The following is a 144,179-nucleotide window of genomic DNA, read 5'->3' on the forward strand; positions in this document are numbered from 1 at the left end:
ACACCAAAAATTAAACCCTCCCCAAAACATTAATAAAATTTTTTAGCTGCCGTTCCAGCGTCTTGGCTTTGTGGCGTATTTCACGGCAGGCCAGACGTATGTCCTCAACTTGGGCCCTGCAGGTGAGAACCTCGCCGATGAGGAGCTGGGCACTATACGTGTCCAGTCCCTGACCAGCCCGATTTCCTCCTGAAATGTGGAACCAAAACATGTGTTAAAAGATTGTATGCCTATATCTATATTCACAGAAAATGTGGTAGATGTTACTTTACCGGATGTTGAGGCAGGTTCCTCTTCCTCTACATCCCTCGGGGGTGTGGCTTGATTGGCTTGTGCCTCCTGCCTTTGTGCTTCATTGTGCCCTACAAGATTGAAGAAAGGGAAAACATGAGGTTCAACCATTACGAGCGGCCTGAAATGACACCCAAAAATTAAAAAATGCTAAACAAAAGGTCACTATTGTTGATTTTTAAACAATTATCAATAAAATAGACCAATATTTAATCCATTCACAAAGTAATCTCAAATCAGTTAACACAATTTTTACGTTTAGATATGTAAGCTAAACAAGTCTCCCCTGGATCTGCTCACCCCTGTGTGTGACCCAACATAGGTTGTGATTGTGACAAACAATTGTGCTACTGAGTACACATGTTCAATAAAAAAAGGAGTAGCAAACGCTCCTTTTTGTGAATCTCAAGGTATTTACGTTTCTTCTAAAATAAGCTGAAACACATTTCCATCTATTCCAGAATTGAATACACCTTTTTTTTAAGCCCCAAAAATGTCACAACTTTCATATTTGTGTCGACTAATTGGTCATAGGAGTCGTCGTTCATTCGCCCACAATTCCTCAATTTACGATTTTTGATCAGATACAGTGCTTCAACTCCCCTTTGCACATGCCAACTAGGCATGATGCCATTTCTCGTTAATATGGTCTTGGATTATTGAAAGTCACCGAATGAACGACGACTACGACGACTGCATCATGCGTCCACATTCATAATATTCATTTTATGGTCAACCTGGCACAAAAAAAAAAGGGCACAAAGAACACACAAAAATAATTAAATACACATGGAAAAAACTTACTTCTTCTTCGAATCACCTTATTAATTCGGTAAAGTTGGTGGGGTTCCCTTTTTTTCAAATCCGACCACCTTTTGCGCAGGTGCTCTCTGCTCCTGGTTTTACCAAACTTACGCTGGAGCCTACGGATGACCTTCTCCATAATTTGTGCTTTTACTTTATTGGGATGCATGTAGGGGCCATGCTTGGCATCATAGTCCTCCCTCCTCAATATGGTGACCATCTCCACCATTTCATTAAATGACATGTTGGAGGCTCTGCAGCGGAATCTGCGGCGTGGTTGGGCCTGGCCTGCCTCCTGGCTTGAGCTGGAATACACCTCCATGTTGTCCATCTTTTCTCCCTCACCAAACGACAGAGAAGGGGCGTGGAAAGGACGATACCGAACGTCAGGGGCGGGGTGTCGTGCGGAGCGTCACGCGTGCGTAGTGTAAAAGGGATGGGACGTGTTTGGAAACGGCCTGCATAGTCTGTGGAAGAAGTCGTAATTCCCGATCTTTCCTAATAACGACGAGACGTAAGTTTTTAATTCCGACTTTATTATAGTGAATAGGGAATGAGTTTGTGGGCTAGTTAGGGGAAGTAAGCTAGTGCCTTTAATTACATTATGTTTTGGCTTCTGTTTCATGTGCAGAAAGAATGGATGCCTTCAAGGATGCGGACTTCCTCACAGACTTCATCCAAAAATGGAAAGAACATCCAGTTCTGTGGCAAACCAAAAGCACACTAAATAAAAACAAAGATGCCAGGGAGAAAGCTAGACAGAGCATGCTTGTTTTTGTGAAAACAAGGGTCCCCAACGCCACAACAGCCACTGTGAAAAATAAAATCAATTCCATCAGGGGCACCTACAGGGCCCAACGGGTCCAAGTCCTGGCCTCAATGAGGTCTGGGGCTGCAGCTGACTCCATCTACAAACCAACCCTGTGGTACTACAGTCAGCTGCAGTTCCTGGACGACCACATAGAGACCAGGCCATCCCTGTCTACCCTTCCCCCAAGAGGTAGCTCCCAGCTTCCCAGCAGCCAATCCTCCAGTCTTCCCTGCAGACAAGAGCAGACAAGCTCGGAGGAAGAGGAAGAGTTCCTGGAGGACCCCAATTGTGAGCCGTGGAGAATGGTATGTGTTTTTTGTTTGAATTTAGTTAGTATATGACAAGTATAGTAATAATGGTAAATGTATGTTACTATTGTTCTAAATTCTATGTGAATCTCGTAAAGTTTAGGGATAGGATCAATAGTCAGTAGTGGGAAAACATGATGGGGTCAAAATGGGCAAATTAATAATGTTGATGAAGGAGTGGGTGGCATTTTCAGATAGGCCAGTAGGGGGGGAGTAACGCAATACACCTGCAAGGGGTCCCAGATGGAAGACACCCTTTTTGAGTACTATCTAGTTGACACTAAATTGATTAACCTAATTTTTGGGTAAAAGGCCACTTATTTACTAAATTAGGCATGCAACAACCCACATAATTCCAGGGGGACCATGTCTGAAGGTGTTTAAGGGGCCACATAATTAAGGATGGCGACCCTGTGTGTAATATATATTGACATTCAATTTGCATCACTCATGATTGTAAAAATGTGTGTGATTAATGACAAACACAAATAACATATGTTCCTTTTTTTCATACACAGGCAGACCCAAGCCAGGAACAGCCAGGGCACACAGGGAGCCAGGAACAGCCAGGGCCCACAGTGAGCCAGGAAGAGACAGGGCCCACAGGGAGCCAGGAGGAGCCAGGGCCAACTGCAAGGCAGGAGGTGGCAGAGCCCACTGGGAGCCAGGAGGTGGCAGGCCCCAGTGGGACCCAGGAGGCACGCCGGCGGGATACCATCTCCCGGATCCCTCCATTCCGCAATCCCAATAAACGGCTCAGGAGTATGCGACAGATGGAGGAGGAGACCCAGGGCCTGCTTCGCCAAGCTACTGCAGCCATCCGAGAGCCACCCAGTGAAGTTGAGGGGTTCGCAGCGCTCATTGCAGCCAAGCTGTACAATCTGGAGCAGAGCCAGCGTGTGCGCTGCGAACTCCTCATGTTCGAAGCCATAACCATGGCATCCCTGGGGCAGCTCGATGACGACACCCACATTGTGCGGATTGCTCCTCCTGTCCTTGCTGCTCCTCCTGCTCCTGCTCCTGCTCCTGCTCCTGCTCCTGCTCCTGCTCCTGCACCTGCTCCTGCTCCTCCACCTGCTCCTGCTTCTCCACCTCATGAGGCTGCTATGGCTCCTGCCACCTCATCTCCTCCAGGAACCCAGCCCCCAAGGACTCGGGCTTCCGGGAAGGCTGCAGGGAAGACTGCAGGGAAGGCTGCTGGGAAGAAAAGGGCGAAGAAATAATACGGTGCCCCTGATGGAATTTTTATGTGGACTCACAGGCTGTATTTGTGGCTTCGGGGACCCTTGTTTTCAGAAAAAAACAAGCATGCTCTAAAGTGCTGCCTACCCTGGCATCTTTGTTTTTATTATGTTGTGTTTTTGGTTTGCCACTTTTTTTTTTTCTAAATTTTTATGAAGACTAAAATAAAAATTTAATTTTCAGCCAAATTTAAACATGTTTCTTTATTGTAGATTTGAGAGATCAGTATTGAGTGGGCAGACCCATGACAAAAAAAATAATGAAAACATTAACAAGGTAAAAAAACATGCTTGTGGGTGAGTAAACTAAAAAATTAGGTTGTTGCAGACACTTCACACACTCCTAAATAAAAAAATAATAGAGATTACTAATCAAATTGGTGAGAAAAATTTAAAAAAAAAATAAAAGGTGGACCAATATATATATTTAAAATGTTTAAGATGGAAGATACAACTAAATAACAGAACACAAACATAAACATTATCAAACAAGAAAGAAACTAATTAAAAGCTTGTCATAACTATGCAACAAGATCAGCCGCAACAAACGTCCATTTCTGGGTAGCAGTTAAAAGCAGGGGTTAAAGATGCGGTTTATTTTCTTGTCTATAAGCTGAAAAACACCTTAACGAATGTGCTGATTCCATTCTGAACAGTCGTTTTACATGAATGAGCGCTGCCGTCTCCTAACTTGCTTCTGAGCATGCGCGGGCTTAAATCGACGTTTTTACGTACACACGGTCAATGTTTAGAACACAGAAAACGACGTCGGCCAAAAACGACACATAAAATTGAAGCATGCTTCAATTTTTTTCTGTCGTTTTTTAGAAGACATAAAACGACGTTTTTGCCCACACACGGTCAATTAAATTGACGTTTTTGAAAATGACGTTTTTTTCCATCGCAGAAAACGATGGTGTGTACGCGGCATTAGAGTATAGAAGGAATAGAGGTATGTGGATTTGTTACAAATAATAATAGATCATCTGCAAATAGGGCCAGTTTTTCATGTAGGGGACCTACTTGAATGCCCGTTATGTTTTCATTTTGTCTCAGTGCATTTGCAAGATGTTCCATTATTATAACATACAACAATGGAGAAAGAGGACATCCCTGACGTGTTCCATTAGAGATATGAAAAGCTAGGGACAACGATCCATTCACCCTAACTCTAGCCGAGGGCAAATGGTAAAGAGACATAATCCTTGCCATCATACAGGGACCCATGCCAATTTGTAAAAGGGCAGCTCGTAAAAATTTCCAGCTAACCCGGTCAAACGCCTTTTCGGCGTCAACTGTTAACAGACATAAGGGAATCTCATGAACACGGGCATAGTCCGTCAGCAGGAGGGTTTTAAGCGTGTTATCTCTTGCCTCTCGACCACTGACAAAGCCAACCTGATCTAAATGGATTAGTTGAGGCAATAGTGGTTGTAAACGGCCTGCTAGAATTTTTGAAAATATTTTTACGTCTACCCCAATTAGAGATATAGGTCTGAAATTTGCGCACAGCGAAAGATCCTTATCTGGTTTCGGAATAAGTGAGATATGTGCTTCCAGCGTTTGTTTCGGGAAAGTAGATCCGTTTGCTATAGAATTAAATACTCTGGTTAGAATAATAAGAGAAGAAAAGTGTTTATAAAATTTTGGTGTAAAGCCATCGGGGCCTGGGCTTTTACCCCCCGGGGTATTAACAATAGCTTTGGTAACTTCTTCTTCAGTGATTACAGTTTCCAACTCTTCTACTATATTTCTCGCCAAAGCAGGTATCGAATTATCTACTATGTAAGATGTTACTTTATCTTCTTCATTTTCAAGTGCGCTTAGGAATTTGTTTGGGGGTATATTGTATAAAGACTGATAAAAGTCACTAAATGTATCCCTAATTAAAGAAGGTGAAGATATTATTTCACCATTTGAACCCTGAAGCTTTGAGATAAAAGTAGGGGTTTGGTATGGATTTAGAGAACTAGCCAACGACTTTCCGCACTTATCACTAAATTTGTATTGGTGTAACGCCACCTTACTTGAATATGTGCGGGCAGATGACTCATATAGTTTACGCAGACATGACCTTGCTAAATCAACCTCTAGTAGAGTTTCTGTCGTGTTTAATCTCTTGTGTTCTGTTTCTAAGGTTCTAAGTTTTTGAAACGCCTTTGTAATATCTGCTGACCGCTTCTTTTTCATTCGGGTACCTAATTGAATAAAAGACCCTCTCAAAACTGCTTTCATAGCTTCCCATTGAATGGGAAGTGACGTAGAATCTAGGGCATGGTCTAACAAGAAATTTGAGATAGTTTCCGCTATATAGTTAGAGCACTCTGTATTTTCTAATAATGCGTCATTTAAGCGCCATGTCCATTCTCTAAGTGGAACAGAGGGGATAATAAGTTCCAAAAAAAGAGGTGCATTATCTGACCAAACCATTGTACCGATATCACATGTTGGTGACCAATCCAAGCAATTATGATCAACAAAAAAGTAGTCAATTCGACTATAGGATTGGTGGACCGTTGAGAAGTATGTATAGTCTCTTGATTTAGGGTGTAGTATCCTCCAAACATCTATCAAATGATAATCATAGAGAGTACGCTTCAATGTCTTCAACCTAGACCCTGAAACCGCTTTTCTTAATGGGGAGGTGTCTATTTGCGGGTCCATTGGAAGATTAAAATCTCCCCCCAGAATAAGTCTCCCCTCCATGAAGCCAGACAGTATTTCCAAATATCTCATTGCTATTTGGCTTTGGTTTGTATTCGGCAGATATATATTTGCCACTGTAAATTTAGTTCCCCACAAGAAAAACTTAACAAAAACGTACCTTCCCTGAGGGTCTACCATATCATCAATTAATTCAATAGGCAAGGTTTTATGGAACGCGATAGAGACTCCTTTAGTCTTCTGTTCTGGATTAGTGCTATGAAACCACCGATTGAAATGTCCACTGGGGCAGATGGGGAAAGAGTCAGTCTGAAAATGGGTTTCTTGAAGAAAGAGCAAATTAACTTTATGTTTATGCATTTGATATATAATTTGCCCTCTCTTAGATGCTATGTTTAGGCCCCTAACATTGTAGGAGCATATCTTTAGCACTGGTTGGGACACCATTGTAGTAGCCATGATAGAGAGAGAGAAAGAGAAAAAAGAAAGAGAAAGAGAAAAAAAAAAAGGGGGGGGGGTGGTGGACGTCTCGAAGAGACCCTAATGTACTAACTTGTGCAGTACACTGTGTGATATTTCACACCATAGGCACAAACTGTGCCTAGCCTATATAGGGGGTGAACAACAATACTAAACACACAAACGACAAAACTACAAAAAAAAAAAAAGGGGGGGGGGAGGGGGGAAACACAGAGAAAAAAAAAATTAAACAAAAAAAAAACAGACCCCAGAAAAAGGGGGGAGGGGGAGGAATAAAAAACACAAATTTGACAAAACCACGAGATGCGCTCCCTGCGCTATCGCAGACATTAAATCATTATTGAATTTAAGGGAAAGTGTATACCCAATCAATTCACTAGTTGTTCTAAAAAGCTTTTTAACACATATCACAGAAATCATATCCCCTTATGTTCAAGTGGGTTAACCACTTGACCACTGGGCACGAAAACCCCCTTAATCACCAGACCAATTTTCAGCTTTCGGTGCTCTCACAATTTGAATGACAATTACTCAGTCATACAACATTGTACCCATCTGAAATTTTTGTCCTTTTTTTCACACAAATAGAGCTTTCTTTTGGTGGTATTTGATCACCTCTGCGGTTTTTATTTTTTGCGCTATAAAAGAAAAAAGACTGAAAATTCTGTAAAAATAAAAAAAAAATTCTAGTTTCTGTCATATTAGCAGGTTATTTCTCACACACATCATATGCATACTACAAATTACACCCCAAAACACATTCTGCTATTCCTCCCGAGTATGGCGATACCACATGTGTGAGACTTTTACACAGCGTGGCCACATACGGAGGCCCAACATGCAGGGAGCACCATCAGGCGTTCTGGAGCACCCAGGCCAATTTTGACATTTCTCTCCTACATGTAAAAATCATCATTTATTTGCTAAAAAATTACATAGAACCCCAAAACATTATATATGTTTTTTTTTCAAATACCCTAGAGAATACAATGGCGGTTGTTGCAACTTTTTATCTTGCACGGTATTTTCGCAGCAATTTTTTGAACGCGTGTTTTTAAAAAAAAAACTGTTTTGTGCTTAAAAAAAAAAAAACAGTAAAGTTAGCCCAATGTTTTTGCATAATATGAAAGATGAAGTTACGCCGAGTAAATAGATACCCAACATGTCACCCTTCAAAATTGCACACGCCCGTGAAATTGCGCCAAACGTTGCTACTTAAAAATCCCCATAGGCGACGTATTGCAAGGTATTGGAGTATTGAGGGTATTGCGGAGTATTGGGGGGGTATTGCAGAGTATGGGGGGTATTGCAGAGTATTGGGGGGGTATTGCAGAGTATGGGGGGGTATTGCAGAGTATGGGGGGGGTATTGCAGAGTATGGGGGGGGGTGGTATTGCAGAGTATGGGGGGGTATTGCAGAGTATGGGGGGGGTGGTATTGCAGAGTATGGGGGGGGTATTGCAGAGTATGGGGGGGGTATTGCAGAGTATGGGGGGGGTATTGCAGAGTATGGGGGGGGGGTATTGCAGAGTATGGGGGGGGGTATTGCAGAGTATGGGGGGGGGGGTATTGCAGAGTATGGGGGGGGTATTGCAGAGTATGGGGGGGTATTGCAGAGTATGGGGGGGGGTATTGTAGAGTATGGGGGGGGGGGGGTATTGCAGAGTATGGGGGGTATTGCAGAGTATTGCACTTTACTTTACTTTATCTTTTTTTTTTTACTGCAGAGTATTGCGCAGGGATGGCTGGATCTGTGACTGCAATTGTCACAGATCCAGCCCACAGTGCGGCGGCTGCTGCTGCCGCCCGATCCCCCCCCCCCTCCCTCTCCTCTCACACTGTACCGAACGGTACAGAGAGGAGAGGGAGGAACCGGCGTCATTACATGACGCCGGTTTGTTTACAAGTGATCGCGCCGTCATTGGACGGCGCGATCACGTGGTAAGGAGCCGCTTCCATTGGCTCCTTACCGCGATCCGTGTTGCTGCGGGTCCCGTGGACCCAGCGAGCGCCGGTGATCGCGTGTGCGCGCCCGCTCGGGCGCGCAATTCCGACTCTCTGGGAGGACGTATATTGACGCCCTCCTAGAGTTAGGGAACAGCCTTGTAGCCGTATTTCGGCTATAGGGCGGTTACCAAGTAGTTAAAGTACCTATCACATCATATAGTTTCCTACTTACCACTAAACAAAAAGCATTTAATATGTAAATTTCCCTCTACCTTATCCCCTTCCCTCCACTCACCCTCTTCCTCCCCTTACCGCTATAGGTCACTATCTGACCAAAGAAAAAATTCAAACAGAAATCCGACCAGGGCTGGTCGTTTCTCCATATTAATCCCATTATGAATCGCCGTCAGACTGACGGATAAAAATAACTAGGGGGGGGGGGGAGAAGGGAAGGAAAGGGACAAAAAAAAAAAGGGGGGGGATACCTAGAATTTCCAACTTTATTCTAACTAGTTTGTCCCTTGATTAACATCTTGGATCCCAGATCGAGATCCAACACTTCCCTGTTGCTGATTACGGGTGACAGATAGTCTTCCTGGCTGACGGTGTTCCTCTGGTGGATCAAGCCAATTAGGGATAGAATAATGATTCTGTCCAAGAAAATCAAAAAATGCTGGAAGAAGTTCTGGTTCATAGAGGACGAACGTCTCATGTCCCTTTGTTACTTGTATACTAAAAGGGTGACCCCAAGTATAAGTAGCGCCTGATTGACGCATGTACAGTGTATTCCTAGACAGGTCTGGATATAGGTGGATAGTGGAGTTTTCATTGACAACCGGGCCGTGACTCCAAGCTTTACGCATGATTTCCTCTTTTAGAGTGTAATAATGCACTCGACATACAACATCTCTAGGGCGACTGGCTTGATCCCTCATCCCTCTCCCCACTCGGTGTACTCTGTCTAATTCGATATTAGAATCAGTCTCCCTACCCAAAACTTGATTAAGAATAGCAACCACTTTAGGATTTAAATTAGCGCCTGAAATATCTTCTGGGATCCCTTTTAAACGGATATTATTTCTCCGGTTGCGATTTTCGCTATCTTCAATGCGTAGTTGGTGTTGACGAAGACGATGTAGGTTTATTTGGGATGCAGTCTCCAAAGCAATAAGGCGTGCAGTGTGATCTTCTTGTGTATGGGCAATTCCAGATACTACATTACTGGTAACTGTTACTTGTTCTCTAAGTGTACTTACTTCGGAATGAATAGAAGATTCAATTTTTATAGCCCATGATTCAAAATCAGACCCCGAGCCTAAGGAGTCCCTTGACGCGCCTTGCTGCGTTGTGACTGGACCCTTCCCAGTATGTACTGAAGAGGAGGATAACTCCAAGTCCATAGGCCTAGCCTGGTTAACATTATCCGTATATGGTACATCTACTCCATCTGCTCCTTCTATCGTTGTTGCCATGTAAGTTGCCTTATTTGCCCTTGCAGCTTCCTCTCCTATAGACTCCTCAATTCTATCAATTTTATCCATTTTATTAGATTTGTTAGATTTATCAACTTTAGTTTTATCAGCAGTTTTTTCAACAGTTTTATCCATGGATAACATGCTTTCTTTATCTAATTGGAACGATGGAAGAGGCTGAAAGGCAGCGACTGCTGCAGCGGCCGCCGCTGCCCTAGTAGATAAAGAGGATTTTGTTTTACCTGAAGTCATCTTGTCTCTGTCGCTGAGAATAACTAAGTTTTCGATATTGCAGAGAAATATAGAGAGAAAAGGAATAACGGGGTATGAAAAACACCACTATAGACCAACCTCTATAACCAACCACTATAATTTATGACCATTGTATAATCAGTAAGATCGGTAAAATCAGGAATACATTTCTTAATAGTAGATCTTAACGTCTGTAGCGGTACTGTAGCGGGCACTCCAGCAATCTTTCTAGGGGCACCTTGGGGGTTCCTCTCTTCCCCCTCACCACCACAGGCGGCCACTCAGCGTCAGCTGATAAAAGTCTATATAATTCTGTAGGAGTCTGTTGGAGTCTGTAGTCTATAGTCTGTAGGAGTATGTAGGAGAGTATATTTATTTATTTATTTTTTAAACCTCTCAGGCTTCTCCCACAACACCTTGGGGGTTCACCTCTCCCTCTCCGACACCACCACGGGTGACCATTCAACGTCAGCTAGTTGAGAGTCTGGTAAAAGTCTGGTAAAAGTCTTTTAAAGTCTTTTAAAAAAGTTTTTTTTTTTTACCTTTTAGACTTTCTTTTAGGTTTTCTCCCAGGTCTCCTGGTCCCGACCCCAACTACAGAGATGTACGGGTGTACGGATGAAAAGATGTGACACTTTGTCCGCATCCACTCACATCCATGCGCCGCCTGCAAATCCCCTCAATCTCGGGTAACAGCTCGGATAACCGCTCAGTTCGGTTCAGCTCAATTCAGCACAGCTGTTGCACGGCTTTTGCATGGCTTTGCACGGTGTTGCGGGGTGTAGAGTGTAAAGTGAGGAGTGGAGCGGGACGCACACCAAAACACACGCCAGGCACGGATCACGCCAGGCACAGGTCACAGGTCACAGGTCACGCCGGTCACAGGTACCGCTATTAGATCGGGTTGATAGATCTGGTCGACGGGCAGCAGCAGCTCTGTTCCCCAGGTCACTAGGTCACTAGTCATCCATAAAAAATCGATCGGGAATCTGACACCTCCAGCGGCAGCACAACGGCAATGGTAACAGTAGTGGTAACAGTAGCGATGAGCAGGGGGACTCCCAGGCACAGTCAGGCATCAAAAGATCAAAGGGATCAGTCCAAGATAGTCCAAGATAGCACCCATGTATCCAATAATATCCAATAGTATCCAAATAGTGTCCACACAAAGTCCACACAGAGTATCCGCTCCAACAAGCTCCAGAGAGGCTATCACTTGCTAACTTGTTAATGACAGTGTCTATCTTTGGGGACTTCGCGGGATTCGGAGTGAATTGGGAGAAGTCCACCATTTACCCCATAGATCAGTCACCTACTCTACAAATTCTTTCAGACTCTAGGTTACAGGTAGCCACCTCTTTTAGATACTTAGGTGTTGTGGTTCAATTGCCATTATCCCTATATATTGCCAATAACCTGGGCCCTGTACTGCTTCAGTTGCAGACTCAAACTAAACAGTGGAGGGACTCACCCCTGGATCTGATGGGGCGTGCCAATGTCTTAAAGATTATATATTTACCCAAACTATTGTATGTCCTGGCTAACGCCCCCTGCAAAATTCCCAAAACTTTTTTCAAGAGCATTGATTCGATTTGTATAGCGTTCCTTTGGAATGGTAAGGCCCCTAGAGTAGCATTGGAGACGCTTCAACCTCCGTCACACCTAGCAGGATTAGCTTTCCCTGATTTTTACCTTTACTATCAAGCATCCCAACTGGTTAATATTCATGATTGGATACACCCTGATTCAAATAATGCATGCACCACTACTGAAGGGGCTATGTCGCATCGTTCGAGACGTTACATAACATTGTCTATCGTGGATGTACTCCGCCTGGACCAGGACTGACTATGCTGCGTACCTTTCTATCCTTATTTAAAACTGTGACTCTCAAACATGCCCCGGGTTCATGGTCGACATCCCCAAATAATCCACTATGGTTTAAAGCGGAGTTCCGGCCACAATTTCACTTTTTAAATATAAATACCCCTGTAATACACAAGCTTAATGTATTCTAGTAAAGTTAGTCTGTAAACTAAGGTCCGTTTTGTTAGGTTGTTACAGCATTTAGACACTTTATAAAATAGAAATTGACCTTTGGCCATCTTAAGTGTGGGCATCATGAAGCCAGACTGTATGACTTCCTGGATTTCAGCCTTGCAGATCCCGCACATGCTCAGTGCTGCACAAGCAGTGTAATAGGTTTCAGATCAGGTTTCAGCACCTGTACTGTCCAAGTCACATGATTCTTCGAGACTGGGGAGTGCACAGACTCCTGAAAAGTTACACCCACTACATTCCCAGGAGTCTGTGCGGTGTAGGTTAAGCACCTGGGTGCAGGAAGAGCGAACATTAGCTATTCTGCCTAGCAACAACACTTTGAAGGCATCTAAAAAAAAAAAAAAATTCTTAAAGGACTAATGACATTTTTTTTAAACTACTGATGTAATGTTATATTTATGGGTGGAACTCCACTTTAATCCAGAATTAAATTCTTTGCCTGACCCTCAGAGGTGGATATCCCGAGGGGGTCAAATACTTGTGCCACATATACACCCTGCAGGGCTTTAAAACTTTCACCCAGATGAGAGAAGACTTTGACTTACCACATACTTACTTGTTCTTTTACTATCAGCTTAGACACGCTGTATGAGCTCAATTTGGTTCCCTGGACAGTCCGCTTGTGACTCCTGACTTAGAAAAACTCTTGCGTTCCCCGGACCGAACAAAAAACGTATCTCTACTTATTATTTAGCTCTGGCCGTGAATTCGAACCCTAGATTTAAGGCATCGCAATGAAAATGGGATTTCCTAGATATTTCTATGATGGAGGATGACTGGTCCGAGTTCTGTGACACTTTCAAGGCTTCTGTTATATCGTCCAGGGACAGGGTAATCCAACTAAAATGTTTCCACCAATCTCACTTAACCCCGGCTAAGATGGACCAAATGGGCATATTATCCCCGGCTGAGTGTTTTTGAGGATGTGGTCACGCTGCTGACTTTATGCACTGCTTTTGGAGTTGCCCCATAGTGCGGGACTTCTGGAGGAGTATAGGCTCCTTCCTCTCTTCTGCTTTGGGGCTTCCCAATATACTAGACCCCAAGAATTGCCTGCTTGGGTTTTTGGTGATCTCGCTGTTCCCTGCAAGGTCAAACGATTACTTCGTATCCTGTACTTCTATGCTAAGAAGTCTATTTTGCTGACCTAGAAGGGAGCAGCGACCCCGACAAGGGGATTGTGGTTGAAACTGGTTAATGATGCCCTCCCACTTTATAAGCTCACCTTTGAGATCCGAAAGAGGAATAAGACATTCCATAAGATCTGGGGCAGGTGGCTGGCTAGCCCCTGACCCTGTCTCCTATACAGCCATGAGGGAAGGAACTAGTGGTAATGCCCCCTGACTATGGTATAACAGATGTGCAATTAAACCGTATTATTACCCCTACTACCCAAAACCAACCTTCTTCCCATTAAATGGAGACCACACCAGTTGTTGGGTAAAATAATAGGCCGTAGCAGCCTTATTTTTATTAACGATAATAATTTAACAATTTTAACGTAAACAACACACCTGTCCTATAACTAACTGACGTTGGTCTCTGCAGGCGAAAGCCTGTAACTGTAACACTATAAATATATATAAACATATATATACACAAACTCAAACCCTGTATATATATAAACATATATATACAATTAACTCCTCAATTGCACTGCGGTCTCTCGTGCCCTTCTGTCAGGCCTCAAGCCGATGCGTGCTCAGAGACCCTCCCGACCGCAGTGCACCATACCGTTCCCTCCAGGTAACCTCCGTTATCGGGGCACCATCCTTTTTCCTGTCACCGACGGGTCTTAACTCCCTTATTTTCCGGCTCCTCCTTCACCCGCAGAGACCAAAACCACGCTGCCACGACAACCTCGCTGAACCTCTGGATGAAACAAAACACAAACCAACATACACAACACAACACTGACGTACAACATGACCTACATGACCACAAGATATGAAAAACAAGGGAGGGTGGGTGGGAACTTTTCAGCTCGCTGTGCTTGCCCAGGGGCGGGAACAGCCCCTTTTATGACGACCTCTCTCCTCCCCCTCAACCCCTCACAGCCAATGGTTAATTTTCACTGATAACCCAGTCATGGGGGCCCTACTCTGAGTCACTGCGCTCCTGGATCCGGGCCTGCTTTATACCGTAATGCCATCTGTACGCAGTCCCACAGGGTGTTAATCATACTTCTGTACTTTGATTAGTGTCACTTGCATTCTGATTTACAGTTTATACGGATGTACTGATCTTATTTGTCCAGAATGATGTAGGAGCGAAATGTATGTTTTGATTGTATTTATTGTTGTGGGTTTTCTTATTTTTTGTTGTTGTTTTATGTATAAAAATTCAATGAAAATATCTTTAAAAAAAAAAAAAAAAGCTACTTGGTGTGTACTGCCCGTGTGCTCTGTAGTTTGCACCTAAAGCTACTTGGTGTGTACTGCACATGTGCTCTGTAGTTTGCACATAAAGCTACTTGGTGTGTACTGCCCGTGTGCTCTGTATTTTGCACCTAAAGCTTCGTAGTGTGTGTACTGCCTGTGTGCTCTGTAGTTTGCACCTAAAGCTACTTGGTGTGTACTGCACGTGTGCACTGTAGTTTGCACCTAAATCTACTTGGTGTGTACTGCCCGTCTCCTCTGTATTTTGCACCTAAAGCTAGTTGGTGTGTACTGCCCGTGTGATCTGTAGTTTGCACCTAAAGCTTTGTAGTGTGTGTACTGCCTGTGTGCTCTGTAGTTTGCACCTAAAGCTACTTGATGTGTACTGCACGTGTGCTCTGCATTTTGCACCTAAAGCTACTTGGTGTGTACTGCACGTGTGCTCTGTAGTTTGCACCTAAAGATACTTGGTGTGTACTACCTGTGTGCTCTGTAGTTTGCACCTAAAGCTACTTGGTGTGTACTGCCAGTGTGCCCTGTAGTTTGCAACTAAAGCTACTTGGTGTGTACTGCTGTGTGCTCTGTAGTTTGCACCTAAAGCTACTTGGTGTGTACTGAACGTGTGCTCTGTAGTTTGCACCTAAAGCTACTTGGTGTGTACTGCCCGTGTGCTCTGTAGTTTGCACCTAAAGCTACTTGGTGTGTACTGCCCTTTTGCTTCTGTAGTTTGCTCCTAAAGCTACTTGGTGTGTACTGCCCGTGTGCTCTGTAGTTTGCACCTAAAGCTACTTGGTGTGTACTGCCCGTGTGCTCTGTAGTTTGCACCTAAAGCTACTTGGTGTATGCTGCCGTGTGCTCTGTAGTTTGCACCTAAATCTACTTGGTGTGTACTGCACGTGTGCTCTGTAGTTTGCATCTAAAGCTACTTGGTGTTTGTACTGCCCGTGTGCTCTGTAGTTTGCACCTAAAGCTACTTGGTGTGTAATGCACGTGTGCTCTGTAGTTTGCACCTAAAGCTACTTGGTGTGTACTGCCCGTGTGCTCTGTAGTTTGCACCTAAAGCTACTTGGTGTGTACTGCCCATGTGCTCTGTAGTTTGCACCTAAAGCTACTTGGTGTGTACTGCAATGGTGTGCTCTGTAGTTTGCACCTAAATCTACTTGGTGTGTACTGCCCGTGTGCTCTGTAGTTTGCACCTAAATCTACTTGGTGTGTACTGCCTGTGTGCTCTGTATTTTGCACCTAAAGCTAGTTGGTGTGTACTGCCCGTGTGCTCTGTAGTTTGCACCTAAAGCTACGTAGTGTGTGTACTGCCCGTGTGCTCTGTAGTTTGCACCTAAAGCTACTTGGTGTGTACTGCCCGTGTGCTCTGTAGTTTGCACCTAAAGATACTTGGTGTGTACTGCCCGTGTGCTCTGTAGTTTGCACCTAAAGCTATTTGGTGTGTACTGCATGTGTGCTCTGTAGTTTGCACCTAAAGCTATTTGGTGTGTACTGCCAGTGTGCTCTGTAGTTTGCACCTAAAGCTACTTGGTGTGTACTGTTGTGTGCTCTGTAGTTTGCACCTAAAGCTACTTGGTGTGTATTGCACGTGTGCTCTGTAGTTTGCACCTAAAGCTACTTGATGTGTACTGCACGTGTGCTCTGTAGTTTGCACCTAAAGCTACTTGGTGTGTACTGCCTGTGTGCTCTGTATTTTGCACCTAAAGCTAGTTGGTGTGTACTGCCCGTGTGCTCTGTAGTTTGCACCTAAAGCTACGTAGTGTGTGTACTGCCCGTGTGCTCTGTAGTTTGCACCTAAAGATACTTGGTGTGTACTGCCCGTGTGCTCTGTAGTTTGCACCTAAAGCTACTTGGTGTGTACTGCCAGTGTGCTCTGTAGTTGGCACCTAAAGCTACTTGGTGTGTACTGCATGTGTGCTCTGTAGTTTGCACCTAAAGCTATTTGGTGTGTACTGCCAGTGTGCTCTGTAGTTTGCACCTAAAGCTACTTGGTGTGTACTGTTGTGTGCTCTGTAGTTTGCACCTAAAGCTACTTGGTGTGTATTGCACGTGTGCTCTGTAGTTTGCACCTAAAGCTACTTGGTGTGTACTGCCCGTGTGCTCTGTAGTTTGCACCAAAACTACTTGGTGTGTACTGCCCATGTGCTCTGTAGTTTGCATCTAAAGCTACTTGGTGTGTACTGCACGTGTGCTCTGTAGTTTGCATCTAAAGCTACTTTGTGTGTACTGCACGTGTGCTCTGTAGTTTGCACCTAAAGCTACTTGGTGTGTACTGCCCGTGTGCTTTGTAGTTTGCACCTAAAGCTACTTGGTGTGTACTGCCTGTGTGCTCTGTAGTTTGCACCTAAAGCTACTTGGTGTGTACTGCACGTGTGCTCTGTAGTTTGCACCTAAAGCTACTTGGTGTGTACTGCACGTGTGCTCTGTAGTTTGCACCTAAAGCTACTTGGTGTGTACTGCACATGTGCTCTGTAGTTTGCACCTAAAGCTACTTGGTGTGTACTGCACATGTGCTCTGTAGTTTGCACCTAAAGCTACTTGGTGTGTACTGCCCGTGTGCTCTGTATTTTGCACCTAAAGCTTCGTAGTGTGTGTACTGCCTGTGTGCTCTGTAGTTTGCACCTAAATCTACTTGGTGTGTACTGCCCGTCTCCTCTGTATTTTGCACCTGCGACGAGCCAGAACCGCAGGGGAACACGTGAGGTGCACGGTGGGCCGATGAGAGACAGCAATAATACAGTTCATCGGTTTACTCACGGTTAGCAGAAAGCCTCCCTGGGCCGGTCGCACAGTGAAAGGGAAGATAGCACGAAATCCTCCGGGGCACGCTCTGCGATAGGGAAACGCCAGCCGAGATGGTGGTTGAGGTGCCCGTGATGACAGGGGTGTTTAGAGTGCTTGTGGCGGCTGGGTCCCTTGATGAAATTTGTCGTGACGCCAGTACCGTTAATGGTGGTACAACCCGTTGTAGTAACAATGTTAAAGAATGAGGTAGGCAGTGGTAGAATACAACTCACAACTTTTACTGTGTCTGGTTTTGGTTGCAGTACAAACATCCAGTTAGAATACAGTCTCTGGGTAAATAGAGGAGTTCTGCTGATCCACTGCTAATAGGCTTTAGTAGGCCTGGACTCAGGCTGTGGTTCAGTATAATGCTTACTTGTGTCTGGTCCCTTTTGAATCCAGTGACATGGGTGAGGTTGCCGGAGGCTAATAAATCCTTCACCTTTATACTCAAAGGTCTTTGCTGCCGATTACTGGCTTTTATCCTTTGATTTTAGCAGTTTAAATGTGTCCCTTCTCTGGACTGACCTTCACATTCTCCTTTCTCTCTCCACACTGCTTCCTGTACTGAACTACTGACCACAGATAAGCCTGAGCTGGGATAGATTTCCCAGAGTGGTGCTATCCCCATCTTGTGGTGGGAAGTAAGAAGCACACCTGACCAGCCTATGAACAGGGATACCACAGGTATACAATGCAAAATGACATGCAATATAGCAATGACAAAGAAGTAATACTTTTGCAGTTCCCACATGTCCTGAGTGGGACGCTGCATACCCCCATGGTAAAACGTGTGTCGACCTCGGCACACTTTTGACTCGATGTTGTGTCTTCCTGTAAGATATAAGAGAAATGGAAAAGCATGCATGCATAGGAAATAACAATATAACCCCATTCTTGTACTTCTGTATCTGCAAGTAAAATGGGTTAGGCAAACATATCTCAGGCAACAACGAAATGTGACAAAAGGTGACAAAAAGCGGTGTAGTTTTTCCTCTGAAGACTGGTGATGTATGGCAAAACCAGAATAGTCCACGATGAGATGGAAAAAGAAAAACAAAACAAAAATAACATCTCAGGAGGCTCACAGGGTATGAGTCCGTTCCCTGGGCACAGGAAAATGTCAACAGATGAATATCACGGAGGCTCAGGTACGTGAAAGTCTATCTCCGGGTGCAGGCTTGAACGTTGCAAAACAGTAGGTATGTAGTCCTTTTGAAAAGTCCTTTAAAGGAAATAAACATAATATCCCAAGTAAGTCTTCTTCTCACTCTGGAACTTCAGACGATGTAAGGATGCACTCAACGATGAGATGACAGAGTTGGTAGTCGACTTCTCGGCTGCTGGTGCAGGTAATCCTCCAAACAGACAGGTGGTCGTCCTCTTGTAGTTCTGTCAGATCTTCTTAGTGGCTGAGTTTCTACAGGCCTTGTTTCAAGGGAACTTGGTGTCTCTCGAGCGGTAGTAGACATTTCTTGAGGTAGCTCCTCTGGTTGAAGTGCGGTTGTATTGGTCTTGGCAGGCACTAAGATATTGAGCCATGGTGTAAGGAACCATTGTAAAGGATCAGAGTCTAATAATGCTTTTCCAAAAGACTGTAGTGGATTCTCTGAATCAGATGATTTTGTAGGCTCTGGTTCTATGGATTGTGTTTCCTCTAGGACAGCTTCTTCTTGAAGAGTTTCTTCTTGAGTACTTTCCTTGAGACATAACTTAAGGCGATTGCGATGTACTACACGTGATTTGTTTTCTTTAGTGATCTCGTAAGTATCAGTCTCTGGATTGAGAATAGCTGTAATGGTGTAAGGTTCTCTCTCCCATTTGCTATCTAACTTGCTGGTGCGATGGTTGTTTTTTAACCATACATGGTCACCAATTTTGAGAGGTTCTGCTTTGGCAGATTGGTTATAATCTTTTTGTTGCTTTTCATGAGCACGTTCCATGCGATGTTGAACAATTTCTTGTGCATCAATTAGACGTCTTTGGTGCTCACTCACCCAATCAGTCTTTGGTAGAGGGTTGATTGCATCAGGCACTTGTACGCCCAAAGTATGGTCAGCAGGTAGTTTACCTTGTCGGCCAAACATGAGATAGTAAGGTGTATACCCAGTAGAACAGTGAATCGTGTTATTGTAGGTGTACATCAACTGAGGCAATAGAGTAGGCCAATCACTTCTTGTAGCAGGTGGTACTGCTCTTAACATCTCAATTAAAGTTTGGTTCATTTTCTCGCAAAGTCCATTCCCTTGAGGGTGGTAGGCTGTGGTCCTGATTTTCTGGCAATTGTGAAGTGTACACAGTTCTTTGAAGAGTTGCGACTCAAAGGCAGATCCCTGATCTGTAAGGATTCTTTCTGGGCATCCATATGGCAATAGGAAATGTTTCCAGAAGGCATCTGCAGTTGTTCTAGCGGTCAGGTCCTTGACAGGTACGGCTACAACAAATTTGGTATAATGATCAATGATGGTCATGGCGTATGTGTAACCTGAGCGACTTGGTTCCAGCTTCACATGGTCAATTGCAACTATTTCTAGCGGTGTTCGGCTTACAATGGGATGTAAGGGTGCTTTTTGGTCATGTTTTTCATTTCTTCCAACAGCACAGGTGGAACACTCTCGACACCACTTTTCAATGTCTCCTCTCATCCCAATCCAGTAGAATCTTCTACGGATGGTGGCTTCTGTCTTCTGCACGCCAAAGTGTCCTGATTGATCATGATACATCTCAAGAATGATTCTTGCATCTCGGCGTGGTATTAAGATTTGGTATAGACAATCCGAGGTAATTGGGTCTAAAGTTCTTCTTAATAGTAGGCCCTTCTGTAGGAAGAGATGTTTTCTGTGTCTCCAAAGTTTTGACAATTCTGGATCAGCATTTCTTCTGCGAATTCTTTCAGGGGTTCTTCCGCTGGTGAAGAAATCTTGCAGTTCTCCCAACACTCTGCTTTCATTTTGCAGCTTGATCCACCTTTCTTTGTCCACTTGGGATCTCGGATCCACTTGTTGTTGAAGATTAAGGACTTTTCTTCCTTTGATGGTGATAATGTCTTGTTGGGCAAAATTTTTGTAAAAAGCTGGCATTTCTACCTCTTCCCAAACATCTTCCTGTGTAGTAGGGTCTTCTTGGGTAGGCAGACGGGATAATGCATCCGCATTTTCATTTGCTTTTCCTGTTCTGTATTTTATGGTGAAATCGTAGTTAGCTAGGCGTGAGGCCCATCTTTGTTCCAATGCTCCCAACTTGGCGGTATTCAGATGTGCTAGCGGGTTGTTATCTGTGAAGGCCACAAATGGTGTTGTGGCAAGGTAATCTTTAAATTTTTCTGTAACAGCCCACACGAGTGCGAGGAATTCCAATTTGAAGGAACTATAGTTTTGGTCGTTTCTTTCAGTACCCTTAAGAGATCTACTAGCGTAGGAAATAACTCTTTCTTTTCCTTCCTGTACCTGCGATAGGACAGCTCCCAGACCTTTCTTACTAGCATCTGTGTAAAGATGAAATGGCTTCTGGTAATCTGGATAGCCTAGGATTGGTGGTTCTGTTAACTTCTTCTTTAGGAGCTGGAAGGCAATTTCTCTTTCTGTGTTCCATTCGACTGGTATTGGAGACTTTTGGTACCTCTTAGGATGTCCTCTCAGAAGTTCTAATATTGGCCCCGCAATTTGGGCAAAGTGAGGAATAAAGCGTCTGTAGTATCCTGCGAAACTGAGAAAGCTCCTCACTTCTTTCACTGTAGTAGGAGTAGGCCAATTTCGGACTGCGGCTATCTTCTCTGGATCCGGTTTAACACCTTCAGAGCTTACAATATGCCCTAAGTATTTGACTTCTGTCTTCAGTAGATAGCACTTAGATGGTTTGACTTTGAGTCCATGTTTAATGAGGATTTGAAAAACTTCGGTCAAATGTTTCAAGTGATCTTCATAAGATTTGGAGTAGATGATGACATCATCTAAGTACAACAGGACGGTTTCAAAATTTTTGTGTCCTAAAAAATGCTCCATTAATCTTTGAAAGGTTCCGGGCGCATTGCAAAGTCCAAAAGGCATGCGGTTGAACTCAAATAGGCCCATCGGGGTGGTAAATGCAGTCTTCTCACGATCTTCAGGTGCCATGGGTACTTGCCAGTATCCACTGGTTAAATCAAGGGTAGAGAAGTAGGCTGAAGATCCTAAAGCTGTCAAAGATTCCTCTATGCGTGGTAAAGGGTAAGCATCCTTGTGGGTGATTTGGTTAATTTTTCTGTAGTCCACACAGAATCTGATGTTACCATCCTTTTTACGGACAAGAACTAGAGGTGCAGCCCATGGACTATGGCTGTCTCTAATGACATTGGAGTCCTTCATCTCTTGGATCATTTGCTTTACGGATTGGTACATAGTTGGTGGTATAGGCCGATATCTTTCCTTGATCGGTGGGTGTGAACCTGTAGGAATGGAGTGCTTGATAATATCCACTTCTCCATAGTCTGTGGAATGCTTACTGAAGGCACGGTGAAGCTCCTTCACAATTTTTAGTACTCCCTCCATTTGGTTTGCTGGTGTGGAAGCATCTCCCACATGAAGTTCTTTCCACCAGGATGTGTTTACATTTTGGTCCTGGGGGTTCTGTCTCTTGGGAATTTGCTCTGTGGTAGCTGTAGTTACACTGATGACATCTTGAAAAGTGACTTGGATTAGCTGTGCAATAGGAAGGTGTTTTGATAGTGTTACACTGCTATCACTCAAGTTTAGGAGTCGTATAGGCACTTTACCTTCAGAGACGGTTACTAGGCTCCTTGCAGCTCTAACTAGAGGATAGTCTTCCAAAACAGCAGGCTCTACCAGGGCTTGGTAGTCTTGACCTTGGATTCCGACTACAGCTCGGCACCACAAGAGAGTTTCGGTGTTGGGTTTGAGGATCACAGGTTGCTTATCCCGGATGCGGGCACAGCAAATTTCTCCTTTTTCGTTGGTGAATCTCTGTTGCGCATTTAGTACACGGATGGTTTGTTGGATCACCTTCTTAGAATCAGGAGGGGCAGTAGGCACTAACTGGTGCAAGGCTTCTAGCATCTCAACATAACAGTTCCTGAGGACATTCATTCCTAGGACTATTGGAGGGTTAGGGTTATTGTCTCTGACTCGTACCACAATAAGGCCTTGTCGAGGTAGTGTAGTTCCTCCTACTTGAATGGTAGGTTCCCAATAACCATGGACTGGTATGGGTTTGCCGTTACTGGCTATGAGACTCAGCCAGGATTCTGGAGGCTGGGTAAGCTGATCTTGATCCCAGTATTTTTCAAAGGCTGCTTGTTGGATGGTGGTGACTTGGGATCCGGTGTCAACTAGGGCAACAAAAGGAACTCCATTTATTTGAAGTGCCACTTCAGGACGGGATCCAACGTATCTTGGCATCCAGTGGGGATCTTCTGGACCTATTGGTTTACCTCCCGAGGGGTGGTCCTTGGCCTCGGGGGTTTCCCGTTTAACTGCCAGCAGGTTGCTTCTGTATGGCCTGGTTTGTGACAGTACGTGCAAATAGGCCGCTTAGGGGTACTAGTGTGGTCAGGGGGGCGTCCGCCAGAATTTCTGGAATAAGTCTCTCTAGAATTAGAGGGGAAGAGTCTTCTGGACACAGGTTTCTCATCCTCTAGCATTAATGGTTTCTCCCATTGTTCCAATTTTTGGTGGACTTTCTCCAGACTTTTAGTCAGAAAACGGACTTGCTCAGTCAAGGCAGCAACTGCGTCAGGAGCTGGAGCTTGGGTTGCCTGACTGACTATAGGTAAAGACTTTACAGGGGTAACCAGCTGTGATACAGGCACGTCAACAGATCTAACAGGTTCTGTTGGTGGGCTTTTTCCCAGTATGCTGATAGCTAATTCTTTGAAATCTAAGAAGGTAGCGCTTGGATGTTGGGCGGCTAACATTCTTAGTTGGCTCTTTAGATTGTCTGTATCGACGCCTTCAATAAATTGTTCTTTCAGGGTTTTGTCCTGATTTTCTGCCTCACGGGGGTCTACTTGGACAACAGCTCTAAGGGCTTCCTGCAAAGATAATGCAAAGTCTCTGAGTGACTCACCAGATTGCTGTCTCTTGCTGAAGAACCTCATCTTGACCTCTGACACGGTACTGGGTTCAAAGGTGGTGTAGAGACGTTGAAAAATCTGCTCCATGGTCTTTCTCTCTGAGCTCGGCCAAGATTTCACTTCTCTGAGCGCAGCTCCTTCCAATTGCGCAAGAAGAATCTCCATCTGTTGCTCTGAGGATACAGGGTACAATCTGAACATAGCCAGAATTTTTTCTTTAAAGTCCCTTAAAGTATGAATTTCCCCAGAATATCGTGGGAACCAGGGGGCTCCAAAATAATAAGGCATGGTTAAAGGCATTAAACTTGGTGCTGCAGCGGTTGGTATTGCATTGGGACCGACTGCGGCTGATGCAGGGGGTCCTCTGAGGTCGGGCTGCACGTCGTCTCCTTGCACAGACATGGTAACAGCAGGTGAGTTCTAGTTAGGTAAGTCAAATGCGTTTTTAGACACTTTTTGTGCGGTGTTGCTATGGGCAACCGCTGTCTTGCGGGTGTATGGCCCTTTAAGAATTTAATGCCAGCTGAATGCAATGCTGCAGCGATGTTGATTTTGGGTCTCTGGCAGCCATTTTAAGTGAATGGAAATAGTCAATTCAAATACTGCATGCAGTTTTGTTAACACACAAATGTCTGATTTTCTCACTTTGGATGCTGCGATTTTTATGCTGATAACTGGGATAACGCTTCCATGCAACTTTTAAACAGTTTAAACAGTTCTGTGGCCCCACACAGCATGCAATAAGTAAATAGTCTCTCAATAAAGCAAAGGGGCTTATTCTGATGCAACAGTCTTTTAGATAAGGCACAGGGGTAATTATCCTGTTCGTGACGCCAATTTTTTTTATGCGACGAGCCAGAACCGCAGGGGAACACGTGAGGTGCACGGTGGGCCGATGAGAGACAGCAATAATACAGTTCATCGGTTTACTCACGGTTAGCAGAAAGCCTCCCTGGGCCGGTCGCACAGTGAAAGGGAAGATAGCACGAAATCCTCCGGGGCACGCTCTGCGATAGGGAAACGCCAGCCGAGATGGTGGTTGAGGTGCCCGTGATGACAGGGGTGTTTAGAGTGCTTGTGGCGGCTGGGTCCCTTGATGAAATTTGTTGTGACGCCAGTACCGTTAATGGTGGTACAACCCATTGTAGTAACAATGTTAAAGAATGAGGTAGGCAGTGGTAGAATACAACTCACAACTTTTACTGTGTCTGGTTTTGGTTGCAGTACAAACATCCAGTTAGAATACAGTCTCTGGGTAAATAGAGGAGTTCTGCTGATCCACTGCTAATAGGCTTTAGTAGGCCTGGACTCAGGCTGTGGTTCAGTATAATGCTTACTTGTGTCTGGTCCCTTTTGAATCCAGTGACATGGGTGAGGTTGCCGGAGGCTAATAAATCCTTCACCTTTATACTCAAAGGTCTTTGCTGCCGATTACTGGCTTTTATCCTTTGATTTTAGCAGTTTAAATGTGTCCCTTCTCTGGACTGACCTTCACATTCTCCTTTCTCTCTCCACACTGCTTCCTGTACTGAACTACTGACCACAGATAAGCCTGAGCTGGGATAGATTTCCCAGAGTGGTGCTATCCCCATCTTGTGGTGGGAAGTAAGAAGCACACCTGACCAGCCTATGAACAGGGATACCACAGGTATACAATGCAAAATGACATGCAATATAGCAATGACAAAGAAGTAATACTTTTGCAGTTCCCACATGTCCTGAGTGGGACGCTGCACACCTAAAGCTAGTTGGTGTGTACTGCCCGTGTGATCTGTAGTTTGCACCTAAAGCTTCGTAGTGTGTGTACTGCACGTGTGCTCTGTAGTTTGCACCTAAAGCTACTTGGTGTGTACTGCACGTGTGCTCTGTAGTTTGCACCTAAAGATACTTGGTGTGTACTACCTGTGTGCTCTGTAGTTTGCACCTAAAGCTACTTGGTGTGTACTGCACGTGTGCTCTGTAGTTTGCACCTAAAGCTACTTGGTGTGTACTGCACGTGTGCTCTGTAGTTTGCACCTAAAGCTACGTAGTGTGTGTACTGCCCGTGTGCTCTGTAGTTTGCACCTAAAGCTACTTGGTGTGTACTGCCCGTGTGCTCTGTAGTTTGCACCTAAAGATACTTGGTGTGTACTGCCCGTGTGCTCTGTAGTTTGCACCTAAAGCTACTTGGTGTGTACTGCCAGTGTGCTCTGTAGTTGGCACCTAAAGCTACTTGGTGTGTACTGCACGTGTACTCTGTAGTTTGCACCTAAAGCTATTTGGTGTGTACTGCACGTGTGCTCTGTAGTTTGCACCTAAAGCTACTTGGTGTGTACTGCCCGTCTCCTCTGTATTTTGCACCTAAAGCTAGTTGGTGTGTACTGCCCGTGTGATCTGTAGTTTGCACCTAAAGCTTCGTAGTGTGTGTACTGCACGTGTGCTCTGTAGTTTGCACCTAAAGCTACTTGATGTGTACTGCTCGTATGCTCTGTAGTTTGCACCTAAAGATACTTGGTGTGTACTACCTGTGTGCTCTGTAGTTTGCACCTAAAGCTACTTGGTGTGTACTGCTGTGTGCTCTGTAGTTTGCACCTAAAGCTACTTGGTGTGTACTGAACGTGTGCTCTGTAGTTTGCACCTAAAGCTACTTGGTGTGTACTGCCCGTGTGCTCTGTAGTTTGCACCTAAAGCTACTTGGTGTGTACTGCCCGTGTGCTCTGTAGTTTGCACCTAAAGCTACTTGGTGTGTACTGCACGTGTGCTCTGTAGTTTGCACCTAAAGCTACTTGGTGTGTACTGCCCGTGTGCTCTGTAGTTTGCACCTAAAGCTACTTGGTGTGTACTGCCCGTGTGCTCTGTAGTTTGCAACTAAAGCTACTTGGTGTATGTTGCCGTGTGCTCTGTAGTTTGCACCTAAATCTACTTGGTGTGTACTGCCCGTGTGCTCTGTAGTTTGCACCTAAAGCTACTTGGTGTGTACTGAACGTGTGCTCTGTAGTTTGCACCTAAAGCTACTTTGTGTGTACTGCCCGTGTGCTCTGTAGTTTGCACCTAAAGCTACTTGGTGTATGTTGCCGTGTGCTCTGTAGTTTGCACCTAAAGCTACTTGGTGTGTACTGCCCGTGCGCTCTGTAGTTTGCATCTAAAGCTACTTGGTGTTTGTACTGCCCGTGTGCTCTGTAGTTTGCACCTAAAGCTACTTGGTGTGTACTGCACGTGTGCTCTGTAGTTTGCACCTAAAGCTACTTGGTGTGTACTGCCCGTGTGCTCTGTAGTTTGCACCTAAAGCTACTTGGTGTGTACTGCCCGTGTGCTCTGTAGTTTGCACCTAAAGCTACTTGGTGTGTACTGCCTGTGTGCTCTGTAGTTTGCACCTAAAGCTACTTGGTGTGTACTGCCCGTGTGCTCTGTAGTTTGCACCCAAAGATACTTGGTGTGTACTGCCCGTGTGCTCTGTAGTTTGCACCTAAAGCTACTTGGTGTGTACTGCACGTGTGCTCTGTAGTTTGCACCTAAAGCTACTTGATGTGTACTGCACGTGTGCTCTGTATTTTGCACCTAAAGCTACTTGGTGTGTACTGCACGTGTGCTCTGTAGTTTGCACCTAAAGCTACTTGGTGTGTACTGCACGTGTGCTCTGTAGTTTGCACCTAAAGCTACTTGGTGTGTACTGCCCGTGTGCTCTGTAGTTTGCATCTAAAGCTACTTGGTGTTTGTACTGCCCGTGTGCTCTGTAGTTTGCACCTAAAGCTACTTGGTGTGTACTGCACGTGTGCTCTGTAGTTTGCACCTAAAGCTACTTGGTGTGTACTGCCCGTGTGCTCTGTAGTTTGCACCTAAAGCTACTTGGTGTGTACTGCCCGTGTGCTCTGTAGTTTGCACCTAAAGCTACTTGGTGTGTACTGCACGTGTGCTCTGTAGTTTGCACCTAAAGCTACTTGGTGTGTACTGCCCGTGTGCTCTGTAGTTTGCACCTAAAGATACTTGGTGTGTACTGCCCGTCTCCTCTGTATTTTGCACCTAAAGCTAGTTGGTGTGTACTGCCCGTGTGATCTGTAGTTTGCACCTAAAGCTTCGTAGTGTGTGTACTGCACGTGTGCTCTGTAGTTTGCACCTAAAGCTACTTGGTGTGTACTGCACGTGTGCTCTGTAGTTTGCACCTAAAGCTACTTGGTGTGTACTGCTGTGTGCTCTGTAGTTTGCACCTAAAGCTACTTGGTGTGTACTGAACATGTGCTCTGTAGTTTGCACCTAAAGCTACTTGGTGTGTACTGCCCGTGTGCTCTGTAGTTTGCACCTAAAGCTACTTGGTGTGTACTGCCCGTGTGCTCTGTAGTTTGCACCTAAAGCTACTTGGTGTGTACTGCCCGTGTGCTCTGTAGTTTGCACCTAAAGCTACTTGGTGTGTACTGCACGTGTGCTCTGTAGTTTGCACCTAAATCTACTTGGTGTGTACTGCCCGTGTGCTCTGTAGTTTGCACCTAAAGCTACTTGGTGGTACTGAACGTGTGCTCTGTAGTTTGCACCTAAAGCTACTTTGTGTGTACTGCCCGTGTGCTCTGTAGTTTGCACCTAAAGCTACTTGGTGTATGTTGCCGTGTGCTCTGTAGTTTGCACCTAAAGCTACTTGGTGTGTACTGCCCGTGCGCTCTGTAGTTTGCATCTAAAGCTACTTGGTGTTTGTACTGCCCGTGTGCTCTGTAGTTTGCACCTAAAGCTACTTGGTGTGTACTGCACGTGTGCTCTGTAGTTTGCACCTAAAGCTACTTGGTGTGTACTGCCCGTGTGCTCTGTAGTTTGCACCTAAAGCTACTTGGTGTGTACTGCCCGTGTGCTCTGTAGTTTGCACCTAAAGCTACTTGGTGTGTACTGCCTGTGTGCTCTGTAGTTTGCACCTAAAGCTACTTGGTGTGTACTGCCCGTGTGCTCTGTAGTTTGCACCCAAAGATACTTGGTGTGTACTGCCCGTGTGCTCTGTAGTTTGCACCTAAAGCTACTTGGTGTGTACTGCCCGTGTGATCTGTAGTTTGCACCCAAAGATACTTGGTGTGTACTGCCCGTGTGCTCTGTAGTTTGCACCTAAAGCTACTTGGTGTGTACTGCACGTGTGCTCTGTAGTTTGCACCTAAAGCTACTTGATGTGTACTGCACGTGTGCTCTGTAGTTTGCACCTAAAGCTACTTGGTGTGTACTGCCCGTGTGCTCTGTAGTTTGCATCTAAAGCTACTTGGTGTTTGTACTGCCCGTGTGCTCTGTAGTTTGCACCTAAAGCTACTTGGTGTGTACTGCCCGTGTGCTCTGTAGTTTGCACCTAAAGCTACTTGGTGTGTACTGCCCGTGTGCTCTGTAGTTTGCACCTAAAGCTACTTGGTGTGTACTGCACGTGTGCTCTGTAGTTTGCACCTAAAGCTACTTGGTGTGTACTGCCCGTGTGCTCTGTAGTTTGCATCTAAAGCTACTTGGTGTTTGTACTGCCCGTGTGCTCTGTAGTTTGCACCTAAAGCTACTTGGTGTGTACTGCCCGTGTGCTCTGTAGTTTGCACCTAAAGCTACTTGGTGTGTACTGCCCGTGTGCTCTGTAGTTTGCACCTAAAGCTACTTGGTGTGTACTGCACGTGTGCTCTGTAGTTTGCACCTAAAGCTACTTGGTGTGTACTGCACGTGTGCTCTGTAGTTTGCACCTAAAGCTACGTAGTGTGTGTACTGCACGTGTGCTCTGTAGTTTGCACCTAAAGCTACTTGGTGTGTACTGCCCGTGTGCTCTGTAGTTTGCACCTAAAGATACTTGGTGTGTACTGCCAGTGTGCTCTGTAGTTGGCACCTAAAGCTACTTGGTGTGTACTGCACGTGTGCTCTGTAGTTTGCACCTAAAGCTACTTGGTGTGTACTGCTGTGTGCTCTGTAGTTTGCACCTAAAGCTACTTGGTGTGTACTGAACATGTGCTCTGTAGTTTGCACCTAAAGCTACTTGGTGTGTACTGCCCGTGTGCTCTGTATTTTGCACCTAAAGCTACTTGGTGTGTACTACCTGTGTGCTCTGTAGTTTGCACCTAAAGCTATTTGGTGTGTACTGCCCGTGTGCTCTGTAGTTTGCACCTAAAGCTATTTGGTGTGTACTGCACGTGTGCTCTGTAGTTTGCACCTAAAGCTACTTGGTGTGTACTACCTGTGTGCTCTGTAGTTTGCACCTAAAGCTACTTGGTGTGTACTGCTGTGTGCTCTGTAGTTTGCACCTAAAGCTACTTGGTGTGTACTGAACGTGTGCTCTGTAGTTTGCACCTAAAGCTACTTGGTGTGTACTGCCAGTGTGCTCTGTAGTTTGCACCTAAAGCTACTTGGTGTGTACTGAACGTGTGCTCTGTAGTTTGCACCTAAAGCTACTTGGTGTGTACTGCCCGTGTGCTCTGTAGTTTGCACCTAAAGCAACTTGGTGTTTGTACTGCCCGTGTGCTCTGTAGTTTGCACCTAAATCTACTTGGTGTGTACTGCACGTGTGCTCTGTAGTTTGCACCTAAAGCTACTTGGTGTGTACTGCCCGTGTGCTCTGTAGTTTGCACCTAAAGCTACTTGGTGTGTACTGCCCGTGTGCTCTGTAGTTTGCACCTAAAGCTACTTGGTGTATGTTGCCGTGTGCTCTGTAGTTTGCACCTAAATCTACTTGGTGTGTACTGCACGTGTGCTCTGTAGTTTGCACCTAAAGCTACTTGGTGTGTACTGCACATGTGCTCTGTAGTTTGCACCTAAATCTACTTGGTGTGTACTGCCTGTGTGCTCTGTAGTTTGCACCCAAAGATACTTGGTGTATGTTGCCGTGTGCTCTGTAGTTTGCACCTAAAGCTACTTGGTGTGTACTGCCAGTGTGCTCTGTAGTTTGCACCTAAAGCTACTTGGTGTGTACTGCCAGTGTGCTCTGTAGTTGGCACCTAAATCTACTTGGTGTGTACTGCACGTGTGCTCTGTAGTTTGCACCTAAAGCTACTTGGTGTGTACTGCACGTGTCCTCTGTAGTTTGCACCCAAAGATACTTGGTGTGTACTGCCCGTGTGCTCTGTAGTTTGCACCTAAAGCTACTTGGTGTGTACTGCACGTGTGCTCTGTAGTTTGCATCTAAAGCTACTTGGTGTGTACTGCCCGTGTGCTTTGTAGTTTGCACCTAAAGCTACTTGGTGTGTACTGCCTGTGTGCTCTGTAGTTTGCACCTAAAGCTACTTGGTGTGTACTGTACGTGTGCTCTGTAGTTTGCACCTAAAGCTACTTGGTGTGTACTGCTGTGTGCTCTGTAGTTTGCACCTAAAGCTACTTGGTGTGTACTGCCCGTGTGCTCTGTAGTTTGCACCTAAAGCTACTTGGTGTATGTTGCCGTGTGCTCTGTAGTTTGCACCTAAATCTACTTGGTGTGTACTGCACGTGTGCTCTGTAGTTTGCACCTAAAGCTACTTGGTGTGTACTGCACGTGTGCTCTGTAGTTTGCACCTAAAGCTACTTGGTGTGTACTGCACGTGTGCTCTGTAGTTTGCACCTAAAGCTACTTGGTGTGTACTGCCCGTGTGCTCTGTAGTTTGCATCTAAAGCTACTTGGTGTTTGTACTGCCCGTGTGCTCTGTAGTTTGCACCTAAAGATACTTGGTGTGTACTGCCTGTGTCCTCTGTAGTTTGCACCTAAAGCTACTTGGTGTGTACTGAACGTGTGCTCTGTAGTTTGCACCTAAAGCTACTTGGTGTGTACTGCCCGTGTGCTCTGTAGTTTGCACCTAAATCTACTTGGTGTGTACTGCACGTGTGCTCTGTAGTTTGCACCTAAAGCTACTTGGTGTGTACTGCACATGTGCTCTGTAGTTTGCACCTAAATCTACTTGGTGTGTACTGCCTGTGTGCTCTGTAGTTTGCACCCAAAGATACTTGGTGTGTACTGCACGTGTGCTCTGTAGTTTGCACCTAAAGCTACTTGGTGTGTACTGCCCGTGTGCTCTGTAGTTTGCACCTAAAGCTACTTGGTGTATGTTGCCGTGTGCTCTGTAGTTTGCACCTAAAGCTACTTGGTGTGTACTGCCCGTGTGCTCTGTAGTTTGCATCTAAAGCTGCTTGGTGTTTGTACTGCCCGTGTGCTCTGTAGTTTGCACCTAAATCTACTTGGTGTGTACTGCACGTGTGCTCTGTAGTTTGCACCTAAAGCTACTTGGTGTGTACTGCCCGTGTGCTCTGTAGTTTGCACCTAAAGCTACTTGGTGTGTACTGCCCGTGTGCTCTGTAGTTTGCACCTAAAGCTACTTGGTGTGTACTGCCCGTGTGCTCTGTAGTTTGCACCTAAAGCTACTTGGTGTATGTTGCCGTGTGCTCTGTAGTTTGCACCTAAAGCTACTTGGTGTGTACTGCACGTGTGCTCTGTAGTTTGCACCTAAAGCTACTTGGTGTGTACTGCACGTGTGCTCTGTAGTTTGCACCTAAAGCTACTTGGTGTGTACTGCACGTGTGCTCTGTAGTTTGCACCTAAAGCTACTTGGTGTGTACTGCCCGTGTGCTCTGTAGTTTGCACCTAAAGCTACTTGGTGTGTACTGCCCGTGTGCTCTGTAGTTTGCACCTAAAGCTACTTGGTGTGTACTGCCCGTGTGCTCTGTAGTTTGCACCTAAAGCTACTTGGTGTGTACTGCACATGTGCTCTGTAGTTTGCACCTAAAGCTACTTGGTGTGTACTGCACGTGTGCTCTGTAGTTTGCACCTAAAGATACTTGGTGTGTACTACCTGTGTGCTCTGTAGTTTGCACCTAAAGCTACTTGGTTTGTACTGCCCGTGTGCTCTGTAGTTTGCACCTAAAGCTACTTGGTGTGTACTGCCCGTGTGCTCTGTAGTTTGCACCTAAAGCTACTTGGTGTGTACTGCCCGTGTGCTCTGTAGTTTGCACCTAAATCTACTTGGTGTGTACTGCCCGTGTGCTCTGTATTTTGCACCTAAAGCTAGTTGGTGTGTACTGCCCGTGTGCTCTGTAGTTTGCACCTAAAGCTACGTAGTGTGTGTACTGCCCGTGTGCTCTGTAGTTTGCACCTAAAGCTACTTGGTGTGTACTGCCCGTGTGCTCTGTAGTTTGCACCTAAAGATACTTGGTGTGTACTGCCCGTGTGCTCTGTAGTTTGCACCTAAAGCTACGTAGTGTGTGTACTGCCCGTGTGCTCTGTAGTGTGCACCTAAAGCTACTTGGTGTGTACTGCACGTGTGCTCTGTAGTTTGCACCTAAAGCTACTTGGTGTGTACTGCCCGTGTGCTCTGTAGTTTGCACCTAAAGCTACTTGGTGTGTACTGCACGTGTGCTCTGTAGTTTGCACCTAAAGCTACTTGGTGTGTACTGCCCGTGTGCTCTGTAGTTTGCACCTAAAGCTACTTGGTGTGTACTGCCCGTGTGCTCTGTAGTTTGCACCTAAAGCTACTTGGTGTGTACTGCACATGTGCTCTGTAGTTTGCACCTAAAGCTACTTGGTGTGTACTGCACGTGTGCTCTGTAGTTTGCACCTAAAGATACTTGGTGTGTACTACCTGTGTGCTCTGTAGTTTGCACCTAAAGCTACTTGGTTTGTACTGCCCGTGTGCTCTGTAGTTTGCACCTAAAGCTACTTGGTGTGTACTGCACGTGTGCTCTGTAGTTTGCACCTAAAGCTACTTGGTGTATGTTGCCGTGTGCTCTGTAGTTTGCACCTAAATCTACTTGGTGTGTACTGCACGTGTGCTCTGTAGTTTGCACCTAAAGCTACTTGGTGTGTACTGCCCGTGTGCTCTGTATTTTGCACCTAAAGCTAGTTGGTGTGTACTGCCCGTGTGCTCTGTAGTTTGCACCTAAAGCTACTTGGTGTGTACTGCACGTGTGCTCTGTAGTTTGCACCTAAAGCTACTTGGTGTGTACTGCACGTGTGCTCTGTAGTTTGCACCTTAAGCTACGTAGTGTGTGTACTGCCCGTGTGCTCTGTAGTTTGCACCTAAAGCTACTTGGTGTGTACTGCACGTGTGCTCTGTAGTTTGCACCTAAAGCTACTTGGTGTGTACTGCCCGTGTGCTCTGTAGTTTGCACCTAAAGCTACTTGGTGTGTACTGCCCGTGTGCTCTGTAGTTTGCACCTAAAGCTACTTGGTGTGTACTGCCCGTGTGCTCTGTAGTTTGCACCTAAATCTACTTGGTGTGTACTGCCTGTGTGCTCTGTAGTTTGCACCCAAAGATACTTGGTGTGTACTGCACGTGTGCTCTGTAGTTTGCACCTAAAGCTACTTGGTGTGTACTGCCCGTGTGCTCTGTAGTTTGCACCTAAAGCTACTTGGTGTATGTTGCCGTGTGCTCTGTAGTTTGCACCTAAAGCTACTTGGTGTGTACTGCCCGTGTGCTCTGTAGTTTGCATCTAAAGCTGCTTGGTGTTTGTACTGCCCGTGTGCTCTGTAGTTTGCACCTAAATCTACTTGGTGTGTACTGCACGTGTGCTCTGTAGTTTGCACCTAAAGCTACTTGGTGTGTACTGCCCGTGTGCTCTGTAGTTTGCACCTAAAGCTACTTGGTGTGTACTGCCCGTGTGCTCTGTAGTTTGCACCTAAAGCTACTTGGTGTGTACTGCCCGTGTGCTCTGTAGTTTGCACCTAAAGCTACTTGGTGTATGTTGCCGTGTGCTCTGTAGTTTGCACCTAAAGCTACTTGGTGTGTACTGCACGTGTGCTCTGTAGTTTGCACCTAAAGCTACTTGGTGTGTACTGCACGTGTGCTCTGTAGTTTGCACCTAAAGCTACTTGGTGTGTACTGCACGTGTGCTCTGTAGTTTGCACCTAAAGCTACTTGGTGTGTACTGCCCGTGTGCTCTGTAGTTTGCACCTAAAGCTACTTGGTGTGTACTGCCCGTGTGCTCTGTAGTTTGCACCTAAAGCTACTTGGTGTGTACTGCCCGTGTGCTCTGTAGTTTGCACCTAAAGCTACTTGGTGTGTACTGCACATGTGCTCTGTAGTTTGCACCTAAAGCTACTTGGTGTGTACTGCACGTGTGCTCTGTAGTTTGCACCTAAAGATACTTGGTGTGTACTACCTGTGTGCTCTGTAGTTTGCACCTAAAGCTACTTGGTTTGTACTGCCCGTGTGCTCTGTAGTTTGCACCTAAAGCTACTTGGTGTGTACTGCCCGTGTGCTCTGTAGTTTGCACCTAAAGCTACTTGGTGTGTACTGCCCGTGTGCTCTGTAGTTTGCACCTAAATCTACTTGGTGTGTACTGCCCGTGTGCTCTGTATTTTGCACCTAAAGCTAGTTGGTGTGTACTGCCCGTGTGCTCTGTAGTTTGCACCTAAAGCTACGTAGTGTGTGTACTGCCCGTGTGCTCTGTAGTTTGCACCTAAAGCTACTTGGTGTGTACTGCCCGTGTGCTCTGTAGTTTGCACCTAAAGATACTTGGTGTGTACTGCCCGTGTGCTCTGTAGTTTGCACCTAAAGCTACGTAGTGTGTGTACTGCCCGTGTGCTCTGTAGTGTGCACCTAAAGCTACTTGGTGTGTACTGCACGTGTGCTCTGTAGTTTGCACCTAAAGCTACTTGGTGTGTACTGCCCGTGTGCTCTGTAGTTTGCACCTAAAGCTACTTGGTGTGTACTGCACGTGTGCTCTGTAGTTTGCACCTAAAGCTACTTGGTGTGTACTGCCCGTGTGCTCTGTAGTTTGCACCTAAAGCTACTTGGTGTGTACTGCCCGTGTGCTCTGTAGTTTGCACCTAAAGCTACTTGGTGTGTACTGCACATGTGCTCTGTAGTTTGCACCTAAAGCTACTTGGTGTGTACTGCACGTGTGCTCTGTAGTTTGCACCTAAAGATACTTGGTGTGTACTACCTGTGTGCTCTGTAGTTTGCACCTAAAGCTACTTGGTTTGTACTGCCCGTGTGCTCTGTAGTTTGCACCTAAAGCTACTTGGTGTGTACTGCACGTGTGCTCTGTAGTTTGCACCTTAAGCTACGTAGTGTGTGTACTGCCCGTGTGCTCTGTAGTTTGCACCTAAAGCTACTTGGTGTGTACTGCACGTGTGCTCTGTAGTTTGCACCTAAAGCTACTTGGTGTGTACTGCCCGTGTGCTCTGTAGTTTGCACCTAAAGCTACTTGGTGTGTACTGCCCGTGTGCTCTGTAGTTTGCACCTAAAGCTACTTGGTGTGTACTGCCCGTGTGCTCTGTAGTTTGCACCTAAAGCTACTTGGTGTGTACTGCCTGTGTGCTCTGTAGTTTGCACCTAAAGCTACTTGGTGTGTACTGCACGTGTGCTCTGTAGTTTGCACCTAAAGCTACTTGGTGTGTACTGCACGTGTGCTCTGTAGTTTGCACCTAAAGCTACTTGGTGTGTACTGCACGTGTGCTCTGTAGTTTGCACCTAAAGCTACTTGGTGTGTACTGCACATGTGCTCTGTAGTTTGCACCTAAAGCTACTTGGTGTGTACTGCACATGTGCTCTGTAGTTTGCACCTAAAGCTACTTGGTGTGTACTGCCCGTGTGCTCTGTAGTTTGCACCTAAAGCTACTTGGTGTGTGTACTGCCTGTGTGCTCTGTAGTTTGCACCTAAATCTACTTGGTGTGTCCTGCCCGTGTGCTCTGTAGTTTGCACCTAAAGCTACTTGGTGTGTACGGCCCGTGTGCTCTGTAGTTTGCATCTAAAGCTACTTAGTGTGTACTGCACGTGTGCTCTGTAGTTTGCACCTAAATCTACTTGGTGGTACTGAACGTGTGCTCTGTAGTTTGCACCTAAAGCTACTTTGTGTGTACTGCCCGTGTGCTCTGTAGTTTGCACCTAAAGCTACTTGGTGTATGTTGCCGTGTGCTCTGTAGTTTGCACCTAAAGCTACTTGGTGTGTACTGCCCGTGCGCTCTGTAGTTTGCATCTAAAGCTACTTGGTGTTTGTACTGCCCGTGTGCTCTGTAGTTTGCACCTAAAGCTACTTGGTGTGTACTGCACGTGTGCTCTGTAGTTTGCACCTAAAGCTACTTGGTGTGTACTGCCCGTGTGCTCTGTAGTTTGCACCTAAAGCTACTTGGTGTGTACTGCCCGTGTGCTCTGTAGTTTGCACCTAAAGCTACTTGGTGTGTACTGCCTGTGTGCTCTGTAGTTTGCACCTAAAGCTACTTGGTGTGTACTGCCCGTGTGCTCTGTAGTTTGCACCCAAAGATACTTGGTGTGTACTGCCCGTGTGCTCTGTAGTTTGCACCTAAAGCTACTTGGTGTGTACTGCCCGTGTGCTCTGTAGTTTGCACCTAAAGCTACTTGGTGTGTACTGCCCGTGTGCTCTGTAGTTTGCACCTAAAGCTACTTGGTGTGTACTGCACGTGTGCTCTGTAGTTTGCACCTAAAGCTACTTGGTGTGTACTGCACGTGTGCTCTGTAGTTTGCACCTAAAGCTACGTAGTGTGTGTACTGCCCGTGTGCTCTGTAGTTTGCACCTAAAGCTACTTGGTGTGTACTGCCCGTGTGCTCTGTAGTTTGCACCTAAAGCTACTTGGTGTGTACTGAACATGTGCTCTGTAGTTTGCACCTAAAGCTACTTGGTGTGTACTGCTGTGTGCTCTGTAGTTTGCACCTAAAGCTACTTGGTGTGTACTGAACATGTGCTCTGTAGTTTGCACCTAAAGCTACTTGGTGTGTACTGCCCGTGTGCTCTGTAGTTTGCACCTAAAGCTACTTGGTGTGTACTGCAGGTGTGCTCTGTATTTTGCACCTAAAGCTAGTTGGTGTGTACTGCCCGTGTGCTCTGTAGTTTGCACCTAAAGCTATTTGGTGTGTACTGCACGTGTGCTCTGTAGTTTGCACCTAAAGCTACTTGGTGTGTACTACCTGTGTGCTCTGTAGTTTGCACCTAAAGCTACTTGGTGTGTACTGCTGTGTGCTCTGTAGTTTGCACCTAAAGCTACTTGGTGTGTACTGAACGTGTGCTCTGTAGTTTGCACCTAAAGCTACTTGGTGTGTACTGCCCGTGTGCTCTGTAGTTTGCACCTAAAGCTACTTGGTGTGTACTGCCCGTGTGCTCTGTAGTTTGCACCTAAAGCTACTTGGTGTGTACTGCCCGTGTGCTCTGTAGTTTGCACCTAAAGCTACTTGGTGTATGTTGCCGTGTGCTCTGTAGTTTGCACCTAAATCTACTTGGTGTGTACTGCACGTGTGCTCTGTAGTTTGCACCTAAAGCTACTTGGTGTGTACTGCACATGTGCTCTGTAGTTTGCACCTAAATCTACTTGGTGTGTACTGCCTGTGTGCTCTGTAGTTTGCACCCAAAGATACTTGGTGTATGTTGCCGTGTGCTCTGTAGTTTGCACCTAAAGCTACTTGGTGTGTACTGCCAGTGTGCTCTGTAGTTTGCACCTAAAGCTACTTGGTGTGTACTGCCAGTGTGCTCTGTAGTTGGCACCTAAATCTACTTGGTGTGTACTGCACGTGTGCTCTGTAGTTTGCACCTAAAGCTACTTGGTGTGTACTGCACGTGTCCTCTGTAGTTTGCACCCAAAGATACTTGGTGTGTACTGCCCGTGTGCTCTGTAGTTTGCACCTAAAGCTACTTGGTGTGTACTGCACGTGTGCTCTGTAGTTTGCATCTAAAGCTACTTGGTGTGTACTGCCCGTGTGCTTTGTAGTTTGCACCTAAAGCTACTTGGTGTGTACTGTACGTGTGCTCTGTAGTTTGCACCTAAAGCTACTTGGTGTGTACTGCTGTGTGCTCTGTAGTTTGCACCTAAAGCTACTTGGTGTGTACTGCCCGTGTGCTCTGTAGTTTGCACCTAAAGCTACTTGGTGTATGTTGCCGTGTGCTCTGTAGTTTGCACCTAAATCTACTTGGTGTGTACTGCACGTGTGCTCTGTAGTTTGCACCTAAAGCTACTTGGTGTGTACTGCACGTGTGCTCTGTAGTTTGCACCTAAAGCTACTTGGTGTGTACTGCACGTGTGCTCTGTAGTTTGCACCTAAAGCTACTTGGTGTGTACTGCCCGTGTGCTCTGTAGTTTGCATCTAAAGCTACTTGGTGTTTGTACTGCCCGTGTGCTCTGTAGTTTGCACCTAAAGCTACTTGGTGTGTACTGCACGTGTGCTCTGTAGTTTGCAACTAAAGCTACTTGGTGTGTACTGCACGTGTGCTCTGTAGTTTGCACCTAAAGCTACGTAGTGTGTGTACTGCCCGTGTGCTCTGTAGTTTGCACCTAAAGCTACTTGGTGTGTACTGCCCGTGTGCTCTGTAGTTTGCACCTAAAGATACTTGGTGTGTACTGCACGTGTGCTCTGTAGTTTGCACCTAAATCTACTTGGTGTGTACTGCCCGTGTGCTCTGTAGTTTGCACCTAAAGCTACTTGGTGTGTACTGCCAGTGTGCTCTGTAGTTGGCACCTAAAGCTACTTGGTGTGTACTGCACGTGTGCTCTGTAGTTTGCACCTAAAGCTATTTGGTGTGTACTGCACGTGTGCTCTGTAGTTTGCACCTAAAGCTTCGTAGTGTGTGTACTGCCCGTGTGCTCTGTAGTTTGCACCTAAAGCTACTTGGTGTGTACTGCCCGTGTGCTCTGTAGTTTGCACCTAAAGATACTTGGTGTGTACTGCACGTGTGCTCTGTAGTTTGCACCTAAATCTACTTGGTGTGTACTGCCCGTGTGCTCTGTAGTTTGCACCTAAAGCTACTTGGTGTGTACTGCCAGTGTGCTCTGTAGTTGGCACCTAAAGCTACTTGGTGTGTACTGCACGTGTGCTCTGTAGTTTTCACCTAAAGCTACTTGGTGTGTACTGAACGTGTGCTCTGTAGTTTGCACCTAAAGCTACTTTGTGTGTACTGCCCGTGTGCTCTGTAGTTTGCACCTAAAGCTACTTGGTGTATGTTGCCGTGTGCTCTGTAGTTTGCACCTAAAGCTACTTGGTGTGTACTGCCCGTGTGCTCTGTAGTTTGCACCTAAAGCTACTTGGTGTGTACTGCCCGTGTGCTCTGTAGTTTGCACCTAAAGCTACTTGGTGTGTACTGCCCGTGTGCTCTGTAGTTTGCACCCAAAGATACTTGGTGTGTACTGCCCGTGTGCTCTGTAGTTTGCACCTAAAGCTACTTGGTGTGTACTGCACGTGTGCTCTGTAGTTTGCACCTAAAGCTACTTGATGTGTACTGCACGTGTGCTCTGTAGTTTGCACCTAAAGATACTTGGTGTGTACTACCTGTGTGCTCTGTAGTTTGCATCTAAAGCTACTTGGTGTTTGTACTGCCCGTGTGCTCTGTAGTTTGCACCTAAAGCTACGTAGTGTGTGTACTGCCCGTGTGCTCTGTAGTTTGCACCTAAAGCTACTTGGTGTGTACTGCAAGTGTGCTCTGTAGTTTGCACCTAAAGCTACTTGGTGTGTACTGCCCGTGTGCTCTGTAGTTTGCACTTAAAGCTACTTGGTGTGTACTGCCCGTGTGCTCTGTAGTTTGCACCTAAAGCTACTTGGTGTGTACTGCCCGTGTGCTCTGTAGTTTGCACCTAAAGCTACTTGGTGTGTACTGCACATGTGCTCTGTAGTTTGCACCTAAAGCTACTTGGTGTGTACTGCCCGTGTGCTCTGTAGTTTGCACCTAAAGCTACTTGGTGTGTGTACTGCCTGTGTGCTCTGTAGTTTGCACCTAAAGCTACTTGGTGTGTACTGCCCGTGTGCTCTGTAGTTGGCACCTAAAGCTACTTGGTTTGTACTGCCCGTGTGCTCTCTAGTTTGCACCTAAAGCTACTTGGTGTGTACTGCATGTGTGCTCTGTAGTTTGCACCTAAAGATACTTGGTGTGTACTACCTGTGTGCTCTGTAGTTTGCACCTAAAGCTACTTGGTTTGTACTGCCCGTGTGCTCTGTAGTTTGCACCTAAAGCTACTTGGTGTGTACTGCCCGTGTGCTCTGTAGTTTGCACCTAAAGCTACTTGGTGTATGTTGCCGTGTGCTCTGTAGTTTGCACCTAAAGCTACGTAGTGTGTGTACTGCCCGTGTGCTCTGTAGTTTGCACCTAAAGCTACTTGGTGTGTACTGCCCGTGTGCTCTGTAGTTTGCACCTAAAGATACTTGGTGTGTACTGCCCGTGTGCTCTGTAGTTTGCACCTAAAGCTACGTAGTGTGTGTACTGCCCGTGTGCTCTGTAGTTTGCACCTAAAGCTACTTGGTGTGTACTGCCCGTGTGCTCTGTAGTTTGCACCTAAAGCTACTTGGTGTGTACTGCACGTGTGCTCTGTAGTTTGCACCTAAAGCTACTTGGTGTGTACTGCACGTGTGCTCTGTAGTTTGCACCTAAAGCTACTTGGTGTGTACTGCCCGTGTGCTCTGTAGTTTGCACCTAAAGCTACTTGGTGTGTACTGCACGTGTGCTCTGTAGTTTGCACCTAAAGCTACTTGGTGTGTACTGCCCGTGTGCTCTGTAGTTTGCATCTAAAGCTACTTAGTGTGTACTGCACGTGTGCTCTGTAGTTTGCACCTAAATCTACTTGGTGTGTACTGCCCGTGTGCTCTCTAGTTTGCACCTAAAGCTACTTGGTGTGTACTGCATGTGTGCTCTGTAGTTTGCACCTAAAGCTACTTGGTGTTTGTACTGCCCGTGTGCTCTGTAGTTTGCACCTAAAGCTACTTGGTGTGTACTGCACGTGTGCTCTGTAGTTTGCACCTAAAGCTACTTGGTGTGTACTGCACGTGTGCTCTGTAGTTTGCACCTAAAGCTACTTGGTGTGTACTACCTGTGTGCTCTGTAGTTTGCACCTAAAGCTACTTGGTTTGTACTGCCCGTGTGCTCTGTAGTTTGCACCTAAAGCTACTTGGTGTGTACTGCCCGTGTGCTCTGTAGTTTGCACCTAAAGCTACTTGGTGTATGTTGCCGTGTGCTCTGTAGTTTGCACCTAAAGCTACTTGGTGTGTACTGCCCGTGCGCTCTGTAGTTTGCATCTAAAGCTACTTGGTGTTTGTACTGCCCGTGTGCTCTGTAGTTTGCACCTAAAGCTACTTGGTGTGTACTGCACGTGTGCTCTGTAGTTTGCACCTAAAGCTACTTGGTGTGTACTGCCCGTGTGCTCTGTAGTTTGCACCTAAAGCTACTTGGTGTGTACTGCCCGTGTGCTCTGTAGTTTGCACCTAAAGCTACTTGGTGTGTACTGCCCGTGTGCTCTGTAGTTTGCACCCAAAGATACTTGGTGTGTACTGCCCGTGTGCTCTGTAGTTTGCACCTAAAGCTACTTGGTGTGTACTGCACGTGTGCTCTGTAGTTTGCACCTAAAGCTACTTGATGTGTACTGCACGTGTGCTCTGTAGTTTGCACCTAAAGATACTTGGTGTGTACTACCTGTGTGCTCTGTAGTTTGCATCTAAAGCTACTTGGTGTTTGTACTGCCCGTGTGCTCTGTAGTTTGCACCTAAAGCTACGTAGTGTGTGTACTGCCCGTGTGCTCTGTAGTTTGCACCTAAAGCTACTTGGTGTGTACTGCAAGTGTGCTCTGTAGTTTGCACCTAAAGCTACTTGGTGTGTACTGCCCGTGTGCTCTGTAGTTTGCACTTAAAGCTACTTGGTGTGTACTGCACGTGTGCTCTGTAGTTTGCACCTAAAGCTACTTGGTGTGTACTGCCCGTGTGCTCTGTAGTTTGCACCTAAAGCTACTTGGTGTGTACTGCACATGTGCTCTGTAGTTTGCACCTAAAGCTACTTGGTGTGTACTGCCCGTGTGCTCTGTAGTTTGCACCTAAAGCTACTTGGTGTGTGTACTGCCTGTGTGCTCTGTAGTTTGCACCTAAAGCTACTTGGTGTGTACTGCCCGTGTGCTCTGTAGTTGGCACCTAAAGCTACTTGGTTTGTACTGCCCGTGTGCTCTCTAGTTTGCACCTAAAGCTACTTGGTGTGTACTGCATGTGTGCTCTGTAGTTTGCACCTAAAGATACTTGGTGTGTACTACCTGTGTGCTCTGTAGTTTGCACCTAAAGCTACTTGGTTTGTACTGCCCGTGTGCTCTGTAGTTTGCACCTAAAGCTACTTGGTGTGTACTGCCCGTGTGCTCTGTAGTTTGCACCTAAAGCTACTTGGTGTATGTTGCCGTGTGCTCTGTAGTTTGCACCTAAAGCTACGTAGTGTGTGTACTGCCCGTGTGCTCTGTAGTTTGCACCTAAAGCTACTTGGTGTGTACTGCCCGTGTGCTCTGTAGTTTGCACCTAAAGATACTTGGTGTGTACTGCCCGTGTGCTCTGTAGTTTGCACCTAAAGCTACGTAGTGTGTGTACTGCCCGTGTGCTCTGTAGTTTGCACCTAAAGCTACTTGGTGTGTACTGCCCGTGTGCTCTGTAGTTTGCACCTAAAGCTACTTGGTGTGTACTGCACGTGTGCTCTGTAGTTTGCACCTAAAGCTACTTGGTGTGTACTGCCCGTGTGCTCTGTAGTTTGCACCTAAAGCTACTTGGTGTGTACTGCACGTGTGCTCTGTAGTTTGCACCTAAAGCTACTTGGTGTGTACTGCCCGTGTGCTCTGTAGTTTGCATCTAAAGCTACTTAGTGTGTACTGCACGTGTGCTCTGTAGTTTGCACCTAAATCTACTTGGTGTGTACTGCCCGTGTGCTCTCTAGTTTGCACCTAAAGCTACTTGGTGTGTACTGCATGTGTGCTCTGTAGTTTGCACCTAAAGCTACTTGGTGTTTGTACTGCCCGTGTGCTCTGTAGTTTGCACCTAAAGCTACTTGGTGTGTACTGCACGTGTGCTCTGTAGTTTGCACCTAAAGCTACTTGGTGTGTACTGCACGTGTGCTCTGTAGTTTGCACCTAAAGATACTTGGTGTGTACTACCTGTGTGCTCTGTAGTTTGCACCTAAAGCTACTTGGTTTGTACTGCCCGTGTGCTCTGTAGTTTGCACCTAAAGCTACTTGGTGTGTACTGCCCGTGTGCTCTGTAGTTTGCACCTAAAGCTACTTGGTGTATGTTGCCGTGTGCTCTGTAGTTTGCACCTAAATCTACTTGGTGTGTACTGCACGTGTGCTCTGTAGTTTGCACCTAAAGCTACTTGGTGTATGTTGCCGTGTGCTCTGTAGTTTGCACCTAAAGCTACTTGGTGTGTACTGCCCGTGCGCTCTGTAGTTTGCATCTAAAGCTACTTGGTGTTTGTACTGCCCGTGTGCTCTGTAGTTTGCACCTAAAGCTACTTGGTGTGTACTGCCCGTGTGCTCTGTAGTTTGCACCTAAAGCTACTTGGTGTGTACTGCACGTGTGCTCTGTAGTTTGCACCTAAAGCTACTTGGTGTGTACTGCCCGTGTGCTCTGTAGTTTGCACCTAAAGCTACTTGGTGTGTACTGCCCGTGTGCTCTGTAGTTTGCACCTAAAGCTACTTGGTGTGTACTGCCCGTGTGCTCTGTAGTTTGCACCTAAAGCTACTTGGTGTGTACTGCCCGTGTGCTCTGTAGTTTGCACCTAAAGCTACTTGGTGTATGTTGCCGTGTGCTCTGTAGTTTGCACCTAAAGCTACTTTGTGTGTACTGCCCGTGTGCTCTGTAGTTTGCACCTAAAGCTACTTGGTGTATGTTGCCGTGTGCTCTGTAGTTTGCACCTAAAGCTACTTGGTGTGTACTGCCCGTGCGCTCTGTAGTTTGCATCTAAAGCTACTTGGTGTTTGTACTGCCCGTGCGCTCTGTAGTTTGCATCTAAAGCTACTTGGTGTTTGTACTGCCCGTGTGCTCTGTAGTTTGCACCTAAAGCTACTTGGTGTGTACTGCACGTGTGCTCTGTAGTTTGCACCTAAAGCTACTTGGTGTGTACTGCCCGTGTGCTCTGTAGTTTGCACCTAAAGCTACTTGGTGTGTACTGCACGTGTGCTCTGTAGTTTGCACCTAAAGCTACTTGGTGTGTACTGCCCGAGTGCTCTGTAGTTTGCACCTAAAGCTACTTGGTGTGTACTGCCCGTGTGCTCTGTAGTTTGCACCTAAAGCTACTTGGTGTGTACTGCCCGTGTGCTCTGTAGTTTGCACCCAAAGATACTTGGTGTGTACTGCCCGTGTGCTCTGTAGTTTGCACCTAAAGCTACTTGGTGTGTACTGCACGTGTGCTCTGTAGTTTGCACCTAAAGATACTTGGTGTGTACTACCTGTGTGCTCTGTAGTTTGCACCTAAAGCTACTTGGTGTGTACTGAACGTGTGCTCTGTAGTTTGCACCTAAAGCTACTTGGTGTGTACTGCCCGTGTGCTCTGTAGTTTGCACCTAAAGCTACTTGGTGTGTACTGCCCGTGTGCTCTGTAGTTTGCACCTAAATCTACTTGGTGTGTACTGCACGTGTGCTCTGTAGTTTGCACCTAAAGCTACTTGGTGTGTACTGCACATGTGCTCTGTAGTTTGCACCTAAATCTACTTGGTGTGTACTGCCTGTGTGCTCTGTAGTTTGCACCCAAAGATACTTGGTGTGTACTGCACGTGTGCTCTGTAGTTTGCACCTAAAGCTACTTGGTGTGTACTGCCCGTGTGCTCTGTAGTTTGCACCTAAAGCTACTTGGTGTATGTTGCCGTGTGCTCTGTAGTTTGCACCTAAAGCTACTTGGTGTGTACTGCCCGTGTGCTCTGTAGTTTGCATCTAAAGCTGCTTGGTGTTTGTACTGCCCGTGTGCTCTGTAGTTTGCACCTAAATCTACTTGGTGTGTACTGCACGTGTGCTCTGTAGTTTGCACCTAAAGCTACTTGGTGTGTACTGCCCGTGTGCTCTGTAGTTTGCACCTAAAGCTACTTGGTGTGTACTGCCCGTGTGCTCTGTAGTTTGCACCTAAAGCTACTTGGTGTGTACTGCCCGTGTGCTCTGTAGTTTGCACCTAAAGCTACTTGGTGTATGTTGCCGTGTGCTCTGTAGTTTGCACCTAAAGCTACTTGGTGTGTACTGCCCGTGTGCTCTGTAGTTTGCATCTAAAGCTGCTTGGTGTGTACTGCACGTGTGCTCTGTAGTTTGCACCTAAAGCTACTTGGTGTGTACTGCCCGTGTGCTCTGTAGTTTGCACCTAAAGCTACTTGGTGTGTACTGCCCGTGTGCTCTGTAGTTTGCACCTAAAGATACTTGGTGTGTACTGCCCGTGTGCTCTGTAGTTTGCACCTAAAGCTACGTAGTGTGTGTACTGCCCGTGTGCTCTGTAGTGTGCACCTAAAGCTACTTGGTGTGTACTGCACGTGTGCTCTGTAGTTTGCACCTAAAGCTACTTGGTGTGTACTGCCCGTGTGCTCTGTAGTTTGCACCTAAAGCTACTTGGTGTGTACTGCCCGTGTGCTCTGTAGTTTGCACCTAAAGCTACTTGGTGTGTACTGCCCGTGTGCTCTGTAGTTTGCACCTAAAGCTACTTGGTGTGTACTGCACATGTGCTCTGTAGTTTGCACCTAAAGCTACTTGGTGTGTACTGCACGTGTGCTCTGTAGTTTGCACCTAAAGATACTTGGTGTGTACTACCTGTGTGCTCTGTAGTTTGCACCTAAAGCTACTTGGTTTGTACTGCCCGTGTGCTCTGTAGTTTGCACCTAAAGCTACTTGGTGTGTACTGCCCGTGTGCTCTGTAGTTTGCACCTAAAGCTACTTGGTGTATGTTGCCGTGTGCTCTGTAGTTTGCACCTAAATCTACTTGGTGTGTACTGCACGTGTGCTCTGTAGTTTGCACCTAAAGCTACTTGGTGTGTACTGCCCGTGTGCTCTGTAGTTTGCACCTAAAGCTACTTGGTGTGTACTGCCCGTGTGCTCTGTAGTTTGCACCTAAATCTACTTGGTGTGTACTGCCCGTGTGATCTGTAGTTTGCACCTAAAGCTAGTTGGTGTGTACTGCCCGTGTGCTCTGTAGTTTGCACCTAAAGCTACTTGGTGTGTACTGCACGTGTGCTCTGTAGTTTGCACCTAAAGCTACTTGGTGTGTACTGCACGTGTGCTCTGTAGTTTGCACCTAAAGCTACGTAGTGTGTGTACTGCCCGTGTGCTCTGTAGTTTGCACCTAAAGCTACTTGGTGTGTACTGCACGTGTGCTCTGTAGTTTGCACCTAAAGCTACTTGGTGTGTACTGCCCGTGTGCTCTGTAGTTTGCACCTAAAGCTACTTGGTGTGTACTGCCCGTGTGCTCTGTAGTTTGCACCTAAAGCTACTTGGTGTGTACTGCCCGTGTGCTCTGTAGTTTGCACCTAAAGCTACTTGGTGTGTACTGCCTGTGTGCTCTGTAGTTTGCACCTAAAGCTACTTGGTGTGTACTGCACGTGTGCTCTGTAGTTTGCACCTAAAGCTACTTGGTGTGTACTGCACGTGTGCTCTGTAGTTTGCACCTAAAGCTACTTGGTGTGTACTGCACGTGTGCTCTGTAGTTTGCACCTAAAGCTACTTGGTGTGTACTGCACATGTGCTCTGTAGTTTGCACCTAAAGCTACTTGGTGTGTACTGCACATGTGCTCTGTAGTTTGCACCTAAAGCTACTTGGTGTGTACTGCCCGTGTGCTCTGTAGTTTGCACCTAAAGCTACTTGGTGTGTGTACTGCCTGTGTGCTCTGTAGTTTGCACCTAAATCTACTTGGTGTGTCCTGCCCGTGTGCTCTGTAGTTTGCACCTAAAGCTACTTGGTGTGTACTGCCCGTGTGCTCTGTAGTTTGCATCTAAAGCTACTTAGTGTGTACTGCACGTGTGCTCTGTAGTTTGCACCTAAATCTACTTGGTGTGTACTGCCTGTGTGCTGTGTAGTTGGCACCTAAAGCTACTTGGTGGTACTGCCCGTGTGCTCTCTAGTTTGCACCTAAATCTACTTGGTGTGTACTGCATGTGTGCTCTATAGTTTGCACCTAAAGCTACTTGGTGTGTACTGCCCGTGTGCTCTGTAGTTTGCATCTAAAGCTACTTAGTGTGTACTGCACGTGTGCTCTGTAGTTTGCACCTAAATCTACTTGGTGTGTACTGCCTGTGTGCTGTGTAGTTGGCACCTAAAGCTACTTGGTGGTACTGCCCGTGTGCTCTCTAGTTTGCACCTAAAGCTACTTGGTGTGTACTGCATGTGTGCTCTGTAGTTTGCACCTAAAGCTACTTGGTGTGTACTGCCCGTGTGCTCTGTAGTTTGCACCTAAAGCTACTTGGTGTGTACTGCACGTGTGCTCTGTAGTTTGCACCTAAAGCTACTTGGTGTGTACTGCACGTGTGCTCTGTAGTTTGCACCTAAAGCTACTTGGTGTGTACTGCCCGTGTGCTCTGTAGTTTGCACCTAAAGCTACTTGGTGTGTACTGCCCGTGTGCTCTGTAGTTTGCACCTAAAGCTACTTGGTGTGTACTGCCCCTGTGCTCTGCAGTTTGCACCTAAAGCTACTTGGTGTGTACTGCCCGTGTGCTCTGTAGTTTGCACCTAAAGCTACTTGGTGTGTACTGCCCGTGTGCTCTGTAGTTTGCACCTAAAGCTACTTGGTGTGTACTGCCCCTGTGCTCTGCAGTATATGCATAAGAGGACTGTCATCAGTTTTAATCATTTTTAATTCTGCTGTCATACTGCTGTTATTTATTTATTTTTTTGGTTCATGTTCAGTTATTTTGTGCTTTTACTTTTATAGACTATAAAGTGACATTTACTTTACCACTGCGCGCTGTACTTTTTGTTTTTGTCTATTTCCCATGTTCCCAAGTGGTTTACAGCAGCACGGAGGTTTTGTTATATTAATTTTCCACATAACACATTGTGAGGTACTGTTACATGGTGTAGCGCCATCTAGTGGGATTTTTTGTATAACCTGTCACCCCAGCAGCTGGACTCCTTCCTTTCTGCTTACAGAAACACACCACATGCAACCACTGGGAAAACTCCAGCAGAACTCCTTCTGGGGCAGCAGCCATGGACTGTTTTGCATATGCTCCGCCCTCAAACAGTCTGGGAACATGTACTACAGTCCCAAGACAAGATGGTCAAACACAATGAGCTCCCCCGATTCACAGCCCAACAAAAGGTATGGGCCCGATCTTATGGGGCTTCCAACACCTGTTGGCTTCCTGCTGTCATTGCAGAGACCTTGGGACCCAAGATGTACAAGGTCCGCCTGGAAGATGGTTCCATTTGCAGACGTCATGCGGACCAACTGCGTCCTCGTTCTCAACTGCCCGAATCCCTGATGCCGACTGAACCACCAGTATCTCAAGGATCTGCTCCCAGCGAATCAGGATGCACAGAGACTGATGATTGTGGGTGTGAAGGATATGTCAGTGTAAATCTCCCTGCTTGGTTAAATTGTGGGTTAGATGGATTCATGTGTTACAAGCTATTGACATGTTAATGACCCTTCCTCAGCCAGCTCCCTAGTTCAAATGGTAATTGATTTATTGTGTGTGGGAAGGAGACCAGCCTTACTGTTTACAATGATTAGATAAGTGGCTCATGTTAATTATTCTGATTGCTTCATTGTGGTCAGGCTGTTACAACTAGTATTTAACTCCCCTGATGTCTTTATCTAAAGAAACGTGTCTGCATGGTCGGCTCCGACTTGTCTCCTATAATCTGTATGGGAAACCCCACTGTGTGAGGGGGGCGTTCTTAACAGGCTGTAACCACATATAAGCTGAGTTTTTGTGTCAATAAAGTGTCTTGTTCTAGCAGTAAGCTTGTCTCATGTGTGGCTTTCTGGGCGATTCCAGGGATATCCCTCCTCGTGGACTATTGGGGTGATTTTCGTTATGGGAAGAAGGGAACGTTGACGGGGATATCATACCGATACCGTCACAATTGGTTGGTAGCAGCGGGATCTTCCCTTCTATTCCCCTTTACACCCGGATTCCAAGCAGACACTGGAAGAACTACTGGAAGTTCGTGGAAGGATTGCTAGCAACAAAACCAAGCGGGTCATCATAGCAGAATCAATGGAGCTAGACCAGGAGGACGGGATTGCAGCAACGCCAGCAGTACAAGAGATGGATACACCAGTGATTCAGGAGGAGGAATCGCCAGCCAACAAGCTAATGAGAGAGAAGCTAGCGTGGTTCGGCCCGAACCCAACGCCGGATGTGGTGCTGAAAGTGATGGACCTGTTAGCGGAGGAGGCTAAACAAATAAGAGACGCAGAGCTACAGAAGGATAAACAAATAAGGGACGCAGAACTACAGTTAAAACTGGCAGCAGTCCAACAAGCAGCCGCACCTTCTCCGAACAGTGAGTACAGCACAGCAGACGCAAGGAAGATTCCGTTTAGCGCTTTTAAAGCTTTTGATGAAAAGGACTGTGAAATTGATAACTACCTGGCGGATTTTGAGCGACAATGTAACCTGCACCGAATAGCTAGAAGAGAGTGGGTTGCAATATTGTCAGGCAAACTGTCAGGCAAAGCTTCTGATGCTTTCCGGACCGTGCCAGATCAGGATATCCATAGCTACGCCCGGGTTAAAGAAGTGCTCCTGGCTCGTTATGCAGTAACCCCAGAGTCCCACCGACAGAAGTTCAGGGACTCACGCAAAACCACGAAAGACTCTTATGCAGAATGGGCATGCCAGCTGTCCCTGTCGGCCTCTAACTGGGTTAACAGCAGCCAGGCCACCACCGCAGAGGACATTTTGCAACTAATGCTCCTGGAGCAATTTTACAATCACATCCAGACGAACGTCAAGGATTGGGTGAGAGATCGCAGGCCCATGACTCTACCAGAGGCCGCGAAGTTGGCGGATGAATATGCGGATACTCGCAAGACAAACCAGGTCACACCACGGGTACAACCCCCACAACCAACAGCGCCCTCACACCCACCAGCCGCTAGATACCAACCGCCTAACAGACCGATGACATATAGCCCTCGCTACCCACGCCAGGAGGACAACGAACAACGCTGCTTCCGGTGCAAACAGTTGGGTCACTTCAAGCAGAATTGCCCCATGAATGACAACACCAGGTCAAATTGGTCTCAACCTGGGTACCGCCCACCAGCAGCAGCCCATTGTGTAGACTCAGCTTGGGATCCCCAGGAGCTGGGTCAGGAAGAACCATTGGGCACCCCTTACGAAGCCCTCATGGTACAATCTGTTATTACGGACAACAGGGAACACCATTGTCAGCTGGTCATGGGCGACAGCCATGAGCCGGAGGGGCCTTGGAGGGAGCTGGGCAGAAAGAGGCACCGCCAGCTACCCTCCAAGAAGAAGAGGTCCTGGAAGTCATTTAACCAGCGGACCTGGGAGGAGAAGAAGCGACTGGAGGAGATGGAATCGCAGCGGGCGTCCCAGATGCGGGCCGAGATGTTCGCCAAGGGCCCACCGGTGGCCCCTTACACCACCACCCAGTTCCTGATGATGAAGGACCACGTGGAGAGCCTGCAGGACATGAGCAAGCAGGAGCTGATCCGTGAGTACATAGAGCTGGAGGAGTGCATAAGCCGCATGGAGGAGGAGAACAACCACCTGAGGTCACAGCAGGCTGACCCCCCCAGGCTCCATGAACTGGAGATGGAGCTGGAGAAGCTCCAAGAGGAGAACCGGCGGCTGCGGAGGGAGCAGGGGGTGGCTGACCTTATGGGGCTCTGAGTCCCCTTCCCCCCCCCCGACTCTGAGCACCAGTGCTACAGCATTTCAACAAATATAACTTTTTCTTTTTATGAATCTCCTGTGATTGTCACTTCAGAGCCATAACCTGCCCCTCCCATAGCGGGACACCTAGACGGCGGCGCACAGACCCATTCGCTGTCTTCACACTGACTTCTGGTGACTTTGCAGATCGCACAAAGACTTGGGGACTGACCGGCGTGTGATCTGACGACCCGGTGGCATACCTGAGTCGGAAGCAGTTACCAATGGAGGTCAGTCACGCCAAACGGAGTTAACCTCGGACTAAAAGCTCTGAACCCGTCAACCCTACTGGACCAGGGAAGGTCCAACCGGGTTTGCCGGAGCAGGGAGAAAAAGGGGGGCCATTGTGAAGGATATGTCAGTGTAAATCTCCCTGCTTGGTTAAATTGTGGGTTAGATGGATTCATGTGTTACAAGCTATTGACATGTTAATGACCCTTCCTCAGCCAGCTCCCTAGTTCAAATGGTAATTGATTTATTGTGTGTGGGAAGGAGACCGGCCTTACTGTTTACAATGATTAGATAAGTGGCTCATGTTAATTATTCTGATTGCTTCATTGTGGTCAGGCTGTTACAACTAGTATTTAACTCCCCTGATGTCTTTATCTAAAGAAACGTGTCTGCATGGTCGGCTCCGACTTGTCTCCTATAATCTGTATGGGAAACCCCACTGTGTGAGGGGGGCGTTCTTAACAGGCTGTAACCACATATAAGCTGAGTTTTTGTGTCAATAAAGTGTCTTGTTCTAGCAGTAAGCTTGTCTCATGTGTGGCTTTCTGGGCGATTCCAGGGATATCCCTCCTCGTGGACTATTGGGGTGATTTTCGTTATGGGAAGAAGGGAACGTTGACGGGGATATCATACCGATACCGTCACAGTGGGGACTCTGAACTTTTGAACTCAGCTCCAACAGAGCGCTCCAGCTCTGGTCCGGAGGTCTGTTTACCCTCTGAGCTGGGGGATCCCTTCTTAGCCCCGCCGATACCCATTCCGGCCAGTCCTGTTTCCTCCGGTCCCGAATCGCTGGATGCCCGGCCTCAACGACACTGTCGCCCTCCTGACCGGTTTCAGTTGCAAGAGCGGTTACGAGACTTTCGACAGGGCCGAGGCAAGTGATCCGATGACATATTAACCCCGCAACGGTTCCTGGAAGCTTGAAGTCCCATAATTCTCCTGTGTTTGGAGGACTGTTATTGGACAGTTATCAGTTAATGTTTTGTGCCTGTTATTGTTTTGTTTTTTGTTTTGTTTTTAGGGAAGGATGGAAGGTGTTATACCTGAAGGGTTCCACATGTACTGGCACTTTAAGGCTGGCTCCACCCAGCAGTGATGACAAGGGTCAAGGGGCACAGTAGCCATCTTAGAGAGAGCACATGTAAGAAGCAGAGATATGTATTGTCCTGAGATGCATGTTGCAGTGTACAGCCTGTGCTGAATAAACATCCATTGTTACAGACCAGAGTCTTGTGTCTCTCACAACACAGAGGATATAACAGTAGTTTGCACCTAAAGCTACTTGGTGTGTACTGCCATGTGCTCTGTAGTTTGCACCTAAAGCTACTTGGTGTGTACTGCACGTGTGCTCTGTAGTTTGCACCTAAAGCTACTTGGTGTGTACTGCCCGTGTGCTCTGTAGTTTGCACCTAAAGCTACTTGGTGTGTACTGCCCGTGTGCTCTGTAGTTTGCACCTAAAGCTACTTGGTGTGTACTACCCGTGTGCTCTGTAGTTTGCACCTAAAGCTACTTGGTGTGTACTGCACATGTGCTCTGTAGTTTGCACCTAAAGCTACTTGGTGTGTACTACCCGTGTGCTCTGTAGTTTGCACAGAAAGCTACTTGGTGTGTACTGCCCGTGTGCTCTGTAGTTTGCACCTAAAGCTACTTGGTGTGTACTGCCGTGTGCTCTGTAGTTTGCACTTAAAGCTACTTGGTGTGTACTGCACGTGTGCTGTGTAGTTGGCACCTAAAGCTACTTGGTGTGTACTGCCCGTGTGCTATGTAGTTTGCACCTAAAGCTACTTGGTGTGTACTGCCCGTGTGCTCTATAGTTTGCACCTAAAGCTACTTGGTGTATACTGCCCATGTGCTCTGTAGTTTGCACCTAAAGCTACTAGGTGTGTACCGCACGTGTGCTCTGTAGTTTGCACCTAAAGCTACTTGGTGTGTACTGCCCGTGTCATGTTACATGATATTATTTTTATTATGTACTGTCTCTTTAATGCCTATCTAGTTTGTCTCTTGTGGCATTCCTTAGTTTGCATGCTGCTCAGTCTCCTCCCCCTCTTTGCTGTATCAGTCATTTTAATGCTGTAATTCATCTGACCTGTGTCTATTCTCTATACCTGCATGGAAGAATCGTTCTTTTACCTGTTGTAACTTGCATTCTACGGATCATACGACAAATAAACATCGCCAGATCTTCTTTCATGTGAGTTGTGACTGAGTAAGCTATCTGGAAAGGTGATTTGGGATGGATAATCTCTTCAGGGCAATGAGCTCCATGTGCTACTGAAAACCACATTCATAGCCTTTGTAGCCGATTCAGAATAGTAAAAGAACGTATCCAGCAGCCTGCACAGAGATAACTGCGTCACAGGACAGATCATAGTGAAGTGTAACCGTGTGTATTGCATGAGAATTCTGCATACAACCCCAGCACAGCTTGTTACAGCTCCTCACAGTATACAGACACTCTTCACTGCTACAGTCAAGCCTGTGTACTGCAGGCCATCATGAGTGGAAAGGGCTCAGTGTGTGATGAAACACCACAGCATGCACCACACAGAGAAAGCCAGGATGAGGACCCAGAGTTCACTGCATTGACCAAACGCTCTGTCAAACCCACTTGGAAGGTTAAAGAGAACTATGAATCCATGAGAACTGAACTAGCAACCAGTTTGAAGCAGATTTGGGATAAAATCCTCACCCACATTGATGTGATTTCATGTCCCAGCCATGAGGTACTGCAACTAGAGGGCGCCATAAAGCATCTCTCTGCTTCATATGAACTGTACCAGACTACAAGCAAGAAATATAAAACTATTCTGCAAAGCATCAACACTGAGGAGTCCTTAGAGCAACTTAACAATGCCCAGCTTCTTAATGAGGAAAGAGAAAGCTTTATCCAGCGAACTAAAGCAAAGGCAGAAGCAAAATTAATGCTGCCACGGGACACTGTATCTCACAAATCTGTATCCACCAGACGTTCTAAAGGTTCCTCTAGATCCCGAAGTTCAAGGCACTCAACGCTTAGTGAACAGCTAATAAATGCCCGCGCCGAAGCAGAGGCTATCAAGGTACGGGCCGCATATGCAAAAAAGAGAGCAGAAATGGAAACCGAGGCAGCGCATCAAAAGGCAGTAATGGAAGCCGAGGCAGCGCATCAAAAGGCAGCAATAGAAGCTCAAACGGCACGTCAAAGGGCAGCAATTGAAGCTTTAAAGGAACAGAGCAACTACGAGGCAGCTGCAGCAAAACTAAAGGTTTTGGAACAAGCTATCGGTGCAGATGAAAACGCTAGCGAAAGGGTCAGCGTCAAGGCAGATGTAGAAGATCCTTTTGAACGCACTAAGAACTATGTTCTAAACCACAGCAGTGAACACTCGATTACCTCCACGTTTCACGGCAACGCAAGTACTTCACCACATCATCAGGTAAAAGCCGTTCCAGCCACTTCCTACATGCAAACCCACCCCAGTGCAGCTCCCGACTGTCATGCTGATCCCGCATATGTCACAAAACGGCACACTAATCCGCAAGCAAGTCGCCAGCCTCCTGCTAACAGTACTGTTCCAGACCTTCACCCAACAATTCAGCTGAATGCCCTTGCTGCACCATATCTTCCCACGTCTCTTTGCAACGATACCATAAACAATGCAATCCACAACAATCAACCAGCAACCTCCTATGTAAAGTCAGAGGCAACCGATACAACAGAGGTAGTAAAGTACTTACTTCGACATGAGCTCGCCAAGTCAGGCCTAGTAAACTTCGACGACCATCCTGAAAATGATAGAAGCTGGAAAGCCGCTTTCAAAACTACATTAGGCGGTATCGGTTTTACTGCCGATCGTGAGCTGGATCTGCTGATCGGGTTGCTTGGCCCACAGTCAACAGAACGTGTCAAGAGCCTCAGGTCAGTTTACATCGACAATCCAACTGCAGGTCTCACCGCAGCATGGGAGCGTCTAGAACAGACTTACGGTAGTCCTGAAGCCATAGAGAATGCATTGCTCAAACGATTGGAAAATTTCCCAAGGATATCTGGTAAGGACAATATAGAGTTCCAGAGACTCAGCGACCTTCTTCTCGAAGTCCAGCTTGCCAAAACTGACCCTAAGCTACCTGGCCTCAGTTACCTGGACACTGCTCGAGGAGTTAACACTATCGTTTGCAAGCTTCCGCATGGCCTACAAGAAAAGTGGATCCAAGTTGGGTCATCATACAAACGGGAAAACAAGGTTTCCTTTCCCCCGTTCTCCTACTTCTGCAATTTCGTCAGGAACATTGCTGACACCAAGAACGATCCTAGTTTTGCATTCAGCGAGTTCAATACTCCCTCACCTAAAGATGACAACCTACATACTAGCTACAGGAACCGCAGAGGTCCTGTGTCTGTTAGGAAGACAGACATTATTCCCACTCCCGCCCCAAACAAGAGCGGCAAGATCGAAAACCCAAACCGATTATGTCCCATCCACAAGAAGCCTCATCCCCTCAAAAAATGTATCGGTTTCAGAAAGAAGCCCCTACGAGAACGTAAGGAACTCCTAAAGACTTTTGGGGTATGTTATAGATGCTGTGCTTCCACCGATCACTTTGCCAAGGAATGTAAAACTCCTATCAAGTGCATAGAGTGCGGTTCCGAGGACCATGTGCAAGCACTCCATCCCCTTGAGTCCAATCCTTCACAACATGCAGACCTTCCTCCTGGGCAGAACCACAGCGGGAAGAGTACAGATCACGTACCTAATTCCACCATTGTATTTTCTTCGTGCACTGAAGTCTGTGGGGAAGACCACTGTGACAAATCTTGCGCTAAAATATGCCTAGTGAATATTCATCACAAGGATCAGCCAGAAAAGACTTTAAGGGTGTATGCTATCTTAGACGATCAAAGCAATCGATCGCTTGCACGATCCGAACTGTTCGATCTATTTTGCACAAAAGGAGAGGTTCACCCTTACACCTTAGGCACTTGTAGTGGAACTACAGAGGTTTTTGGAAGAAGGGCTCATGGATTTATTGTGTCCTCCCTAGAAAATAACCTACAATTACCCTTACCTACACTTGTAGAGTGTAACCAGATACCAGCCAACAAAGAAGAAATACCTACACCAGAAGTTGCCTTCTACCACCCTCATCTAAGGTCAATAGCCAGTGAAATCCCACCACTTGACAAAGATGCTAAAATCCTTCTTCTGCTGGGAAGAGATATTCTAAGGATCCACAAGGTACACAGGCAGGTCAGCGGACCTCCAGAGGCCCCATTCGCCCAGTACCTGGACTTAGGCTGGGTCATCATAGGCAACGTCTGTATAGGCAAAATGAAAAGGCCTACTAACATTTCTTCATTCAAGACAAATGTATTGCCAAATGGTCGTAATACTCACTTTGAGCCATGCCCACATCACTACTGGGTAAAGGAGAAGGTAACTAGCTGCAAGTTGCGACATTGCAACACAAACCTTTCCCGCACCTACGATGACAGCTTTGGTTCTACAGTTTTCAATGTAAGCAGTGAAGACGACAAGTTGGCTCCTTCGGCAGAAGACAAAGAATTCCTTAAAGTAATGGACAATGAGTTCTTTCAGGAAGATTCCAATAGCTGGGTAGCACCCCTACCCTTTCGCCTCCCGAGAGAGAAGCTACCAAACAATCTACATCAAGCAGTCAAAAGATTCTCCTCCTTAAAGCGTACCTTAAGCAGGAAGCCAGAGATGGAAAGACATTTTGTGGACTTCATACAGAATATCTTTGACAGGGGTCATGCCGAACCCGCACCCCCATTGAAAGAAGGAGAAGAATGCTGGTACCTCCCTTCCTTCGGTGTGTATCACCCACGAAAGCCAGACCAAATCAGAGTTGTCTTTGACTCCAGTGCCCAACATGAAGGCTTCTCACTTAACGACATGCTCCTCACAGGGCCCAACTTGAACAACAACCTCATTGGAGTCCTAATTCGCTTTCGTCAAGAACCTGTAGCGGTGATGGCCGACATTCAACAAATGTTCCACTGCTTCATCGTCAAGGAAGATAACAGGAATTACCTCAGGTTTCTATGGCACAAGGACAACGACATCAACAAAGAGGTAATTGATTACCGAATGAGGGTACATGTCTTTGGGAACAGCCCTTCCCCAGCTGTAGCAATCTATGGACTAAAAAAGACAGCTCAGCTTGGAGAAGCTGAGTATGGATCCGATGCTCGTCAATTTGTTGAAAGGAACTTTTACGTAGATGACGGGCTCAAATCCTTTCCTACTGCTAAAGAAGCAATTAATCTTCTTACCAGAACAAAGGAGATGCTAGCTGTAGCAAACTTGAGACTTCACAAAATTATATCTAACAGCCAAGAGCTAATGAATGCATTTCACCCTGAGGACTATGCTGCCAGTGTGAAAGACCTTGACCTTGGGTCAGACACACCCCCTATACAGAGAAGTCTAGGTCTGCTGTGGAACATCAAGGCAGACACATTCACCTTCCAGGTGTCAACCTGTGACAAACCCTTCACCAAGAGAGGAGTCTTGTCCGTAGTGAACAGCATCTACGACCCACTGGGATTTATAGCCCCAGTCACCATCCAAGGTAAGATGTTATTAAGACAGCTTACTACTGATAACATAGATTGGGACACGATAGATCGAGAGAGAAAAAGAGGGGAGGTTGTTTGGGACTTTAGAGGCACTAGTGTACTAGGGGGCCACCGCCCTGGCCGATCCACGATCACATTGGCAAATTAAGGTGAGTAGTCTTTTGACTCTCCTACAAGACGCAACACTGAGTTTATGAAATTCTTTATTAAATTATTGTATATAATTGCTTGCTATTATTCTTTTATTTTACTATATCTTACCTATATACCCTATAGACATTCTCCTGAAGAAGCAGTTTTACACTGCGAAACCGGTCGAGACTACGACTCCACCAGTTAGACAAATGGTCCTGTGATCAATCTGATTAGTGGGGTTTGTCCCAATTGTTTTGTATACTTTTTGTACAATTTGTATTAATATAATCTGTCAAAATAAATATTTATATATATTTTTTATATTGTTGTACACTAGTGCCTCTAAAGTCCCAAACAACCTCCCCTCTTTTTCTCTCTCGATCTATGGTCAATCAATCAGGTCCCAAGCAGCCGTGATTTGTGTTCACTGATCAAGACATACCTATTACAAACACCAGGGATGTTGGCATAGTTTATAGATCTTGTTATTTAATTTTAATGAGGCAATACTCACAACTTTGACTATAGATTGGGACACTCCGTTACCTATTGAGAAACAACAAAGATGGGAGAAATGGAGAGGTTCTCTGAAGACATTAGAACAGCTCCAAATTCCACGTTGCTATGCCCCAGTCTCCATCTCAGCCGCTGTCCAGAGGGAAATCCATATTTTCTCAGATGCATCAGTTGAAGCTATAGCTGCAGTGGCCTATTTGAAGACCTCAGGAGTTAATGGAGACATACACTGCAACTTTGTTCTAGGCAAGACAAAGCTAACACCAAAACCCGCACATACCATACCCAGACTTGAACTTTGTGCAGCTGTGCTAGCAGTGGAAATAGCTGAAGTCATAACGAGTGAAATGGACATTAACATTGATTCCTTCACATTTTACACAGACAGCAAGATAGTGCTTGGTTACATTTACAACCAAACTAAACAATTTTACGTGTACGTCAGCAATAGAGTAGAACGTATCAGAAGGTTCTCCTTGCCAAAGCAATGGCACCATATTCCCACTGACCTTAATCCTGCCGATTGTGGGACAAGAGCTATATCTCCAGTAGCTCTCCTCGACTGCTTGTGGCTGTCGCCTCCAAGATTTCTTTCTGAAAACTCCTACTCAATTTCCACGGACACTACCTATGAACTGGTACATCCTGACGATGATAAAGAAATCAGGTCTATGTACACCACACTGTGTACCTCTGCGAGTTCAGAACAAAAACTAAAGTCGCATCGTTTTGAACGTTTCTCAACCTGGTCATCAGCTGTTAGGGCCGTTGCTTATTTGATACACATTGCCCATTGTTTTAAAAGGAGCTCAACTTCAGAATGTCATGGCTGGCATATCTGTACCAACCTCCCTACTGCAACGGAAATTGAGCAGGCGGAAAGGGTTATCATTCGCTGTGTACAACAAGAAGTGTACATGGAAGAGTTGCACAGATTCAAAGGTGGAATACCTCTATCAAAGGGTAGTTCACTATTTAATCTGAACCCTGTAGTCGATGACAATCAGTTGCTACGAGTTGGAGGTCGAATAGAGAAATCTGACCTGTGCAGCAAGGAACAAAACCCCGTCATCATACCAGGTCAGCACCACATTGCCACTCTTCTAATACGGCACCATCACGAACTAATACAGCACCAAGGCCGACAATTTACAGAAGGCGCTATCAGGTCAGCTGGCTTGTGGATTGTTGGAATGAAGAGATGTGTTTCTTCCCTGCTTTTTAAATGTGTCAAGTGTCGCAAGTTAAGAGGTAGACACCAACTACAACAAATGGCAAGCCTGCCATTTGATCGCCTAAGTACAGATCCACCCTTCACCTACGTTGGAGTTGATGTATTTGGTCCGTGGACTGTGGTAACTCGTAGGACTCGCGGTGGAGCAGCCAATAGCAAGAGGTGGGCTGTGTTGTTTACCTGTCTCAGCGTACGAGCTGTACATATCGAGGTGATCGAGTCAATGGATTCGTCTTGTTTCATCAACGCTTTACGAAGATTCTTCTCCATCCGAGGACCTGTCAAACAGCTAAGATCCGACTGTGGTACCAACTTCGTTGGAGCCTGTAAAGAACTTCAACTAGACAATTTCTTAGCAAACAATGGATGTACTTGGCTGTTTAATTCACCACATTCTTCGCATATGGGAGGATCCTGGGAGCGAATGATTGGAATCGCTCGAAGAATTCTCGATTCCATGTTGCAGGACCACAAGTCTTCACTATTGACTCACGAGACTTTGAGTACCTTTCTCTCAGAAGTATCCGCCATCATTAATGCAAGGCCTCTAGTACCAGTATCTTCCGATCCTGATGCTCCAATGATCCTTACCCCAGCCACACTCCTTACTCAGAAGGTTGGAACTACCGTGATATCTTCTGCCGAGATTGACCCGAAGGATATCTATAGGCGTCAATGGAAACGGGTGCAACACCTAGCCAATGTGTTTTGGCACCGCTGGAGAAAGGAGTACCTGCATACCCTTCAAAGCCGTTCCAAATGGCAAACACCCAAGCCTAACCTCAAAGTAGGAGACCTTGTTCTTCTGAAAGATAGAGAAGTCTGTCGCAATGAGTGGCCTATGGGTCTTGTAACAAGCGTAATGCCCAGCGATGACGGAAAGGTTCGAAAGGTTGAAATTAAGATAACTAAAGGAGGTTCTGCTCGGACTTTCTCACGACCAATCACGGAATTGGTGCTTCTTCTCCCAAGTGAGTGACTTAGGCAGGAGTACCGGCTATACCTGCTATGGCGGGGAGAATATCACTATCACTATTGACTGTGCTACTGTTGAAGTCCCACGATTACAAACGATAGACTGCAGGACTCAAGCCATCTGTTTTTTGGACGTCATGTTTCATTGTTCATTTACTGCATACCTTCTTGTGTTTGCGGGTATCTCGTATCTATGGTTTACACACCAGTTTTACCTTTAACGTTTCTTCCCCTACAGGTTCAAGTTGGACTTATCTTTATATATGTAATAGACTTTGAAATCTAAAGATTTCAGGCGGGGAGTGTCATGTTACATGATATTATTTTTATTATGTACTGTCTCTTTAATGCCTATCTAGTTTGTCTCTTGTGGCATTCCTTAGTTTGCATGCTGCTCAGTCTCCTCCCCCTCTTTGCTGTATCAGTCATTTTAATGCTGTAATTCATCTGACCTGTGTCTATTCTCTATACCTGCATGGAAGAATCGTTCTTTTACCTGTTGTAACTTGCATTCTACGGATCATACGACGAATAAACATCGCCAGATCTTCTTTCATGTGAGTTGTGACTGAGTAAGCTATCTGGAAAGGTGATTTGGGATGAATAATCTCTTCAGGGCAATGAGCTCCATGTGCTACTGAAAACCACATTCATAGCCTTTGTAGCCGATTCAGAATAGCCCGTGTGCTCTGTAGTTTGCACCTAAAGCTACTTGGTGTGTACTGCACGTGTGCTCTATAGTTTGCACCTAAAGCTACTTGGTGTGTACTGCCCGTGTGCTCTGTAGTTTGCATCTAAAGCTACTTGGTGTGTACTGCACGTGTGCTCTGTAGTTTGCACCTAAAGCTACTTGGTGTGTACTGCCCGTGTGCTCTGTAGTTTGCATCTAAAGCTACTTGGTGTGTACTGCACGTGTGCTCTGTAGTTTGCACCTAAAGCTACTTGGTGTGTACTGCCCGTGTGCTCTGTAGTTTGCACCTAAAGCTTCTTGGTGTGTACTGCCCGTGTGCTATGTAGTTTGCACCTAAAGCTACTTGGTGTGTACTGCACTTGTGCTCTGTAGTTTGCACCTAAAGCTACTTGGTGTGTACTGCACGTGTGCTCTGTAGTTTGCACCTAAATCTACTTGGTGTGTACTGCCTGTGTGCTCTGTAGTTTGCACCTAAAGCTAGTTGGTGTGTACTGCCCGTGTGCTCTGTAGTTTGCACCTAAAGCTATGTAGTGTGTGTACTGCACGTGTGCTCTGTAGTTTGCACCTAAAGCTACTTGGTGTGTACTGCCCGTGTGGTCTGTAGTTTGCACCTAAACTACTTGGTGTGTACTGCCCGTGTGCTCTGTAGTTTGCACCTAAAGCTACTTGGTGTGTACTGCACGTGTGCTCTGTAGTTTGCATCTAAAGCTACTTGGTGTGTACTGCCCGTGTGCTCTGTAGTTTGCACCTACAGCCACTTGGTGTGTACTGCCATGTGCTCTGTAGTTTGCACCTAAAGCTACTTGGTGTGTACTGCACGTGTGCTCTGTAGTTTGCACCTAAAGCTACTTGGTGTGTACTGCCCGTGTACTCTGTCGTTTGCATCTAAAGCTACTTGGTGTTTGTACTGCCCGTGTGCTCTGTAGTTTGCACCTAAAGCTACTTGGTGTGTACTGCACGTGTGCTCTGTAGTTTGCACCTAAAGCTACTTGGTGTGTACTGCACGTGTGCTCTGTAGTTTGCACCTAAAGCTACTTGGTGTGTACTGCCCGTGGTCTCTGCAGTTTGCACCTAAAGCTACTTGGTGTGTACTGCCCGTGTGCTCTGCAGTTTCCACCAAAAGCTACTTGCTGTGTACTGCCGTGTGCTCTGTAGTTTGCACCTAAAGCTACTTGGTGTGTACTGCACGTGTGCTCTGTAGTTTGCACCTAAAGCTACTTGGTGTGTACTGCACGTGTGCTCTGTAATTTGCACCCAAAGCTACTTGGTGTGTACTGTCTGTGTGCTCTGTACTTTGCACCTAAAGCTACTTGGTGTGTACTGCCCGTGTGCTCTGTAGTTTGCACCTAAAGCTACTTAGTGTGTACTGCACGTGTGCTCTGTAGTTTGCACCTAAAGCTATTTGGTGTGTACTGCACGTTTGCTCTGTAGTACGGATGAGCCAAACATACCCGCGTTCGGTTCGCACCAGAACTTTTGAACAGACCGACTGTTTGCACGAACATTTAGAACCCCATTGAAGTCTATGGGACTCCAACGTTCGAATTCAAAAGTGCTAATTTTAAAGCCCAATATTGAAGTTATTGTTGGAAAACGTCTTTGAGAACCTGGGTCTTGCCCCAGGGAACATGTATCAATGGAAACATTTAAAACTGTAGTTTTTTCTGGAGCAGCGATTTTAATGATGCTTAAAGTGAAAAAAAAAATCAAAAATTCCTTTAAATATCGTACCTGCTGGGTGTCTAAAATAGTGGCACGTGTTTAGAAATGTCCCTGCACAACATGAGATTACTATAAGAAAAAATAAATTTAATACTGCTTGCGACTTTAATGTAATGATTGGTCCCTGCAATATCAATAAAAATCATTGAAAAAAATAGCATGAGTTTCCCCGCCACCACTCCCCCCAGGTCATTACAAGACCCAGTGCCGATCCTGACCTCCCTGGGCCCCTTAGCAAAATGACATGTGCGACGAGCCAGAACCGCAGGGGAACACGTGAGGTGCACGGTGGGCCGATGAGAGACAGCAATAATACAGTTCATCGGTTTACTCACGGTTAGCAGAAAGCCTCCCTGGGCCGGTCGCACAGTGAAAGGGAAGATAGCACGAAATCCTCCGGGGCACGCTCTGCGATAGGGAAACGCCAGCCAAGATGGTGGTTGAGGTGCCCGTGATGACAGGGGTGTTTAGAGTGCTTGTGGCGGCTGGGTCCCTTGATGATATTTGTCGTGACGCCAGTACCGTTAATGGTGGTACAACCAGTTGTAGTAGCAATGTTGAAGAATGAGGTAGACAGTGGTAGAATACAACTCACAAACTTTTACTGTGTCTGGTTTTGGTTGCAGTACAAACATCCAGTTAAAATACAGTCTCTGGATAAATAGAGGAATTCTGCTGATCCACTGCTAATAGGCTTTAGTAGGCCTGGACTCAGGCTGTGGTTCAGTATAATGCTTACTTGTGTCTGGTCCCTTTAGAATCCAGTGACATGGGTGAGGTTGCCGGAGGCTAATAAATCCTTCACCTTTATACTCAAAGGTCTTTGCTGCCGATTAGTGGCTTTTATCCTTTGATTTTAGCAGTTTAAATGTGTCCCTTCTCTGGACTGACCTTCTCTCACCTTCACATTCCCCTTTCCCTCTGCACACTGCTTCCTGTACTGAACAACTGACCACAGATAAGCCTGAGCTGGGATAGATTTCCCAGAGTGGTGCTATCCCCATCTTGTGGTGGGAAGTAAGAAGCACACCTGACCAGCCTATGAACAGGGATACCACAGGTATACAATGCAAAATGACATGCAATATAGCAATGACAAAGAAGTAATACTTTTGCAGTTCCCACATGTCCTGAGTGGGACGCTGCATACCCCCATGGTAAAACGTGTGTCGACCTCGGCACACTTTTGACTCGATGTTGTGTCTTCCTGTAAGATATAAGAGAAATGGAAAAGCATGCATGCATAGGAAATAACAATATAACCCCATTCTTGTACTTCTTGTATCTGCAAGTAAAATGGGTTAGGCAAACATATCTCAGGCAACAACGAAATGTGACAAAAGGTGACAAAAAGGGGTGTAGTTTTTCCTCTGAAGACTGGTATGTATGGCAAAACCAGAATAGTCCACGATGAGATGGAAAAAGGAAAACAAAGCAAAAATAACATCTCAGGAGGCTCACAGGGTATGAGTCCGTTCCCTGGGCACAGGAAAATGTCAACAGATGAATATCACGGAGGCTCAGGTACGTGAAAGTCTATCTCCGGGTGCAGGCTTGAACGTTGCAAAACAGTAGGTATGTAGTCCTTTTGAAAAGTCCTTTAAAGGAAATAAACATAATATCCCAAGTAAGTCTTCTTCTCACTCTGGAACTTCAGACGATGTAAGGATGCACTCAACGATGAGATGACAGAGTCGGTAGTCGACTTCTCGGCTGCTGGTGCAGGTAATCCTCCAAACGGACAGGTGGTCGTCCTCTTGTAGTTCTGTCAGATCTTCTTAGCGGCTGAGTTTCTACAGGCCTTGTTTCAAGGGAACTTGGTGTCTCTTGAGCTGTAGTAGACACTTCTCGAGATAGCTCCTCTGGTTGAAGTGCGGTTGTATTGTTCTTGGCAGGCACTAAGATATTGAGCCATGGTGTAAGGAACCATTGTAAAGGATCAGAGTCTAATAATGCTTTTCCAAAAGACTGTAGTGGATTCTCTGAATCAGATGGTTTTGTAGGCTCTGGTTCTATGGATTGTGTTTCCTCTTGGACAGCTTCTTCTTGAAGAGTTTCTTCTTGAGTACTTTCCTTGAGACATAACTTAAGGCGATTGCGATGTACTACACGTGATTTGTTTTCTTTAGTGATCTCGTAAGTATCAGTCTCTGGATTGAGAATAGCTGTAATGGTGTAAGGTTCTCTCTCCCATTTGCTATCTAACTTGCTGGTGCGATGGTTGTTTTTTAACCATACATGGTCACCAATTTTGAGGGGTTCTGCTTTGGCAGATTGGTTATAATCTCTTTGTTGCTTTTCATGAGCACGTTCCATGCGATGTTGAACAATTTCTTGTGCATCAATTAGACGTCTTTGGTGCTCACTCACCCAATCAGTCTTTGGTAGAGGGTTGATTGCATCAGGCACTTGTACGTCCAAAGTATGGTCAGCAGGTAGTTTACCTTGTCGGCCAAACATGAGATAGTAAGGTGTATACCCAGTAGAACAGTGAATGGTGTTATTATAGGTGTACATCAACTGAGGCAATAGAGTAGGCCAATCACTTCTTGTAGCAGGTGGTACTGCTCTTAACATCTCAATTAAAGTTTGGTTCATTTTCTCGCAAAGTCCATTCCCTTGAGGGTGGTAGGCTGTGGTCCTGATTTTCTGGCAATTGTGAAGTGTACACAGTTCTTTGAAGAGTTGCGACTCAAAGGCAGATCCCTGATCTGTAAGGAGTCTTTCTGGGCATCCATATGGCAGTAGGAAATGTTTCCAGAAGGCATCTGCAGTTGTTCTAGCGGTCAGGTCCTTGACAGGTACGGCTACAACAAATTTGGTATAATGATCGATGATGGTCATGGCGTATGTGTAACCTGAGCGACTTGGTTCCAGCTTCACATGGTCAATTGCAACTATTTCTAGCGGTGTTCGGCTTACAATGGGATGTAAGGGTGCTTTCTGGTCATGTTTTTCATTTCTTCCAACAGCACAGGTGGAACACTCTCGACACCACTTTTCAATGTCTCCTCTCATCCCAATCCAGTAGAATCTTCTACGGATGGTGGCTTCTGTCTTCTGCACGCCAAAGTGTCCTGATTGATCATGATACATCTCAAGAATGATTCTTGCATCTCGGCGTGGTATTAAGATTTGGTATAGACAATCCGAGGTAATTGGGTCTAAAGTTCTTCTTAATAGTAGGCCCTTCTGTAGGAAGAGATGTTTTCTGTGTCTCCAAAGTTTTGACAATTCTGGATCAGCATTTCTTCTGCGAATTCTTTCAGGGGTTCTTCCGCTGGTGAAGAAATCTTGCAGTTCTCCCAACACTCTGCTTTCATTTTGCAGCTTGATCCACCTTTCTTTGTCCACTTGGGATCTTGGATCCACTTGTTGTTGAAGATTAAGGACTTTTCTTCCTTTGATGGTGATTATGTCTTGTTGGGCAACATTTTTGTAAAAAGCTGGCATTTCTACCTCTTCCCAAACATCTTCCTGTGTAGTAGGGTCTTCTTGGGTAGGCAGACGGGATAATGCATCCGCATTTTCATTTGCTTTTCCTGTTCTGTATTTTATGGTGAAATCGTAGTTAGCTAGGCGTGAGGCCCATCTTTGTTCCAATGCTCCCAACTTGGCGGTATTCAGATGTGCTAGCGGGTTGTTATCTGTGAAGGCCACAAATGGTGTTGCGGCAAGGTAATCTTTAAATTTTTCTGTAACAGCCCACACGAGTGCGAGGAATTCCAATTTGAAGGAACTATAGTTTTGGTCGTTTCTTTCAGTACCTTTAAGAGATCTACTAGCGTAGGAAATAACTCTTTCTTTTCCTTCCTGTACCTGCGATAGGACAGCTCCCAGACCTTTCTTACTAGCATCTGTGTAAAGATGAAATGGCTTCTGGTAATCTGGATAGCCTAGGATTGGTGGTTCTGTCAACTTCTTCTTTAGGAGCTGGAAGGCAATTTCTCTTTCTGTGTTCCATTCGACTGGTATTGGAGACTTTTGGTACCTCTTAGGATGTCCTCTCAGAAGTTCTAATATTGGCCCCGCAATTTGGGCAAAGTGAGGAATAAAGCGTCTGTAGTATCCTGCGAAACTGAGAAAGCTCCTCACTTCTTTCACTGTAGTAGGAGTAGGCCAATTTCGGACTGCGGCTATCTTCTCTGGATCCGGTTTAACACCTTCAGAGCTTACAATATGCCCTAAGTATTTGACTTCTGTCTTCAGTAGATAGCACTTAGATGGTTTGACTTTGAGTCCATGTTTAATGAGGATTTGAAAAACTTTGGCCAAATGTTTCAAGTGATCTTCATAAGATTTGGAGTAGATGATGACATCATCTAAGTACAACAGGACGGTTTCAAAATGTTTGTGTCCTAAACAATGCTCCATTAATCTTTGAAAGGTTCCGGGCGCATTGCAAAGTCCAAAAGGCATGCGGTTGAACTCAAATAGGCCCATAGGGGTGGTAAATACAGTCTTCTCACGATCTTCAGGTGCCATGGGTACTTGCCAGTATCCACTGGTTAAATCAAGGGTAGAGAAGTAGGCTGAAGATCCTAAAGCTGTCAAAGATTCCTCTATGCGTGGTAAAGGGTAAGCATCCTTGTGGGTGATTTGGTTAATTTTTCTGTAATCCACACAGAATCTGATGTTACCATCCTTCTTACGGACAAGAACTAGAGGTGCAGCCCATGGACTATGGCTGTCTCTAATGACATTGGAGTCCTTCATCTCTTGGATCATTTGCTTTACAGATTGGTACATAGTTGGTGGTATAGGCCGATATCTTTCCTTGATCGGTGGGTGCGAACCTGTAGGAATGGAGTGCTTGATGATATCCACTTCTCCATAGTCTGTGGAATGCTTACTGAAGGCAAGGTGAAGCTCCTTCACAATTTTTAGTACTCCCTCCATTTGGTTTACTGGTGTGGAAGCATCTCCCACATGAAGTTCTTTCCACCAGGATGTGTTTACATTTTGGTCCTGGGGGTTCTGTCTCTTGGGAATTTGCTCTGTGGTAGCTGTAGCCACACTGATGACATCTTGAAAAGTGACTTGGATTAGCTGTGCAATAGGAAGGTGTTTTGATAGTGTTACACTGCTATCACTCAAGTTTAGGAGTCGTATAGGCACTTTACCTTCAGAGACGGTTACTAGGCTCCTTGCAGCTCTAACTAGAGGATAGTCTTCCAAAACAACAGGCTCTACCAGGGCTTGGTAGTCTTGACCTTGGATTCCGACTACAGCTCGGCACCACAAGAGAGTTTCGGTGTTGGGTTTGAGGATCACAGGTTGCTTATCCCGGATGCGGGCACAGCAAATTTCTCCTTTTTCGTTGGTGAATCTCTGTTGCGCATTTAGTACACGGATGGTTTGTTGGATCACCTTCTTAGAATCAGGAGGGGCAGTAGGCACTAACTGGTGCAAGGCTTCTAGCATCTCAACATAACAGTTCCTGAGGACATTCATTCCTAGGACTATTGGAGGGTTAGGGTTATTGTCTCTGACTTGTACCACAATAAGGCCTTGTCAAGGTAGTGTAGTTCCTCCTACTTGAATGGTAGGTTCCCAATAACCATGGACTGGTATGGGTTTGCCGTTACTGGCTATGAGACTCAGCCAGGATTCTGGAGGCTGGGTAAGCTGATTTTGATCCCAGTATTTTTCAAAGGCTGCTTGTTGGATGGTGGTGACTTGGGATCCGGTGTCAACTAGGGCAACAAAAGGGACTCCATTTATTTGAAGTGCCACTTCAGGACGGGATCCAACGTATCTTGGCATCCAGTGGGGATCTTCTGGACCTATTGGTTTACCTCCCGAGGGGTGGTCCTTGGCCTCGGGGGTTTCCCGTTTAACTGCCAGCAGGTTGCTTCGGTATGGCCTGGTTTGTGACAGTACGTGCAGATAGGCCGCTTAGGGGTACTAGTGTGGTCAGGGGGGCGTCCGCCAGAATTTCTGGAATAAGTCTCTCTAGAATTAGAGGGGAAGAGTCTTCTGGACACAGGTTTCTCATCCTCTAGCATTAATGGTTTCTCCCATTGTTCCAATTTTTGGTGGACTTTCTCCAGACTTTTAGTCAGAAAACAGACTTGCTCAGTCAAGGCAGCAACTGCGTCAGGAACTGGAGCTTGGGTTGCCTGACTGACTATAGGTAAAGACTTTACAGGGGTAACCAGCTGTGATACAGGCACGTCAACAGATCTAACAGGTTCTGTTGGTGGGCTTTTTCCCAGGATGCTGATAGCTAGTTCTTTAAAATCTAAGAAGGTAGCGCTTGGATGTTGGGCGGCTAACATTCTTAGTTGGCTCTTTAGATTGTCTGTATGGACGCCTTCAATAAATTGTTCTTTCAGGGTTTTGTCCTGATTTTCTGCCTCACGGGGGTCTACTTGGACAACAGCTCTAAGGGCTTCCTGCAAAGATAATGCAAAGTCTCTGAGTGACTCACCAGATTGCTGTCTCTTGCTGAAGAACCTCATCTTGACCTCTGACACGGTACTGGGTTCAAAGGTGGTGTAGAGACGTTGAAAAATCTGCTCCATGGTCTTTCTCTCTGAGCTCGGCCAAGATTTCACTTCTCTGAGCGCAGCTCCTTCCAATTGTGCAAGAAGAATCTCCATCTGTTGCTCTGAGGATACAGGGTACAATCTGAACATAGCCAGAATTTTTTCTTTAAAGTCCCTTAAAGTATGAATTTCCCCAGAATATCGTGGGAACCAGGGGGCCCCAAAATAATAAGGCATGGTTAAAGGCATTAAACTTGGTGCTGCAGCGGTTGGTATTGCATTGGGACCGACTGCGGCTGATGCAGGGGGTCCTCTGAGGTCGGGCTGCACGTCATCTCCTTGCACAGACATGGTAACAGCAGGTGAGTTCTAGTTAGGTAAGTCAAATGCGTTTTTAGACACTTTTTGTGCGGTGTTGCTATGGGCAACCGCTGTCTTGCGGGTGTATGGCCCTTTAAGAATTTAATGCCAGCTGAATGCAATGCTGCAGCGATGTTGATTTTGGGTCTCTGGCAGAGTTCCAGCTATCAGTGCTCCTTATAGTTAGTAGAGGCAACTGACAGGTTGCGATTACTGCTCGGACGGCAAGCAATGCGATTATTTTCTCTCCTTTTGCTCACATGCGAAGTCTCGCGACTTCTGGGGCGTGCGTTTGTCACACTTTCCTCCCAGGATTGACACAGCAAAGGTCAGGCGATTTTGCATGAATGGGTGGCACCAAACTTTCCCGCTCTTCAGGGGGTGTCACTAACCTATCCACAGTGATGGCGTAGGAATTTTTGGACAAGAAGGTCTCTGGCAGCCATTTTAAGTGAATGGAAATAGTCAATTCAAATACTGCATGCAGTTTTGTTAACACACAAATGTCTGATTTTCTCACTTTGGATGCTGCGATTTTTATGCTGATAACTGGGATAACGCTTCCATGCAACTTTTAAACAGTTTAAACAGTTCTGTGGCCCCACACAGCATGCAATAAGTAAACAGTCTCTCAATAAAGCAAAGGGGCTTATTCTGATGCAACAGTCTTTTAGATAGGGCGCAGGGGTAATAATCCTGTTCGTGACGCCAATTTTTTTATGCGACGAGCCAGAACCGCAGGGGAACACGTGAGGTGCACGGTGGGCCGATGAGAGACAGCAATAATACAGTTCATCGGTTTACTCACGGTTAGCAGAAAGCCTCCCTGGGCCGGTCGCACAGTGAAAGGGAAGATAGCACGAAATCCTCCGGGGCACGCTCTGCGATAGGGAAACGCCAGCCAAGATGGTGGTTGAGGTGCCCGTGATGACAGGGGTGTTTAGAGTGCTTGTGGCGGCTGGGTCCCTTGATGATATTTGTCGTGACGCCAGTACCGTTAATGGTGGTACAACCAGTTGTAGTAGCAATGTTGAAGAATGAGGTAGACAGTGGTAGAATACAACTCACAAACTTTTACTGTGTCTGGTTTTGGTTGCAGTACAAACATCCAGTTAAAATACAGTCTCTGGATAAATAGAGGAATTCTGCTGATCCACTGCTAATAGGCTTTAGTAGGCCTGGACTCAGGCTGTGGTTCAGTATAATGCTTACTTGTGTCTGGTCCCTTTAGAATCCAGTGACATGGGTGAGGTTGCCGGAGGCTAATAAATCCTTCACCTTTATACTCAAAGGTCTTTGCTGCCGATTAGTGGCTTTTATCCTTTGATTTTAGCAGTTTAAATGTGTCCCTTCTCTGGACTGACCTTCTCTCACCTTCACATTCCCCTTTCCCTCTGCACACTGCTTCCTGTACTGAACAACTGACCACAGATAAGCCTGAGCTGGGATAGATTTCCCAGAGTGGTGCTATCCCCATCTTGTGGTGGGAAGTAAGAAGCACACCTGACCAGCCTATGAACAGGGATACCACAGGTATACAATGCAAAATGACATGCAATATAGCAATGACAAAGAAGTAATACTTTTGCAGTTCCCACATGTCCTGAGTGGGACGCTGCACATGGCACATTAAAAATGAGAATCGGGGGGGGCGCTGACGACAGTGACATGTCACATTAAAGAAAGTTGAGAAGCGGGGGGAGGGAGTGTTCTGCTGTCGGAAATGACTCAGCCAGCGAGTTTAGAAGCGGGGTGAGGGGGCGAAAATGACTTCTCACCAGGCGGGGGCCTCTAGTAATTTGGGGGGCCCTTTGCAGCTTTGCTGGGCCCTAAGCGGCTTGCATAGTGACCCTATAGGGAGGATCGGCCCTGACAAGACCCTTTGGCCCTATATACTTTGAACAGCAGTATACAGGCGGTGCAAACAAGACAAGGACTCTAGGTTTGTTAAGTAGAATCTGAACCATGTCATACTTTGCTGCTGCATATTGCACAATTTCCTAAAGAGACCCTCAACAAACTACATGACACTTGTGCCTGGTGATGAGGCCATTGATGTTCCAGTGGTGGCCCGTGAGCCTGTGGCCATACAGGCTTGGCCCCCCAAAGCGCACGTGCTGTGTGGCAACAATATGTCGATTATTTTAGGGGTGGGGGGGGCCAGTACAATGCCAGATCTTGGCTGAATAAATAATTTTTTTGGGAAAGAAAAATTCTAGAAAAAAGGTTGCCATCCAGGGCCCCCTTTGAACAAATTCTGTGAAGAACTCCTGTTCTCTGAAGGCCTCCATTATTTCTGCAAGTCAAAATGTATAAAAAAAAACTAATGTCAGTCAAGCCTTAGTTTTCTCCCCATATCTAACCCACAAACTCATCCACTGATCATAAAGTCCAAAAATCAAGTTTCGTATCGTCGTACTGCACGATCGTTTTCCCGACATTTACTACCGACGTTCTCACTCACGCAATAGCCCTTTATACACTGCGCATGCAAGAAGCTCCGCACGTATCCCCGCCCATGACGATCATGATAGTAATTGCCACGCCCCTTTTCGGTCGGTCAATGCACTTCACTGAAGACATGATGGAGGAGACTCAGGAGAGACAGGAAGCTGCAACCTCAAGTAAGGAGAGGCCAGGCACACACCAAGAGCAGGAGGAGGTACAAAGCCACCAACATGACCTTCGATGAGATGGTGGAGATGGTTGCCATTCTTAAAAAGGAGGACTACGATTGTGAGAAAGGGCCTTACAAGAACCCCAAGAAGGTCTAGGCCAATATAATAGAGAGTGTGCAGAGGACTCTCCATCAGAAATTCAAGGTGCAGAGGTCAAGGGAGCAGTTGAGGAAGAGGTGGTCAGACCTCAAAAGAAGAGAGCCGGAGCAGCTGGAGAGAATTGGAAGAGTCTTCAGAAGACGTAAGTAATTTTAATGTGTACTCTGATTATTTCTTTTTTTTATTTTGCGGCATGTGCTTTTTCTTTCAGGTTGTGTATATATACAGTTCAAGTTTGTGGGCATAATAATCGGTTGTTCATTCTATTTATGATCATTTTATGTGAGACCAATTTTTTATTTAATGTAGATGTGTTATTGACTAGATTTAAATAATCCAAGTCAATATACAGTAAAAGGAGAGTATGCTTAGCACAGCAGTTGATTACACATATGGACTCAGTAGCACAATGGTTGGCATGGCAGATCCGCCCTATAGGCTCACTATGCAAGCCGCTTAGGGCCCCGCAAAGCTGCGAAGGGCCCCCCAAATAACTAGAGGCCCCGCCTGGTAAGAAGTCATTTTCGCCCCCTCACCACGCTTCTCAACTCGCTGGCTGCATGGGAGAAGAGGCAAGAAGTCAGCACCCCTTGCTTCTCAATTTAATGTAAGATGTCATTTCCGACAGCAGAACACCCCCTCCCCCCCACTTTTCAACTTTCTTTAATGTGACATGTCACTGTCGTCAGCGCCCCCAGCTTCTCATTTTTAATGTGCCATGTCATTTTGCTTCGGGCCCCAGGGAGGTCAGGATCGGCACTGAGTGTTGGTCACAAGAACAACCTAGTTAGGGTATCACACAGAGGTGATCCAGTGTATACTTGTTGTTTTTCCATGTAGGAAACTTGGCCAAAGATAGAGAAATGCAGCAGCTTTGGTAATGGATAAAATCATGTGTTAAGCTTAGAAGGATTGTAAAAACAGACAATTGTACCACACTTTTTAAAAAGAATGATTAATATTCCTCTTTCAGGCCTCTAATCTTTTTTATTCATGTATCCCTTTTTTTACAATCTCATAGGCCGCAATCAAGCTGCAGCAGTGGAGCCGACCAACCCCACACAGAGCCAAGCCCCACCCTCGCCCGATGTGCAGGAAGTGCAAAATGCCACCACATCAGGTCAGTGTCATACAGCACAGCTTCAGGTAATACATGTAGGCCTGCATAATTGTAATACATGTTTTTTTCCAAATTTCAGGAGGTGTTCGAGCTGTTGGGGGCCGATTAGACACCTACAGTGCCCATGTCCTAATTGGGGAGATCATGTCCTACAGGGCAGAAATAGAGGAAACAACCCTTGCGTTAAAGAAGATTATAAAGAAAAACCGAAAGGTGGACCAAAACCTCAAGAATCTCATTGATGTGCTGGGGAGGGTTTAAAAAAATAAAATAAAAAAATATAAAAATTAAAAATAAATATAGATGTAGACAAGTATTTAAAAGCAAAAATATATTTCTTGACAAAAAAAATAAAAAATAAAGAATTTCTATTAAGATATTTTTTGAAAAAATTAAAATGACACATTTTAAGTGTGATACAATAAATATTTTTGGATACTCAACAATGTGTGGCTTCTTATTATATCAATGCCGCCTAAAAGAACAAATCTAGATTTGTGGTGTTTTTATTGACAATGATGAGTATTTAGTACAGGAAAATAAACATGACACTATGATAACGTAGGAGAAAGCTAGAATGAACTCAAATTAGAAAAGAATCAAACAAAGAAAAGTACTAGAACAGGGGCAGAAAAATTGGGCCTTAGGCACTGGTGGCGGTGTCACAGCACTGCAACCCCTCACAGATACTGTAATTGGAGCGCAGCAAAGAGCCACATGCAAAGTATTGCATCAAAAATTGTTATTAGACGCCCCTGTTAAACAGGGGCATAAAAATTGGGCCTTAGGCACAACACAACACTGCAACCCCTCACAGATACTGTAATTGGAGCACAGCAAAGAGCCACATGCAAAGTATTGCATCAAAAATTGTTATTAGACGCCCCTGTTAAACAGGGGCATAAAAATTGGGCCTTAGGCACTGGTGGCGGAGCCCAGAAAAAAAATTACTAGCTATCAGCAAGATCAGTGAGGAGGAAAAGGATATTCAGTCAGCAGCATAAAAGGACAGTCACTCAGCATCAGCATAGGCAGTCTTCAAGGGATCTGTCATTTCCAAAAAATGATTCAGTTACATCAGCATCAGGTGCTTGGTAGCTGGTGTTGATCCAAGCCTGATTCATTTTTATGAAGGTCAGTCGATCGACAGAGTCAGTGGAGAGGCGCACCCTGTGATCGGTCACAAAGCCTCCAGCCTCCACCAGCGCATGCGCCGTCCGTGTACATATCCCAGTGTGCATTGCTTCCAAGTACAGCGCAACGACGTATTGGCTTCGACGTGAACGTAAATTACGTCCAGCCCTATTCGCGAAAGACTTACGCAAATTACGTAAATAATTCAAATTTCGAAACGGGAACGACGTCCATACTTAACACTGGCTGCGCCTCCTAATAGCAGGAGCAACCTTACACATAAAAAGCCTTTACGCAAACGACGTAAAAAACTAACGCCGGGCGCACGTACGTTTGTGAATCTGCGTATCTAGGTAATTTGCATATTCTACGCCGAAAACAACGGAAGCGCCCCTAGCGGCCAACGTAATATTGCACACAATTCTACGCCGCCGCATTCAAGTTACGTCGGCGGAGGAAGCCTATTTTTTTAGCGTATCTGCCTTTGAGAATCGGCGTAACGATACGTGGGCGCGGATTTCAAATTACGGCGGCGTATCTGGAGATACGCCGCCGTAAAAGGTACGTGAATCTACCCCCCTGTAAACCAAACGCTGGCGATGGTTGCTGGAACCGGTCATACCTTGGGGCTGCGGACTAAAAAATTGTCTGAACGCATGGGTCAGACGGCCACCTTCTCCACCGCTCCTTCTGTGACTCACCGAAGCCTCAGCAATACATTGTCCAGGAACAGGATTTGGTAATCCCCCAGGTTCTGGGAACGCGTTGCACAGACCCTTCTGCAAGGCCTCCCGAAGATGTTTCATCTTCTGCTCCCTCTGCGATGGCAAGATAAGCTCCGCAACCTTACTCTTGTAACGTGGATCACGGAGAGTTGCCAGCCAGTAATGATCCCTCTCCTTGATACCACGAACACGAGGATCCTTACGCAGGCTTTGCAGGATCAGGGAGGCCATGCAGCGTAGGTTTGCTGAGGCATTCGGGGCACAGTCCTTTGGGTCACTGAGGATGACAGGATCCGCAGCCACCTCATCTCAGCCACGTAAAAGTCCACGGGTTCCTTGGGACTGTAAGTGATCCCTTGAAGACTGCTGCTGCTGAGTGCTAGGCTCCACCTCCATGCTGCTGATACAATCATCCTCCTCCTCGTCCTCCTCGTCCTCTTCCTGTGTGCTAGGCGGGCATGCAGGACCACTGTCTGGATAAAGGGGGCCTTGAGAGGTAAGGAAGTCCTCCTCTTCCTCCCTCTGTTCTGCCTCAAGGGCCCTGTCCATTATTCCACATAGCGTGTGCTCCAACAGGTGAATAAGAGGGACAGTCTTACTGATGCATGCACTGTCACTGCTCACCATCCTCGTGGCCTCCTCAAATGGTGACAGGACAGTGCATGCATCCCTGATCAAGGCCCACTGGCGTGGGGAAAAAAAACCAAGCTCCCCTGACCCAGTTCTGCTGCCATATTGGCACAGGTACTCATTTATGGCCCTCTGCTGCGTGTGCAGCCGCTACAGCATGGCCAACGTAGAGTTCCATCTGGTGGGCATGTCACAGATTAGGCGGTTCTTGGGTAGGTTGTATTCCCTTTGGAGGTCTGTCAGCCTAGCAGTGGCATTGTATGACCTTCGGAAATGCACACAGACTTTCCTGGCCTGCTTCAGGACATCCTGTAAGCCCGGGTACCAGCCCAAGAACCGCTGCACCACCAAATTCAGAACATGAGCAAAACAGGGCACATGGGTCAGTTTTCCCTGTCGCAGGGCAGAGAGGAGGTTGGTGCCATTGTCGCTAACCACCATTCCTGGCTTAAGCTGGCATGGCGTCAACCACCTCTGAGCCTGCCCCTGCAGAGCTGACAGAACCTCTGCCCCAGTGTGGCTCCTGTCTCCCAAGCACACCAGCTCTAGCACCGCATGGCATCTCTTGGCCTGCATTCCTGCATAGCCCCTCGTACGCCTATGGAGCATGGCTGGTTCAGAGGAAACATCAGCACAGGAAGAGGCCACAGAGGAAGAAGAGGAGGGGGTGGAGGAGAGAGGTGTGTCACAACCAGTAGTAGTGTTTTGGAGGCGTGGTGGCGGAACAACCTCCAACACTACTGTACCTTGCCCTGCGTCCTTCCCAGCTGCCGGCAGAGTCACCCAATGCGCCGTGAAAGAGAGGTAATGTCCCTGTCCATGCCTGCTGGACCATGAGTCAGCGGTAAGATGCACCTTACCACTGACCGCCCTGTCCAGCGAGGCATGGACATTGCCTTCCACATGCCGGTAGAGAGCAGAAAAAGTGGCGTTTGGGTACTTGCCACTGAGGTACCGCACATTCCACAAACTCACGGAAGGGGGCAGAATCTACCAACTGAAAAGGTAGCAGTTGAAGTTCTAGCAATTTCGCTAAGCTAGCATTCAACCGCTGGGCATGTGGATGGCTGGGAGAGTACTTCTTTCGGCGCTGCAGCAGCTGGGGCATGGAAATTTGTCTGCTACCATCAGTAGATTTCCCGCATGTACTACTAGGTTGTGACACACCTATTTCTACACCTTCAGTCCTATCAGTGCAGGCTTCAGAGAGGACTGAGGGTCTAGTGGGGTTGGAGCTCCCAGCTGATGAGGGGCAAGGGGAGGTCCGCTTTGTTCTTTGGTGTGGGTCTTTCAGGTATGCTTGCCAACGAACTGCATGGCAGGTCGACATATGTCTGGTCAAGCATGTGGTGCCCAAGCGGTTGATGTTTTGGCCACGCGAGATACACTTGAGACATATGTTGCAAATAGCAACGGTGCGATCTGATGCACATGTCTCAAAAAAGGCCCACACGAACTTTTGCAGTACCGTTGAGACACAGCAGCGCCCTGCACAGGCGTAGCTCTGCGATGTAATGCAGTTGGTGTGCTGCCCTTAAGCTGGCCCCTAGAGGGCATCCTGCCTCTTTGGAGATGTGCCTGTGCCTCTTCCTCCTCTCCTATCAGGCACCCATGTAGAGTCAGTGACCTCATCATCCCCTCCCTCCTCATCACTGTCGAAAACCTGGCAGTATGCTGCAGCTGGGGGAACATGACTGCCAGATTGCTGTCCCTCTCGGGCACCCGCTCTTTCTGGGCTCACATCAATGCCTTCCTCTATCTGTGTTCCGTCATCGGAGCCTTCAAAACGCTGCGCATCTTCATGTAGCATGTACCCAACACTGTGTTGAAACTGTTCGGGGGACTCCTGAGGAGGACATGGTGGGACTAGGGAAGGATTGTGTGATGCCATTGTGCAGAGGACGCCTTGGCAGCTGCTTTGCCAGACAAACTAAGCTCAGCCTGGGTGAGAGAGAATGAGGAGGATGAGGACGGCTTGGTCATCCACTCTACTAATTTCTCAGCATTATAAGGCTCAACACGGCCAGCTCCCGAAAAGAAGAACGAGAGTGTCAGACGGCCACGTCCTGAAGAGGATGCACCGTGTCCACCACCAGCGTTGCCTCTAGATGCAGAGCCTGCTTGCCCTCGTGACTCTCTGCCTCTCTTTGTTGTCCTTCCAGTCATTTTAATGGCCTGCACAGGACAAAATCAAAAATAAACAGCACACGTGCAGTAAGAGCGACTGCGTTTATGGGCAAAAACACAGCAAACGTGCAGTAAGAGCGACTGCGTTTATGGGCAAAAAAACAGCACACGTGCAGTAAGAGCAACTGCGTTCATGGGCAAAAACACAGCAAACGTGCAGTAAGAGCGACTGCGTTTATGGGCAAAAACACAGAAAACGTGCAGTAAGAGCGATTGCGTTTATGGGCAAAAGAAAGCACACGTGCAGTAAGAGCAACTGCGTTTATGGGCAAAAACACAGCAAACGTGCAGTAAGAGCGACTGCGTTTATGTGCAATTAAATAGCCCAAAGGCAGTAACAGAAACTGTGTTTATGTGCAATTAAATAGCCCACGTGCAGTAACAGCAACTGCGTTTATGTGCAAAAAAAATGGCACACGTGCAGTAACAGCTAATGCGTTTATGGGCAAAAAAACAGCAAACGTGCAGTAAGAGCGACTGTGTTTACGTGCAAAAAAACAGCACACGTGCAGCAAGAGCGACTGCGTTTATGGGCAAAAACACAGCAAACGTGCAGTGAGAGCGACTGCGTTTATGGGCAATTAAATAGCCCATGTGCAGTAAGAGCGACTGTGTTTATGGGCAAAAAAACAGCACACGTGCAGTAAGAGCGACTGCGTTTATGGGCAAAAAAACAGCACACACGTGCAGTAGGAGCGACAGCATTTATGTGCAATAAAATAGCCCACGTGCAGTAAGAGCGACTGCGTTTATGGGCAAAAAAACAGCACACGTGCAGTAAGAGCGACTGCGTTTATGGGCAAAAAACAGCACACGTGCAGTAAGAGCAACTGCGTTTATGTGCAATTAAATAGCCCACGTGCAGTAAGAGCGACTGCGTTTATGGGCAAAAAAACAGCACACGTGCAGTAAGAGCAACTGCGTTTATGGGCAAAAAAACAGCACACGTGCAGTAAGAGCGACTGCGTTTATGTGCAATTAAATAGCCCAAAGGCAGTAACAGAAACTGTGTTTATGTGCAATTAAATAGCCCACGTGCAGTAACAGCAACTGCGTTTATGTGCAAAAAAAATGGCACACGTGCAGTAACAGCTAATGCGTTTATGGGCAAAAAAACAGCAAACGTGCAGTAAGAGCGACTGTGTTTACGTGCAAAAAAACAGCACACGTGCAGCAAGAGCGACTGCGTTTATGGGCAAAAACACAGCAAACGTGCAGTGAGAGCGACTGCGTTTATGGGCAATTAAATAGCCCATGTGCAGTAAGAGCGACTGTGTTTATGGGCAAAAAAACAGCACACGTGCAGTAAGAGCGACTGCGTTTATGGGCAAAAAAACAGCACACACGTGCAGTAGGAGCGACAGCATTTATGTGCAATAAAATAGCCCACGTGCAGTAAGAGCGACTGCGTTTATGGGCAAAAAAACAGCACACGTGCAGTAAGAGCGACTGCGTTTATGGGCAAAAAACAGCACACGTGCAGTAAGAGCAACTGCGTTTATGTGCAATTAAATAGCCCACGTGCAGTAAGAGCGACTGCGTTTATGGGCAAAAAAACAGCACACGTGCAGTAAGAGCAACTGCGTTTATGGGCAAAAAAACAGCACACGTGCAGTAAGAGCGACTGCGTTTATGTGCAATTAAATAGCCCACGTGCAGCAACAGCAACTGCGTTTATGTGCAATTAAATAGCCCACGTGCAGTAACAGCAACTGCATTTATGTGCAAATAAATAGCACACGTGCAGTAACAGCAACTACGTGTATGTGCAATTAAATAGCACACGTCCACTAACACTGAGTACTATGTTTAGGTGTAAACAATACAGACAATACAACACGTTAGAGCACTGCAGCTAGCACAATCTACTGCCTAACAATAGGAATAGCTGATCTAGCTAATCTATACAGTGTATAAATATATGTACAACTCCTAGGATGTATATATATCCTCTACACACTGTAAATTTAACTAAACTGACTAGCCTGCCTGCTCTATCTATCTATCTGGTAGAAAAGACACTGGGCCGGATTCAGATAGCACTTATGCCGGCGTATCTCGAGATGCGCGGCGTAAGTGTAAATTTGTGCCGTCGTATCAATGCGCCGTACCCAGAAAACTAGATACGCCGTAAAATAGGCTTCCTCCGACCGACGCAACTTTTTTACGCCGGCGTATCGTAGGCGCATATTTACGCTGGGCGCATCTTCCGCTCCCATTGTTTTCGTATTCAAATATGCAAATGAGGGAGATCCGCCGATTCAGAAATGTACGTTTGGCCGGCGCAGGCTACGCACGGTGCGCATAAGTGGAATATCTGGCGTAAAGTTACCCCTCATAAAGCAGGGGTAACTTTTCACCAGACTTGCTCAAGTCAGCTGGAGAGCAGCTACAGCAGCACCATTTCAGACGAGCTGAGCAACCACACTTGCAGGACAACACATCTGTATGCCAACATGCCAGGGGCAGCCGTGGTAATAGCACTACTGCGTCTATGGGCACGTAGGATGGCACGGGAGACGATATACCGAACGCGCATAGACGTCTTTGGCATGGGGGAATTGGAGGTGTATCGCATCTTCATATTCAGTCCTGATGCCATCCTGCAATTAGCCAGAGCCCTGCATGATGACATCACCGCGTACATGCAGTGCAGCCACCTGGTCAAGGTACCAGCAACACTCCATTTCCTTGCCAGTGGATCTTTTCAAAGAACAAGTGGAGTAGTGGCTGGGATGTCACAATCCATCATGAGTAGATGCGTGCACCAGGTTGTCCCCGCAATCCTCAAACGCATGTCCCACCACTTCATCAGACCCACCCAGGAGCATCTGCGGCAGAAGGCAATGGCGGATTTCTTCCGAATTGCAGGATTCCCACGCACTGTGGGGGCCATTGATTGCACACATGTGGCACTACAGCCCCCCCGTGACACAGAGCACATATACTGCAATCGTAAGCATTGGCATTCCATCAAGGTACAGGTGATAGCTGATGCCCAATGCCTTATATGGCACGTCCGTGCCAAACACCCAGGGTCCAACCATGACAGCTACATATACCGTCAAAGCACCATCCCAACAGAATTTGAACAGAATGTGTACGGGGACAGCTGGCTGGTTGGTGAGTGACATGGGTGTCAGGCATGACTGTCCGCCCCCATGATGCAGACATCACGAGGGGCACATGCACGACTAACATCCTCCTGTCTTTTCCCTTCCAGGTGACTCTGCATATGCACTTGGACCCCATCTCATGACTCCATTCCGGAATCCCCAAACCCCAGGAGAGAGAAGATACAATGATGCACACACATGTACCCGTGCAGTGGTGGAACGCACCTTTGGCCTCCTGAAGTCCCGTTTCCGATGCCTGGATAAGTCCGGGGGGACCCTGTTGTATTCCCCAAACTTTGTGTGCCAGATCATCGGTGCATGTTGCATTCTACACAACTACGCCATGAGAAAGGGCCTGGAGATTGACCTACGTGATGACCTGAACCCCCAACCACACAGTCCCCCCCTGCCCGAGGGTACCCCTTCTGCTGAGGGAAGAGCAGTCAGGAGATGCCCCGTGGTAGGCTTCTTTGCACGTTAAACACACACATTCATCATGGCACAAGGAGAATGCATGCATGCACACCACTGTGGTCCCTAGCACACACACCCCACATCCTCATCAAATTGGATTAGCCCAAGTCCACCATTCAGGACTTGGGAGCAGCAACGCCACGCCAAGGCTCCAAGTATGTCGCTGTACATTCATACACCATTCACACGGCCGTGGGGATAAAATCTCCCCAACGAGCCAGGGTGACACCCCTTACTGACAGGAGTGTCACCCCGCACATTCACACACCAGTCACACTGTAGCCTGCACTACTGACCGTGTGCAGGGGTTATAACTAAAAAAAACTCATAACCTGAGTGCAAATAAGAACAAAACTCATCACCTGAGTATACAAAATAAAATAAAAAACTCAACATTTGAGCCGAACAGAAAAACAACAAAAAAAATCATCTGCCCTGGCGTGGGCTGCGCCTAGTGCCTAGGCTCTTGGTCCGCAGTCGCCTGGGGGGAGCCTCATGTGGGGGGGGTTATCTGGTGGAGGGACATCCCCCGGTCTGTCCCTGGCTGCCCTCCAATGCCAGGGCAATGCGGTGGAGGTAGGTGTTTGTCACCGCCTGCATCCGCAGCTGGCGGGTGGTGTTATTGCGCTGGTGGCGCCGTGCCTGCCTCCCCTTCTCATGTACAGCAGCTGCCAGGCTCCTCCCCTCCACCTGCATGGCAGCCGTATTGGCCTGGACTGCCTCTGCCAGGCTCCGCACCTCCGTCACTAGGCCTGATGTGGTGGCCTGAAGATCCCCCATACATGTCAGAATGCCAGTGCAATTGGCACTCACGTCCTGCAGGCTAGAATTGAATTCTACATTATGTCCCTCCTGCTGGGTGAGGGCCTGCTGCACAGAGAGTGCACAGGCAGCCTGAGTCTGAGCCGAGGAGGCCAGGCTCTCTGCCACCTTGTGCAGGTCCCCCACTAATGCTGACATGTGGTGGGTTTGGCGGGCCTGGTCCCTCGCCAAATTCTCCTCCAATTCCTCAGGGACACCCCTGGTTTTCCGGGTCGCCTTCCTTGGGGCAGAGGAGGCTTGGGGCAGGCTGGATCGTGTGGCCCTTGAGGGGCTATCCCTGATGGGGAGGGTGGCCCTTGAGGGGCTATCCCTGATGGGGGAGGTGGCCCTTGAGAGGCTATCCCTGATGGGGGAGGTGGCCCTTGAGGGGCTATCCCTGATGGGGGAGGAGGTTGGGGAGGGAACAGGTCTGGGGGTCTCCTCCACTATATAAAACCTGTCCTCCAGAGTGACCTGCTCCTCTTCCACTTCCTCAACAGGTGAGGAGGGGTCACTCTCGGCCAGGCATGGGGTCGGTCGCCCAGCAGCCGACGACGGTCCAGCTACCTCCTGGACATCTGAGGATGACACAAAACATTCACATGTTGGTGGACCCACACACTTGTCACATGTTCCCTTGCCCCCCCACACGATACACACTAGAGAGAAGATAAAACACACTTACCTGTCTTCAAGGGCTGTTCGACAGTATCAAAGCCATCCAGGCCCTCCACCAGATCCCTATCCAGGCACCTGGCAATGATGATCTCATCGGCAGTGAGGGTCAGGTTGGTGGCTGGTCCTCCTCCTGTGCCACTGGCATGTCTACGCATCTTTCCCAGCTTCTCCTTGACAAGACGCCACAGATCATTACATTTTTTACTGATATCCCTGGTGCTCTGAGCCGTAACGCCAAGGGCATTCACCTGGGTTGTTATTTCCAGGACAATACGATCCCTCTCCACCTTGCTGGTAGTGCCAGCCTGTGCCCCATAGAGGCAAGCGCCATATTTATCCAGGCCCTCTATAATTACAGCCTTCTCAGCAGGGGAGAAATTCAGCTTCCTCTTTCTCTTAGCACCTGGTGCAGACATGCCTCCAACAAAATGCAAAAGTCCTAGCAGTAATAAAAAATGCTTGGGTACTTTTGCACTTGACGGGTGCATTTCTGGGCGTATTTATGCACTGGGCGTAGGCAGTGGGCCGGCGTATCTTAGGGGTTACGCCGAGCGCAGTTGTGCGCATGCGCAGATGGGGTCAGACAATCCATCGTCGTCACAGCGCATGCACCGTTTAAAATACGCCCAACGTATCTCTCTGCGACATGGTCGGACCATCATTTGCATGGGGTGACGCCCACTTACACTGCCTTACACCGCCTTATGCCGTCGAAAATTAGTTACGCTGGCGCATCTTGGTGAGTAATATCTTTCTGAATACAGTCCATGCCTCTCTGCGCTGGGCAGGCGTAGTGTAAATAAAATACACTACGCCCCCATATGCTCCAATGTATCTGAATCCGGCCCACTGTGTCTCTCTCTATCTCTCTCTCTAACTGACTGACTGACTTCTCTTTAACAAAGCCGGAACTCACACTACACGTGGCCGCCTTGCAGGCGGCCTTATATAGTGTGGGGCGTGTACTAAACCCCCTGAGCCATAATTGGCCAAAGCCACCCTGGCTTTGGCCAATTATGGTTCTTCGTTTTTTGCGTGCTGTGATTAGCCAAGCATGCAGGGTCATGGTGCATGCTTGACCAATCATCAGCGCGCAATGCCGCAGTGAATTATGGGCCATTGCGCGTCACTCGAATTTGGCGTGAAAGACCCGTTTTGTTCGAAATTCGTCTAACGTACGAACAGACAATGTTCGGGTCGAACATACGTTCGAGTCGAACACCAAGCTCATTCCTACTCTGTAGTTTGCACCTAAAGCTACTTGGTGTGTACTGCCTGTGTGCTCTGTAGTTTGCACCTAAAGCTACTTGGTGTGTACTGGCTAGGAATGAGCTTCGTGTTCGACTCGAACGTATGTTCGACTCGAACATCGTATGTTTGATCGTTCGTCGAAATACAACAAAACGGGTCGTTCGTGCCAAATTCGAGTGACGCGCCACGGCCCATAATTCACTACGGCATTGCTTGCTTATGATTGGCCAAGCATGCTCTATGACCCGCATGCTTGGTCAATCACAGCGCCGTCAGTACAGAGAGCCGTAATTGGTCAAAGCCAGGGTGGCTTTGGCCAATTATGGCGCAGGGCTTTAGTACACGCCCCACACTATAAAAGGCCGTCTGCAGGGCGGCCTCGTGTAGTGTGTTCCGGCGCTGGTTACAGATCAGTCAGAGAGAGAGAGATAGATTGTTTTTTTTCTAGCTAGATAGAGCAGGCAGGCTAGTCAGTTAAATTTACAGTGTGTAGAGGATATATATATACATCCCAGGTGTTGTACATAAATTTATACACGGTATAGTTTAGTTAGATCAATTGGTGTATACTGCAAGTGTGCCTATTAGTTTGCACCTAAACCTACTTGGTGTATACTGCATGTTATGTCCCCTTGCCGCTCTGTGTCTCTCCAGTGTTGCTGGCAATGCTGCCAGTATCTGCTCAACAAGTTACACACACAGGCCGATATACTTCTTAACCAGAGCAAGGTTTATTACTCAGAAACATTATGGCATTCTTACATGGAGGAGTCTTGATCCAAACAGCTTCTGTTCTTAACAGATGTAATCCCTCTCCAGCCTCGTGTGTCTGCTTCCAGTTCCCCACACACACACACCGTCCCGACTTCCTGGTACAGCTCCTCCCCCCCCCCCATCATGCATCAGGAGAAAAGGGGGCAAGGGTTACAGTGATCTATCACAAACATCACACCTCCTTTCTTTCCCCAAAAAAAACATAACAAGAGAACAAAATGTTGAACACATAACATAACGAGGCAAGCAAAATCAGTTCAGCAAGTAGTATCTGCAACTCAGTTCTGTGATTCCCGCAGCACTTTATGAGCCCTTTGTCTCTGTGTCCTGATTTCCAATGTGTCCCGTAAAATTTCAGCGCTTTGCCAACGAGGCGTTTGACGTCTTTGACGGGTAGACTTACGAAGTGGCACAGCACCGGGAGGAATAGAGTCGGTCAAAGGTTCTGAAGATGTCAGTGGGTGTCCCACAGACAAATCAGTCTCTGTAACTCCAGGCACATGACTGGGCTCCTCAGGAATATGGTCACCAACCGTTTCAGGGTTTGGTTGTAAATAGGGATGAGCCGATCACCCCCGTGTTCAGTTCGCACCAGAACCTTCGAACGGACCTAACGTTCGTGCGAACGTAACGAACCCCATTGACGTCTATGGGACTCGAATGTTCAAATTCAAAAGTGCTCATTTTAAAGCCCAATATACAAGTTATTGTCGGAAAATGGGTTTGGGGACCCGGGTCTTGCCCCAGGGAACATGTATCAATGGCAAAAAAAAGTTTTAAAAACTGAAATTTTTTGTGGAGCAGCGATTTTAATGATGCTTAAAGTGATAAAAAATTCCTTTAAATATCGTACCTGCTGGGTGTCTATAGTAGTGGCACATGTTTAGAACTGTCCCTGCACAAAATAAGATTACTATAATAAAAAAGTAATTTAAGACTGCTTGCGGCTTTAATGTAATGTTTGGTCCCTGCAATATGGATGAAAATCACTGAGAAAAATAGCATGGGTTTCCCCGCCCGCCTCCCCCCAGGTCATTAAAAAGCCTCATTGGCCCTATATACTTTGAACAGAAGTATACAGGCAGGGCAAACAAGACAGGGACTGTAGGTTTATTGTTAAGTAGAATCTATTTGTAATTTTTAACTGGTACTTCTTTAAAGTGTAGCTTCAACCATAAAATCTTTTTTTAAGCTTTTCTGAAAACATAGAGATGGGTTATCATATCACCCCTGTAACATTGGTTTTGCTGTCTGTGTGTATCTGTTCAGAAGATTGCACCTCACTTTCTGTCCCAATGATAAATGATTTTTTTTTTTTGTGAAACGAGGATTGTGATAAAGCATCAGTGGACAGGAGACACCTCTTACAGAAGAGAATTTCCCTTCCTAGGGGTAGATTTCCTCTCACTTCCTGTTGGCTCCTTCCGTTTGCAATTAGGAGTCGTTTGTAATTTGGATGTTTGAAAGTAGGGGCCTGCCGTATATACTCTTCAGAAATTTGGGACCTAGGTGTTGCCACAACACTGTAAGCCCTCACAGTTAGTCTTGGTGGGCGCTGGAACGCCCTGCTGTGAAATATTAGATCAAGAATTGTAATTACACGCCCCTGTTGAACAGGGGCAGAAAAATTGGGCCTTAGGCACTGGTGGCGTTGCAAAAAACACTGCAACCCCTCACAGATACTGTAATTGGAGCGCAGCAAAGCGCCTCATGCAAAGTATTGCATCAAATTTTTTTATTACATGCCCCTGTTAAAAATTGGGCCTTAGGCACAAGACTGCAACCCCTCAGGCCGTGTACACACCAGAAAACATGTACGATGAAACCGGTCCGTCGGACCGTTTTCACCGTACATGTCTGCCCGGGGCTTTCTGTACGATGGCTGTACTAACCATCATACAGAAAGCCGCACGTAAACAATACGCGGGGCGTGTCCGCGGTGTCGCCGCGTCGATGACGCAGCGACGTGGGCGGGCCTGCCAGTTTAATGCTTCCACGCATGCGTCAAAGTCATTCGACGCATGCGAGGGATGGCGGGCGCTCGGACATGTACGGTAGGTCTGTACAGACGACCGAACATGTCCGAGCGGGCAGGATTCCAGCGGACTGTTTTAAAACAAGTCCAGGAATATTTGTCCGCTGGGAAAAGGCCCGGCGGGCAAATGTTTGCTGGAATCCTGCACGCTCGGGCCTACACACGACCGAACATGTCTGCTGAAACTGGCCCGCAGACCAGTTTCAGCAGACATGTTTGGTCGTCTGTACGGGGCCTCACAGATACTGTAATTGGAGCGCAAGAAAAGAGCCACATGCAAAGAATTGCATCAAAAAATTGTATTATACGCCCCTGTTAAACAGGGGCAGAAAAACTGGGCCTTAGGCACTGGTGGCGGTGCCACAACACTGCAACCCCTCACAGATAATGTAATTGGAGTGCAGCAAAGAGCCACATGCAAAGTATTGCATCCAAAATTGTTAATATACGCCCCTGTTAAACAGGGGCAGAAAAATTGGGCCTTAGGCACTGGTGGCGGTGCCCAGAACCAACAATGTTCTTACTAGCTATCAGCAAGATCATTGAGGAGGAAAAGGATATTCAGTCAGCAGCATAACAGGACAGTCACCCAGCATCAGCATAGGCAGTCTCCAAGGGATCTGACATTTCCAAAAAATTATTCAGTTACATCAGCATCAGGTGCTTGGTAGCTGGTGTTGATCCAAGCCTGATTCATTTTTATGAAGGTCAGTCGATTGACGGAGTCAGTGGAGAGGCGTACCCTGTGATCGGTCACAAAGCCTCCAGCAGCACTGAATGTACGTTCTGAAAGAACGCTGGATGCAGGACAAGAAAGTAGCTCAATTGCGTACTGTGCAAGCTCTGGCCAGTGATCCATCCTCAAGACCCAGTAAGCCAGAGGATTTTCGGTGGGGAAGGTGTCCAAGTCTGATCTTGCCCCTAGGTACTCCCGCACCATGTAAAACAGACGCTGGCGATGGTTGCTGGAACCGGTCATACCTTGGGGCTGCGGACTAAAAAATTGTCTAAACGCATCGGTCAGACGGCCACCTTCTCCACCACTCCTTCTTTGACTCACCGAAGCCTCAGCAACACATTGTCCAGGACCAGGATTTGGTAATCCCCCGGTTCTGGGAACGCGTTGCACAGACCTTTCTGCAAGGCCTCCCGAAGATGTTTCATCTTCTGCTCCCTCTGCGACGGCAAGATAAGCTCTGCAACCTTACTCTTGTAATGTGGATCAAGGAGAGTTGACAGCCAGTAATGATCCCTCTCCTTGATACCACGAATATGAGGATCCTTACGCAGGCTTTGCAGGATCAGGGAGGCCATGCAGCGTAGGTTTGCTGAGGCATTCGGGGCACAGTCCTCTGGGTCACTGAGGACGACAGGATCCGCAGCCACCTCATACCAGCCACGTAAAAGTCCATGGGTTCCTTGGAAATGTAAATGATCCCTTGAAGACTGCTGCTGCTGAGTGATAGGCTCCACCTCCATGCTGATGATACAATCCTTCTCCTCCTCCTCGTCGTTCCCTTCCTGTGTGCTAGGCGGGCAAGCAGGACCACTGTCTGGATAAAGGGGGCGTTGAGAGGTAAGGAAGTCCTCCTCTTCCTCCCTCTGTTCTGCCTCAAGGGCCCTGTCCATTATTCCACGTAGCATGTGCTCCAACATGTGAATAAGAGGTACAGTCTCACTGATGCATGCACTGTCACTGCTCACCATCCTTGTGGCCTCCTCAAATGGTGACAGGACAATGCATGCATCCATGATCAAGGCCCACTGGCGTGGGAAAAAAAACAAGCTCCCCTGACCCAGTTCTGCTGCCATATTGGCACAGGTACTCATTGATGGCCCTCTGCTGCGTGTGCAGCCGCTGCAGCATGGCCAATGTAGTGTTCCATCTGGTGGGCATGTCACAGATTAGGCGGTTCTTGGGCAGGTTGTATTCCCTTTGGAGGTCTGTCAGCCGAGCAGTGGCATTATATTACCTTCGGAAATGCACACAGACTTTCCTGGCCTGCTTCAGGACATCCTGTAAGCCCGGGTACCTGCCCAAGAACCGCTGCACCACCAAATTCAGAACATGAGTAAAACAGGGCACATGGGTCAGTTGTCCCTGTCGCAGGGCAAAGAGGAGGTAGGTGCCATTGTCGCTAACCACCATTCCTGGCTTAACTTAAGCTGGCGTGGCGTCAACCACCTCGGAGCCTGCCCCTGCAGAGCTGACAGAACCTCTGCCCAAGAGTGGCTCCTGTCTCCCAAGCACACCAGCTCTAGCACCGCATGGCTTCTCTTTGCCTGCATTCCTGCGTAGCCCCTCGTATGCCTACGGAGCACGGCTGGTTCCGAGGACACATCAGCACAGGAAGAGGCCACAGAGGAAGAAAAAGAGGAGGGGGTGGAGGAGAGAGGTGTGTCACAACCGGTAGGAGTGTTTTGGAGGCGTGGTGGCGGAACAACCTCCAACACTACTGTACCTTACCCTGCGTCCTTCCCAGCTGCCAGCAGAGTCACCCTAAGCGCCGTGAAAGAGAGGTATCGTCCCTGTCCATGCCTGCTGGACCATGAGTCAGCGGTGATATGCACCTTACCACTGACCGCCCTGTCCAGCGAGGCATGGACATTGCCTTCCACATGGCGGTAGAGAGCCGGAATCGCCTTCCGTGAGAAAAAGTGGCGTTTGGGAACTTGCCACTGAGGTACCGCACATTCCACAAACTCACGGAAGGGGGCAGAATCTACCAACTGAAAAGGCAGCAGTTGAAGTGCTAGCAATTTCGCTAAGCTAGCATTTAACCACTGGGCATGTGGATGGCTGGGAGAGTACTTCATTCGACGCTGCAGCAGCTGGGGCAGGGAAATTTGGCTGGTACAATCTGACATCGGTGTACCGATAGTAGATTGCCCGCATGTACTACTAGGTTGTGATGCACCTAATTCTACACCTTCAGTCATATCAGTGCAGGCTTCAAAGAGGACTGAGGGTATAGTGGGGTTGAGGATCCCAGCTGATGAGGGGCAAAGGGAGGTCCGCTTTGTTCTTTGGTGTGGGTCTTTCAGGTATGCTTGCCAACGAACTGCATGGCAGGTCGACATATGTCTGGTCAAGCATTTGGTGCCCAAGCGGGTGATGTTTTGGCCATGCGAGATACGCTTGAGACATATGTTGCAAATAGCGACGGTGCGATCTGATGCACATGTCTCAAAAAAAGGCCCACACCAAAGAACTTTTGCAGTAACGTTGAGACACAGCAGCGCCCTGCACAGGCGTAGCTCTGTGATGTAATGCAGTTGGTGTGCTGCCCTTAAGCTGTCCCCTGGAGGGCATCCTGCCTCTTTGGAGATGTGCCTGTGCCTCTTCCTCCTCTTCCTCCTCCACCCTCCTATCAGGCACCCACGTAGAGTCAGTGACCTCATCATCCCCTCCCTCCTCATCACTGTCGAAAACCTGGCAGTATGCTGCAGCTGGGGGAACATGACTGCCAGATTGCTGTCCCTCTCGGGCACCCCCTCTCTCTGGGCTCACATTACTGCCTTCCTCTATCTGTGTTCCATCATTGGAGCCTTCAAAACGCTGCCCATCTTCATGCAGCATGTACCCAAAACTGTGTTGAAACAGTTCGGGGGACTCCTCAGGAGGACATGGTGGGACTAGGGAAGGAGTAAGTGATGCCATTGAGCAGAGGGAAGAGGACGCCTTGGCAGCTAATTTGCCAGACAAAGTACCCTGAGCCTGGGTGAGAGAGGATGAGGACGAGGATGAGGATGGCTTGGTCATCCACTCTACCAATTTGTCTGCATGTTGAGGCTCAACCCGGCCAGCTCCCGAAAAAAAAGGACGAGCGTGTGCAACGGCCACGTGCTGAAAAGGATGCACGTGTCCACCACCAGCACTGTTGCCTCTAGATGCAGAGCCTGCTTGCCCTCGTGACTCTCTGCCTCTCTTTGTTGTCCTTCCAGACATTATAATGGCCTGAAGAGGACAAAATCAGTACACACACCTCGTAGCTTTAGGTGCAAACTGCAGAGGACACGTACAGTACACACCAAGTAGCTTTATGTGCAAACTAATAAGCACACTTGCAGTATACACCAAGTAGGTTTAGGTGCAAACTACAGAGCACACTTGCAGTATACACTAAGTAGGTTTAAGTGCAAACTATACAGCACAAGTGCAGTAAACTCCAAGTAGGTTTAAGTGCAAACTATACAGCACAAGTGCAGTAAACACCAAGGGGCAGATTCACGTACATCGGCGCATATTTGCGTCGGGCGTAGCGTATCTAAGATACACTACGCCGCCGTAACTTACTTTTTTTTGGAATCCTCAAAGAATTTGTGTCGTAAGTTATGGCGGCGTAGTGTATCTTTGGCAGCGTAAGGGTGCGTAAGGGTATGGGGGCGTGTTTTATGTAAATACGTCGTGACCCGACGTAAACAACGTTTTTTTTAACGCGCGCATGCTCGAAATTAAACCGGAACAAGCCAATGTTTAAGACGGTGACGTCATTCTACGCAAATCCCTATTCGCGAACGACTTACGCAAACGACGTAAAAAATTCAAAAGGCGACGCGGGAATACTTAACATTGAGTACACCTCATAATAGCAGGGGTAACTATACGCCGGAAAAAGCCGAACGCAAACGACGTAAAAAAATGCGCCGGCCGGACGTACGTTCGTGGATCGCCGTAACTAGCTAATTTGCATACTCGACGCGGAATTCGGCGGAAACGCCACCTAGCGGCCGCCGATAAAATGCACCTAAGATCCGACGGCGTACTAAGACGTACGCCTGTCGGATCGATCCCAGATGCAGTCGTATCTTGTTTTGTGGATACAAAACAAAGATACGAAGCGGGAACTTTAAAATTACGCGGCGTTTCAATAGATACGCCGGCGTAATTCTTTTGTGGATCTGCCCCCAAGTAAGTTTAGGTGCAAACTATACAGCACAAGTGCAGTAAACACCAAGGCCCAGATTCTCAAAGGAGATTAGGGATGAGCTTCGCGTTCGATACGAACGTATGTTCGACTCGAATATCGGTTGTTCGATCGTTCGTCGAAACTCGAACAAAACGTGCCGTTCGCGCCAAATTCGAGTGACGCAAAACGTCCCATAATTCACTGCGGCGTTGAGCGCTGATGATTGGCCAAGCATGCTGTATGTCCCGCATGCTTGGCCAATCACAGCGCGCAAAAAACGAAGAGCCAGGGTGGCTTTGGCCAATTATGGCTCAGGGGGATTAGTACACGCCCCACACTATAAAAGGCAGCCTGCACGGCGGCCTCGTGCAGTGTGTTCCGGCTTTTGTTAGAGAAGTCAGTCAGACAGTTAGAGAGAGAGAGATAGATAGAGACACAGGGGGTAATCCACAAAAGGGATACGCCGGCGTATCTACTGATACGCCGTCGTATCCCTGTTTCTATCTATGGAACTGATCCACAGAATCAGTTTCACATAGATAGGCAGAAGATCCGACATGTGTAAGGGACTTACACTGTCGGATCTTAGGATGCAGTACCGCAGCCGCCGCTGGGGGCATTTCTTGTCGAAATGCCGCTTCGGGTATGCAAATTAGCACTTATGGAGATCCACGAAGCTTTTAAGCTTCGTTTTTTCTCCGTAAGTATTAGTTTGCCGTCGCAATATTAGGGCTGCTTTTACAAGGCCTAAACTGTTTACACCTTGTAAAAGTAGACCCTTCTATCTATCCCGCGTCGCTGTAATTTTTTTTTTACGTCGGGAGCATGCGCAGTACGTCCGACGCGGGAGCGCACCTAATTTAAATGGGACTCGCCCCATTAAATTAGGAACGCCTTGCGCCGGACGGATTAAAGTTACACCGCTCAAAATTTCTAGGTAAGTGCTTTGTGGATCGGGCACTTAGGTAGAGATTTTGCGGCGGTGTAACTTAAATGGGAAAAAATACGTTGCGCCGGGTTTTTGTGGATTACCCCCACAGTGTCTTTTCTACTAGATAGATAGATAGATAGATAGATAGATAGATAGATAGAGCAGGAAGGCTAGTCAGTATAGTTAAATCTACAGTTTGTAGAGAATATATTCACATCCCTAGGAGTTGTCAATATATTTATAGGGCCAGATTCACAGAAGAGATACGATGGAGTATCTCAGATACACCATCGTATCTCTGATTTTTACTGGTCCTATCTATGCACCTGATTCATAGAACCAGTTACGCATAGATAGGGCCGAGATCCGACAGTGTCACACTGTGTTACACTGTCGGATCTTTTTTTGGATTTAAAAATGGCGCCGGGGGCGTTCCCGCTGATTTACACTGAATAATATGTAAATCAGCGAGATACGCGAAATTCACGAACGTACGCGGACCCGACGCTGTGTTCTTACGTTGTTTCCGTAGCGCGGTACCCGTCGTATACTTACCCTTTCTAAAAGCAGGGGTAAGTATTGTTAAGTATGGCCGTCGTTCCCGCGTCGAATTTGAAATTTCCTACGTCGTTTGCGTACGCCGATTCACGAACACGTGCGTCGCAAGTCCCGCTCACATCGCAACCACTGACGTCCTATTGACGTCAGTGGGAGCAATGCACGCCGGGAAATTCCCCGGACGGCGCATGCGTATTTAAATCGGCGCATGCGTATTTAAATAGTACACTCCCCCAGCCGCGGAATTTGAATTCCGCCGGGGGAGTTAGGATCCGCCGCCGCAAGTTTGGAGGTAAGTGTGTTGTGAATTTGACACTTTCCTCACAAACTTGCGGGAGCGGATCTTAAAACACATAGGTTACACGGATCTAAAGATCCGCTAACCTTTGTGAATCTGGCCCATAAACTGTATAGCTCAGCTAGATCTGCTATTAGTATCTGTCAGGCAGGAGATTGTTCTTCATGCAGCGCTCTAACGTGTTGTATTGCCTGCATTAGGGATTAGCTTAAACATAGTACTCCGTGTTATTCAACGTGTGCTAGTTAATTGCACATACACGCATTACCTGTTACTGCACGTGTGCAATTTATTTGCACAGAAACCCAGTCGCTGTTAATGCAATTGAATTGCACAGAAACGCAGTCGCTCTTACTGCGTGTGTGCTGTTTAATAGCAACTAAACGCAGTTGGTGTCACTGCGTGTGTGCTGTTACATAGCACCTGAACGCAGTCGCTCTTACTGCGTGTGTGCAGTTTACTAACACCTGAATGCAGTTGGTGTGACTGCGACTATTTTGTTACATAGCACCTGAACGCAGTCGCTCTTACTGCTTGTGTGCAGTTTACTAACACCTGAACGCAGTCGGTGCGACTGCGACTATTTTGTTATATAGCACCTGAACGCAGTCGCTCTTACTGCTTGTGTGCAGTTTACTAACACCTGAATGCAGTCGGTGTGACTGCGACTATTTTGTTACATAGCACCTGAACGCAGTCGCTCTTACTGCGTGTGTGCAGTTTACTAACACCTGAACGCAGTTGGTGTGACTGCATCTGTTTTGTTACATAGCACCTGAACGCATAAATATGGCTGGAAGGACAAAGAGAGGCAGAGAGTCACGAGGGCAACAAGGCTCTGCATCTAGAGGTAACGCTGGTGGTGGATGTGGTGCATCCTCTTCAGCACGTGGCCGTGGCCGCTCGTCCTTCTTTTCGGCCTCAACATGCAGAGAAATTAGTGGAGTGGATGACCAAGCCGTCCTCATCCTCCTCATCCTCTCTCACACAGACTGATCATAGTTTGTCTGGCAAAGCAGCTGCCAAGGCGTACTCTTCCCTGTGCACAATGGCATCACACAATCCTTCCCTAGTCCCACTGTGTCCTCCTGAGGAGTCCCCAGAACTGTTCCAACACAGTGTTGAGTACATGCTGCATGAAGATGCGCAGCGTTTGGAAGAGTCCGATGACGGAACACAGATAGAGGAAGGCATTGATGTGAGCCCAGGGAGAGGGGGTGGCCAAGAGGGACAACAATCTGGGAGTGATGTTCCCCCAGCTGGAGCATACTGCCAGGTTGTCAACAGTGATGATGAGTGTCACGATCGCTATCGTGCCAAACAGACAGCGAGGCGTGGTCACGCCCCAAGTGGCTCTGGGTGGGATTGAACCCAGGACTTCTCCTTCACTGCTCCAGATCTTTGCCTCTGAGCCACTTCTCAAGTTCATATTCTGCTTGCTGTCCATCAAAGCCTGGTTCTGAACTATGTGCTGATTGCCTGTCTTTGAATCTCCCTGCAATCTGCACCTGTTTATCCTGGTCCAGCTGAGGCAGGTTTCCTAATCAACCAGGGTATAAAGCCCTGCCTCACTATGAGGCAGGTGTCAGTTCATTGTACTCTGCTTGTCCTGTCTGTGCCAACGGTTCCTGTGTTCCTGTGATTGGCTTCATCTACAAGACTGACCCCGGCTTCTGACCCTTTGGCTTATGTACCCTGGATTGCTGCTGTCTCCTGCCCTCTGACCCCGGCTTGTACTTTTGGACTTTCCCTGTCTTCTCCATCCCTTGACCCACGGCTTGTGCCCCGGACTTGTCTTTGGTTCCTGTCTGCAAACCCTGAACTTTCCGTCAGTACTTACCTGACTCTCTCTGGAATCCTGGGCCACGGCTATACTATCCTGGGCTAATCTTTATCTAGCCCCCAAGGACAGACTCACAGCCCAGGTAGTGTCTTACCTGTATTACCTTGGGCTGTGTGTACCTGCAAGGGTGAGCTTACAAACCTGCAAAATGGACTCCACACAAGGTAAGCCCTTACAATGAGGAGGGAGGGGATGATGAGGTCACTGACTCTACCTGGGTGCCTGATAGGAGAGAGGAGGAGGAGGACGAGGAACAGGCACATCTCCAAAGAGGCAGGATGCCCTCCAGGGGTCAGCTTAAGGGCAGCACACCAACGGCATTACGTGGCACTGCTGTGTCTCAACGGTACAGCAAAAGTTCTTTGGTGTGGGCCTTGTTTGAAACATGTCCATCAGATCGTACCTTTGCTGTTTGCAACATATGTCTCAAGCGTATCTCACGTGGCCAAAACATCACCCGCTTGGGCACCACATGCTTGTCCAGACATATGTCGAGCTGCCATGCACCTCGTTGGCAAGCATACCAGAAAGACCCACACCAAAGACCAAAGCATACCTCCCCTTGCCCTTCTGTGACCTCCAACCCCACTAGACTCCCAGTCCTCTCTGAAGCCTGCACTGAAGTTGTAGAAATAGGTGTGTCACAACCTAGTAGTGGTAGTACATGCGGGCAATCTACTGATAGTACCAGACAAATTTCCCTGCCCCAGCTGCTGCAGCGCCGAAAAAAATACACTCCCAGCCATCCTCATGCCCAGCGGTTGAATGCTAGCTTAGCAAAATTGCTAGCACTTCAACTGTTACCTTTTCAGTTGGTAGATTCTGCCCCCTTCCGTGAGTTTGTGGAATGTGCAGTACCTCAGTGGCAAGTACCCAAACACCACTTTTTCTCACGGAAGGCGATTCCGGCTCTCTACCGTCATGTGGAAGGCAATGTCCATGCCTCGCTGGACAGGGCGGTCAGTGGTAAGGTGTATCTTACCGCTGACTCATGGTCCAGCAGGCATGGACAGGGACGTTACCTGTCTTTTACGGCCCATTGGGTGACTCTGCTGGCAGCTGGGAAGGACGCAGGGCAAGGTACAGTAGTTTTGGAGGTTGTTCCGCCACCACGCCTCCAAAACACTACTACTGCTTGTGACACACCTCTCTCCTCCACCCCCTCCTCTTCTTCTTCCTCTGTGGCCTCTTCCTGTGGTAATGTTTCCTCAGAACCAGCCGTGCTCCGTAGGCGTACGAGGGGCTACGCAGGAATGCAGGCCAAGAGATGCCATGCGGTGCTAGAGCTGGTGTGCTTGGGAGACATGAGCCACACTGGGGAAGAGGTTCTTTCAGCTCTGCAGGGGCAGGCTCAGAGGTGGTTGACGCCACGCCAGCTGAAGCCTGGAATGGTGGTCAGGGATAATGGCACCAACTTCCTCTCTGCCCTGCGACAGGGAAAACTCACCCATGTGCCCTGTTTTACTCATGTTCTCAATTTGGTGGTGCAGCGGTTCTTGGGCAGGTACCCGGGCTTACAGGATGTCCTGAAGCAGGCCAGGAAAGTCTATGTGCATTTCCGGAGGTCATATAATGCCACTGCTCGACTGACAGACCTCCAGAGGGAATACAACCTGCCCAAGAACCGCCTAATCTGTGACATGTCCACCAGATGGAACTCTACGTTGGCCATGCTGCAGCGGCTGCACACACAGCAGAGGGCCATCAATGAGTACCTGTGCCAATATGGCAGCAGAACTGGCTCATCGGAGCTTGGGTTTTTTCACCACGCCAGTGGGCCTTGATCAGGGATGCATGCACTGTCCTGTCACCATTTGAGGAGGCCACGAGGATGGTGAGAAGTGACAGTGCATGCATCAGTGAGACTGTTCTGCTTATCCACATGTTGGAGCACAGCCTACGTGGAATAATGGACAGGGCCCTTGAGGCAGAACAGAGGGAGGAAGAGGAGGACTTCCTTACCTCTCAAGGCCCCCTTTATCCAGACACTGTTCCTGCTTGCCCACCTGGAACACAGGAAGAGGAGGAGGAGGAGGATGATTGTATCAGCATAATGGAGGTGGAGCCTAGCACACAGCATCAACAGCAGCAGTCTTCAAGGGATCATTTACAGTCCCAAGGAACACGTGGACTTTTACGTGGCTGGGATGAGGTGGCTGCGGATCCTGTCGTCCTCAGTGACCCAGAGGACTCTGCCCCGAATGCCTCTGCAAACCTACGCTGCATGGCCTCCCTGATCCTGCAAAGCCTGCATAAGGATCCTTGTGTATGTGCTATCAAGGAGAGGGATCATTACTGGCTGGCAACTCTCCTTGATCCACGTTACAAGAGTAAGGTAGCGGACCTTATGTTGCCATCGCTGAGGGAGCAGAAGATGAAACTTCTGCGGAAGGCCTTGCAGAAGGGTCTGTGCAATGCGTTCCCAGAACCGGGGAATTACCAAAACCTGGCCCTGGACAACATCTTGCTGAGGCTTCAGTGAGTCAGAGAAGGAGCGGTGGAGAAGGTGGCCGTCTGACCGATGCGTTCAGACAATTTTTTAGTCCGCAGCCCCAAGGTCTGACCGGTTCCAGCAACCATCGCCAGCATCTGGTTTACATGGTCCGGGAATACCTAGCGGCAAGATCCGACTTGGACACCTTCCCCATGGAAAATCCTCTGGCTTACTGGGTCTTGAGGATGGATCACTGGCCAGAGCTTGCACAGTAAGCAATTGAGCTACTGGCTTGCCCTGCATCCAGTGTTCTTTCAGAACGCACATTCAGTGCTGCTGGAGGCTTTGTGACCGATCACAGGGTGCGCCTCGCCACCGACTCTGTTGATCGACTGATCTTCATCAAAATGAATCAGGCTTGGATCAACACCAGCTACCAAGCACCTGATGCTGATGTTACTGAATAAGAATTTTTTGTTGAAATGTCAGATCCCTTTGAGACTGCTGATGCTGAGTGAGGCACCGTACACACGACCGAGTTTCTCGGCAGAATTCAGCCAGAAACTCGGTCGGAGCTGGATTCTGGCGAGAAACTCGGTCGTGTGTACACTTTTCAGCGAGGAAGCCGTCGAGGAACTCGTCGGGCCGAAAAGAGAACATGTTCTCTTTTTCCTCATTGTTCAATGAGGAAAGTCGGCCCGCCGAGCTCCTCAGCGGCTTCCACACTGCACTCGACAAGGAACTCGATGTGTTTGGCACATCGAGTTCCTCGGTCGTGTGTACGGGGCCTCACTGTCCTGTTATGCTGCTGATGGAATATCCTTCTCCTCCTCACTTTTCTTGCTGATAGCTAGTAAGAAATTTTGTTTTTCTGTGCTCCGCCACCAGTGCCTAAGGCCTATTTTTTCTGCCCCTGTTTAACAGGGGCGCCTAATAAAATGTTTTGATGCAATACTTTGCACGTGGCTCCTTGTTGCGCTCCAATTACAGATATTGGGAGGGGTTGCAGTGTTGTGTTGTGCCTATGGACGAATTTTTGTGCCCCTGTATAACAGGGGCGTCTAATAACAAATTTTGATGCAATACTTTGCACGTGGCTTCTTGTTGCACTCCAATTAAAGATATTGGGAGGGGTTGCAGTGTTGTGTTGTGCCTATGGACGAATTTTTGTGCCCCTGTGTAACAGGGGTGCCTGATAACAATTTCTGATGCAATACTTTGCACGTAGCTCCTTGTTGCACTCCAATTAAAGATATTGGGAGGGGTTGCAGTGTTGTGTTGTGCCTAAGGCCTAATTTTTCTCCCCCTGTGTAACAGGGGCGTCTAATAAAATTTTTTGATGCAATACTTTGCACGTGGCTCCTTGTTGCGCTCCAATCACAGATATTGGGAGGGGTTGCAGTGTTGTGCCTACGGACACATTTTTGTGCCCCTGTGTAACAGGGGCATCTAATAACAATTTTTGATGCAATACTTTGCACATAGCTCCTTGTTGCGCTCCAATCACAGATATTGGGAGGGGTTGCAGTGTTGTGTTGTGCCTACGGACACAGGGGCGTCTAATAACATTTTTTGATGCAATACTTTGCACGTGGCTCCTTGTTGCACTCCAATTAAAGATATTGGGAGGGGTTGCAGTGTTGTGTTGTGCCTAAGGCCTAATTTTTCTGCCCCTGTGTAACAGGGGCGTCTAATAACAATTTTTGATGCAATACTTTGCACGTGGCTCCTTGTTGCGCTCCAATCACAGATATTGGGAGGGGTTGCAGTGTTGTGTTGTGCCTACGGACACATTTTTGTGCCCCTGTGTAACAGGGGCATCTAATAACAATTTTTGATGCAATACTTTGCACATAGCTCCTTGTTGCGCTCCAATTACAGATATTGGGAGGGGTTGCAGTGTTGTGTTGTGCCTACGGACACAGGGGCGTCTAATAACATTTTTTGATGCAATACTTTGCACGTGGCTCCTTGTTGCACTCCAATTAAAGATATTGGGAGGGGTTGCAGTGTTGTGTTGTGCCTAAGGCCTAATTTTTCTGCCCCTGTGTAACAGGGGCGTCTAATAACAATTTTTGATGCAATACTTTGCACGTGGCTCCTTGTTGCGCTCCAATCACAGATATTGGGAGGGGTTGCAGTGTTGTGTTGTGCCTACGGACACATTTTTGTGCCCCTGTGTAACAGGGGCATCTAATAACAATTTTTGATGCAATACTTTGCACGTAGCTCCTTGTTGCGCTCCAATCACAGATATTGGGAGGGGTTGCAGTGTTGTGTTGTGCCTACGGACAAATTTTTGTGCCCCTGTGTAACAGGGGCGCCTAATAAAAAATTTTGATGCAATACTTTGCACGTGGCTCTTTGTTGCGCTCCAATTACAGTGTGTTTGAGGGGTGCCCTTTTTTCTACAATTTTGCTTTCACAAAAAAATAATGGCCCCCCCACCACCCCTAAAATAATCGAGATATTGTTGCCACACAGCACATGCGCAAGCAGTATTAAATTGCTTTGTTCTTATAATAATTTCATGTTGTGCAGGGACATTTCTAAACACGTGCCACTACTATAAACACACAGCAGGTGTGATTTTTGAAGGAATTTTTTATTTATTTTTTTACTTTAAGCATCATTAAAATCGCTGCTCCGGAAAAACAGACGTTTAAAAAAAAAAAATTCCATTGATACATGTTCCCTGGGGCAAGACCCAGGTTCTGAAAGACGTTTTTCAACATTAAATTGAATATTGGTCTTTAAAATGAGCGTTTTTGAATTTGAACGTTCGAGTCCCATAGACTTCAATGGGGTTCTAAATGTTCGTGCGAAGCCGCGGTCTGTTCGAACGGTCTGGTGCGAACCGAACCCGGGTATGTTCGGCTCATCCCTAAAGGAGATACGACGGCGTATCTCCAGATACGCCGTCGTATCTCTGAGTCTGAGCCGTCGTATCTTTGTGCCTGATTCTTAGAATCAGTTACGCATAGATTTGTATTAGATCCGACCGGCGTAAGTCTCTTACGCCCTCGGATCTTAACTGCATATTTACGCTGGCTGCTAGGGGCGTGTACGCTGATTTACGCCTAAAAATATGTAAATCAGCTAGGTACGCAAATTCACGAACGTACACCCGGCCGACGCAGTACAGATACGCCGTTTACGTTAGGCTTTTCCCGGCGTAAAGTTACCCCTGCTATATGAGGCGTACATGCGGCGTACCAATGTTAAGTATGGACGTCGTTTCCGCGTCGAATACTGAAAATTTTACGTCGTTTGCGTAAGTCGTCCGTGAATGGGGCTGGACGTAATTTACGTTCACGTCGAAACCAATACGTCCTTGCGGCGTACTTTGGAGCAATGCACACTGGGATATGTCCACGGACAGCGCAAGCGTCATTTACGTGGGGTCACATAACATTTACATAACACGCCCACATCTTCCACATTTTAATTAGGTCGGGCTTACGCCGGCCTATTTACGCTACGCCGCCGCAACTTACGGAGCAAGTGCTTTGAGAATACTGCACTTGCCCGTCTAAGTTGCGGAGGCGTAACGTAAATAGGATACGTTACGCCCGCTCAAAGAAACGCTGCTGTACGTGAATCTGGGCCCAAGTACGCTTAGGTGCAAACTATACAGCACAAGTGCAGTAAACACCAATAGGTAGAATCAGAAAGAGTAAGGCCGGCTTATCTACAGGTACGCGGCGTAGGTGTAAATATGCGCCGGCGCGCTTTTGTTCCATACCCACAGAACAAGATACGCCTGAAAATAGGTTTTCTCCGAGCGACGCAACTTTTCTAAGCCAGGCGCATATTTAGGCGCGACGCATCTTCCGCTTGCATTGATTTCCTATTTAAATATGCAAATTACGGAGATACGGCGATTCACGAATGAAAGGTGGAATAACTTTGCACCAGACGGACACGGGTCAGCTGGAGAGCAGCTGCAGCAGCAGCGTTACGGAAGAGCTGAGCAAGCCGAGCACCCACACTTGCAGGACAACACATCTGTGTGCCAACATGCCAGGGGCAGGCGTGCTCCTTGCACTACTAATGGGTCCACGGACTCGTAGGAGGGCACGGGAGAGGATCTACCGAACGCGCATGAACGTCTTTGCCATGGGGGAATCAGAGGTGTTTCGCATCTACAGATTCAGCCGTGAAGCCATCCTGGATTTAGCCAGAACCCTGCAGGATGACATCACCAGCAAGACACATCGTGCACATGCAGTGCAGCCACTGGTCAAGGTATTAGCAACACTCCATTTCCTTGCCACTGGCTCTTTTCAGCGTACAAGTGGAGCTGTGGCTGGGATGTCACAAACCACCATGAGCAGATGTGTGCACCAGATTGTCCCCGCAATCCTCAGACGCATGTCCCACCACTTCATCAGACCCACCCAGGAGGACCTGCAGCAGAAGGCAATGGAGGATTTCTATAGAATTGACAGATTCCCACGCACCGTGGGGGCCATTGATTGCACACATGTGGCACTACGACCCTCCTGTGAGACAGAGCACATATACCACAATAGGAAGCACTGGCATTCAATCAATGTCCAGGTGATAGCCGATGCCCAATGCCTCATATGGCACATCCGTGCCAAACACCCAGGATCCAGCCATGACAGCTTCATATACCGTCAAAGCGACATCCCAACAGATTTTGACCAGAACATGTATGGGGACACCTGGCTGGTTGGTGAGTGACATGGGTGTCAGGCATGACTGTCCCCCCCCATGATGCAGACATCGCGAGGGGCACATGCATGACTAACATCCTCCTGTCTTTTCCCTTCCAGGTGACTCTGCATATGCACTTGGACCCCATCCCGGAACCCCCAAACCCCAGGAGAGAGAAGATACAATGAAGCACATGCACGTACCCGTGGAGTGGTGAAACGCACATTTGGCCTCCCGTTTCCGATGCCTGGATAAGTCTGGGGGTACCCTGTTGTATGCCCCAAACTTTGTGTGCCAGATCATCGGGGCATGTTGCATTCTGCACAACTACGCCGCGAGAAAGGGCCTGAAGATTGATCTACGTGATGACCTGACCCCTGAGCCACACAATCCCCCCCCTAACTGAGGATAACCCGTCTGCTGTGGGAGCCGCAATCAGGAGACGCCTCACAGAAGAGATATTTTCACGTTAAAAACACACATTAACATAGTTGCCAAAATTTGAAAAAAATTTCCAGGGACACTTTGCAGCACAGCTATTAATTACCACACTCACTTCCCCGAAGCTCCACCCACTCTGCATAATCTTCGCCTACTTATTCTATTATCAGACACGATACATTGGACTAGAACCCCTACACGCCACCTTGCTTACTAACACAATAATAAATCACAGAGGCTCACACATAATGCTGTGTAAAGTGCAGCACTCACCAAGTCTCCTAAGGCTCTGCTGTTGGCTTAGCCCCTTCTCTCTGTGGTGGAGTCTTCTCACCACCCACTGACACAATGGACAGTAAGCACTCACTATGGAGAGAAGGAGTCCAAGATGTTGTGGGGCTCACACACTACTGTACCAGCCACTCTCCTACACACCGCCATATATATATATATATATATATATATATATATATATATATATATATATAAGGATATCCAAACAGCAGGCTGCCCCGCACACTATAATCCCCGGCGGCAGGGACAGAGCCTCCCCCCCTCCCCAGGGAACCGCACTGACTCCTTCTCAAAGAACACATGCTCTGAGTTCAGGGCTGGTGCAAGGATTTTTGACACCCTAGTCAAAACCTAATTTTGCCGCCCCCCCCCATTAGCTCCACCCCTTTTGCCCTGCCCATGTATGCGGCAGGGGTGGAGTTTTTTTGTGTTACCTCTCCACCTATTTCCTCAGCCACCTGCACCTCTGGAACCGGCCTGAAGACAAAGAGTGGCAATACAGCACCCCTTTACAATACAGTGCCTGCTTTACATCACAGACCTCTTTGCATCCAAGTTCCCCAATGTCATCAATTACCTCTTTCCCCCATTACATCAGTGTCCTCAGCCTCATTCCTTAAACCTCAGTCCCCTCCACAGTCCCTCTCCCTGCATACCAGTCCCCTCCACAGCCCCTCACCCTGCATACCAGTCCCCTCCACAGCCCCTCTCCCTGCATACCAGTCCCCTCCACGGCCCCTCTCCCTGCATACCAGTCCCCTCCACAGCCCCTCTCCCTGCATACTGGTCCCCTCCACAGCCCCTCTCCCTGCATACCGGTCCCCTCCACAGCCCCTCTCCCTGTATACCAGTCCCCTCCACAGCCCCTCTCCCTGCATACCAGTCCCCTCCACAGCCCCTCTCCCTGTATAGCAGTCCCCTCTACAGCCCCTTTCCCTGTATACCAGTCCCCTCCACAGCCCCTCTCCCTGCATACCAGTCCCCTCCACAGCCCCTCTCCCTGTATAACAGTCTCCTCCACACAGCTGCCCCCTCCCTGTATAATAGTCTCCTCCACACAGCTGCCCCCTCCCTGTATAACAGTCTCCTCCACACAGCTGCCCCCTCCCTGTATAATAGTCTCCTCCACACAACTGCCCCCCTCCCTGTATAACAGTCTCCTCCACACAGCTGCCACCCTCCCTGTATAATAGTCTCATCCACACAGCTGCCCCCTCCCTGTATAACAGTCTCCTCCACACAGCTGCCCCCTCCCTGTATAATAGTCTCCTCCACACAGCTGCCCCCTCCCTGTATAACAGTCTCCTCCACACAGCTGCCCCTGAGCATGTCATCTAGCAGGCACTGAGTGAAAGGAATGTCCACCAAAATCTCGTCCATTTTTCGTTGCCAAATGGCTGGGACAGAGGCTACCCCAAACACCATCCGATTATATTCATACAGTCCCTTGTGGGTGTTGATGGTCAGAAACTTGCGGGAAGAAGTATGGACCTCAAACTGTAAATATGCTTGTTTGAGATCAAGCTTGGTGAACTTTTGACCCCCTGCAAGAGAGGCAAAAATGTCATCTACTCTGGGTAGGGGATACTGGTCTATTTCCAGTTGAGAGTTCAGAGCCATGCGGAAATCGCCACAAATGCGCAAGTCCCCATTCGCTTTCTTTACCGGTACAACTGGTGATGCCCACTCGCTGTGCTCTACCTTTGAGATGACACCTTGTTCCTCCAGCCGACTTAGTTCTGCTTCCACACCTGCTCGGAGTGCGAAAGGTACTGTCCGAGCTTTGAAGAACTTAGGCTGAGCGTTGGGTTTCAGCTTGAGTCTCACACAGTCATGCTTTATTTTTCCCAACTGGTCATCAAAAATCTTTGGGAACCGCTGCTTCAGGGACACCACCCATCCCTCATTATCTCCTAATGGAATGGTAACGGTGTTACAGGGACTTATGGCGATGTCTGGCATACCAAAGTGAGCAATCCCGTCTCTCCCAAATAGAGGGGGTCCCCCATTTTCTAGGATATATAATGGCAGTCTCTTTGTCTGACCCTTGTACAAAACCTTTACTTTTGCGTAACCCAGTGGGTGGAGTATCTGCTTTGAGTATGTCTGCAGTTTGATTGGTGTTGGGCGGACAGTTTTTTCGGGTCTGAAGTTGTCTCCATTGTTTCTGGGTGATAACTGAAACTGCTGCTCCTGTGTCTACATCCATCTTGAGTCTCTTTCCCTCAATGGTTACATCTACAGTCATTGCGGAGGGTGCTGAATGCATATGATGTATGTCTAATCTGTGGAGCACAGCCTCATCCTCTGACTCAGATGATGATGTATATCTTCCCACCATACAGTATATGTCTTTGTCTTGGGGTTCAGAGGTTGTTTATCTCGCACCTTCTTGCTACGGCAAACTCGTTTCAGATGGCCGGTCCTACCGCAATTATGACAGGTCTGATCCTTAAACCGGCAGACTTTGTAATCATGGTCTGTATTCCCACAACGGTGGCAAGCTGACTCCCGGCTTGGTGGGGGTCTGTATTTCCAGTTTGCAGCAGTTGGCTTGACTGCTGTTCTGAAAACGTCCTGCTTCACCTCTTCCCTTCTGCTCTGGGGGTTCAATTCCTCTGTATCTTTCACAGCCATTTCCATCACTGAAGCTATCTCAATTGCCTTTGTAAGGGTAAGGTCTTTCTCTGTTAACAGTCTCTTTTGTGTGGACTCACAATTCAGTCCCATGACAAACTTATCTCTCAGTGCAGTAGGTAGGTAGTCCCCAAAAGAACAGGTAGAGGCTAGTCTGCGAAGGGCGAGCACATAAGCTTTAATCTCTTCACCTGTCTGCTGCTGCCTCTGATAGAAGCGAAATCTTTCTGCAATTTGTAATGGTTGAGGCTGGAAGTGATCCTCTAGAAGTGTCAGCAGCTCTGCCAATGTCTTAGCTGCTGGCTATACAGGGGAAAGCAGATCTCTAAGAGTGTCATATGTCTTGGCCCCAACCACCGTCAGAAACACTGCTACTTGCCTGTTGTCTGGGATGGCATTTGCACTGAAATACTGTTCCAGTCTCTCAACCCAGGAACTCCAGGATGTCTGTTCTCCATCAAACTCACTTAATGTCCCGATTAATGACATTTTCCTGCTGGGATCTGTGATTGCTTTTATCCAGGTGACAATCCACAATGTCTTTGTCTCTCTCTCAGACTGATAGACACTTTGTAAATCCCATTATCGTCGCCACTGTTATATCCTCTGTGTTGTGAGGGACACAAGACTCTGGTCTGGAACAATGGATGTTTATTCAGTACAGGCTGTACACTGCAACATGCATTTCAGGACAATACATATCTCTGCTTCCTACATGTGGTCTCTCTAAGATGGCTACTATGCCCCTTGACCCTTGTCATCACTGCTGGGTGGAGCCAGCCTTAAAGTGCCAGTACATGTGAAACCCTTCAGGTATAACAACAGCTGCCCCCTCCCTGTATAACAGTCTCCTCCACACAGCTGCCCCCTCCCTGTATAATACTCTCCTCCACACAGCTGCCCCCCTCCCTGTATAATAGTCTCCTCCACACAGCTGCCCCCTCCCTGTATAATAGTATCCTCCACACAGCTGCCCCCTCCCTGTATAATAGTCTCCTCCACACAGCTGCCCCTCCCTGTATAATAGTCTCCTCCACACAGCTGCCCCTCCCTGTATAATAGTCTCCTCCACACAGCTGCCCCCTCCCTGTATAATAGTCTCCTCCACACAGCTGCCCCCTCCCTGTATAATAGTCTCCTCCACAGCTGCCCCCTCCCTGTATAATAGTCTCCTCCACAGCTGCCCCCTCCCTGTATAATAGTCTCTCCTCCACAGCTGCCCCCTCCCTGTATAATAGTCTCCTCCACACAGCTGCCCCCTCCCTGTATAATAGTCTCCTCCACACAGCTGCCCCCTCCCTGTATAATAGTCTCCTCCACACAGCTGCCCCCTCCCTGTATAATAGTCTCCTCCACACAGCTGCCCCCTCCCTGTATAATAGTCTCCTCCACACAGCTGCCCCCTCCCTGTATAATAGTCTCCTCCACACAGCTGCCCCTCCCTGTATAATAGTCTCCTCCACACAGCTGCCCCCTCCCTGTATAATAGTCTCCTCCACACAGCTGCCCCCTCCCTGTATAATAGTCTCCTCCACACAGCTGCCCCCTCCCTGTATAATAGTCTCCTCCACACAGCTGCCCCCTCCCTGTATAATAGTCTCCTCCACACAGCTGCCCCCTCCCTGTATAATAGACTCCTCCACAGCTGCCCCCTCCCTGTATAATAGTCTCTCCTCCACAGCTGCCCCCTCCCTGTATAATAGGCTCCTCCACACAGCTGCCCCCTCCCTGTATAATAGTCTCCTCCACAGCTGCCCCCTCCCTGTATAATAGTCTCCTCCACAGCTGCCCCCTCCCTGTATAATAGTCTCCTCCACAGCTGCCCCCTCCCTGTATAATAGTCTCCTCCACACAGCTGCCCCCTCCCTGTATAATAGTCTCTCCTCCACAGCTGCCCCCTCCCTGTATAATAGTCTCCTCCACACAGCTGCCCCCTCCCTGTATAATAGTCTCCTCCACAGCTGCCCCCCTTACCTCACACAGCAGGAAGAAGACAGAGCATGGCATGTCCGAGCAGAGGGAGGGAGATGTTCAACTCTCCATTTAACAGAGATGATTTGTTGCTAGGACCGCCCCTAGCAACCAATCACAGGCTTTTTAACTTAAAAAGTTTGACAAGCTCCTGCCTTCTGCTCGATTGTATCTTCTCTACCTGCTGGATGAGAGCGGCGGCGGGGGAAGGAGGAATCACACAGGAGAGGAGAGAACACCCAGGCAGGCTGTTTTACAGGTTCACTGTCCCCTGCACATGAACCCCCCCTCACCCCCTCGCTCTCTTCAGCAGTGATACTCTGCAGCAAGCACTGGACCTAGCAGTGGTGGGAGCGCAGTTTTCACAGAATGCAGTAGCACAAATTAAACACCTCACATCGCCTAACTTGCTTATTGATATCGCCCGCCCTGTCTGAGTTCTCTCACCGCTCCGGGAAGTGTTCTCCTCCTCCCCCGACTCTCTGATTGGCTGCTCCTCCCCTTGCCACTGAACACAAGGGGAATAATCCTTGTGTCTGCAGTGGCGGCCATCTTTTTGTAGCCCGCCTGCCGTTTTCCAAAACACAGATTTTCCTGGCGGGACAAAAGCAAAATTCCGGGAAAATGAGCGGGACAAAATCAATCCGGGACGAGGGTCCCAAATCCGGGACTGTCCCGGCAAAAACGGGACTGTTGGCAACTATGCATTAATCATTGCACAATGAGAATGCATGCATGCACACCACTGTGGTCCCTAGCACAGACACATTTCATCCTCATCTAATTGGATTAGACCAAAGTACACCGCACGGGACTTTGGAGCAGCAACGCCACGCCAAGGCTCCAATTATGTCACTGTACATTCATACACCTTTCACACGGCAGAGGGTGACACCCCTTTGCCAGCAGGAGTGACACCCCCCCATTCACACACCAGTCACACTGAAGCAGCACTCCTCACCGTGTGCTAGCAGAAATCAAAGGAACTCATCACCTGAGCAAAGAAATAAATAAAAAAGCTCATCACCTGAGCAAAGAAATAAATAAAAAAGCTCATCACCTGAGCAAAAAAAAAAAAAAATGAAAAAAGGCTTTTATTTAGCCTTCCTTTGGCTGCGCCTGGTGGCAGCTGATTGGCTCCTCAGCTGCCTGGGCGGAGCCTGGGGTGGTGGGGGGGTGGTTGATCGGGAGGTGGCTCATCTGCAGGTGGCCCACTCCTGCCAGGTGACGGCTGCCTGGCCTCCAAGGCAGCGGCTATCCTGGTGAGGACCAAGTTGGTCTGGGCCTGCATCCTCAATTGTCTGGTGAGGTTAGCCCTCTCAGTCCGCTGCCTCCGTCTACCCTCCTCCTGAACCGCAGTGGTATTAGCCTTTACTGCCTCAATAAGGCTATCCACCTTGGTTACAAGGTTGGCAGTGGTGGCCTGCAGGTCAACCATGCAGGTGGCTACTGCCGAGCTGTTACAGCTCACCTCTTCAACTGCCTCCCTCAGATGACCAGCATCCTCAGAAATCTTCTGCAGATGGCCGGCAATATCCCCCATATGCCGGGTCTGCATGGTTTGATCCTGGGCTATCTGGTCCTGGACATCGCCCACTACACCCCTGGTCTTCCTGGTTGCCTTCCTGGGGCCAGAAGAGGCGACTGAGCGGGTGTATGGGGAGGTCCTGGAGGTGGTTGCCCTGCTGGTGGGTAAGGGAGAGGGGCTTCCTATCATGGGGATGGAGGTGGTAGAGGGCCCAACCATGAACATGGTCTCCTCAAAAATCAGCCCGATCTGGGCAAAGTCCACTGATTCATCCAGCACCACCTCTATAGGCGTGATGTGGACAGTCCCCTCCACCACAGTATCTTGGGGGTCTTCCTGTGGCTCCTCAGATGATGTGGTGGGCCGGCCACCGACACCAGATGTGCCCGCCCCTTCCTGCACATGTGTGGATGGACATAAAGCAGTCACATGTTGGGGGACCCACACACTTGTCACATGTTCTCTTCCCCCCACCCACACATGCTACACACCAGATAGGAAATATAAAACACACTTACCTTTCCTCAAGCCCTCTTGCCGGGAATCAAACCCCTCAATACCCTCCACCTGCTCCCTGTGCAGACACCGGGCGATCCGCTCCTCCTCCGGGGTCAACTCGACATCACAGGGTGGTCCACCCCCAGTGCCAGTCCTGTGCTTATTAATTTTTGCGAGCTTCTCCCGCACCCGAAGCCGCATATCATTTATCTTTTTTAAGATGTGCTTGGCAAGGCGGGGGACAGTGCCAAGGGCATTGACCCTAGTGGCAATGGTCTCAAGGATCTCCTGCCTCCTGGCACGTGTGGTATTCCGGCTTTCAGGGCCATGGAGAGACTCATGAAACTCCTCCATCCCTGTGATGATAACAGCCCTCTCCTGGGCAGTAAAAAATGTTTTTCTATGGGTGACAGGAGCAGCCACGGGAGCAGCCATCATAAAGGGAAATTAAGAAGCTAGGGGAAAAATTACCAAGCTCAGAGGGGGGGGGGGGGAAGCAGGATGTAAATTTGCGTCGGACGGACACATGTCTGGGCTTATTTATACGCTCGACGCAAGCCAATAGGCCGGCGTACAACAGGAAGTTCGGCCGACCTAGATGCGCGCATGCGCACTAGAAAGCGCTCCGGCTAAAACATCACTGCGCATGTTCCGTTGAAGTTAGGCCGAGCGTAAACCACTGCACCACGCTCAGACAATCATTTGCTTAAGTTCACACCCACTTCCACTTACACCGGCTTAAGCCTCCAACTTTAGGTTCGGCCGGCGCACATTGGCGCGCAAATGCTTTGTGAATCATCAACTTTGCTCTCCGGATTACGCCGGCGTAGCGCAAGTACGTTGCGTTACGCCGGCCCAAATATGCGCCCATTTACCTGAATCTACCTACAACTACATTTAGGTGCAAACTATACAGCACAAGTGCAGTAACACCAAGGGCCAGATTCAGATAGCATTTACGCCGGCGTATCTCGAGATGCGAGGCGTAAGTGTAAATTTGCGCCGTCGTATCTATGCGCCGTACCCACAGAACCAGATACGCTTCAAAAAAGGTGTAACGGACCTATGAAATATTCTGCCTACAGAGGACTGCATGACTTGTTACTGAGCTCAAAAGGTTAATTGTAGAGTGACTTTTTCACTGCTAAATGCTAATTGAAGCTCTGTTGTGTATTACCAGTTAACAGCCTCCTGTCAGGTCTATGCTAACGTGATGATCTGTGAGTGTATTGTTCTAAAAGTTAATTGAATTCTATTGAGAAAGGAATGTGCCCGGCCAGGTCATGTTAAGTGGATTTCGGTGCCGGAACGTGTAGAGACTGATTGATTCAAGGAGATGTCATTATTCATTATTTCAAAGCATGTGTATTGAAGCTCCCCCTGTGTGAGGAGGGGGGGGGGGCGGAGAGTGTCATTGTCCCTGTAAGTTGTTGTAACCACATATAAGCGAAGTAAAATGTGCCAATAAAGTCAGTCCTGCTTGACTCTTCAAAACGTAGCCCCGTCTCGTTTCTTGAAAGGGCGTTCGATGGGATATACCGGCGGTACCTGCATATCGCCACTTGCCAGGGAAAAGGACTTCTCCAATGGCTGATACCCTCTCACTACCTGGGTAGCCGTTACATTGGTTGGCAGCAGCGGGATGGTCCTTTTATCCAAAGAGCAAGTGCTGAATGGAGTCGCAGTACGCCAGGCTGAAAAGATCCACACTAAAAGATTTATTAGAGAGTCGTGGTAGGAGCGCCAGCAACAGACCTCGGAGGGAGCTGATAGCTGACCTGCTGGAGCTGGACGAAATGGATGGATCCATGGAAGGAACTGAGCCCCTTGTACCGGTCAGCGAGGAAGTTGTAATTACTGGGATTGTACAGCGGAGATTATCCTTGTATCCAGAAACGTCCGTGGAACTAATCAACCAGCTATCCCGGGAAGCAAGGGAAGAGATACAAACTAAGAGGGGACAAGAACTGGAACTAGTAAGAGCGAGACAGCCCATTACACATGCAGTTCCTACCCCCCCACCCGCGGCTACAGGAAAGAAAATACCGTTCACTGCATTTAAAGCTTTTGTAGAAAGGAGGAGGAAATCGATGGATATTTGGCGGATTTTGAGAGGCAGTGCTCACTACACCAGGTACCACCAGACCAATGGGTCACTATTTTGTCTGGGAAATTGTCGGGCAAAGCCAATGAAGCCTTTCGGGCTCTCGCTCCAGAGGATATTTTACAATATCAGCAAGTTAAAAAGGCGCTGCTAACCCGATATGCCGTAACGCCAGAAGCCTACCGCCGGCGCTTCCGGGAGTCCAAGAAGAAGGCTGTGGATTCCCACATGGAATGGGCCAACCAGTTACAAAGGGTGGCATCCCTTTGGGTCCAAGGGTGCAAGGCCAATACCGGGGAGGAAGTATTGCAGCTGTTCCTAATGGAACATTTCTTCCAAGACCTGGCCGCAGACATACAAGACTGGGTACGAGATCGCCGTCCCGCTAACATAAACGAGGCGGCTCGGCTAGCAGATGAGTACGCGGAGACAAGGAAAGTAAGCCAGGGTACTACGCGGCTGGCCCAGAAGGTAGAACCGCGTACTCCAACCGTCACCCCACGCCCAGAGTTTCGGGCTCCAGTCCCACCACGTCCTCAGGGGCCTAGCAACTACCCCCGGGATTCGCCTAGGGTGACGTGCCATCACTGCAGCGACACCGGACATATTGCTCGTTATTGCCCTTTGAGAGCTACAGATAACAACTGGAGACGCACAACACCCAACACAGGGGTCACTCCATCACGTCCCTCTGCGGCCCACTGCCTGGAGACCGAGGGGGGCCCTGAGGAATGTCTGGGAATTTGGTATGAGGCAGACCCAATACAAGCTGCCTCTCCGGATAACTGTCAGCATCACCGTCAGGAGGTACGGGTGAATGGCCAAGTAGCACAAGGCCTAAGAGATTCCGGGACTACTATCACTCTGATTCAAAAACATCTGGTAAAGCCAGAGAACGTGTCCACTCGCACAGTTGCCGTCCGGGTCGCAGGGGGTGCTGTATTTCGCGTACCCACTGCCCGGGTGCACTTAGACTGGGGAGCCGGGTCAGGAAAGACCACAGTTGGTATCATGGACAACCTACCTGCCGAGGTGGTGCTGGGCAACGACATTGGCCCTCTGACTTCGGCTTATTTACCTACACCTGCTGCTGCTTGTCCCGTGACCACCCGCGTTGCTGGAATCAACTCGCTTGCTGCTGAGACCCGGGTAAGACTACCTTCCCCGACATGTACTGTAGATCCGGCACAATATCACAGTCTAAAATGGGAATGTGACAAGTTGGCCAGTGAGAAATCAGAGATGCAACGACACTATGTCATGTATTATGAGATGTCCCGTGGCTTGAACATTGAAATGCACAAACAGGCGGAAATTGTCAAAAGATTAAATGGGATTTGCATCCAGGTGGTGCCGTATCTGTCCCAAGAGCATCAGCAACAGGTTTTGGGAGCCATTGAGAGAGCAAAGCAAGTGACTGTTCCAGAATTGAATTCCATTATTCACCTTCACCATCAGCTACCGACCTGGTAAGCCAATGGGAAGGCCGACGGACTGTCCAGGCAAACGGAACTTTTACCTTAACAGCAGACCGGACATCCCCAAGTTGACCCGAAAAGGATCAATCCGGGTCTGCCGGAGTGTTCCACAAAAGGGGAGTAGTGTAACGGACCTATGAACTATTCTGCCTACAGAGGACTGCATGACTTGTTACTGAGCTCAAAGGGTTAATTGTAGAGTGACTTTTTCACTGCTAATTGACGCTCTGTTGTGTATTACCAGTTAACAGCCTCCTGCCAGGTGTATGCTAACGTGATGATCTGTGAGTGTATTGTTCTAAAGGTTAATTGAATTCTATTGAGAAAGGAATGTGCCCAGCCAGGTCATGTTAAGTGGATTTCGGTGCCGGAACGTGTAGAGACTGATTGATTCAAGGAGATGTCATTATTTCAAAGCATGTGTATTGAAGCTCCCCCTGTGTGAGGAGGGGGGGGGCGGAGAGTGTCATTGTCCCTGTAAGTTGTTGTAACCACATATAAGCGAAGTAAAATGTGCCAATAAAGTCAGTCCTGCTTGACTCTTCAAAACGTAGCCCTGTCTCGTTTCTTGAAAGGGCGTTCGATGGGATATACCGGCGGTACCTGCATATCGCCACTTGCCAGGGAAAAGGACTTCTCCAACGGCTGATACCCTCTCACTACCTGGGTAGCCGTTACAAAAGGGTTCTTCCTACCGGCATAACGCATATTTACGCTGGACGCATCTGGCGCTCCCATGGATTTTGTATTCAAATATGCAAATGAGGGAGATACGCCGATTCAGAAACGTACGTTTGGCCGGCGCAGGCTACGTGCGGTGCGCGTAACTGGAAAGTCCGGCGGAAAGTTACCCCTCATAAAGCAGGGGTAACTTTGCCCCAGAGTTGCACAGGTCAGCTGGAGAGCAGCTACAGCAGCACCGTTACAGACGACCTGAGCAACAACACTTGCAGGACAACACATCTATATGCCAACATGCCAGGGGCAGCCGTGGTCATAGCACTACTGCGTCGACGGGCACCTAGGAGGGCAGGGGAGAGGATATTCCGCACGCGCATTGACGTCTTTGGCATGGGTGATTTGGAGGTGTATCGCATCTTCAGATTCAGCCCTGATGCCATCCTGAAATTAGCCAGAACCCTGCAGGATGACATCACCAGCAAGACATACCGCGTACATGCAGTGCAGCCACTGGTCAAGGTACTGGCAACACTGCATTTCCTTGCAAGTGGATCTTTTCAAAGAACAAGTGGAGTAGTGGCTGGGATGTCACAATCCACCATGAGCAGATGTGTGCACCAGGTTGTCCCCACAATCCTCAGACGCATGTCCCACCACTTCATCAAACCCACCCAGGAGCATCTGCGGCAGAAGGCAATGACAGATTTCTACAGAATTGCAAGATTCCCACGCACTGTGGGGGCCCTTGATTGCCCCCATGTGGCACTACGGTCCCCCCCCCCCGTGACACAGAGCACATATACTGCAATCGGAAGCATTGGCATTCCATCAACGTACAGGTGATAGCCGATGCCCAATGCCTCATATGGCACGTCCGTGCCAAACACCCAGGGGCCAGCCACGACAGCTTCATATACCGTCAAAGCACCATCCCAACAGAATTTGAACAGAACATGTATGGGGACAGCTGGTTGGTTGGTGAGTGACATGGGTGTCAGGCATGACTGTCCGATCCCATGATGCAGACATCACGAGGGCCACATGCACGACTAACATCCTCCTGTCTTTTCCCTTCCAGGTGACGCGGCATATGCACTTGGACCCCATCTCATGACTCCATTCTGGAATCCCCAAACCCCAGGAGAGAGAAGATACAATGAAGCACACGCACATACCCGTGCAGTGGTGGAACGCACCTTTGGCCTCCTGAAGTCCCGTTTCCGATGCCTGGATAAGTCTGGCGGTACCCTGTTGTATTCCCCAAACTTTGTGTGCCAGATCATCGGTGCATGTTGCATTCTGCACAACTATTCCATGAGAAAGGGCCTGGAGATTGACATACGTGATGACCTGACCCCCGAACCACACAGTCCCCCCCTGCCCGAGGGTCCCCCGTCTGCTGAGGGAAGAGCAGTCAGGAGATGCCTCGTGGTAGGCTTCTTTTCAAGTTAAAAACACACATTCATCATGGCACAAGGAGAATGCATGCATGCACACCACTGTGGTCCCTAGCACACACACCCCACATCCACATCAAATTGGATTAGCCCAAAGTACACCGCACGGTACTTGGGAGCAGCAACGCCGCGCCAAGGCTCCAATTAGGTTGCTGTACATTCATACACCATTCACACAGGTCGTGGGGATAACTTCTCCCCAACGACTGAGGGTGACACCCCTTTGCCAGCAGGAGTGTCACCCCCCCACATTCACACAACAGTCACACTGTAGCCTGCACCACTCCCCGTGTGCAGGGAATAACAAATAAATAAAACTCATCACCTGAGTATAAAATAAAATATAAAACTCATAATCTGAGTATAAAATAAAATAAGAAAAAAAATCAACGGCCCTGTCGTGGGCTCCGTCTTGTCCCTAGGCTCCTGGGGCGCAGGTGCCTGGGGCGAGCCTCAGGTGGGGGGGCTGGTTGTGGAACATCCCCCGGTCTCTCCCTGGCTGCCTGGCTGCCCTTCAATGCCACGGCTATCCGGTGGAGATAGCAATTGGTGGCAGCCTGCATCCTCAGCCGGCGGGTGGTATTGCTGCGCTGTTGGCGCCGTGTCTGCCTCCCCTCCTCACGGACAGCAGCTGCCAGGCTCCGGACCTCACTGACAAGTCCAGATGTGGTGGCCTGCAGGTTCCCCAGACTGTTCAGAAGGGCTGCACCATTGCCCACAACATCCTGCAGGCTCTCATTAATGTTGTCATTCTGGGCAGCCTGCTGGGTGAGCGCCTCCTGCACAGCCACAGTGCAGGCAGCCTGGCTCTCGGCCGAGGAGGCCAGGCTAGCTGCAACTCGTTTCAGGTCACCCGCTAGGGAACCCATATGGCGGGTCTGCATGGTCTGGTCCCTCGCCACATTATCTTCAAACTCCTCAGGGACTCCTCGGGTCTTCCGGGTAGCCTTCCTAGGGGCCGGAGAGGCTTGGGGCCGACTGGAGGGGAGATCCCTTGAGGGGGTATCCCTGATAGGGATTGTGGCCCTTGAGGGGCTATCCCTGATGGGGGAGGAGGTTTGGGAGGGACCAGGTATGGGGGTCTCCTCCATAAGGTATACCGCATCCTCCTCTATCCCGACGTGCTCCTCCTCCACTTACTCAAGAGTAGAGGTAGGGGCACTCTCCACCACGGATGGCGTGGGTCGCACATCTGCCGATGACGGCCCAGCTCCCTCCTGCACATTGTGGATGACACAAAACATTCACATGTTGGTGGACCCACACACTTGTCACATGTTCCCTTGCCCCCCCACACATGCTACACACCAGAAAGAAGATAAAACACACTTACCTGTCCTCAAGGGCTGTTCCCCAGAATCAAAGCCCTCCAGGCCCTCCACCAGCTCTCTATCCAGAAACCTGGCAACCACCATCTCCTCTGCCGTCAGGGAGATGTTTGTGGCTGGTCCTCCACCTGTGCCAGTGGCATGCTTCCTCATCGCCACTAGTTTCTCCTTCACCAGTCTCCGCAGGTCGTTTATTTTTTTTCTGATGTGTTTTGGCTCCCTGGCCGCCATGCCAAGGGCATTCACCTGGGTGGTGATCTCCGCATAGATGCGGATTTTGACATCCTTACCAGTGGAGCCACTCTGTGGCCCATAGAGGCGGGCGCCGTGTTGGGAGAGCCCATCAATGATAATCGCCTTCTCCTCAGGGCTAAAATTGGTCATCCGCCGGTCACTGGAAGTCCCTGGTGCAGACATAATTCCAACAAATACCAAGATACAAAAGTACTAGCAGTAAAATAAATGCTTGTATACTTTTGCACTTGATAGGCGCATGTCTGGGTGTATTTATGCACTGGGCGTAGGCAGTGGGCCGGCGTATCTTACGGGTTACGCCGGGCGCAGTTGTGTCCATGCGCAGATGGGGGCAGACAGTCCGACGACGTCACAGCGCATGCGCCGTTTAAGATACGCCCGACGTATCTCTCTGCGTCACGGTCGGACCATCATTTGCATGGGGTGACGCCCACTTACACTTACGCCGCCTTATGCCGTCGAAAATACATTCCGCTGGTGCATCTTGGTGAGTAATATCTTTCTGAATCTTTCTGAATACAGTACATGCCTCTCCGCGCTGGTCGGGCGTAGCGGAAATAAGATGCACTACGCCGGTGTAAATATGCGCCAATGTATCTGAATCCGGCCCAATGGGGAGGGCTGGCAGCCTTAGGCCTGGGGGGCAAGTCTAGTCAAGTGGCCCACTGAACCAGCTCACCACCCATCTGCTCCACATTGCCCGCAGAGAGGGAGAGAGAGAGACTTCTCCACATTGCCCACATTTCCGGCACAGAAAAAAGACTGCTCCACGTTGCCTAAACAGAGAGAGAAACTGTTTCACATTGCCGGAACAGAGGGAAAAATCGCTCCACATTACCGGCATAGAGAGCAAAATCGCTCCACATTACTGACATAGAGAGAAAAATCGATCCACATTACTGGCATAGAGAGATAAATCGATCCACATTGCCGTTTCTCTCTGGAAGCAATGTTGCGCAGTCTCTCTCTGTGCGGTCAATGTGAAATGGTCCCTCTCTCTGTGTGGGCAGTGCTGTGCATGTGCAGGCACAGGCCTATGCACTGGCCCCCAGGACCAGATTAAAGGCATTGTGGGCCTGGTTCGGCAGTGGAGCAGGTTTAGGAGCGGCATGGATATGACGCAAGTAATGTTCTATCCCAGCTTTCCTCTTACGGGCCACTCTCCTGCGTTTCCAGGAGCCTGTGCTGGCTTGTGCCCAGACTTGGTTGCAGCCACACAGGTGTAATGCTAGGCCTGGCATTTGATTTACCAAGCTTCCGTAAGAGAAATGTGTCAGTGTGTGCTGTGCTCTGAGGTGAACGTTTCCCAGCCATCAGAATACAGTGATCACTGCCGGCAACTATAGCAGCCAGCAGTGATCGACAAAGAAAAAAGGACACGCTGGTTGTACTGCAGTCAGCAAGCAAAAAATTCTGAAAAAAACATCAAATGCAGCTACTGTGCCCCATCAAATGCAGCCACGGTACCCCATTGAATGCAGCCACTGTTGCCCATCAAACGCAGCCACTGTTGCCCAGCAAACGCAGCTACTGTGCCCCATCAAATGCAGCCACTGTGCTCCATAAAATGCAGCCACTGTGCCCATCAAATGCAGCCACTGTGCCCATCTGTTATACCTGAAGGGTTTCACATGTACTGGCACTTTAAGGCTGGCTCCACCCAGCAGTGATGACAAGGGTCAAGGGGCATAGTAGCCATCTTAGAGAGAGCACATGTAGAAAGCAGAGATATGTATTGTCCTGAGATGCATGTTGCAGTGTACGGCCTGTACTGAATAAACATCCATTGTTCCAGACCAGAGTCTTGTGTCCCTCACAACACAGAGGATATAACAGTGGCGACGAGGATGGGATTTACAAAGTGTCTATCAGTCTGAGAGAGAGAGACAAAGACATTGTGGATTGTCACCTGGATAAAAGCAATCACAGATCCCAGCAGGAAAATGTCATTAATCGGGACATTAAGTGAGTTTGATGGAGAACAGACATCCTGGAGTTCCTGGGTTGAGAGACTGGAACAGTATTTCAGTGCAAATGACATCCCAGACAACAGGCAAGTAGCAGTGTTTCTGACAGTGGTTGGGGCCAAAACATATGACACTCTTAGGGATCTGCTTTCCCCTGTAAAACCAGCAGCTAAGACTTTGGCAGAGCTGCTGACACTGCTAGAGAATCAATTCCAGCCTAAACCATTAGAAATTGCAGAAAGATTTCACTTCTATCAGAGGCAGCAGCAGACAGGGGAAGAGATTAAAGTTTATGTGCTCGCCCTTCGCAGACTAGCCTCTACCTGTTCTTTTGGGGAGTACCTACCTACTGCACTGAGAGATAAGTTTGTCAAGACAGCCCGGAGCTAGGACCAAGGGGACTCGGTGGAGGGCCACATGACTCAGTGAACAGGGCACAAATTAACCATTGGCTGCTCAGGGGGCGGGGGGCGGAGAGAGGAGTTGATAAAATGGTAAGTCCCCGCCCCCAGGGCAAGCAGAGCACGCAGGAAAGTTTAGGGAGAGACACACCATGTCAGACCTTGCCAGCATTTGGGCCCAGCTCCAAGCAGAAGCGGCGATCCACGGACCGGATTGGCTCCAGGAGCAGCTGCGGCCTATACTTGGGGGGACAGCGGCAGCAGGTACCGAGGGGGGGCGGGATTCGGGACGAGCTCAGAGGTCGCGGCCTCAGGAGCCCTTCTCCCCAGATTCCTCTCCCAGAGCCCAGCGTCCAACTGGGAGTCCCCATTCGCGGGCCCCTCCAGGCCCCCCCGCTAGGCGCGCGGCATTGCCAGGAAGGGGGGGACCGGGAGGAATCCCCCCCGTGGACAGGGCTCGGCGGGCGGCCGCTCCATCAGCCCTGGGGCGGCCCCTACTCCCGCCCGGCGCATGGAGTCTGAGTCGGCGGGCTCCTCCCCCCGCGTTGCAGCGCGGGGTGCGGGGCCTCAGCGTGGGAGGCCGAAGAGCGCGGCTATTGGGCCTGCATCCTCCGCGGCCTGCAGTCTGGCTCAGGGGGGGACGGATGGAGAGGTCGCGAGTGTCAGCGGTGATCGAGGCGTCGGGGCTGGGGGCGCCCCCCCGGCCCGCGAAAAGCGATGGAGAAATCCGCGAACGAGTCTGGAGTGGGTGCTGACGCCAGGCTCGCGGCAGCCAGGGATCCTTCCCCTGGCGGGCTGTCTGAGGAGGGTGAAGAGCCCGCTGCGGTCCGATCGGAAGGGGAGCTGAGCGAGTCCGAGGATGATCTCCCCCCCAGGAGGGGGGTGGCGGCGGTGGAGACGAGACGATCGGCTAGTGGTCCAATCCCTAGGCAGCATGGTAAGCCAGCTTCTCCTTCTATTTTGAATGCTGGGTTGGGGATGTTGGGGCAGGGGGTGACCAGGGTGGGGGGGGCGGACGGGGGGTGGACTTTTGTCCCCTGGCCTGGGGTTAGGGGGGGCGGACACGGGGTTGGGGGGGTTTGCGGGGTTCTTAGCTGGCATGAAGGAACTAGTGGGCAAGTTTGAAGGCATATGGGGGCGGTACTGGGTCCGGCGTCGGCTTGGGTGGATCCCGCCGGGGCGGGGCCTAGCGCGGTGGTGGCTTCGGCGGCGCCTGTGGCTCCGCCGGTGGTGGCATTGTCGCCCCCGCCGGTGGTAGCCCCCGCTGTGGCCCCGGCAAGTACGGTGTCACCTGGGGGGTCCGGGGAGGGAAAAGGGGCGGGGGATACGGCTGCCAGACAAGAGATAATTCGCCTAGCGGACGCAGCAAAGTGTGAGGTCTACGTCTGCTATGAAGCTTCGTTAGGGACCCATCTCAAGGCGGAGGTCAGGGACAAAATATGGAAGGGTGAGTATGTGGAAATTTAATTTAGATAGGGGGAAGCCTGATGAGTCCAAAAAGGAGGAGGAGGAGAGGCGCAGGTATCGGTTGATCCCGCGCACATTCGCCAATTGGCTACAGGCATTCAGTGTCTTGGCCTGTGTGGTGGGGGAGAAAAAGCCGGAGTGCTGTTCAGGATTGTTCATTTACCAAAACGCGATCGGGGAAGCTCACAGGGTCTATGGGGGATCGGCGTGGCTACGCTACGACGAGCAGTTTCGCCAGAGGATGGCTGTGAGACCTGACCTGCGCTGGAATCGGAAAGACATGAACCTCTGGTTGTGCTTAATGACAGCGGCCAGGGCCCCGGGGCAGTTTTTTCAGGGGGGGGCCGGGGGTCCCTCTACCCAGGGGCAACCGGACAGTCGGGCAAAAGGGATGTGCTGGCAGTTTAACTCCGGCACCTGTAAGTTCGGGGGAAGCTGTCGGTACAAGCATGAGTGCTCAGGTTGCGGCGGCTCCCACCCACTGTCCAAGTGTTTCAAGCAAACCAAGGGGCGTGGAGGAGAGCCTGCTAACAAGAGGGAAGACTCCAGTGAGGGTGGAAAGGATGCGGCCGTTTCTCGGTAGATATCCTGACAAGGGGGTAGCGGGCATTTTAGAGAGGGGATTTTCGGTGGGGTTCCTGATTCCTTGTAAGCTGGAGGTGGTCCCTCCGGTGCCGCGCAATTTGAGGTCGGCGCTGCTTCATCCGGAAGTGGTTTCAGACAAACTGTGGAAGGAGGTGGCCCTTGGACGCATGGCCGGTCCGTTTCCGGCAGCACCATGGGGGGACTTAGTAGTCTCTCCGTTGGGGGTGGTACCCAAAAACGAGCCCAACAAGTTTAGGTTATTACACCACCTCTTGTTTCCAAAGGGTGGGTCGGTCAATGATGCTATTGATCCGGAGGCCTGTACAGTTAGTTACACGTCTTTTGATGCCGCAGTTCACTGGGTTCTGTGTTACAGGCGGGGTGCTTTGATGGCAAAGTCTGACATCGAAGCGGCGTTTCGTTTGTTGCCAGTACACCCGGACAGCTTCCGCTTGTTGGGGTGTCATTGGGAGGGGCAGTTTTATGTGGACCGGTGCCTTCCCATGAGGTGTTCCATCTCCTGTGCGTTTTTTTAAATGTTTAGCTCCTTTTTGGAGTGGGTGGTGAGGGACGTGTCGGGTCTCAATTCGGTTATCCGTTATCTGGATGACTTTCTGTGTGTAGGGCCGGCTTCCTCCAGAGTGGCCGCGATTCTTCTGGCTACGCTGGAGCACATGGCTGACCATTTTGGGGTTCCCTTAGCCCCAGAGAAGACGGAGGGTCCGCGCACGGTCATGACGTTTCACTTTGGATTCAGAGGCGATGGAATGCAGACTGCCGGAGGACAAAGTAGTGGCGCTCAAGGCGGAAGTAAGGGGCATGTTGGGGGTACGCAAGGTTCAGCTTAAAGAGCTTCAGTCATTACTGGGCAAGCTGAATTTTGCGTGCCGCATCTTGCCTATGGGACGGGTTTTTTGCCGACGTCGGTCGGCCAGCACGGCAGGGGAGGAGTCTCCGAACCATTTCGTTAGCCTGCAAAAGGTACACAGGGAGGACTTGCGGGTGTGGCACTCCTTCTTGGAATCTTTTAATGGTAGGGCATTGTGGATGTCCGGCCCGGTCAGCAATTTTGACTTGGAACTCTACACGGATGCAGCAGGGTCCACAGGCTTTGGGGCCTTCTTTCAGGGCAGGTGGAGCGCGGGCCCATGGCCAGCGAGTTGGGTGGAAGCGGGGTTTACAAGGAACCTGGTGTTGCTGGAATTGTTTCTGGTGGTGCTGGCGGTGGAACTGTGGGGGGTAGAGTTCAAGGACAGGAAGGTGAGATTTCATTGCGACAATCTGGGGGTGGTACAGGCGATTAATCGGGTATCGGCCTCCTCGCCGCCGGTGGTGCGCTTGCTGCAACACTTGGTGCTTAGATGCTTGCAATTGAATGTCTTTATTCATGCAGTTCATATCCCGGGGGTGGAGAACGTCATTGCTGACGCCTTGTCTCGCTTTCAGTGGGACAGGTTCCGAGAGTTGGTGCCGGAGTCGGAACAACACGGAGTACCTTGTCCAGATGGCCTGTGGAGGATTGCTTTGGCGTGATCTCTGGTTGGCTCAGAAGGTCGGTGAGCGAGGCCACGTGGGTGGCTTACAGCAAGGTATGGCGGGAATGGGAGACTTTGGCAGGCTGGACGGCAGTGGAACCTTTTGGGACAGAGGCGCAGGGTTTGTTGTTCTATTTTGTATCTAGGAACATGGAGGATGGGGTGTCAGTGGCGGCGTTAAATAAAAAAATGGCAGGGCTAGCGTTTCTATTTAAGCTGCGGGGTTGCCAGGATTTTACCAAGGATTTCTGGGTGAGGCAAGCGCTCAAGGGGTATAGGAAGGCGAAGGTGTCCCGGGACTCCAGGCGCCCGGTGTCATTTTCGGTGCTGCAGGGTCTATTGGAGAAGTTGCCTTCAATTTGTTCATCGGAGTACGAGGTGGGGTTGTTCAAGGTGGCGTTCACATTAGCGTTCTTTGGGGCCTTTAGGATAGGGGAGCTGGTTAGCCCTTCCAGGAAGAAGCACGGGGGCTTGGGAGCGCATGAGGTAAGTTGCGGAAGGGACAGGGTGTCAATATGGCTTTGCAGGTCTAAGACAGACCAGGCTGGAAAAGGACGGGAGGTGCTGGTTTTTGCGTTACCTGGTTCCCCGTTGTGCCCAGTGGGGGCAGTGCAGGCCTTCCTAAGTATGCGCACTGAGTCGGCAGGTTCTTTTCTGATACATGGGGATGGGTCTCCTCTGTCCAGGTACCAATTTGGGGCCATTTTTAAGAAAGGGCTACGTGCGTTGGGAGTTGACGAGAAAGGTTTTTCTTCTCACTCTTTCCGCATTGGCGCGGCGACTGAAGCATCGAGGAGTGGTTTGGGAGTAGAGGTGGTAAAGCAAATTGGCAGGTGGGAGTCAAGGAGATTTCAGAGCTACGTACGCCCCCCACCTCCTGGACGGGTAATTCCCGGTGGGGAGGGGGGGGGTAATTTTGGGCCTGGGGCTTAAGGTGGTGATGTGTGGGTGCCGGTGTGTGGATGCGCAATGTATTACCCCGTTTGTACATATCTTTATTTCAGGTGGGATTCCGGCCCTGGTGTGGATTCTGGGCCACTCCTATGTGGCATGGGGAGCTAGGCGGGCGGATGTTAGGCCGGATGGTCGGCAGCTGGGCTTCCCGAGGGAGGAAGCCTGTGTGCGCTGGCTGGGGGTCCCGGGAATGCTGTGGGGAAGGATGGTGGGAGAGGTGCATCGATATGCGCGCCTGGACCGGCCACCCGACGTTTTATTGCTGCACATGGGTGGCAACGATCTAGGGGTTAGATCAATGCTGGAGATCACCAGGGACATCAAGTTTGATGTCCTGAGACTGAGGATGGCTTTCCCGGAAACGGTCATAATTTGGTCCGGCATGATTGCTCGGACCGCCTGGAGATTAGCGAGGTCAGTGAGTAGGATCAGCAGGGCCCGACGGAAGATCAATCGTGACGTGGACAGGTTTATGGTTCGGAATGGGGGGCTGGTAGTCCGTCATATGGAGTTGGAGGAAGAGACCTGGAGGTACCTGCGGGGCGACGGGGTGCACCTGACGGATGTAGGTATAGATATGTGGGTTCTGGGCTTACAGGACGGTATACAGAGAGCCATTAGGGTGTGGAGGGGCACCCAAGGATAAGGTTTTACCCTTGGGTGCTGTGGCGAGGTTTGGTCTCTGCGGGTGAAGGAGGAGCCGTGTTAAAATAAATGATTGAAGACCTGTCGGTGACAGGGGATATGATGATGCCCAGAGAACGGAGGTTACCTGGGGAATGAGTATGGAGCACTGCGGTCGGGAGGGTCTTTGAGCCAGCATCGGCTTGAGGCCTGTCAGAAGGGCACGAGGGACCGCAGTGCAATAGAGAAGTTATATGGTTATATGTATATATGTTTATATATACAGTTAGTGTTTTACAGTTAGAGGCTTTTGCCTGAGGAGACCAACGTCAGTTCAGTTAATATGACAGGTGTGTTTACGTTAAAAATGTTAAATTATTATTACCTTTAATAAAACAGGCTGCTACGGCCTATTATTTACCCAACAAAATAGTGTGGTCTCCATGTTAATGGGGAAGAAGGTTGGGGGTTGGTTATGGGTAAATTAAGTTGGGTTAGTAGTACATCTGTTATACTACATCTGTTATACTAGAGTCATGGGACTGAATTGTGAGTCAACACAAAAGAGACTGTTAACAGAGAAAGACCTTACCCTTACTAAGGCAATTGAGATAGCTTCAGTGATGGAAATGGCTGTGAAAGATACAGAGGAATTGAACCCCCAGAGCAGAAGGAAAGAGGTGAAACAGGAAGTTTTCAGAACAGCAGTCAAGCCAACTGCTGCAAACTGGAAATACAGACCCCCACCAAGCCGGGAGTCAGCTTGCTAGCGTTGTGGGAATACAGACCATGATCACAAAGTCTGCCGGTTTAAGGATCAGACATGTCATAATTGCGGTAGGACCGGCCATCTGAAACGAGTTTGTCGTAGCAAGAAGGTGTGAGATAAACAACTTCTGAACCCCAAAACAAAGACATATATGGTGGGAAGATATACATCATCATCTGAGTCAGAGGATGAGGCTGTGCTCCACAGGTTAGACATACATCATATGCATTCAGCACCCTCCGCAATGACTGTAGATGTAACCGTTGAGGGAAAGAGACTCAAGATGGATGTAGACACAGGAGCAGCAGTTTCAGTTATCACCCAGAAACAATGGAGACAACTTCAGACCCGAAAAACTGTCCGCCCAACACCAATCAAACTGCAGACATACTCAAAGCAGATACTCCACCCACTGGGTTACGCAAAAGTAAAGGTTTTGTACCAAGGTCAGACAAAGAGACTGCCATTATATATCCTAGAAAATGGGGGACCCCCTCTCTTTGGGAGAGACTGGATTGCTCACTTTGGTATGCCAGACATCGCCATAAGTCCCTGTAACACTGTTACAATTCCATTAGGAGATAATGAGGGATGGGTGGTGTCCCTGAAGCAGCGGTTCCCAAAGATTTTTGATGACCAGTTGGGAAAAATAAAGCATGACTGTGTGAGACTCAAGCTGAAACCCAACACTCAGCCTAAGTTCTTCAAAGCTCGGACAGTACCTTTCGCACTCCGAGCAGGTGTGGAAGCAGAACTAAGTCGGCTGGAGGAACAAGGTGTCATCTCAAAGGTAGAGCACAGCGAGTGGGCATCACCAGTTGTACCGGTAAAGAAAGTGAATGGGGACTTGCGCATTTGTGGCGATTTCCGCATGGCACTGAACTCTCAACTGGAAATAGATTTTTGCCTCTCTTGCAGGGGGTCAAAAGTTCACCAAGCTTGATCTCAAACAAGCATATTTACAGTTTGAGGTCCATCCTTCTTCCCGCAAGTTTCTGACCATCAACACCCACAAGGGACTGTATGAATATAATCGGATGGTGTTTGGGGTAGCCTCTGCCCCAGCCATTTGGCAACGAAAAATGGACGAGATTTTGGCGGACATTCCTTTCACTCAGTGCCTGCTAGATGACATGCTCATTACAGGACGGACCGACCAGGAACACAAGCAGAATGTGGAGCTTGTGTTGGCGAGACTCCAAGAACAGGGTCTGAAAGTGAACTTAGCAAAATGCCAATTCATGGTGCCTAAATTGGAGTTTTGTGGCCACCTTGTGGATGCAGAAGGTATACACACCACAGAAGCCAAGGTTGATGCTTTAGTCAAAGCTCCAGCCCCAACCAACGTCCAGCAGCTGCGATCATACCTTGGCTTGCTGAACTATTACCACAAATTCCTGCCAGATCTGGCACACACCTTGTTTCCGTTGAACAAGCTTTTGGAGAAACACTCCAGATGGGACTGGTCGGCTGCATGCCAACGTGCTTTTGAAGTTTCTAAGCGGAAGCTGTTGGCGTCACGCATGCTTGTGCACTATGACCTCCAGAAGCCTCTCACCTTGGCTTGTGATGCCTCACCCTATGGTCTGGGGGCGGTACTATCCCACATCTTACCAGATGGGTCAGAAAAACCAGTGGCATTTGCCTCCAGGTCTTTGACAAAAGCAGAAAGCAATTACTCACACATTGACAAAGAGGCTCTTGCGCTAATATGGGCAATTAAGAAGTTTCATCTTTACCTGTGATTGGTAGGGAATTCACCATACTGACGGACCATAAACCACTCCTTCAGATCTTTAGCCCTGACAAAGGCATCTCCCAGACTACTGCGGCCCGCCTCCAACGGTATGCCCTGTTCTTGGGGGCATACAGCTCCAAAATTCAGTATCGTGGTCATGATGCCAATGCTAATGCGGACGCTATGTCCCGACTGACAGGGAGGTCCATGGACTCTTCTCCACTGGTCAAGAGTTGTCGTTACACCAGCATGTCCTTCTTGTCTTCTGGGGAGATAGCAGCCCATACAAACAAGGATACCTTTCTGAAAACAATACTCTCCTGCAGGGCTGTGGAGTCAGTAGATAAATGTTCTGACTCCGACTCCTCAGTTTTATGTACTTCCGACTCCGACTCCCCGACTCCGACTCCGATGTATTAATATGCGAATGTATTTTATACATTCCTTGAGGGAAAGAAACACAACCTACCACAGGACTACTGGCTGGGAAGCCAACAGTCTACTGTATTGCACAGTTTAAGCAAAAGACAAACACAATGAAAACAAAGTTTTATTACATTTTTTTTATTAATTAATCAAGTGGCTGGATAGTAGCAGCAGGCATAAACATCAGGAACAGGATCTTTACCAGTTCAAAAATACAAACCACATTATTTGGTTGTTTTAGAACAAAAACAAAGCTTATCTATAATGAACCAAAAACAAAATGTGTAAAACCTAGAAATGGTTTATATTAATCTTGAAATGTAGTTATAGGCTTAGCAAATGCAAATCAATTCAATGTAGAGTTCTAAGGAAGAGAATTGCCTCTGCCAGATCCTCTTTCATAGAGGCTCTTAAGTCAGACTTTATTATTTTTAGGGCTGAAAATAATCTTTTGACACTGACTTGGGTGGGTGGCATTGCAGTAACTATTCTGGCCACATCACTAACGATCTCTGGATAAACAAGGATGGCTTCTTCAACAGTAAGTTTTGATGAGCGATCATACTTTTCAACTTCTTTTAGTGCTTTATAAAACTCCTGTTGGAATTTTTTTATTTGGACACTTACTGGTTCTCGAACATGCATTCCCTGTAAAAGCAGAACACAACACTATGGAAAGTATAAGTATTGCAGCTCCTAATTGTGCGTTGCGTGCCATATAGTGAAGCACATGAAAAGCATGCTTCTTCACGGTCACTTAACATGTTCGTTTTGCGGTTACGTGAGGCACTGCATGCATTGGTCTTTATTCTTACAGTAGAGAAGTCATTAATTATAACTTTTTGTGAATTGGGACATTTAAACTTGCTTTTTTTTTTTTTATTCCAATCTAAATTTAGTAGGAGTCGGAGTCGGAGTCGGTGCATTGTTTTCCGACTCCAGGTACCCAAAATTTCCCCCGACTCCGACTCCTCGACTCCGACTCCGACTCCACAGCCCTGCTCTCCTGGGTACGGTACGGTTGGCCTGCAACTGTCACACAGGAGTATGAACCTTATTTCCGTAGGCATATGGAATTAACTGTGGCTGGCAACTGTGTTTCATGGGGAGACCGAGTGATCATTCCACAGACCCTCCGGAGACACATTCTAGACTTGCTACATACTGGTCATCCCGGGAGCACACGTATGAAACAAAAGGCCAGAGGCTATGTGTGGTGGCCAAACCTAGACTCAGATATCACAACATATGTGAATGCTTGTGCTGGATGTGCACAAACGGCAAGAGACCCTCCTCGAGGGTGCGTGCAGCCCTGGACTTGGCCCACGGTTCCTTGGTTTCGCCTACACTTGGACTTTGCAGGCCCGATCAGAGGACACACCTTCTTGATCATAGTGGACGCCCATTCAAAGTGGCCTGAGGTCATTCCTGTTACTCAGCCAACGACTAAGGCAACGGTTTCCATACTGTTACAACTCGCTGCTACGTTTGGATACCCCAGAGAAATCATCACAGACAACGGTGCACAATTCACCAGTCAGGAGTTTCAGCGTTTCCTGACTGCCCACAACATCAAGCACAAGTTGACCGCACCTTACCACCCGGCTACAAATGGTCAAGCAGAGCGGTTTGTGCAGACTTTTAAACGCTATTTCAAAGCTACAGTGGCTGCAAGTAAACAACAGTCCCTGTCACCCCAGCAGCTGGACTCCTTCCTTTCTGCTTACAGAAACACACCACATGCAACCACTGGGAAAACTCCAGCAGAACTCCTTCTGGGGCGGCAGCCATGGACTGTTTTGGATATGCTCCGCCCTCAAACAGTCCAGGAACATGTACTACAGTCCCAAGACAAGATGGTCCAACACAATGAGCTCCCCCAATTCACAGCCCAACAAAATGTATGGGCCCGATCTTATGGGGCTTCCAACACCCATTGTCTTCCTGCTGTCATTGCAGAGACTTTGGGACCCAAGATGTACAAGGTTCGCCTGGAAGATGGTTCCATTTGCAGACGTCATGCGGACCAACTGCGTCCTCGTTCTCAACTGCCGGAATTCCTGATGCCGGCTGAACCACCAGTATCTCAAGGATCTGCTCCCAGCGAATCAGGATGCACAGACACTGATGATTGTGGGGACTCTGAACTTTTGAACTCAGCTCCAACAGAGCCCTCCAGCTCTGGTCCGGAGGTCTGTTTACCCTCTGAGCTGGGGGATCCCTTCTTGGCCCCGCCGGTACCCATTCCGGCCAGCCCTGTTTCCTCTGGTCCCGAATCCCTGGCCTCAACGACACTGTCGCCCTCCTGACCGGTTTCAGTTGCAAGAGCGGTTACGAGACTTTCGACGGGGCAGACGGAAGTGATCCGATGACATATTAACCCCGCAACGGTTCCTGGAAGCTTGAAGTCCCATAATTCTCCTGTGTTTGGAGGACTGTTATTGGAGAGTTATCAGTTAATGTTTTGTGCCTGATATTGTTTTGTTTGTCGTTTTTTTTTTAGGGAGGGATGGAAGGTGTTATACCTGAAGGGTTCCACATGTACTGGCACTTTAAGGCTGGCTCCACCCAGCAGTGATGACGAGGGTCAAGGGGCATAGTAGCCATCTTAGAGAGAACACATGTAGGAAGCAGAGATATGTAATGTCCTGAGATGCATGTTCCAGTGTACAGCCTGTACTGAATAAACATCCATTGTTCCAGACCAGAGTCTTGTGTCCCTCACAACACAGAGAATATAACAGTGGGCACAATTGCTGCATATGATGGGCACAAGTGGCTGTAAATAGTGGGCACAATGGCTGCGTATGATGGGCACAAGTGGCTGCAAATAGTGGGCAGAATGGCTGCGTATGATGGGCACAAGTAGCTGCATATGGTGGGCACACTGGCTGGGTATGAAGGGCACAAGTAGCTCCATATGGTGGGCATACTGCCTGCGTATGATGGGCACAAGTGACTGCATATGGTGGGCACACTGGCTGGGTATGACGGGCACAAGTGGCTGCAAATAGTGGGCACAATGGCTGCGTATGACAGGCACAAGTAGCTGCATATGGTGGGCACACTGGCTGCGTATGATGGGCACAAGTGACTGCATATGGTGGGCACACTTGCTGGGTATGACGGGCACAAGTAGCTGCATATGGTGGGCACACTGGCTGCGTATGATGGGCACAAGTGACTGCATATGGTGGGCACACTGGCTAGGTATGACGGGCACAAGTAGTTGCATATGGTGGTGTTATACCTGAAGGGTTTCACATCTACTGGCACTTTAAGGCTGGCTCCACCCAGCAGTGATGACAAGGGTCAAGGGGCATAGTAGCCATCTTAGAGAGAGCACATGTAGAAAGCAGAGATATGTATTGTCCTGAGATGCATGTTGCAGTGTACGGCCTGTACTGAATAAACATCCATTGTTCCAGACCAGAGTCTTGTGTCCCTCACAACACAGAGGATATAACAGTGGCGACGAGGATGGGATTTACAAAGTGTCTATCAGTCTGAGAGAGAGACAAAGACATTGTGGATTGTCACCTGGATAAAAGCAATCACAGATCCCAGCAGGAAAATGTCATTAATCAGGACATTAAGTGAGTTTGATGGAGAACAGACAACCTGGAGTTCCTGGGTTGAGAGACTGGAACAGTATTTCAGTGCAAATGCCATCCCAGACAACAGGCAAGTAGCAGTGTTTCTGACAGTGGTTGGGGCCATGACTTTAGTACAACAGATGTCCTTACTCCACTTAACTTACCACCTTCCCAAAACCTTAGTGTCCCCCCAACCTCTGCCCATTAAATTGAGACCACACCATTGATTGTTGGGGAAAAAATAGGCCGTAGCAGCCTGATTTATTAAACATAATAGATTTTAACACAAACTAAGCAAGAACATCTGCTAACTTGAACTACCTGAAGTTGGTCCCCGCAGGCAAAGCCTCTATCCTTCCGTAAACTATATATATATATAAACATATATATATATGCCCTTTTGTTGCACTCCGGTCTTTGGATTCCTCTGCAGGCCTCAAGCCGAACAGGCTCAAAGGCGTCTCACGACCGTAGTGCTCCATACTCCATTCCTCCAGCTAACCTCCGTTAACTGGCATCACCCTCATCATCGCCTGTCAACGACAGGTCATTAATTCCACTTTCAAAGTCTATTCCTTACCCGCAGGGACCAACCAACACTGCCACGACAATCCCATTTCTGACCCTGTATATGAAAAAAACTGAAAAAACACAACAACACAAACCACTAATACTACGACACACACCATGATGCTCTACCAATACCATAAGGGGTGGGTGGGCGGGAACTTTCCTCCGCGCTGTGTTGCCGGGAGGGCGGGAGCCAACCCTTAAGTAAACTCCTCTCTCCGCCCCCCCGGGTACTGACAGCCAATCATTGTTTTGCTGTCCCCTGTGACGTCAGTCATGCCAGCCCTCCACCGAGTCCACTGCGTTGCCCTGCTCTGGGCTTTTCTTGACTTTAGTACAACAGATGTCCTTACTCCACTTAACTTACCACCTTCCCAAAACCTTAGTGTCCCCCCAACCTCTGCCCATTAAATTGAGACCACACCATTGATTGTTGGGGAAAAAATAGGCCGTAGCAGCCTGATTTATTAAACATAATAGATTTTAACACAAACTAAGCAAGAACATCTGCTAACTTGAACTACCTGAAGTTGGTCTCCGCAGGCAAAGCCTCTATCCTTCCGTAAACTATATATATATATAAACATATATATATATATGCCCTTTTGTTGCACTCCGGTCTTTGGATTCCTCTGCAGGCCTCAAGCCGAACAGGCTCAAAGGCGTCTCACGACCGTAGTGCTCCATACTCCATTCCTCCAGCTAACCTCCGTTAATTGGCATCACCCTCATCATCGCCTGTCAACGACAGGTCATTAATTCCACTTTCAAAGTCTATTCCTTACCCGCAGGGACCAACCAACGCCACCAGCACCCAAAGGTAAAACCTTACCCTTGGGTGCCCCTCCACACCCTAATGGCCCTCTGAATCCCATCCTGTAAACCCAACACCCACATGTCGATCCCAACTGGGCTAAGGTGGACCCCGTCTCCTCGCAGATACCTCCAGGTCTCTTCCTCTAATTCCATGTGGCGTACCACCAACCCCCCGTTCCTCACTACAAACTTGGCCACGTCCCTATTGATTTTTCTCCGGGCCCTGTTGATTCCAGCTACAGACCTAGCCATGCGCCATGCAGTACGAGCCACAATGTCGGACCACACGACGATCATATCCGGAAAGGCCATCCGAAGTCTCAAGATATCAAACTTGATATCCCAAGTGATGTCCATCATTGCCCTGACCCCTAGGTCGTTGCCCCCCACGTGCAAGAGTAAGACGTCGGGGGGCCTGTCCAGCCGCGCAAAACGATGCACTTCCGGGACCACCCTGCCCCAGAGCATTCCCGGAATCCCTAACCAGTGCACACTTGCCTCCTCCCTCGGGAAACCCAATTGCCGACCGCTATGTCTAAGCTCAGCCCGTTTTGCCCCCCAGAAGACATAAGAATGTCCCATTATCCATACTAGTGCCGGGGTCCCACCTGAAAGAAAAGAGACAATTGCACCGGGTAATCCACCGCATAACCCAGCAACACTCAAAACAATAACACACACACCCCAGACTTCCTCCCCACCCCCACTTGACGTGACCGTCCTATACATCCAATAGGTGGGGACGGACATAACTTTGAAACCTCCTCGATTCCCATCTGCCTATACGCTGTATGGCTTCCGTACCCAATCCCCAACGGGCCGCCTCTGAGGCCGCCCCTATCCTAAAGGAGTGGGAAGAAAAACCCTTGCCATCCAACCCCATGGCCAACAAACACTTCCTAAAAACAGCCCCGAACTGATATTTTGACAATGGCAACCCATCCCCATGTACCAGAAACGACCCCGTCGCCTCAGGACGTTCGGCCCCGAAGGCCCGTACCGCCTGAACCGGACATAAAGGAGACCTCGTAATCGGAAATACATGTATGGACTTGCCCCGTCCCCCCTGGTCCGTCTTCGACTTCCGCAGCCAAATCGATACCCTGTTTTGCCCCCAAACCACATCCTGAGAGCCCAAGCCCCCGTGACATTTTGTAGACGGGCTGACCAGCTCACTGATCCTGAAGGCCCCGAAGAAAGCTAACGTGAAAGCCGCCCTGAACAGCAAAAACTCATATTCTGAAGAACAAATGGCCGGCAATTTTCCCAGCAGTCCTTCCAGTAGTGCAAACGACACCGGGCGCCTGGAGTCCCTGGTCGTTCCTGCCTTTCTATAACCTCTCAGCGCCTGCCGCACCCAGAAGTCCTTCGTAAAGTCCTGACAACCCCGCAATTTAAAAAGGAATGTAAGACCTGCCATCTTCTTGTTCAGCGTGGCCACCGACGTGCCGTCCTCCATGTTCCTAGCCACGAAGTACAACACCAGCCATCGTGTCTCCGACCCGAACGGGTCCACAGCCACCATTCTCGCCAAAGCCTCCCTTTCCAACCACACCCTGCTGTACGCCCCCCAAGTGGCCTCACTCACCGACCTCCTGAGCCATTTTGATATCACGCCAGCGCAACCCTCCACAGCCAATCCGGACAAGGCTCTCCGTGTCGTTCCGCCTCCGGGGCCAACTCTCGGAACCTGTCCCACTGAAATCGAGACAGCGCGTCAGCAATGACATTCTCAACCCCGGGCAGATGAACTGCATGGACAAAAATATTCAACTGTAGGCACCGTAGAACCAGATGCTGCAACACCCGAACCACCGGCGGTGACGAAGCCGATACCCTGTTTATGACCTGAACCACTCCCAGGTTATCCCCATGGAACCTGACCTTCCGATCCCTGAACTCCGAGCCCCACAACTCAACCGCCAGTACCACTGGGAACAATTCCAATAGCACCAAATTCTTAGTGAAACCCGCGTCCACCCAGTCTTGCTGCCAAGGACCCGCACACCACCTGCCTTGGAAAAATGCCCCAAAGCCTGTGGCGCCCACAGCGTCCGTGTACAGCTCCAAATCAAAGTTACTGACCGGGCCCGACATCCACAGCGCCCGGCCGTTGAATGACTCCAAAAAGGAGTGCCACACCCTCAAATCCTCCCTAAGAACCCTGCCTAGCGTGACAAAGTGGTTAGGGGAACTCACGCCCGCGGTCGCCGCCGACAGCCGTCGGCTAAACACCCGCCCCATGGGCAAAATACGGCACGCGAAATTAAGCTTACCGAGCAACGACTGTAGCGCTCTCAGCTTCACTTTTCTAACCCCCAGCATGCCCCTGATTTCCGCTTTCATCGCCTCAAGTTTGTCCTCCGGCAGGCGGCATTCCATCGCCATGGAATCCAACGTTATACCCAGAAAAGTCATCTCCGTGCTTGGGCCCTCCGTCTTTTCGGGTGACAGGGGGACCCCGAAGCGCTCCGCCATGTGTTCCAGCGTTGCCAGCAGAATCGCCGCGATCCGTGTCCAACGCACAGGAAGTCATCCAGATAGTGGATGATGGAACTCACCCCGGACACGTCCCTAACCACCCATTCCAAGAATGAGCTGAACATCTCGAACAGTGCGCAAGAAATGGAACACCCCATGGGCAAGCACCTGTCCACATAAAACTGCCCCTCCCAATGACACCCCAACAGCCGAAAGCTGTCCGGGTGTACTGGCAATAAGCGGAACGCCGCTTCAATGTCCGATTTTGCCATCAAGGACCCCCGCCCATAATGCCGCACCCAATGGACAGCCGCATCGAATGAAGTGTAGCTCACCGTACACGCCTCCTGGTCTATAGCGTCATTAACCGACCCCCCCTTTGGGAAGGAGAGGTGGTGTATCAGCCTAAAAACTTGTTGTGTTCCTTTTTGGGCACCACCCCCAGCGGAGAAACCACCAGATCCCCCCAGGGTGCCACCGAAAAAGGACCTCCCATGCGCCCCAGAGCTACCTCCTTCCGCAGCTTCTCCGAAACCACTTCTGGATGTAGGAGCGCAGACCGCAAGTTGCGCGGGACCGGGGGTACCACCCCCACCTTGCACGGTATTTGAAAACCCTCTGAGAACCCCCTTTCCAGTGCCCGGGCCGCCCCCCTGTCCGGATACCTACCGAGAAACGGCCGCATCCTTTCCACCATCACCGGCGTCGTCCCTCTTGTTCGCAAAATCTCCGGAACGTCCCTTACCCTGTTTGAAGCATTTGGACAACGGGTGGGAACCTCCGCAACCAGAGCACTCGTGTTTGTATCGGCAGGTGCCTCCGAATTTGCAAGTGCCGGAGCTAAACTGCCAACACACCCCTTTTGCCCGACCGGCCGGTTGTCCAAGGGAAGATGGACCCCCGGCCCCCCCTTGAAAGGACTGACCCGGAACCCTCGCCGCCGTCATCAAACACAGCCAGAGATTCATGTCCTTTTGATTCCAGCGCAGGTCCTGCCGCACCGCCATCCGCTGTCGGAATTGTTCATCGTATCGCAGCCAAACGGATCCTCCGTAGATCCTGTGTGCCTCCCCTATCGCATTCTGATATATGAAGAGCCCTGAGCAGCACTCCGGCTTTTTCTCCCCTACCACACACGCTAGGATGCTGAACGCCTGCAGCCAGTTGGTAAATGTCCGTGGAATCAAGCGATACCTGCGCCGTTCCTCCTCCTCCTTCTTGGATTCGTCCGGCTTCCCCCTGTCCAGGTTGAACTTCTCTAACGGGAGTAAAGCGAAAATCTCCACGTACTCACCCTTCCATATCTTCTCACGGACCTCTGCCTTCAAATGTGTCCCTAACGACGCCTCATAGCAGAGGTACACCTCACACTTTGCCGCGTCCGCGAGGCGGATTATTTCCTGTCGCGCCGCCTCACTTGCAACCGCCCCTTTTTCCCCTGTTGTTGCCGCCGGAGTCGCAGCTGCTCCCGAACCCCCGCTCACCGCGGGGGCGGATGCCACCACCGGCCCAGCCTTCACCACCGCCGGCAGAGTGTTAGGCGTAGCGACCACCCCTCCCCCCACAGGAACCGCAGGGGGGACCCAAGCCGCAACCGGGCCCGCAGTCGCCCCATCTGAGCCCTCAAATCTGCCCACCAACTCTTTTATTCCTGCCAAAAAGCCTGCAAAACCACTCCCCTCAGGGCCCCCCCCCCCCCGCCCGGTGTCACAGTCTGAGATCCCCCTGCCCGTACATCCGCCCCCACCGAGCTGATCCCCCCCCCCCCGCTGCCCCCAGTAGACAACATACCCCTCCCCACAGTAGAATGTAATGACAAAATGGAATTACCGGGCTGCCTAGGTGATGACCCACCAGCCGATCGTCCCATCTCCACCGCCGCTGCCACCGTCCTGGATGGTTGGTCGTCCTCAGAATCCGTCAGCTCCCCTTCCGACCGTAGCGTGGATGGGTCCTCTTCCTCCACAGATTGCACACCAGGAGAAGGATCCCTGGCTGCCGTGGGCCTGGCGTCCGCCTGGTCACTCCTCCGCGCGCCAGACCCGTTCGCCGATTTCTGCGCCGATTTTCGTGGGCCTGGGGGGGTCTCCCCAGCCCTGCTGCCCGCAACTAGGTCGCCGGTAGTCCCCTCCCCCTCCGTCCGCGCCGCGGCAAGGCTGTAGGCCGAGGAAATAGCAGGCCCAGCAGCCGGGCCTCTGGGTCTCCCCCGCTGAGGCGCCGCACCCCCCACGGTGGAGCGGGGGGCGGGGCCCGCCGAATCCTGCTCCATACGCCGCGCGGGCACAGGTGCTGCTCCGGGGCTGGCAGAACGGCCGGCTGCCGCGCCCCGGCCTCGATTGGGATTCCTCCCGTTCCCCCCCCTCGTGGGCAATGCTGCGTGCTTGGCGGGGGGGCCCGGAGGGGCCCGCGGATGGGGACTCCCCTGTTTTCTCTGAGCCCTGGGGGATGTGTCCGGGGAAAAGCGTTCCGGCGGGTGAGAACGCCGGGCGCGCCCTGTGTCCCTCCCCCCCGCGTCCTCAATAGCTGCCGACCTACCGAATATAGGCCGCAGCTGGTCCCGAAGCCACTCCGGGCCGTGCGCCGACGCCTCCGCCTGTAGTTGGGCCAGCATGAGCTCCACCTCCGACATCCTGGGAACTTTCCTCCGCGCTGTGTTGCCGGGAGGGCGGGAGCCAACCCTTAAGTAAACTCCTCTCTCCGCCCCCCCGGGTACTGACAGCCAATCATTGTTTTGCTGTCCCCTGTGACGTCAGTCATGCCAGCCCTCCACCGAGTCCACTGCGTTCCCCTGCTCTGGGCTTTTCTAGACATATGACACTCTGAGGCATCTGCTTTCCCCTGTAAAACCAGCAGCTAAGACATTGGCAGAGCTGCTGACACTGCTAGAGGATCACTTCCAGCCTAAACCATTAGAAATTGCAGAAAGATTTCGCTTCTATCAGAGGCAGCAGCAGACAGGTGAAGAGATTAAAGCTTATGTGCTCGCCCTTCGCAGACTAGCCTCTACCTGCTCTTTTGGGGACTACCTACCTACTGCACTGAGAGATAAGTTTGTCATGGGACTGAATTGTGAGTCAACACAAAAGAGACTGTTAACAGAAAAAGACCTTACCCTTACAAAGGCAATTGAAATAGCTTCAGTGATGGAAATGGCTGTGAGCCTAGGTTCACACTGCTGCAAATTCAAAATCGCGGTAAAATCGCGCATTTTACCGCGATTTTGAATTCGCAGCAGTGTGAACCTAGGCTCACAGCCATTTCCATCTGCGATTTTGCCGCGATTTTGCCGCGATTTCGCCCGCAATTTAATGTAAATCGCAGCCCGAAATCGCAAAAAGTAGTACAGGAACTACTTTTTGAAATCGCAGATGCGGCGTCACACTGATTAGGACAGTGCCATTGCCGACAATTGCCGCCGATTTGAGATGGGATTTGACATGTCAAATCGCATCTCAAATCTTTCCAAATCGTACCCAGTGTGAACCAGGGCTGAAAGATACAGAGGAATTGAACCCCCAGAGCAGAAGGGAAGAGGTGAAGCAGGAAGTTTTCAGAACAGCAGTCAAGCCAACTGCTGCAAACTGGAAATACAGACCCCCACCAAGCCGGGAGTCAGCTTGCTACCGTTGTGGGAATACAGACCATGATCACAAAGTCTGCCGGTTTAAGGATCAGACATGTCATAATTGCGGTAGGACCGGCCATCTGAAACGAATTTGCCGTAGCAAGAAGGTGCGAGATAAACAACTTCTGAACCCCAAGACAAAGACATATATGGTGGGAAGATATACATCATCATCTGAGTCAGAGGATGAGGCTGTGCTCCACAGATTAGACATACATCATATGCATTCAGCACCCTCCGCAATGACTGTAGATGTAACCGTTGAGGGAAAGAAACTCAGGATGGATGTAGACACAGGAGCAGCAGTTTCAGTTATCACCCAGAAACAATGGAGACAACTTCAGACCCGAAAAACTGTCCGCCCAACACCAATCAAACTGCAGACATACTCAAAGCAGATACTCCACCCACTGGGTTACGCAAAAGTAAAGGTATTGTACAAGGGTCAGACAAAGAGACTGCCATTATATATCCTAGAAAATGGGGGACCCCCTCTCTTTGGGAGAGACTGGATTGCTCACTTTGGTATGCCAGACATCGCCATAAGTCCCTGTAAGATCGTTACAATTCTCCAGGAGATAATGAGGGATGGGTGGTGTCCCTGAAGCAGCGGTTCCCAAAGATTTTTGATGACCAGTTGGGAAAAATAAAGCATGACTGTGTGAGACTCAAGCTGAAACCCAACGCTCAGCCTAAGTTCTTCAAAGGTCGGACAGTACCTTTCGCACTCCGAGCAGGTGTGGAAGCAGAACTAAGTCAGCTGGAGGAACAAGGTGTCATCTCAAAGGTAGAGCACAGCGAGTGGGCATCACCAGTTGTACCGGTAAAGAAATCGAATGGGGACTTGCGCATTTGTGGCGATTTCCGCATGGCACTGAACTCTCAACTGGAAATAGACCAGTATCCCCTACCCAGAGTAGATGACATTTTTGCCTCTCTTGCAGGAGGTCAAAAGTTCACCAAGCTTGATCTCAAACAAGCATATTTACAGTTTGAGGTCCATCCTTCTTCCCGCAAGTTTCTGACCATCAACACCCACAAGGGACTGTATCAATATAATCGGATGGTGTTTGGGGTAGCCTCTGCCCCAGCCATTTGGCAACGAAAAATGGACGAGATTTTGGCGGACATTCCTTTCACTCAGTGCCTGCTAGATGACATGCTCATTACAGGACGGACCGACCAGGAACACAAGCAGAATGTGGAGCTTGTGTTGGCGGGACTCCAAGAACAGGGTCTGAAAGTGAACTTAGCAAAATGCCAATTCATGGTGCCTAAATTGGAGTTTTGTGGCCACCTTGTGGATGCAGAAGGTATACACACCACGGAAGCCAAGGTTGATGCTTTAGTCAAAGCTCCAGCCCCAACCAACGTCCAGCAGCTGCGATCATACCTTGGCTTGCTGAACTATTACCACAAATTCCTGCCAGATCTGGCACACACCTTGTTTCCGTTGAACAAGCTTTTGGAGAAACACTCCAGATGGGACTGGTCGGCTGCATGCCAACGTGCTTTTGAAGTTTCTAAGCGGAAGCTGTTGGCGTCACGCATGCTCGTGCACTATGACCTTCAGAAGCCTCTCACCTTGGCTTGTGATGCCTCACCCTATGGTCTGGGGGCGGTACTATCTCACATCTTACCAGATGGGTCAGAAAAACCAGTGGCATTTGCCTCCAGGTCTTTGACAAAAGCAGAAAGCAATTACTCACACATTGACAAAGAGGCTCTTGCGCTGATATGGGCAATTAAGAAGTTTCATCTTTACTTGTATGGTAGGGAATTCACCATACTGACGGACCATAAACCACTCCTTCAGATCTTTAGCCCTGACAAAGGCATCTCCCAGACTACTGCGGCCCGCCTCCAACGCTATGCCCTATTCTTGGGGGCATACAGCTACAAGATTCAGTATCGTGGTCATGATGCCAATGCTAATGCGGACGCTATGTCCTGACTGACAGGGAGGTCCATGGACTCTTCTCCACCGGTCAAGAGTTGTCGTTACACCAGCCTGTCCTTCTTGTCTTCTGGGGAGATAGCAGCCCATACAACCAAGGATACCTTTCTGAAAACCATACTCTCCTGGGTACGTTCCGGTTGGCCTGCAACTGTCACACAGGAGTATGAACCTTATTTCCGTAGGCGTATGGAATTAACTGTGGCTGGCAACTGTGTTTTATGGGGAGACCGAGTGATCATTCCACAGACCCTCCGGAGACACATTCTGGACTTGCTACATACTGGTCATCCCGGGAGCACACGTATGAAACAAAAAGGCCAGAGGCTATGTGTGGTGGCCAAACCTAGCCACTTAAAGACCTTAGGTGTTTTTCAGATTTGGTGTTTGCAAGACTAAAACAGTTTTTTCTGCTAGAAAATTACTTAAACCCCCCAAATATTATATATTTTTTTTCCTAACACCCTAGAGAATAAAATGGCGGTCATCGCAATACTTTTTGTCACACCGTATTTGCGCAGCGGTCTTACAAGCGCACTTTTTATATATTTTTTTATATATTGTGAAAGATAATGTTATGCCGAGTAAAATGATACCCAACATGTCATGCTTTAAAATTGCGCCCGCTCGTGGCATGGCGTCAAACTTTTACCCTTAAAAATCTAGATAGGCGACGTTTAAAAAATTCTATAAGTTGCATTTTTTGAGCTACAGAGTAGCTCTAGGGCTATAATTATTGCTCTCGCTCTAACGATCGCGGCGATACCTCACTTGTGTGATTTGAACACCGTTTTCATATGCGGGCGCTACTTGTGTATGCGTTCGCTTCTGCGCGCGAGCTCGTCGGGACAGGGCGCTTTAAAAAAAAAAATTTTTTGTTTTCTTATTAATTTTTATTGATTTTATTATTTTTTACACTAAAATATTAAAAAAAAAAAAATGATCACTTTTATTCCTATTACAAGGAATGTAAACATCCCTTGTAATAGAAAAAAGCATGACAGGTCCTCTTAAATATGAGATCTGGGGTCAAAAAGACCTCAGATCTCATATTTAGGCTTAAATGCAAGAAAAAAAAAAAAAAAAGGAAAATTTGTCATTTAAAAAAATGACAAAAAAAAAATTGTCTCTTTAAGAGGCTGGGCGGGACTGACGTTTTGACGTCACTTCCGCCCAGCAGAGCTATGAGGACGGGTGGGGGCCATCTTGCCCTCACTCAAGTCCTCACTCTCCAGGCGGCAGCATCGGATCTCCTCCGCCGCTACCAACGGCTCCGGTAAGCGGCGGAGGGCGCGGAAAAGCGGCGGGAGGGGGGGGGCCCTCTCCCGCCACCGATAACGGCGATCTCGCGGCGAATCCGCCGCGGAGACCGCCGTTATCGTTTACACGGCCGCCCGCTGAAAACATGGATATCTCAGTTGTGGCAGCAGCTGCTGCCGTTACTGAGATATCCATGTTTAAAAAGATGACGTACATTTACTATACGCGGGTCTTTAAGTGGCTAGACTCAGATATCACAACATATGTGAATGTGAATATGTGAATGCTTGTGCTGGATGTGCACAAACGGCAAGAGACCCTCCTCGAGGGTGCGTCCAGCCCTGGACTTGGCCCACGGTTCCTTGGTTTCGCCTACACTTGGACTTTGCAGGCCCGATCAGAGGACACACCTTCTTGATCATAGTGGACGCCCATTCAAAGTGGCCTGAGGTCATTCCTGTTACTCAGCCAACGACTAAGGCAATGGTTTCCATACTGTTACATCTCGCTGCTACGTTTGCATACCCCAGAGAAATCGTCACAGACAACGGTGCACAATTCACCAGTCAGGAGTTTCAGCGTTTCCTGACTGCCCACAACATCAAGCACAAGTTGACCGCACCTTACCACCCGGCTACAAATGGTCAAGCAGAGCTGTTTGTGCAGACTTTTAAACGCTATTTCAAAGCTACAGTGGCTGCAAGTAAACAACAGTCCCTGTCACCCCAGCAGCTGGACTCCTTCCTTTCTGCTTACAGAAACACACCACATGCAACTCCAAACTCCAGCAGAACTCCTTCTGGGGCGGCAGCCCTGGACTGTTTTGGATATGCTCCGCACCTCAAACAGTCTGGGAACATGTACTACAGTCCCAAGACAAGATGGTCAAACACAATGAGCTCCCCCGATTCACAGCCCAACAAAAGGTATGGGCCCGATCTTATGGGGCTTCCAACATCCGTTGGCTTCCTGCTGTCATTGCAGAGACCTTGGGACCCAAGATGTACAAGGTACGCCTGGAAGATGGTTCCATTTGCAGACGTCATGCGGACCAACTGCGTCCTCGTTCTCAACTGCCCGAATCCCTGATGCCAGCTGAACCACCAGTGTTTCAAGGATCTGCTCCCAGCGAATCAGGATGCACAGAGACTGATGATTGTGGGGACTCTGAACTTTTGAACTCCTCTCCAACAGAGCCCTCCAGCTCTGGTCCGGAGGTCTGTTTACCCTCTGAGCTGGGGGATCCCTTCTTGGCCCCGCCGGTACCCATTCCGGCCAGCCCTGTTTCCTCCGGTCCCGAATCGCTGGATGCCCGGCCTCAACGACACTGTCGCCCTCCTGACCGGTTTCAGTTGCAAGAGCGGTTACGAGACTTTCGACGGGGCCGACGGAAGTGATCCG

At 48.6% G+C, this 144,179-nt stretch overlaps 1 protein-coding gene across 1 annotated transcript; it reads right to left on the minus strand.

Annotated features, from left to right (window-relative positions):
• Positions 1 to 20,738: 20,738 nt before the first annotated feature.
• Positions 20,739 to 118,169, minus strand: LOC120928557 (the record flags this gene model as incomplete). Its single annotated transcript, XM_040339631.1, has 8 exons — positions 117,826 to 118,169; positions 117,081 to 117,375; positions 110,423 to 110,602; positions 109,894 to 110,194; positions 83,626 to 84,057; positions 66,639 to 67,909; positions 65,538 to 66,197; positions 20,739 to 21,359 (listed from the first exon to the last, which is right to left on the minus strand). Coding segments are annotated over exons 1-8 (4,104 nt in total), but the record flags the coding sequence as incomplete, so codon positions are not given.
• Positions 118,170 to 144,179: the final 26,010 nt, after the last annotated feature.

Source organism: Rana temporaria, chromosome 1, assembly GCF_905171775.1.
Source record: "Rana temporaria chromosome 1, aRanTem1.1, whole genome shotgun sequence".
NCBI classification, from domain to species: domain Eukaryota; kingdom Metazoa; phylum Chordata; class Amphibia; order Anura; family Ranidae; genus Rana; species Rana temporaria.